This window comes from Bacillus rossius, chromosome 17 (genome assembly GCF_032445375.1).
Source record: "Bacillus rossius redtenbacheri isolate Brsri chromosome 17, Brsri_v3, whole genome shotgun sequence".
NCBI lineage: Eukaryota > Metazoa > Arthropoda > Insecta > Phasmatodea > Bacillidae > Bacillus > Bacillus rossius.
The window spans coordinates 38,082,574-38,186,689 of NC_086344.1; the positions used below are offsets into that span (position 1 = coordinate 38,082,574).

At 41.8% G+C, this 104,116-nt stretch overlaps 1 protein-coding gene across 4 annotated transcripts; it reads left to right on the forward strand.

The window, feature by feature from the left end:
• Positions 1–2,431: 2,431 nt before the first annotated feature.
• Positions 2,432–103,704, forward strand: LOC134540847 (UDP-N-acetylglucosamine--peptide N-acetylglucosaminyltransferase 110 kDa subunit). 4 transcript variants are annotated; one of them, XM_063383838.1, is made up of 18 exons: positions 2,432–2,733; positions 6,044–6,194; positions 8,189–8,432; positions 10,956–11,024; positions 18,236–18,432; positions 65,794–65,883; positions 70,886–70,991; positions 72,505–72,803; positions 76,344–76,497; positions 78,014–78,295; positions 85,962–86,201; positions 87,833–87,958; positions 88,615–88,809; positions 90,087–90,269; positions 92,238–92,465; positions 96,829–97,081; positions 99,055–99,178; positions 103,320–103,704. In XM_063383838.1, exons 1-18 carry the CDS (start codon positions 2,646–2,648, stop codon positions 103,471–103,473), a joined length of 3,183 nt encoding a protein of 1,060 aa, XP_063239908.1. In that variant the 5' UTR covers positions 2,432–2,645; the 3' UTR covers positions 103,474–103,704. The 4 variants fall into 4 exon arrangements, with proteins under 4 accessions (XP_063239908.1, XP_063239909.1, XP_063239911.1 ...); XM_063383839.1 differs by having other exon boundaries at positions 72,562–72,803; XM_063383841.1 differs by lacking the exons at positions 2,432–2,733; positions 6,044–6,194; positions 8,189–8,432; positions 10,956–11,024; positions 18,236–18,432 and adding exons at positions 55,257–55,752; positions 59,543–59,844 and having other exon boundaries at positions 72,562–72,803.
• Positions 103,705–104,116: the final 412 nt, after the last annotated feature.

Here is a 104,116-nt window from a genome sequence, read left to right on the forward strand (position 1 = left end):
CTGCTGCTCAAGACATCAAATTTGAGCTGGGATTATGACACTCTGACCTCAGGAGCTGGTGGATGTGGATATCCTGGGACATGCACTGCGCACTACTTATCAGTGCCTTGGTACACCTATCCTCTCTGGACCTCGATCATGTCAACTTCCTGGATAAGCCACGGCAGTCCTTGGATTAATTCGCCATATACAGCTGAGGAACGACAAGGGCATAGGTAATACTTACTAACTGGATTATGAGATCTGCATAATCCACCATGGTGCTGACTCCATCCAGCATCGCCAGCTCACCAGGTTGAACCAGGTGTTCTGCGATGAATGAGTGGCTGACTGCTGTGTCAATCAGTGCAAAGGATGGGCCGCCCTCCGAGCAGCAGTAACATATGGATCAAATTCCCGACTCGGAACCCAGATGAATGAGTCTCACCGACGGTGTATCAGAGGATGGCCACACCACCAGGCTGCTGGTATCAGCAGGGATAATTAAACTCTTAACCTAAGTTTATGGCTCTGACAACCATTCCCAATCCATGATTACTATTATTGTACTTATGTTTCCTACGAAATTATCTGTCTGCAATCGAACTTTTATTAAGACTGCCATAAGAAACAGTAAGTGTTTTTGCATTTACTTTATCTTAAGAATTAAACTACAGCACAATTTGTCTGCACAAGCCACATCTTTATAGTGATACATGTCAATATTTTTTTTATTTTTTTTTTGCAAAACCACTATAGTCATTTACAGATATTCCAAAAATAAATCACACAGGAATCAGTGTAATATATTATACAGAATATGTAACAATTAAAATAGCTAGTCTTCTTGATTTACTTGACGCCGTCCCCGCTACCTCTGATTATTTAGACGTGATTTTTGTTCGGTTCGTGTTCTCAGGGAAGGTTCGGCCTTGTGGCTAGAGGTAGGGGTCAACGCAGTAGGGCCCCCCGAGTTGTTATGGCCACTCGGGACGCCTGAATAATAACACAAAGTTTCTGAAGATAGTTGGTGAATTTAATACAGCACAGCCCAATACATGGTGCTGCCCGTTCTGGCCGTAACGGTTTGCCCGACGCGACTAGTCATACGCGCAGCTCACTTCCTCAGTGGCGGCTCACGACTTTTATGCACGTGGGGGGCAGACTCGTACACGTGATGCGATAATTACAAAACACACTCTGGTATGGCACATGATTTCTTGACGTACAATACACTACACTATTCCCTAACTCTACATAAACTGGGCTAGCAGCACGTAGGCCCGTGTCTCCGGCGACTCTACGTGGTGTCTAGGTGTGTCCCAGGGACTGAATCGTTATTAAGTTTGATGGCACGTGTCGCCTGCTGGCTGCCCCGTGCGGGCCAAAACTAAGTAGCCGGTAGGCTAGGTTGGGCGTGAAGCGCCGACGTAAAACCACATAATCTTCCCACAGTACTTACGTATGACGTAGAACACTCATCTTGGAGCACTGATTGAATTAAGTTAAGTACCTCATGGTAAATTTAGGCCGACCGCGGAACTGTACAAAAAGGTTGAAAAGAAATTACACTATTGAAAACTACATGTCGGTGAATGCAAAGGTTGAAGGTTCCGCGTTGCGTGCAGGCTGCCGGCCTGGGTGAGCTCTCGAAGGACACTGACTGTGTGGCCGCGCGCGACCCCCCTCCCCCGCCAGCCCTCCCGCGGAAACGTGTGAATTTCGCGGGAAACTGAACCGGCCAGGTTCGGGACAAATCGCACAGTGAAACATGATTTTGCAAAGACTTAATTATTAATTAATGGAAAATAATGTTTAATAAAACCTGTGGAAAACATAATTAAAATAATTTGTTGTAGTGCGGCGGAGGGACATGCCACACCCGGCCGGATCCTTCCGCCGGCGCAGCACTCGTTGCATGGTGTTCGCCTCGTCGCACGCACTGCACTTTGCTGCACGCACGAGCGCGTTCGGTGCACACGTTTTTACGAGACGCTGATGAGGCATAGCGGTCTATGCGACAGAGGAGCATTGGCGGTCGGCGTCATACTATCTACAGACTATGAACCTAGTGAGAGCCATGCTTGTACTGACGACCTACGAACAGCAAAACTTGGGTTAGATGTCTGAGCCACCCTGGCGCCCCCACGACCATCTTTACTCTATGAACTTTGAATTATTTTTTATCTGGAAGTAATTCTCTTGCTATTTTCCTTCCAGAAATATTGTTTTCTTCTTCTTCAGAATAGTATAATTTTTATTGCTATAAAATGTTAATGTTTAATTGAAAACTATTTTTAATTGATAGTAATATTTTTAATTATAATTTTTTAAACAAACGAAAATTAGTTTGAATTTCAAATTCATTCTTTTTAAACAAGTAACTAAAGGCTCTAAAATTTTTGCAAATGCTCCCAATCTGGCAACCCTGGTTGAAGCTCAACATCATTGGCGAAATAAATTCTGGTGACTAATTGCGGGTGCATCGCGTATGTATTTGGCTGTGAGTTTCGTCTTTGGTTTCGTCCATTTTGAGTTACTCGTAATGCGCGACATGTTAAAGGACTTGGTTGATTGAAGTGCACCGATGGGAAGTTGGTAGGAACTTTCCGTTATCCTGCTAAAAATACTAGGTGTTGCGTGTTGGGCGACTCTCAAGAATTAAGATGTCCTTGCAGTCGCAAGCTCATCCACAGCTCACTGGTGCAAACGTCATATTGAAGATGAACGAAATCCCACAGCTCTCCACAGTCGGTGAGGCTCAAGTATTCAAATATTTTAAAATTCTTCGCACATTAATTATAGTTTTTACGTTAGTATCGAGTGTTGTCATTTGTCATATGTAAATTTTTTTTTTTTTTTTTGTAAAAGATCCACGTCTAGTGATTTGGTCTTAATTTTGTTTATTATGTGAAAGTAGTTGACCTTTTCCTCAGGGACAATTTTATAACATTTGTCTCGCTTGTATAACAATTTGGTCTTTTCGCTTTTCTGTCCGTGGTAAATGTTGATAGTTGCGGTATGTTTAAAAAAATTAATCGGGAAATTGTGTTTTAGAGTATAAATGTTGCTTGATTATCCCCCACAAGGTTTTTTTTTTTTAATTATTAAGACGAGGCCACACAGAAATATACACAATGGTCGCTGCGCCAGTTGACCACACACAATAATCTAGTTTGCTATGTCGTAGAGACTCGCGCCATGGGATTCAAGTGATGATTCCGACGATGGTATTATTCTGCTGGCTCTCGCAGTATGTAAATGACTGTGTGATGTGAGTTAACAATGATTTCATGACAATATAATTCTTTAATGATTAATCGTCGGTGAAATAAAATGAAAATTTTGAACAATATGGGACTAGTCTAGTTTGTGATACCATAACTATTGACGTCATCAAGATGGCATCACATACATCATTACCACCTCTACTTTGTTTTAGGACAAGCGCAGGAATATTATTCACGTATTACATTTTTTCACATTTATGTTTTTTTGGAATCGTAAGTTTTATATATCCCCTTGCTCTAGTCTATTTTGCGATTCTGCGGTGTCACAAAATATTTAAATGACCAGGTGGGACAGTATTCTACTTCAAGATACAGAGAAAAAATTATTTCAAAACATCTCACTTTCAGGAAATTAATATTAGTTTCGCAAAATAGAATATGTTGGAACTCCTGTTCTCAAAAAATAGACTAGACTGGGTGGGCCTATTTTCTATTTTCATAATATCACAAATTTTTAATCACGAAAATTCTCATTTTATACAAATTAAATACAGCTATCACGTATTTTAGAACAGTGAGGAAAAAAATCAGAAAACATTTTTTTCGCACACTATACACGACCCTAAATTTACTCCGTAGGGATGTTTTCGTAATCACTACTAGTTTGTAAAAAATAAAAAATACGCTGCTGCCACCATTCATTGTTTACCCGCAAAAAATAGGAATATATGTTTTCCGTATACTTGAGACATTCCTGGATTAACACTGAAAGGAAGGTTTCCTAATTCCTAAAAGTTTGTGAAAAAATAACAGTTTACAGCTTACATTACAATACCTATGTATTGTGTTTTTACGCAATCGCCGACATTCTTTGTTTACCCTTTTTTTTTTTTTGTAGAGAACTTTTGACAATGTAGATGTTGTTATAATAATAAAATTCATTTAAATAACCTTTGTATTGCAATTGTAAGGAATGTTTAATGCTTATATTTCGTGTTCATTAAAATAAGAAAGTGTAGTACAAAATGTTTGTTATGTTACATTGAATTTAAAGTAGTTACGTGCTATTTTGAGTGATGTTGTAATGGGCAAGTCTAATGGAAGGCAAAAATTTGAATAGAATTGTTAATGTAGTTCATTTTCTGTGAAGAATAAATATGTGCTGTGCACTGAAGTAGCTGACACATTAATTTTGCACACTTTCCAAGGAATTCTTTGATTACAGCCGTCGTATATCCTGTTTTTGTTATGACTGGTGTTTCTTGTAACCCAGTTTAACCCTGGTCCTGATCCTGTTGGCTTGATGATCCTGGGGTACTTTATGCTTGCTGTTTTTTAGTTTAGTACGTCAGAAGATCCTGCACATTTAAGAAATTGTGAAATAAAGAATTATGATTGTAGCCTAGGTTGAAAAAAAAAATCCTTTTATTCAACTTACAATAATCATTCATTATTAAATGACAAAAAAAAAAATTTTAATAAGCAGGATCTTCTGAAGTACTGAACTAAAACCACAAGCATCATGTAGCACAGGATCAAGCCTTCAGGATCCATGGGCAAATTTCAATATACGAAACGGAAGAATTTGCGGGTATAATTAATGGTGGTGGCGGTGTGAATAAAAACCGGGTATTATACAAACTAGTAGGAATTAAGAGACCATCCTTTCATGGTAAATTTAGGGACGTGCTTAGTGTGTGAAAAACATGTGTTCCGTTTTTTTCTTTCCGTTTTAAAAAGCCGCAATACCAGAGTATTACCACTTTCTGAACTTTGGTTTGGTGGCAGTGCCGTGGTTATACTTTTCTTTTCCATGCGACTTCCGTTCCATTCACAAAATACTTCTCTACCAAATGCTGTATACAGAAAACTAAATCTCATGCGCATCAAAACATCAATTCAATGCACAGATAAATTGTGTTATGATAGCTTGCTATTTCTTGTACTTTCAAGAAGACTGCTTGGTCATTTAATGTTTTTCTTTGTTTGTTTTTTCTATTGCACATAACTTTATGAAATTCAGTGTGAATCACATTACTCGTTTTGAGTGTCAAGTTTGACATTATGAAGGACAGTATTATTCCTCGGTTAGTGATGGAAATTCTCGCATTTTATCATCTTAAAATTTTGTCTTTGTTTTCAAGACAATTTCATTAATAGTGACTTGATGTAAGTTTTTGGACATACGCCATTGCTAAGAAATTCATTAATAGTTACAGGCAGACATAAAAATGAAGTGGTGTAGGGTTCGGCAAATAAGAAGGGATAATCTAGTCTTGCACCGCAATGAAACAAGTTTTAGACTTTAATTCCTATATTCCAATGCCATCTGTATAACATTGACCAAAAAAAATTTACTTCAATTTTAAAGGGTGGTGATTGCTTGATGGGGCAGGGGTTTGAATTTATTATAAAATTAAATTATAATATGTATATCCAAACTCCGAGATTGTAAGGGTATTATATGTAACTGAATAGACCTGGATATTTTTTAATCTATGTATTCACATTAAACTTGGTTTTCCAGGGGTTTTTTTTTTTTTTTTTTTAAGTAAAAGTTTGGTTATTTTGGGTCAGTTAACTGAATATTAAATTTGACATAACACCATAAAAAAATTATGTATTATGAACTTTATCGTGTTCTTCCTATTTCTTCTCCCCCTCTTTCTTCTCCCCCTCTTTCTTCTCGCCTCTTTCTTTTCCCTTTCTTTCGTGCCTATTCCTCTTTCTTTCGCTCAGTTCTTTCAGTTATTTAGTTACTCCGTGATAATCGCCTGGTAACCCTGCACTTGTCTGTGTCGCGGCCGTACGAGGGGGTGCGTGTGCGTGCGCAGGGCTGCTGGAGCTGGCGCACCGCGAGTACCAGGCCGGGGACTACGAGAACGCGGAGCGGCACTGCATGCAGCTCTGGAGGCAGGAGACCAACAACACAGGCGTGCTGCTGCTGCTCTCGTCCATCCACTTCCAGTGTCGCCGCCTCGACAAGTGAGTGCGTTAGGCGTGGCCCCCCACAAGGACGGGGCTGGGTGGACCCCTGGGGCCCAGGGCCGTTTATATATTATACATACATACTCGCTGTGGTTGTTTTCAAGTAAAATAATAATATAAATAAATCTTAGGTTGGACTTAAAAATAGTAACCACAATTTTACCCTGTATTTTCAGGTTAAATAACATTCTAAAAAGAGTTTAGGTGAGAAATAACCATGCAGTTATAATGTAGCACGTGACTGTGAAAAGGGAGAGGAGGGGGGGGGTCTTCATTCCTGGGTTCAGGGCCAGTAATCGAATATGAAGGCCATGGCATTGGGCTGTAAACACTAACGTACTCAATAATATTAGCACCTAACCTAAATGTCATGAGAGAAACTAACCCAAAAACTAACTTACCTAATTAACCAAATCTAACCTGTGCTTTTGAGTGGATTTTATGAGCCTATCTTAGGAACAGAAAGTGTCCCTGTAGGTTTTGGCTTTGCTTTCGCTAGCGCGTGTTCCATCTGGACTCTCTGGTTCTGAACGTAGACAATATATGGGTAAAGCCCACGTTTGTAAAGCTAGATGTAATGATCCGTCAGTCACGTGACATGCAGCCAATCAGATGACCCAAAAAAATTCTGTGAGTTCGTCAAAACAGTGGCGGTGAGGGGGGAGAGAGAAAAATACTAGGTTAGCTATGGGAATGGTGGACATTGGAGATTCTGTATTTCTTTCAGAAAATTGCTGAATAGATAAATTATTTAAAAAAAAAAAATTGGTCGGGAAAAGGTCGGGATGTTTCATTACAGTTTCTGTGAATATCCTGTGTGTATGTTTTCAGCATGGATCTTAGGTTTTTTTAATAGGCCATTTTGCTCTTCATCCCTACTTATATTATAATTGGGAAAGTGTGTTTGTCTGTTTGTCCTTTCTCACAGCAACAGAGCAACAGATCAACATGATATTTGCATTATATAGTTTATGAGCCAGAGAGTGTCATAAACTACATAAAATTATGATATTCCATGCCTAAGGGAGTAAAATAGGGATTAAATTCAGTTTCATAATAGAAAATCATAGGAAATAGGTCACAGACACACAAACAGTGAGTTTGTGTCATTTCTCTATGTCCGCTACACGGTCATATAGTAAGGTCTGGCAACTTCCTATCCTTGGCGAAACCCATCCGCTTAGTGGAGCTCGCGGCTGCTAGCGAACTAAAGGCGCTAGTAACAGTTCAGTTCTTGAGCTTGTAACGCGCTATCGTTTGGTGTGGCAGTCACGTCTTGCCTGGGGGTCACCTGCCTTCCACGCGAAATGAAGCTGAAGTTTGGCGTCTAGGTTTCGGTGATGCGTAGCCTTGATGCACCGAGATTTGCAATAAATAATTTCCAGGTTATCGAGTGTACGTCCTACAGACTTGAGACTCGGTAACAAGGTTCCTTGTATCATGATGTGTTGTGCCCGGGGCAACGGCAGGTACTTTAGCCAGTAACTAAGTAAAGTCACGTCGTGGACGAAAGAGTGTAACCACGGTGATGGCGTGCGATAAATATTTCCAGTTTTCCAAGTCTACGGCCTACAGACTTGAGACTCAGTAGCGAGGTTCCTTGTATCATGATGTGTTGAGTCCGGGACAACGGCAGGTACATCAGCTAGTAATGAAATGAAGTCATGTCTCGGATGAAATAGTGTAACCACGATGATGGTGTGCAATAAATATTTCCAGTTTTTCGAGTGTACGTCCTACAGACTCGGTAGCGAGGTTCCTTGTATCATTGATGCGTTGAGCCCTGGGCAACGCTTGGTATTTCAGTTAGTAACGAAATGAAGTCATGTCTCGGAGGAACGAATGTGACCACGGTGATGGCTTGCGATAAATATCTCCAGTTTTTCGAGTGTACGTCCTACAGACTTGATTGAGACTCGGTAGTGAGGTGTTGAGCCCGGGGCAACGCCGGGTACTCGAGCCAGTAGCGAAGGAGCGGTGTCGCCCCGCAGGTCTGCCCACTTCAGCACGCTGGCCATCGAGCAGAACCCGCTGCTGGCGGAGGCCTACAGCAACCTGGGCAACGTGTACAAGGAGCGCGGGCAGCTGCAGGAGGCGCTGGAGAACTACCGCCATGCCGTGCGCCTCAAGCCGGACTTCATCGACGGCTACATCAACCTGGCGGCCGCGCTGGTGGCGGCCGGCGACATGGAGCAGGCCGTGCAGGCGTACGTCACGGCGCTGCAGTACAACCCGGTGAGCCCTCTCTCCCTTGCTTTTCCCTCTTTCTCTCTGTTCGTCTCTTGTCCTTTCCCCTTTTACATCTCCCTCTTTTTATCTCTTTCATTTTGCCTCCCCTCTCTCTATTTATTGCTTGCTTTTCCCTCTTTCTCCCATTTTTTTTCTTGTCCTTTCACTTTTTCTTCTTCTTTATCTCTTGCTTTTTGCCTCTTATCTCTCTCCTTTTTTCTCCTTTATTACTTGATTTTTTTTTTCCTCTTTCTCTCCTTTTTCTCCCACTTTCTGTCCTGCTTTTTTTCTACATTTTTCTCCCCCCCCCCCCCCCCCCCCCTTTTTCTTTTTCATTCTTTCTCTTGTCTCTAAAACACTCTTGGGGGAAATGGAAAATCCTTTTTTTAAAAAATAAAAATAAAAAAAATTATTGTGAATTTTTAAAAGGCAATTTTTGGGATGATTAGAAAACAAAACATGGACTAAAAACAGTTGTCAAATCAAATCCCACTGTAAAAATCATGATCACTGAAGTAAAACCAGATGAAACCCAGCATTTTTCAGGGTACAGACGTGCCAGCACAATCGTACAGTGCTTTCTTTATTGGACGGTCATTATTATTTTCAACGGAAGTTGTTTGGTTGGCGGAGCAGACCTGAAGGTCTGGCAAGCCGATGGAACCAGCAGGCGTGGGCTGGAGAGTCTACTCCTGTCTGCTAATCAGGCTGCCCGACCTTGGCGCGATTACCAGACCACTGTTAACGGTCCGGTGGTTGTCTGTCCTGCAACATCACGATGTGTGTCTGCGTGCGGAGCCGTGTTCATTGCGTCGTCGTGGTCGAAATGACTTTAGTAAGTGCGCATGTAGCGTAGCACAGTATTTGAGTTGGATTAAACTTGTGTGCAAATATAAAAGATTCATGTCCTATTACAGAAATTTCGTAATATGTCACTATAGAACATCCCAAAAATTAAGTGTATTTATATCATTTCAAATTACTCTTGGTGGCAATAAATATTTTGCTTCGTATGTTTCTCTAGCTGTTCTGCATTTACTTTTCATTTACTTTAGTTAAATTACTGAATTTAATCGTGCACCTATTTTGTAATCGAATCGTTGTAGTTCATGTTATGCATGTGTACACACAGAATTTTAAAATGTACATAGTGACAGAATTTGTGTGTATTCTGTCTACTTCATATTGAGGACGTATGACTCTATTTTTTTATTATTTATAATTGTTTTAGTTTTAGATCGTGATGTAAAGATGTTAATATTGAATATATTTTACAGCTCCCAGTGTTATATAACTAAACTCCTTCTGGCTTATGATTAGTTGGTGGGTCAGAGTAGAAAAGATTTTATGACGCATCTGACAGACAATAGTTGAGGTGCTTTTGTTTTTTTAAGTTTTATTTTCAAACCTTGGAAGGTGTTAGTCATCATGGTTTAATATTTCTGTATCAAATAGTCAAGTATTCAACATATGAACATGAGAAAAGTTTAGTACTTGATTAGCTAAAAGAGTGTATGGATTAATTTTATTAAATAATTTTTAATACTAATGGCTGGGTTTTATATTCTAAGATCAGCTTAAATAAAGGAAAGAGATTATGTGTGAGTGGAATTTTTTATTCTATGTATTAATTTCTTCTTAGTTCAGTCCTATAAAAACAGCATAGTATGAATAAATGCTGAGTCGGGTCACTGAAAGTATACTCAACAAAGGTATTTGTTTTCTTGTTTCTAAGTGTAAAGTATACTTTGTACAACAATTCTGAAAAACTGTGACAGTACCTATATGTAGCAGTTAACTTAGAATTTTATAAAGGATATTTTTTTCAAATGAATTAATTGACATTTATGGACTTTTTCAGTTTTAAAAAAAAAACAATACCGTATTTACCCGAATCTAAGACAACCCCCAAACTACATCCCCATGTTTTCAGGAAAAAAAAAATTTTATTGTATTAAACACATGCCAACAAATTAGATATAAAATTGAAAATGTGAAAGTTACAAAGGATTTCAACCACCACTTTTGAAATACTGTTAACAGTTTATGTACAATCAGAAATAAATACATATATGGCTGGTACTGTAACTGTTGGAAACTGTTAAGAGTTTCATTATGCTGATGCGTGTTTTTGTACAAGAAACTAGTCTATAAGATGGGCGCCATCTTGTGATATAGAACATTCCAAAAACATCGGTTGTAACATGTGCAGCCAATAACTACTGCACAACCCAAAAACATTGACCCCCAAAATAGATATGTTTACCTAAAAATCAGTGTATCTGAATCCAAGGTGACCCCTTTGTTTTGAATTATAAATTATGGTAAAAAAATGTCGTCTTAGATTAGGATAAATACGGTAGTATTTAGGAATTTAGCTAAAATAGCTCTTATGTTGGAAATTAACGCAAGAAAAAATAGCATCTGAGGTGTAAATGAGCAAAGAAAAGTGTCGCGTTTACGAGACGCTGGTTTGTCGGGCTGCTGGTGGCAGCGCGGAGAAGTGATTGTCGTCGCTTTGTGCCGCAGGACTTGTACTGTGTGCGCAGCGACCTGGGCAACCTGCTGAAGGCCCTGGGCAGACTCGACGAGGCCAAGGTAAGGACTAGCGGGCTGTGTGTGCTGCCAACCCTGCCATCTCTCATTTCCCTTCGCCGGGGTTCGTGCTGTCCTCCGGGAGGGGAGGGAGGCGGTGTTATTTTCAAGGTCTCGCAAGTGCTTGAATTAAGTTTTGAGCCAAGCTGAGGAAAATACTCCCAAAATACAGCATTTGAATTTTTTTTTTACTTTGTACCTTACAAAATAATGCTGGTTTTCGTTACATGTCGGAATATACTACGAACAGTGGTGAATCTGTGGCAATGTGCAGTTAGTTCATTTAGAGATGAAATAGCGGCTGACTTTAGCATGCTCACAGGCTGTGGATAACGTGTGTGGGTAATTTTTTTTTTTTTTTTTTTTTTTTTTTATTTTAAAAAAAGCAGTAATACTTTCTTGGATTTTTCACGGTTACATTGAGATAACGGCTATCTTGGTTTGGATTTTTGCCTGATTGCGAGCGGGCAGCTGGAATATTGACTTCATGGTGGCTGAATTTTGCAATATTTACGCCGTTCGTGTTTAATTACACTCAGATACTCTGTGCTAAAAATGTGTCTGGGAAGTGAGGTTTTTATTTTTATTTTTTTTTTTTATTTATTAAATGATTTTATTAAGACTGGTTAGGGGTGTGTAATGTTTCTGAGCGGCCAAGTGTTTTTTTGTCGTACAGTCAATATTTTCTTTATTGGGAGAAAGCACATTTAGAACTGGAAAATATTAAGAACAAACAAACTGGCAAAAATTACTGTCAGTATTCAGTATAGAGCCCTGCCTAGACAGAACAGTAGGGAGCAAGTCTTATCATTCAGACTTCAGTTCCATAGACGCAAGAAAATGCTATGCCTGGGCTGCTTTCATGAAACTTGTTTTAATATCTCATTTGTACAGTTAATGGAAACTATTTATTTTTTTCCTGTGATGTCATTGCTTTACAGTTAAATTAGGTGATATTTTTTAAGTGGGTATTAAAACATTTATCAGGCTTCATGGCAAATTTGTGCGAAGTGCTTATATTTTTCTTTTCATCTTGGAAGTACGAACCCTGTTCATGCATTTTTCACATCATTTTATTTTGCTAATTGTTCATTTTTATTTGATTCATGCTTCTATAAGAAGCTTTAATTCAGTATTAAAAAAAGAATTAATCTTATGATTTATATTGAGTCTGTTTATTAAAAAAAATTTACTAGTAATAAGAATGTAGTTAGTTTTCTATTTTTTGCAGTGTTCAATGGATAAGACTGAGCTTGTGAAAGTTTTTTTGCCCTTTTTTTTTTTCCTCTGTAAATATGTGTGAAAGTATCTATTTGCGGTATGAAGCATTTTCCCAGTTTGTCTGGAGAGTAAGTTGTGGGTTGCAGGCACGACTTGTATCCTTGGTGCCCGCGGCTCTTTCACCACGTTTCAGTCGTGGCTGCATCGCACTTTGCGCTCTGCGTCCTTTTGTTTCTTCCTCCTACCACCCCCACCCCCTCCTTTCTCTCTTCTGATTAACACCCCCCGCCCGGATTCTCCCGTTTCTCGCCCCCGGGGCGGCTCCGCTGAAGCTTGGCTGCTTGCCGGCCGGCTTGTGGGAACACAGCGCATCTCGTCGCCAGCCAGCCAAGCTTTCCCGGGACCGCCGACCGCTAACGATACCCACACGGGTAACGATTCATTTTGTCACGTCAGTCCACGTGTCAACGTACGCAACGGATGCAGACTGTGTACGGCCGAGCAAATTTCCACTGCAGGAAACGTCTCTCTTTTGTCTTGGCAAGAATTTTAACACATTACTTGGGAAATTTCGTTAAAACACATAAATGAATCATAAAGGAGACAAGTATTTGGAAATGTGTCATGGCAGAGGTCCAAATGGATTCCAAGGGGGAGGGAGCCATGTAATTACGTTTATCATTCCTCCTTAGTTACGATTAGACATGCAGGCCCTCGTGGTGAGGTCTCTAAATTTCAGGGGGGATTTTCTCCCCTCGCGCTTATCCCCTGGGATTTATGCCTGTGTGTCACGGGATGCAGTTTAGTGCTGATTTTGGTGCGTGTATAGCCTACCTCCTGCGAAAAGCAAGCCGTCCCGACGCGTGGTGTCGTAAGGCCCGGCCGAGTCTCTCTCCGTCCACCTCGCACCCTGTTCCTCTCCCCCGTCCCGGGAGCGACGCCTCGCTGCCCCTCCCGCCCTGAACACGGCGCGTCGCGGCCGAGGTCAGGCCGTGGCGCTCTCGTGCGCATCGCGACGTCTGGTTCCCCGGGGAGCGGCGCGCGTCTGCGCCCGCTTTCCCGGGGGCCGCGCTCCGGCACGCGTCGGCTGCCTTCTCGAACTGCTCACCTTCAATCAGCTTATTGTGGGGGAAGTTTCATTCTGTACTGGGCTTCGACAAAAAATAAATAAAAAGATACGAGTGCAAGTATACCAGCATTGCATATGACTGCAGACTATTCCGAAATGTATTTGAGTATTTTGTACATGCCTGAAAAATAATTTCAAATTTTCTCACTCTATATCATACTATACGCAGGAATGAGAATACATTTACTAAAAGAATTTTAAAACAAAATTTTAAAAAAAGGTAAGTTTTGCACATTGATACAGTGCATAACTGGCTGGTCGTGAAAGCGTTGACTAATATTGACTGAGTAGTTGCAAATTAATTCTTTCGGGTGTGCGATCTTTTTTCAACTAAGCAAACATCCGATAAAGTTCTCGTATGTTTGTTAACTTGAAAATTCCCTGTTTATCGCAATTTTTTTGTAAGTTTTGGTACAGCATAAAATTCTCACAAAACTAAGGATTTTTGATGTTCGTATAGTGCGCAACCCTACAGTTAGTGTCAAATGCCATAAATGTGGTGCAGTGGCATCACTTTTTGCCCAAGACTTAAGTCTTTTGAGGTGTTGATCTGGTAACAATGTAGCTTGTTATGATTCGGCTGTTTTAAGTCAAGATTTTTTTGTATTTCGAGAACGTAGCCCTTTCCAAGAAATAAGTCTTACTATCTCACAACTTGGAAAATGCTTTGCATCAGAGAAATGAAGAGGTTTTTTTTTTTTTTTTTTTGTCAGATTATTTGGAGAAACTATCTGCTACTTGCAGGGATTTTAGTGTTTTTTTGTGGCTCACAATTGTGGATGAGAAAACTTCTGTTAATGTGTACCGTGTTGTTATAATTCTTTAACTAGTGTAATGTATTTTTCTCTTCAGTTCTGTCTCGTATGAATGTGTACTGTTTTGCTTGTTCATTCTTGTAATGAACCAACCAAAATGATAAGTGAAACTTGCTCTTTTGAACTTGTGTACCTGTCAGTGATTTTGTGCTACAAGCTCGGCTTAAAGATGTGTGGAGTGTCAGGGTTTCAACAGTGAACGTGTGGCATAAAAGTTCCAGAATTGCCAACTGTTAATTTGATTGAAATTTTCAGCGTGTTCAGAATTTAAAAAGGTTAGTGAATTAGTTATAGCTTTTAATTATTTAATATTTGTAAGAAGACTTGGGTTGGTAAAAAAATATCTGTAAATCCTTATTAATGCAAACTCTTTAAGTGTTGAGGATATTCCGCTTATTGCTAATTTATAGATTGAGGCTAAGATCCTGAGTCCCTCGTGCAGAGAAAGAACTGAATAAACGTAGTTCCCTACTTGCTCAATAGAGAGCTCTAGCTGTACTGTTGAGCGAAGAAGTGCTTCGCAGAAGGGGCAATAAAAGGTGGTGGGGGGGGAAAGAGGTATCTTTTTTTCCAGAATTTTGTGTCTAGTAACTAGGGGATGGGGGGTTGTATGAAAGAATTAGCATGTGCTTATTATCCCAACAATTCTATTGGAAAGAAATGGAAGATTTTGTGTGGTAGTATAAATTATCTCATACAAGGAATGTTGATTCGGTTTTGTATCAGTTGTTGTCAGCATCGGACTGCTCCGAAAATATTGAATGCATTGGTAAGTTCTTAGTTCTTTGAATAAGCTGCAGTTAAACTGAACTGTCTTACCAGAGTGATTGGCTGTGTTGGTTTGAAAATGTCTCTGGTTATGGAATTCATAAATTCATAAAACACATGGCCCTGATATAACTACCTTTATTTTTGCAGGGTTTTTTTTTTTTTTTTTTTTTTTTTACATTTGCATTAGTAAGTCATTCACCGAGCACATAACATTTTTTTTTTGTAATCGTGAATAAAAATTGTATGCTTTCAATATCGGCTACTAACTTGGTATCTGCAAATGCATTTCAGTACTGCTCAATTTATACCAGGTTGAGAAGGAAGCAGTTAGGCGAATTTTTCTTAATCAGATGTGTAATAAGTTACTTCTTAAAATTAATCTCCATTTCCTGCTGAGCTTCATCTTCAAAACGCATCAACCCACTGTAATTTACACCAGTTGCGACCGTTGCCAGTTTTCAAATTATTATATTCCCGCCAGAACTTCGCTGTGATAGTCCGGAGTTTCTCGTGAGTAGACTAAACTCATCGTCCAGATTTGTGGCCAACATCTAGCAGCATGATATAGATTGCTTTTCATGCGCTACCAAGTAGGTCAAATTTGAAACTTCATCATTTAAAACCTTTGTGTTGTATAAAAATTTACATCCAGGGTATAGTTCATAATATTAAATGTTTGTGTGTGTGTGTGCACTTGTTTGTTTTTGTGTGTGTAAAATGCAAAATAAAATCAGTCAACAGTTAGTTGTAAGAAATATCTTCTTTTTATAAAAAAAAATAAGAAAATTTTATCACAATATTTGCGAACTTCGGAGCTTTCTTTATAATATTGTGGACAATTTTTTTTTTTCCTTTCATTACTTATCACAAGATAAATAATTGATCTGGTACCTGCAAAACTATGGATCTTAGCCTTAATAAAGATGATGATCTCATTTAAAATCTAATTTTATATCTCAAACCTTTTTTTATTAACTGGATATGCTCACTAACACAATAATTTGTTTGTAATATAAAATAATCTAAATTTGACTTAATCACTAATGGTTTGGAACGGGAGTGTCACAAAATGTATTTTATCCTTTCGAAATCTTCACTCCCAATTTAAATACTGTAATTTTTTTTAACGATGCGACCAACTCTGTCAGTACTTACGGCAGATTTAAGATGAAAATTCTGCATGAAAATAGTATTTATAATAACTCACAAAATTATTGAACTTTTTCTAATCCAATAAATAGCATTTAAATTTAAATGAATCTTGACAACTTAACGTACTAATGGCTGGCAATGTGTAAAAACTATTTACGCTTAAGACTTTGCGTTACAAGCTTATGACTTAACGGTGAAGATATCCTACTTTTATTTTGTATTGCAACTGTGTAATAAAATAGGTATTCCATTTTTTTAACCCATTTTATTGATATGTCTAGTTAAACTGCATTTATTGTAAATTAAAAAAGTATTCATTTTCTAAATTTAAAAGCTTTATATTCTGTAGTCATGATGTTAAAATTGACATAATACAGGTATTGGTTCTTAATTGGAAGTTTATTTTGTTCATAGTGAAAAAGAAAAAAGGCGTTTGCCTTCCCTTGCTCACACCCACATTTTTAATGCTGCTGTGTTTATCCATTGAAAACTAAAGGAGTAAAACTTATGTGTATCCGAGCTTCAAAAGTAATAACAACTTTACTGTAAAATTGTTGCATTCTTACTGCTTAAATGTTGCCTAAAATAATTGCAAGCTCTAATCAATGTTCCATTTTTTTTTTTTTATTGCAAGTGTGTTTTGTCGTAGATACACTCATCTACACTGCAAAATTGTTTTCGATGGAATTGCGTGCTTGGTTAAGTTCAATGTTTTCAGGGAAAGTTAATGAATGACAATCGAAGCACAGTAAAATAACAGTAAAGGAATGTTTCTTGCATTGGCTCTGATATCAATGGTTTTTCCTCTTTGGAAACTGTGTGTGTGATTTGTACGAGCTGTGTTCCAGCAAAAAAAAAATGAGTTGTTGGTGTTGAAATGGTTTATTTTTGGTGGAAAAAAGAAAGTTTTTTATTAACGTTGATTTTATTGTTTCTTCCCCTTTTTTTCTCTGGGATTCGCTCTGTTAGATGGTGGCGCGACTGAAGGAGTTTGCGACCACCCGGGGCCCGCCCGCAAGCATCTTGATGATCATTCAGTTTGTGTAGGCTTGGTTCCCGCCTCCAGGTAAAGTAGTCTTGAAGGCCAGTCTCCTATCACACACACTCTGTGGTACACTTGTAACATTGCATTGAGTCACTAGTCAGATCATCAGTGTTGTCTCACTTTAAAAAAGGTTCTTTTTTCAAATCTGTCAAGTGTTTTGATAGAGAAAAAAATTAATTTTCACTTGCTTTCACCTGTCTTTTAAACGAATCAAGTCAAAAAAAAATTTTTTTTTACGGAGACTGGCTTGTTTTTATACATATTTATGTAATGTTTCTGATGATTATTTTTTTTTTGTTTTAGGTTATGGAGCAATTATTTTTTTTATTTAAAAAAATATATATACTTGTTGGCTTGCCGCTTCCCCCGCGCGCGTTGGCGTTTGTCTCAGTGAGGCAGGTGCTCTTGGTCCCCCGGCTCGCGCCCCCTCGCGCTCGCGCGGTCCACTCCCCCCCGAACAACCCCCCCTTGCGTCTCACGCCTGCCTCGCGGGCCAGTCACATCGCGTCCCTCGAGTCCGGGCGTCGTCGGCGGGCGATGTGGCTGGTTGCTTGCGGCGCGCTCTCGCGTTGCGTCTGCGTCTTCTCCTTGCTCGCACGGCGTCCCTTCCCGCTCGGGGAACGCCCCAGCGCAACGGACGTCGTGGGAGCTCGGGTTGGAATACACTTTGGTATCGAGTGAACCGTCGGTCGTGGGTCGAAAGAGACCCCGGTAGTTTCACGTCGTCATTTTTTGTTTCGTGGAGGTTGCATATTGTAATTGTATTCCAACGTAATTATTATCGAAGGGCTTGTAGACTCTGCGCCATCTCTCCGGAGGAAAGTGTCTCTTTCTTGAATACCGCGTTTTTTTATTTGGGAGTTTCCGGCCGTGGGGGGGGGTGTGGGATGGTCCCCGGAGGGATGTGTGCGGAGAGCGCGCGGTACCAGGGGGAGCGGCGTAATGCTGGTGCGGCTGGTTGTTGCTTTGCGAATCGACTCCTGAAGTTTTTGTTTTCCTCTAACGCGTGGTTTTTCTCCTCCCCCTCCCGGAACCTCCTATTTCCCCCCCGCGCCCCCCGCCACGCGCTCCCCCCTCGCAGGCGTGCTACCTCAAGGCCATCGAGACGCGGCCGGACTTCGCCGTGGCCTGGAGCAACCTGGGGTGCGTGTTCAACGCGCAGGGGGAGATCTGGCTGGCCATCCACCACTTCGAGAAGGCGGTGGCCCTGGACCCCAACTTCCTGGACGCCTACATCAACCTGGGCAACGTGCTGAAGGAGGCGCGCATCTTCGACCGGTGAGTCGCCCCGCCTCGCGGCGGCAGACTGTTAGCGGGTGTCCGAGAAATGGGGACCCTGAAAAATGCTAAATTTAAACTACCGATAGCGGTGCAAAAAAACTAGTGAGAGTTGTGTAAAAAAAACCAGTAGAATCTGTGTAAAAAGTCAAAAATTTTAATAAAGCTGTAAATAAAATTTGTTTCACTTTACACGTAGTGCATTTATTGGGCGGAGGGGAGGGGGGGGGGCTGAAGAATACAGGAAAAGTGAAAAATAACTTAACTGTTAAATTTTAACTTTCATTATGAGATAATATTGAAAACATCTTGCTATTTTTAACACTTGAACATTTACACATTTAAAATTGTAATATTAATATAAACTAGCGGTGCACCGATGCGGATACCGATGAATCGTAATCGGCGATTATGGGTACTTACCGATTAATCGTAATCTGCGATTATCTTAACGATTATTTACGTCCCGGCGTAATTAAGTAGGTTTTTACCGTGTAATATTTTGTTACACATTTTTGGACGAAATACTGTAATATTTGTATATATTACAAAATTCATCTAACTGCGTCATATCATAATTACAGATATTTCGTTAAGTTTAATAAATCTCATTGCCTCAAACAATAAAAAATGCATTTTTCTTACACGTTTATTTACGTTTCGTCTTTTGTTTAGTGGCCTTGTACATTACGTTTAGCCAGAGAAGTAAAATAGATGGCACGCAATCAAAATACCACAAACAGTTGCAGTGGATTCTATGACAATCGATCTTTTCGAGTCGTAGTAGCGGTTCAAAATCGTGAGTCGTAGTAGCGGTTCAAAATCGTGAGTCGTAGTAGCGGTTCAAAATCGTGGTCCTGATACCTTTTAGTTTTTATCACTGCGTTTTACAAACTCGTTATGGGCGTCTTTGGTAACGTTATCCGTTTGTTATTTGTATGTGACGTGAAAAGTGAAAAAGTATTTATAATTTTATATATTCAGTCAACATAAATAAAATCACATGTGCTAGAATTGGTTTTTAGTCATTTTTATATAATTATAGTGAGATGGCGAGTAGGGAGAAAAAAAGTGAAGTGTGGAAACATTTTTCTATAAACTCAAGTGAACAAAATAAAGCAGCATGTTTACATCGTTAAACGGTAATTTCTTGATGCAACCTTATGTGATAGTCGATAATAATGCTAGTTTTCCGCAACATAAACTTACCCATTGTAAATTACAATTATTAGACTGTAGTTCAAGTTGTTTACAATGACAAATATTTAAATAGAATTTAATTTAATTTCCCCTTTCAATGACTTAATAATGTATTTTATATATTTTTATACTGTTATTATAACTGTATTCTCAATTTTACCTAATCTTGTTATTAAATTCACATGGGAATAAAAAAATTTGTGAGCATTATTACACTTAAAAAAATTTCTTCATTATAATCGGTAACCGAATCGGTATCTGCCGATTATTGCTCTCATAATCTGTAATTGAATCGGTAAAGTCATATCGGTGCACCACTAATATAAACCCTTGTTGGGAAGTTGCAAAATTTGCATATAATTATTTTTTTTCCTTTGCACCAAATACAGTAGAACCCGTTTATAGTGAACCCGCCTATAATGAATTCCCGTTTATTGTGAATTTCCGTCTCGGTCCCGGCAAAATGATGAGGTTATGTATTAATTTATTGGATATAGCGCACAACTTTTGTCAATGTTGATACGTTTTCCCGTGTACCACGAACAAATTTTGCCGACATAATGCACATTTATCTCAAATATTTTCATATAATTACAAGTATTTTCACAAAACGTCTATTCTGGATCACATTAACGTTTTTCTCAACAATATGCTACTTGATTGTCCACTGTTCATATTATAAACAAGTCGTAATCGAGTGGCCTCGGTAGGCTACGTATAGCCAGAAATGGTGTTCAGTTTGGTGAAAATAAAAAAATAGTTTTCCCTGCATAGTTAAAGAATGGGCGAACGCGTGTACATTTAATAAGTTATCAATATTAAACATAAATTACACAAATACGTATGTACATTATAGCAGCAAATTCAATATTTTTACGTCTCATTTTTATCGTTCACGTTTCGGACATTTTGATCGAGTAAGGTTCGTAAGACTACCACTAGATAGAACTCTGTGGACTAAATTTTTCCATAGAAAGTAAGAAATTTTCGTTCCAGCTTTAGCAACTGCGATACTAAATGATACGTAGTGATCTTTGATGCGCCAGACTTGTTATTTTTCGTTTATTTACTTTTGACGGTAAAAATAATTTTGTGTTATTAAGCTGCAAATGTTCTTCAATAAGAAATACGTACATAAAAAAAGGGTGAAAAACGCGTTAAAAAACGTAAGGCATTATCTGTGCGAGATAAACTGGACATTATTAAAAAGGTAGACTCCAACCCCACTGTCCCGCACGTGTTAATATCAAAGGAACTGTGCAACATCCACATTAAGTACAATATTAAACAAGCTGAACAATCTTCTTTCTCAAGCTGCGAATACGTCACAGAGTATTAAACGCCTGAAAAAAGGAAAATACGCCGATTTCGAAGAACCATTAATAGAAAGTTTGTACATGTAGTGTATTAAAAATAATATCTGCATTTGCTCATAAAACTGTTGCTTTGAGTATTATCATTCGTTCTTTTCTTGGCTTAGGCCTATGTGTAGTTAAGATTATGCTTTTGAGTATGTATTGCCAATATAAATGTTTTCCCAGATATAAAGTTTCCCCTCTATAGTGAACATATAAACTACTCCCTTCAGATTCATTATAACAGGGTTCTACTGTATATAAAATCCGTCAGTTGCAAATTCCTGCTGACGGTTGTGAATTGCTACAATTTTCGGCATGATTTAAACTAGGGATGTACCAATTCGAATCCCGATCAACTGTAATCGCCCAATAATAGAGAATCGGTAATTAATCTTAATCTGCGATATTTCAACCGATTATTTAGACAAAGTTGTCAACATTTTCTCAAATTTATCATAGTTATCTCTTAGCATAATAAGAAAAACATGCCAATGATGCTAATATATTCTTTTAACGGTAAATAGTAAACTCTTTTAAGTTTAATTCATGAAACACCGTTCAGACTGTAGGCCTACACACGCGCTGAAAGTTTCAGAAACTTCGTCGTCTAATAAATTAAATATACTCTTATTTTATTCAATTCACGATTTTCTTCTAGCATGTATGGCTAGTATTTCCATTATTGTTAGCTCCATGCATCAAACAACTGCTTTGAGTGCCGCTTGTAATAAAATATAAAACATAAAACACAATAATATTATTTTAACAGCATCATCACAAGATCTCCATTTTACGTTCAGGTTACGCACGTCATGGGTCATGTGATGAACAAAAACAATTTGGCCAACTTATCTCACTTCACCGGAATTTCCGTTGTATACGTGAACCTTTTTCTATTATTTTTTAGTATGATTGATGTCGCTTTAATAACGGGAAAGTCTTCTTTACTTTTTATTTTTACCGTATATTAACAACAAATATTTAACCAGGAATAAAAGTTCACGATTGCGATAGTTGGTCGGTTGTAGGAATATTTCTGTTTGCGAACGAAATTAATTTTTCGAATATTGGTCATGTCTGTGTTAGCGAAGACGACTCAGCGACTGTAGATTGTTTTATTGTTTAACTAATGCACGTCCATACATTACGTAAACAGAGTGACGAATTCTTTGATCAAATATTACAGTATATTTTGCTAAGTTTTCTATTTTTTGGCATTTACCAAAATAAATATTTGTTAAGAGCTGTTATACAGTGCATTCACTATTTAATGTTGCATAATAATCATGGGTACGCTAGTCACAGTGCTGTGTGGAAATATTTTTTTTTTTAGGATCCGGGCCGGACGATAAAAATGCTGTCTGTAAATATTGTTCTCAAAAAATATTGCGTGGTGGCTTACATGGAAACAAAACGTCTTTCACTACAAGTAATATGTGGAGCCACACAAAGTCAATCAGCTTGTATTTCTTCACAAAAATCTAAAAGCTATAAACTATAGCTATTAATGTTATGTGCAATGCCTTAGCTAGCTTACCAAAATCTTAAATATTTATGTAAATAAAAATTATTTTGTCTGCATTCTATACATATGGTCCATGCCTCCATTACATCAATTTTAATCACAATGTTGTTCTCTTTGCTTTCTTTTTTAATTTATGTATGTAATAATCGGGCAAATATAATCGGTATTCTTAATTGGTTTGGAACATCGTCTGAATTTGAATTTTTTAGTGAATCGTTAATCGTAATCGGTAACCGGTTTTTCAATATCCGTACATCCCTAATTTAAACGCTTGTAACGCGTTTGTATATGGCGAATTGCAATTGTATAGCTGTTGTTTAAATTACTGTACATGCTTCATTTGAGGGCAAAATACTAGATAAATTACTGTTTCAGATAAATGTATGAACATATAAATTCAAGAGTAACACTTAAATCCACTTTTCAATTTAAAAAAATATATAAAAAGTGTGTATTCAACAATAAGCAACTTCAAAACAAACAAGCCCGGAGTTTCTGAGTCAGAGAAGACGAGATAGTGTGTAAGTTTTGTTCGCAATACATCAAGGACGTCATTTTGTATGGAAGGACGCCATGTTGGTAAAATTAATGTTCTTTTTGTAAATTACCGTAGTTCGATATTGACTTCAGATATATTGTGAATGTTCTAGAAAATTAGGACCTCTTTTTTTTTTTCCGTATAAATGAGTTTTGAAAGAAAAAAGTAAAGATTCACAGCGAAAAATTATAAAATTCAACATGGCGTCGCTATGATAAAGTGTTTATGTATTTTCTTGTCTATGGCTTGCTATGGCCTTTAAGAAACCCATTGGCCAATGAATGGAAACAAAACAGTTGTGTTATTATTAGGTTAATAAACGTAATAAACCCGTTTCTTGAACCTGAGGGCGTTAAAATATGAAGTTATTTATATTATAAAATTATGAAGTGAAAAAATTATTTGCCTAGGCGTCGTTCTGTAAAATATTTTCGTGTAGTGTGGAGTTTTATCTTTGACTTGTAAATCTGTGCAAATCTTAAAAATAGTGATTTTAAAAGGACTATTTCGTGCAAAATTTCATGAAAGAGAGGAATTTAGCCCCATTTTGCGCAAAATGAGAAATAATAACACCTATTTTTGAGAAAAATAACACCTACTTTTTCAGGTCTCTAATTATTAGGTATTAACTATTTTACACTTGTTAATTTGATAACTTTTGTCTTTATCAAAATTTATTTGTCGATATTATGGTTATTTGGTTAATTTTTTCAATATATTTTTGTTTGCAAATCAAACTCTTTATCGAGATTCAAAATAAATTTAAGGATATTCTTGAAAAGTGGTTGAAAATAATTTATACCCTTCTCTGAGTAATATACGTACTACTTCATTTTGGTCATTTTCTGCATACTGCGAACTTTCTTAAAGAAGCATACTAGTTAGAACCATTGTAAACAGCGTTAGTGCAAAAAATAGGAAGATTTTAATTTCGACCGTCAAACCTTTTTTACCCTTGGTTTTAGAGGTCTACAGGTCTCTGAAAGTAAGAAAACTTGAGGACTGATCAATAACCATGGTGCTGACACTCAAAAAATTTTAATTTATGTATCCTTTCCATCTTGCCACCTCACATTATGTTTCACAGTAAGTATAGGTGGTTTTGGAACTATTCAGTTAAAAATCATGTGGGAAAAAGAAAACATTTTAGCTTTCTAACACACAAAATCTGCATGCAGTAACTCGATGCTGGCAGAAATGTTATGCTTTACATTCAGACATATGTGGTGAAATCGCCCGTATACAAATTCCAGCATTTTTGTGAACTCTCATGTCCAGTTCAGAATGATACTTTGCCGGTGGAATGCAGTACGGAGCTGTAAAGTGTATGGTGAAGTGTGTTGTTGTTGCTCTAGCTGCATATCATGGCTGCGTGTTGCTTTTAACTGCATGTCCCTGTTAGGCCGTGAGCACTGAAGAAAAATCTTAATGACACCAGTTTTTTTTTTTTTAAATATTTACTTCTGTGAAATCATTTAATGAAAAAAAACTAGATGTATGCTCTTTGGGTTTCATGAAACCAAAATTTCACGGTTGTGCAACCAAGGTTTCGTGAAATTTGTAATCATGGGGTTTCATACAGCATATTTTCATAAGTTTTGTATGGAAATTTCAAGTACCAGTTGGAATCGTTGACCTTTTTTTTTCTCTCCATTATTATTAATATTATTGGTGTGTGTTTAGTTCGTCTTTAATGTGATAGGATGTCTAAAGGTGATTGTGGTTTCGATTTGAGACAATCTGTCAAAACTTTGGAATTTCTTCTCAAGGCACTTAATTTCTTCGCAACTATGTAACTACTATTCTGTCTATTGCGAATGAATGGATGAACCCAGTGACTTATTTTTTTCCGCTGTCACCATTACAGCATTGTAACTCATTGTTTATGTAAGATGACTTTGTTGAAACTTTTTTTTTTGCAATAAACATGGAAACTTAATTCATGAAACCGGTTTGTACTCTGCTAAAAGTCAGCTGATCCGCTCAAGAGAAAACATGTCTACAAAATAATTTCTGCAACATTAGAAAAATGTTCATTACATATTTTGAGATTAACTTTACAGATGTGAATTTAGGTAGATTTGTCGTTTGGAAGAAAAGATTTGTATCAATATCTGGAATTAATTTTCCATTCTTGAAGATATACATGAGGAACACCCATAAATTATTTCCACATATTTCCACACGAAACAGAACAGTCATTTCTCCGCCCGTAATGCAAAATAATTTAAAGGTTAGGAGTCGGAAACAAACTGTAAAAGGTTATTGCAGAAAAAATTACATTTCTTGATTAAGTCGTGGCCACGCTTCGTTGGACCACCAAGGAAAGCAAAGTTATTGAAACAATTGTGAATAAAAAAATTGTGGCTCACGCATACATCTTCTGTCAAAATATTCTAAGTACCAAGTTCGAAACAATGATTAAAAATTGAAGGCACAGCTTTCAAAGTCCATTCCTTTCATCTATAAAGGTTTCATATTTTATTTCCATTTCGAAGGGTTGTGTGTGTGTGTGTGGTTTTTTTATATATTATATATAATTAAAAATGGTGAAAAGCATGTGGACGGATGCAGTGCGCGGTATTTTTAAGTTACGGTACATGTGGACGTGAGTGGAGCCCTAAGGTTAAAATTTTAGAACGGAGTTTTAGGTCACAGTGGGGGAGGGGTGAAGGAATTTTTTTTCCGGGGAAGGTGTGTGAAAATAAAATCAAGAACCTGTGTATTTATTTTTAAAATACTGGAAGTATGGTGGGTTTTGACTGTTGCACGAGGGAACGTGAACCGTGAGGAGTTTTGGACCAGGACGGGTGCGAGTGGGGCGGGACTGTCGCCGGAGGAAGCGGGGGACAATATTTCGCGGCGGCGGCGAGCCGCGACCCGGTGCCAGAAATAGAGCGCGGCCAGCGGCAGTGGGGTAGGCGGGGCGCGTCTTGTGTCGCCTCGACCGAAATAACTTTAATCATTCTTCCGTGGCCGGCTGCTGGGGTCGCAGATGTCTCGTCGGTTGCGGAGCGAGGGTTCGCCAGGGTGCCCACGCTCGGGGGAAGTCTGGGAATTTACTTGGAAATCTGGAAAAGTCACGAAAATTCCCCGGTTATAGTAATTTGAGGAGGAATGTCATGCGCCAGACTGTGAAAAAAAAATGTATGGTGTTTTAGTGAATAGTTGTACACACCATAAACTAGAGTAGGCGAGGTTCTGTTTGAACTAAGTCAGCCATGGGAATGGTGGATGCTGGATTGTCATTTTTTTTTTTTTTTTTTTTTCCAGAATATTGTAAAACTTGGAGGTTGAAGGTACCCGTTGAAAAATGATGAATATAACAAACACTTTGATTCAATATACACAAAAAATTATTTAAAAAAATTTTAATGTTTTGCAAATGAAAATTTTGTGTGTGTGTGTGAAATTATGAAATTATAAAAAAAATTAAATATATGTGTGTGTAAAGTGCATCTGTGCTATTTACTGATAATTTTAGCAGCAAAAAATTAATAGGTCATGACTAAAGAAGAATATAATAAAAAAAATCAAAATGTAACTACAAAATAAGCAAATCTGCCAAAAAAAAACTATCAGCCATACAAACATATAACATACACATAAAAGACAAAAAAAAGCATAAGTACGAAATTCAAAATATCACATGATTCCCAGAGATGCATTACCAATAAAGGGAAAAATGTTCACTTTTTTTTTGTTTAGAGTTAAACTTTCTTAGATTAAAGCCTTTGTGGTAATTATAAGAATTGTTGTTCGTAATGTGCCTAAGAAATACATTAAAAAATGATGAAATATATAAAACACTTTAATTTAATAATGAAGGCATGTTCCACTTATGTAGCTGTATTTCAAATGTTACTCTAATGTTACTTTCAATTATATACACATCTCAATCCATCTCTATCATGATATGCTTGTCTCTAAGGTATACATACCTCTTTGGTGTAACTGTATATGATAGGTTAGTATTTAGTCAGGGAAATTTGTTATTTTGGTCATGGAAAGTTGGAGGGAAATTGTATTAAGATTTTTGTGGGCATCGTGCTGTCCTGAATTGGTCTTTGCTGATATGCCAAGCCACGCAGAAAGTGTTTTCGCTAGAATTTCTCAATTTTAAATTTTCTACTGCATATATTTTTTATATTTTTTTTTTGGTTCTTATGTGCGTGCTGCACAAATGCAGCTCTTACCTTGCTTCAAGTTTGACAGCTTGATAGATCATCTTGGTTTCTGAGAAACTATTGGAAATGGTTGACTTTCGTCTTATAATACACAATGTACTTTTTTTTTTAAGTATTTAATGGAATAACTTTTTGGAATATAATCTTAATGACTCACATTAAACTGTCAAACGAAGTGTGATCCACTCATTCATGCAATAGATTTAGTATAATTTTTGCTAATTATATATACACATTTTGGCTGTTAGAACTAAATAAAAGAAAAGTATTTTGGAGAAGAAAAATATATATTTTGTCTATAATGTGTTTTGAGATGTTCTGTTGATCAGTTTTCTTTTATTCACAATTCAAACCCACCTCAGCACATGAAATAAAAGCTGAAGGGCTGGTTATTAAGGTCGCAAAATAAATCCGAACTGTGCTGGAAATATTATAGCAGCGTTGTGCTGTTAGGAATTAATTTTTTTTGATGCCTTGCTTACGTTTACAGTTGCATTTATTTATAAATAATACATGTTCTATCTGTAAAATTGTCTCTGGGAAACATTTTCAAACACAGTTCCCCCCCCCCCCCCCCCCTTTTTTTTTTTACTTTTTTTATTTATATATACAAGTAAGAATTAATTTTTGCAATAAGAAATTTAATTTTATATATATATATATTTAGATTTAGGCCCTGGTTATAAGAAAATAATACAATTTGTGAATTTATTAATGTGTACTTTTAACAAACTATGGAGGAGAAAAAGTTTTCCCTTTTCCTATCCAAGAAGTTTTCATACCCTAACTTTTTTTTTAAAAAAAAAAAGAAGACAGTCTCTTGAAAAATGTCCAGTTTCCTTGTGGTTTGAGACTGTCCGCTTAAATCATGAGGAATTGATCTCTGAAAAGGTTTGAGCAAGTCCTGCAAATAGCAGTAAGAAGAGATCCTGAAGTAAGAGAGAGCAGGCGTTGTGGCTGATTGGTCGGATTGCTCGCCTCCAGCCACGGTGATCAGAGTTCAGTTCCTGGCGGCTGGCGATTGTGCCCGGATGTTTGCCGGTGGGAAAAGTGGCGGACGTCACCGTTGCCCAGTTTCCTCCCACCCATTCATTCATTCATTCATTCATTCAGTCTCACCTCATGCATCCCCCAGGCTGGCCGGAGCGACAGGTGTGTCGCTCGGGCAGGACAGTTGGCTCCCGTGTGTGTCAGCCCCGGTCCATCCATGCAGACCCTGCCTCAGGTGGCAAGCTACGTGTCGATTTTCACTTTTATTCGGAAATATTTTGAAATTTGTCGACCAGGTATTTTTATACACCCCTGTCTGGTTTAATGTAGTTTATTTTATACATGAACATCAACATTTTCTTCCATAAGAAGTGATACAGTGAGGCAGAGTAAAAGAGTAATATTCTAAGTGAATTAAAATTGAATATTTCATAATTAGATCAAGATGTCATCCTGTCTAGGATGGGTATGTCCACTGTTATAGAAAGGTATCGTTCTCAAAAAAATTTTCCTAGTATTTAAGAATTTTTTTCTTCCAGCTTCCTGGCAAGTGTGAATAAAAAAAATCTCTTTGGTAGGCACCCAAGAATTTCTACTTTATATTAGTTGAATTTAGTAAGTTGGTAAATACTGTCGGGAGATCAGAGATCAGGCTTGGGTGTGGATCAAAGTGCTCGCTTGGCTGGACGTGCTGATGAAGTGATGCACAAGGTAAGTACGCCTCCTTAATAACCTTAAAAAGGCATTTAATTTCATTGAGAATCCTTGAAAACTCCTTAATAAAGTTGAATAGCATGTAAGCAATGGATAGTTGCAGGTATTAAATGGTTTTTTTAGTTTGTGATTTGGCAGCAAACCGCTTTGAGCATGCACAGTAAGTACATTTAGCAAAATTCAGGCTACAGTATTAGATTCTATGCGTAAACAAAGTTTTGAATCTGTTTTTCATATTTTGTATCTCACCTATAAACTCAGAAGGTGTGTTTTACTATGTTACTTTGATCTTACAAATTAAATTTTATTAGTAAACAAAGTATATTTTATGGCTACAAATTACAGGTGAACACACTGCTTCGGTTAGATGTGTTCCAGAGATAACTCTGGACGTAGGGATTCATCTATAAGAATAAAACTAACCAACATTATTTTGTTTATTTGATTAACTGTATCTTTTTTTTTAAAAGGTATTTTGACATTACAAATAGATTAATACCTCTCTTGGTGGTGAAGAGGATGAAGTAAATGAGTTGTAAAAACCTCCTTAATTATTGATTGCGCAAGATGGTACTAACCATGGGTGCATGTAAAAAAAGATAATGTGCATGTAAGAGGCCCGCTTAGTCTGGGGTGTACTTGTGTCAGTAAGGCAGAATGATAAGGTGCTATTGGCGGGGGAGCTGAATTGTTGCCCCTTGGAAGGGCAGCCCATCCAAATTCTGAAAACCTGTTTCTTTAAGTGTTTAAATAATCCTGAAAACTTGCCCCTTGGATGGGCAGCCCTTCAGGATTTTTCTGACAGTGGTTAGTTTGTAAAGTGACCTAACCTAACAACCTAAACTAACCACTGTCGGAAAAATCCTGAAGGGCTGCCCATCCAAGGGGCAACAATTCAGACAACCTTTCAAAAACACTACTGTCAGAAAAATCCTGATGGGCTGCCCTTCCAGTCGTTGTACAAACAAACCATTGCCAGGAAAATCCTGAAGGGCTGCCCATCCAAGGGGCAACAATTCAGACAACCTTTCAAAAACACTACTGTCAGAAAAATCCTGAAGGGCTGCCCTTCCGAGGGGCAGCATTTCAGTCGCCGCCTACTGGCGCGGTATCGCCTCTAAGAGCAAGGCTCTGAACTGGCGCGCAGTATTCTCGTCATGCATAGGGAGACTGTGAGAGAGCTGTTAGTTATAACATCGAACAGCAGAGTAATTAATATGAAGCTGTAATGAAAGTCCCTTGAGTGCTTTCAAGGATCTCTACCGGTTGTTTCGTGCCTAAAGATTATTCTTAAAACACACGTTTTAGCCATATTCTCTCTCCTTAAAAAAAAAAAGTTAAAAAAACGAAACCCCCTGAACACAACTACTCATCTGGCCTCAGCATATCATTACACGCTTTTCGCAAACAAACCCCACTCGTGATATCACGAGTAGTTTTAAAATCGCGTTGTTTGTTCCTGAAGCTCTGCGCACCGTGTGTGTGCCCGGGTGGGCGGGGGCCTTAAGACCCATTCCTCGCTCTCTGTCTCTTTTGTTTGTGTGCTTCTCTTTGCCCCCTCCACTTCCCGGCCTTGCAGTATTTCTTCTGAGAGCCGCGTCTGTGCTGCCTCACGGTCTCTTGACTGCTCCCTTGCTCGGGGGGGAGTCGTTAATACCGGGGATGTGCGGGCGGGCGTCCAAACAGGGGAAGCCTACGATTCACTCTTCCTTCTGGACACACCCGAATACTCACGTTGGCAAGCCTTCTTTCAACAGACGATAGAGGCAAATCCGAAGTTCGTGCTCGCTTTTTTTTTATTTCCGTACCACAACAGGTGTATTTATTTGGGGGATACAGTTTACATGATTTCACAGTATTTATAATGTAGCTAACCTAACCTAGTTGACCATTAGTTATCATGAGTTGTATGTTTATTTACGATGAACAAAATAAAAAAACAACCGAATATGCACGATCGGACGTTTGGCTCTCTCGTCTGTTGAAAGAAGGCCTTGCCAAACGTGAGTGTTCGGGTGTGTCCAGAAGGACGAGTGAATCGTAGGCTTCCCCGTCCGAACAGCGGGAGGGGTCGTCATCATGACGGCGTCTCTGGCGTCTCTGGCCGAAGCATGCGCGCCTGGTCGTGCGGTCGAGTTGCTGTGCCTGATTACGGGATCGTCCGTTAATCACGTGAGTCTCGAAAAAAAGGGGGGGGGGGGGTGGGGGTGTCGGGAAAAATCACGATATATCACAAGGGGGGGGGTGTAGAGAGATATCACGTGTATTTATTTCTTCGCGCGATTTCTACTAAACCGAAAAAGGGACGCGTGACCCCTTGACTCGCCGTAGGCCAGGCAACAATGTCCCCGCCCGGCTCGGCTTGCCAGTCGCCGGTAAGACTGTGATTTTGGCGCCGAATACATGATGCGTATATTAGATTATACCTATATTTAAAGATAATATTCTGAAAATTTTTAAAAATATTTTGTACCAAAAAAATACACCTGATTTATTTGGGGGGGGGGGGGGGGGGGGGTAGTCTGAAACCTCACCACAAATCACTAGGGGGGAGAGGGGGTTAAAAATTTGCTATAAAAAAAACATCGCGTGATTAATGGACGACCCCTTACCAAGGGCGACGCCCGGGGGGGGGGGGAGGCAGTAGGGGCAGTTGCCCCCCTCCCCCCTAGAGCCTTAGATATATAAAATAATTTAGCCAAATGCAAAAAAAAATACATTTCCCACAACTTGCCTCCCCCTAGGCCATCGTCTGGCGACGCCCTTGTCTCTTACTTCCCCGAAACCTTACTTCCCCGAAACCTCGCAGTTGTTACGTCTTTCCGTAATGCCTGTTCAGTTTGATCGTTGGGTTCCTCTGTCCGTCGCTGTTCCGTTCAAAGTTGTTAATGTTCGCAGGCTTTCACGGCCGTTGTCTGAAGTAGCTCGTCCTTCTGGGTTGTAGCCGCGTGTCCTTGGCGAATATTTCACCGTCGTCTCTGGTCGACATTGCAGTCGCCATCATCAGGGAGCAGTTACCTACCTGAGTAAATAACTGCTCCCGGATGATGGCTACTGCAATGTCGACCAGAAAGGTCGGTTGAATTATTCGCCAAGGACGCGGCTACAACCCAGAAGCCAAGCTGCTTGTCCGAAGTTGTTGTACGTGTGTATTCACTGTTTTTGTTGCAGTTGTGTCCAATGTGTTTGTCGGGGCTGTAATATTTTTCTGATTATTTCCGCCGAATTCTCTGTGCTGTCTTTGCATTTAACATTTGACATCGGCTTAGCTCAGGGGTTTTTTTTTTTTTGTTTTTTTATTCATCTTTCTTTGTCCTTTTTTGACGTGACAACGTCTAATAAATCGATGGACGCCGGCTGCACACACGAAAAAGTGTCCCACTACGGATGTGCCCTGTTTGCTCATTGTACGCATGCGTGGCATCTCTTCCACTCGATTGGAACAACCATCGATTTGACTTTTCAATCATATTTTCGTCGTTTGAATTATTAGTATTACGTAATTTAACGATCGTCCACCGATTTTCAGCACAATCGGTACGGTTATTTAAAAGTAATGTTGAATATTCAAATACGTTTTGAACCAACAATGGTGTTTTACAGTTACACATAATAATTCAAATTACACCCGGGATCTTTTGCACAATGTTTTAAAAAATATTGTAACACATTATAAATAAGTCTGGTGTATTTGGGATGCGTATTTGTTATGAAATCGTGTTATAAAACGCAATAATATTAATCCCCTGCCGTGAACAAATTTTTTTATTATGAGTGTATACCATCTGAAACTATCAGTTTTCAAGATTGGCCTCGTGGTCTTGTGGTTAGCGTGGCTAATTACTGATCCGAAGGTTGTCTATTCAAATCCCGGCAGCTGCGAAATTTTTTTTTTTTTGTTCTTGTATAAATAAATACTACGTACGCAACATTTCAAAAGTAATAAATATATTTGAATTAATGAATGCAAATAAAAGTAAATTTATTAATTAAATTTTACATTTCATTTCACTCCTTTGTATCCATACAAAATAGTGATAATTCAATAAAAATGATTCGATTTTATTCATGAATATATGCAGAGGTAGATTTTATTATACAAAAGATAGAAAAATTTAAAAAAAATTATTCCTCAAACAATATAACATTTTTAATGCCTAAATGGTTTGGTTGCAAAAACCTATTACGGCTCAGTCTCAGGCCGAATATGATATTTCCTTTTCTTCTGTATCAATCATTTCATCAATGTTTTGTTATGACGTCACGTTAAACTATCGTCCGTAATCCGACTTTACAGACAACCATTTTTGAGGGTTTTTTTCTCTGTGATACTCGGTGCAATCTAGCAATGGCGCACGTCCAAACTAATGATCGAAATTAATTTAATAAAATTTCTTGGACGTAACGAAATTTTTTTTAGTTTTGCGCCGTTTGTCAACAGGGTGTGCGTGTTGACGGGAACAGCTGCCAGTTCCCGAAACGTCGCAACAAGTTATTGTCGTGAGAAAAGCCACTGTGTTCGTTGGTGGTGTTCATGATACCTGTTTTTTTATCTTCATCGTTGGGGTTTATCTGTTCGACGTCAGCCCGATTTAGGTTGTGATCTCTCGTGGGGTGTGTGATTTCATTTTGAATTCTTGATTCACGCTGTTGAAAAAAAAAATTGGTTGTCTGTACAGTCGGTTTACGGACGATAGTTTAACGTGACAACGTCATAACATAACATTGATGAAATGATGCATACTTTTATGAATAAAATTGAATCATTTTTATTTAATTATCACTATTTTGTATGGATACAAAGAAGGAGTGAAATGAAATCTACAATTTAATTGATAAATTTACTTTTATTTGCACTCATTAATTCAAATATGTTTATTACTTTAACGAAGAGATTATTTTAACTATAACTTTTATACATGTTTGCTATTTAACTTCTTCCAATCTGTGTTATTCTATTAAGCATAGGACGATGATAGGAAAAGTAGGAAACGAATGGGAGTGTTTCAAGTTTAATGTGCCTCGAAAAAGTCAAATCGACGGTTGTTCCAATCGAGTGGAAGAGAGATAGATGCGGCGCAAGCGTACAATGAGCGTAATGGGACACAGCGTAACGGGAAAATGTGCGTAACGGGACAATTTTTTCGTGCGTGCAGCCGGCGTTCATCGATTTATTAGACGTTGTCACGTCAAAAAAATTTTTTTGTCCACGCCAAACAGTGCAAAAACTGCAGTTGGCGTGTGTCCGAGAAATTTAAATGAGATTAAAAAAAATTTCCTTATTGCGTGGGGCGTTTAAAGATCGGACGGATATAAATGAAGTTGGCAGAGGCGCGAGACGCAATGCGCGCCCTGTGTGGACAGATGGCGGGTCTGTTCCCCCACCCCTTACCTCCCCCGGGGCACCTCGTGGTACAGTTCCAGCGGTCGATACGAGGCGAGGCCCCTCCCCCCCTTCTCCCCTTCAGCCCTCCTTCCCCCTCGGGAATACGCGCGCGCACTGGACACTACCTTTGAATATATATACTGTATAGAAGTCGCGAGTGGATAGGATTTACTCTACGTTTTTCAGGAGCGTATGATGAGCAGCTTGGGAACTTCCCCCGCTGCAGTGCGCTGCCGTAACGGCCTGTATCGTCTTAGTTGTTATTTACACGTTAGAGCGCAGCACTGTCGCCCGCTGTCATTCCCCCGCACCCTCCCACCCATCATTCACTGCAACTCAATGTCGTTGCAACAGAAGGGGGAAGAGGTGTTTGAAGAGTTCGACACTTGTTCGCTAGGGACCACCACAAGTCGATGCCGTAGAGATGGTGGCGATTGCGGCGGTGAATTAACCAACTACCTCAAAACCGCATTAGAAATTTTAACCTGGGCTGGCGACTTCTATACAGTATATATATTCAAAGACACTACACACACACGTAGTGCGATGACTGGCCATGGGGGGGACGCACCACAACGCCGAACGTACAATAACGCCGAAATGCCAAATTGACTACAACGCCGACAGCTAGAAAACTGCTGTTGTACCACAACGCCGAAATACATCAACGCCGAAAAATGTAATTTGCAGGACTGCCACAAAGGTTAGGTAAGGTTACCACACAAATTCATTCAAGTTGTTTTTTTTTTTTTTTTTTTTTTCATTTTGCTCCTGTGGCCCACCCCCCTCCCCGCGGCAACATTTTTCGGCGTTACTGTATTTCGGCGTTGTGGTACACAGCAGTTTTCTAGCTGTCGGCGTTTGCTGTCAATTTGGCATTCGGCGTTATTGTACGTTCGGCGTTGTGGTGGTGACGACCCCTGGCCATGCCGTATCTTGCAGTGAAGCTCCCGTGCTACGGCATAGGACTCGGCTCTGGCCACTTTGTGCAGTCGACACTCGCGAACTGTTGTGGTCGCCCCGCGTGAAGCAGCTGGGCTTCTGGGTTGTAGCCGTGTCGCTTGGCGGATAAATTCACCGACTTTTCTGGTCGACATTGCTTCATTTCGTGTGGAAGGCAGGTGACCCCTAGGCAAGACGTGACTGCCACACACCAAACGATAGCGCGTTACAAGTTCAAGAACTAGACTGTCACTAGCGCCTTTAGTTCGCTAGCAGCCGCGAGCTCCACTAAACGGATGGACTTCGCCAAGAAGGATAGGAAGTTGCCAGACCTTACTGTATGACCGTGTGGCGGACATAGAGAAATTACACAAACACACTGTTTGTGTGTGTGATCTACCTCCTATGATGTTCTGTTATAAAACTGCTGAATTTAACCCCTTTTTCACCCCCTTAGGGATGGAATTTCATAAATACTTGTAGTCTGTCACTCTCTGGCCCATAAACTATCTACATGCAAAAAAAATCATGTTGATCCGTTGCTGCGTGAAAGGACAGACAGACAATCACACTTTCGTATTTATAATATTAGTAGGGATTATAATGTCCGTAGGGTTTGTTCGTAGGACTTCTCTGTGGAGTAATTTTCCCGATATGTTCGCAGTGTATCGTTCTTATGCGAGTGGTGAAGGCCGTGCTTATAAACTACGCAAGACGCAAATACATAACTTGAGTATCGACCACCTTTCATTTTCTTGCGCTCCTACCTTCCATGTTTAATGTGTGGTATTCCGAAAATGTTTTAAATAAACAGTCGTAATTTGCATATAATACCACGGTGTTGGTTTTGTTACATAGCTAGGGACCGGAAAAATTCGCAAATTCAATGACCCGCAGGATAGACTCCAAGATCCTCTATGCACTCGGATAAATTACAGCTGCTCATTGGCTACTGACTCGTGACAACTATCAACTAGTATTCTTTTGATTCGATACTTCTTTCGTTGAGGATTATTCATTGGCTGTGATTCCTTCAGAAAAACCTGTGGTCCGATCACTGAAGCAGCGCAAGGTTAAACACATTTGGATTCTGGCCTATCGTGAAATTAAACCGCGAATTTTTTCCGGTCTCTATACATAGCCTACATCATGTTTCCACTCGTTAAACGAGGCGCCCTTGCTGTTTTTCAAGGTTAGTCGCTCCCTTGGCCTTTGTTATTTTTGGATCAATTTCCATGATCATGCCCTTCGTCGTGTGGGTCTCCTTGGGAGTCTCCCCCCCCCCCCCCCCCAAATTCTCTCTTTTCCCTTCCCCCCTCCTCTCTTCGACAGCCATCAGACTAATGGAGTTGCAGATCAGCCAGATTGTTTCGTGCTGGGATATAATCAAACCTTACTGCTTAGGGCCCCCCGCCCACCCGGGCACACACGCGGTGCGCAGAGCTTCAGGAAAAACAACGCGATTTCAAAACTACTCAAGACATCCGAGTGGGGGTCTGCTCACGAAAAGCATTTAAGAGTTCGCTGAGGGCCGAAAAGTACTGTCGATTTCGAATTAAGTTTTTGAACTGTATTGTTAGAAGAGTTAAAATGGCTAAAACTCATGTTTCCAGATAATTTTTAGGCTTAAAACATCAGGTACAGATTCTTGAAAGCACTTAAGGGACTTGCATTACACCTTTATCTTCATTTCTCCGCCGTGTAATGTCACGGTCGCCGCTCGATGCACTGGGAGAAGACTGCGCGCCAGTCCAGAGGAGACACCGCGCTAGTCCCGCCTCGCCGACAGATACGCCCCTGACGAGGCGGGGTCCTTAAGGGCGTATGTCCCGTTCCAGGTCATGATTTTAGATTTATATTAATCACTGATCAACTTTTAGACATTTTCAATCGTTTAACTTTCACGAAATGAAAAATATAGATAGTTGCATACTTTTTGCATAATTAACTGCCAAAGTTGCATTTTTAACCTTTTTGGGTTGTACAAATAAGGAGAATTTAATTTATTGCAGAACTGAAACTTTTTAGGATTAACTGCAATGCCACTGGCTACTTCAAGAAATGGTTTGCATTTCTATCACAAAAACTCATTTCATGTTTCTTGGCTGTCAAGATCATAAAAATTTTGAGAATTTTGAATTGTCAGGTAAAATTAATTAATATAATCTGAAAGAAATGCAAACCATTTCTTGAAGTAGCCAGTGGCATTGCAGTTAATCCTAAAAAGTTTCAGTTCTGCAATAAATTAAATTCTCCTTATTTGTACAACCCAAAAAGGTTAAAAATGCAACTTTGGCAGCTAATTATGCAAAAAGTATGCAACTATATATATTTTTCATTTCGTGAAAGTTAAACGATTGAAAATTTCTAAAAGTTGATCAGTGATTAATATAAATCTAAAATCATGACCTGGAACGGACCACCCCGTGGACCGGCCTTAGCGCTGGCGAGAATGTAGTGGGCCAGGAATAAACACGCTGGAAGGTTTCATGCCCTGTCCGCTAGAAGCTAGCCAGGCCTCCGTGACAGCGTACAGACTTGTGACTGGGGCAGGCCTAGTTCACTGGGTGTTTCGAGGGGTCCCAGTGTGATGTAGGCGCCAGCAGTGCTGATAGTCCTAGGGCTCAGGACACAGCCAACTGTCTGGTCAGCAGAGTGATGGTAAAGGGGCTGATGCGGTGACTATGCTGGGTTGGTGGTCATTGCCGAAGCTATAATACCCTCCCGATCAAACAACAGGGAGTGATCCCTAGCAGTTATGTTTAATTTATAGCTCTGGAATGTTAAAAAAAAAGGGGGGGGGGGTTGTCTGTAAAGTCGGTTTACGGGCGATGATTTTACGTGATAACGTCATAAGAAAACATTGATAAAAAATTGCATACTTTTTTTAATTTTTTCAAATATTATTTACAGTTTTTTTGCAAATTTAAATAATTTATTTAAATATAATCACGAACAATTAGTTAAAAAGTCCGCCTTAATCTGTTTGATGTTATAGAAGATTTCTCGCACGGTGGTTGGTCGGTTCTTGCACGCTCGGTTCAGGCGGAACGTGACAATTTTTCGTGCGTGCAGCCTGCGTTCATCGATTTATAAGACGTTACCACGTCAAAAACGGAACTGGAATGCTACTCCCACCCTACCCTGATAGGGCGTATATGTGGGAAGGGATCGTGAGAATGCCGGCCGTAAGGTCGGATCTTGCGCAGGCCTAGCTTGTGCGAATAGTTTTTTGAATCGTGTGAACAAGCGTGTTTCTCATAACGGTCGCATATTGCTGTCACTGCTTCAACTGACCACGTGTTCACCGCGTTTTAAGATCAATAATAAAAAAACTTCAACCCCTCCAGAATAAATTACCGATTTCATCACTAGGGGCGCACTACCAGTTCGTTCTGATTGAGTACAATTTCCACCTTCTACGAAACCTTTCACAGAAATTCGAACGCGACCGATTACCAAATCTTCCGTGTAAACGGCCAGCGCTCTGCTGATTGTTCCATAGAACCTGCCACGGCAGACCTTGCAAGGAGACATCCATAGTGTGGAAGGGCCTTACGCAAGAAAACTACGGTAGTTTATAAATGACGGCCATAAACGAGAAGCTGAGAAACTGTAAGAACAATTTCCTTTACTCTGCGATGGTTAAAACAAGTGGAAACGTGTGCCTTATAATTAGAGACCTGAAAAATTCGCGGGTTCATTTCGTGTTATGCTAAAATTCAAATAATTATACCTTAGTGCTGCTTCTGTCATTGGTTCACTGTTAATCTGGAGGACTGAGGGCCAATTAGAGACCCTCACTCATAGAAGTGTCGAATCACAGGCCACCCAGTCGAGACGACTCACAAGTCAGCAGCCAATAAACAGTTGGCATTTGCCCCGAGTGTGTAGAGGATATTGGAGGTCACTGAACCCGCGAATTTTTCCGGTCTCTTCTTATAATACGCATAACGTCTGCATCTTGAGAACTTTTCTAAACGTTCCACTGCACTTGGAAGACGAAAACGCAAGGATGTTTGTGCAAGTTGATCCGTGCGTGCGTTGCGTTCCGTTCTTGCGTAGTTCACGTACCCGGCCTTGGAGCGTGGCTTGTGCAGCTGATGGCATGTTTGCGTGTTGAGGTCTGGATGATGCCGTGCGACACGCCAGCTGGGCGTAACTGCACTAACCTTCCTTACGCCCGTTCCGCTCGTTCCGCGTGTCTACGGGAATAGATATTCACGTCTGCCGCTTCCACGGTGTGCGGAGACGTAACACGTGACAACCAATCGGATTGAATTTGTTTGGGGGTAAAAGTTTTGAGATACGAGAGCATAACACGGTCGGAATTTACGTGTGTAATAAAAATAAACTCAAAGATAGATATGCTTGTACTTGGGAAAAATTATTTTTAACGCATTTAAAAAGTAAATGAACAGCTGAAAAATTACTCGGCTTCTATTGGTCGGGCTAATTGCTGTTGGGAAACGGACTGCGATACAACTGTTACGTAATGAACTCCGCTCCAGTGACAGTTACCAGTCTGTCATTTTTGTAAATTAATTACTTTTGTAAAAAAATCTTTTTTATGTATAAACCGTTAATTTTCTTCTTTTTTAGCAGTAATAACTGCGTACATTAATAAACATAATAAAACAAAATAAGTACATTTATGAAATATTCTATTTTTTTTCTCGTGGTTCAAAAAATATGCTTGAATGAAACATAATTAAAGTATAACATTATGTGGCGATTTACGTAAGAAATATTCGGTATTACCTCGAAAAACACATTTGTGAACAAAAATAAAGGTAACGATTTCTTTCTTGTCGTGTTGCAGGCTGGTTTTCCAAAGGAATTTCTTGTGTAAGTGCGGAAAACATTTTCCTGTGCAGCGCATGTTTGTCTCGTGGCCGGCCGCCAGGTCTGCCTCGCCCTAACGAGTGTTATTTATAAACAAGGGCCCCGCTCTGCTCGGGTCTGCTCGTCGATGGCTCGATACGCCCCTGGGGCGCCTAGCGACCGTCCTGCCGCGGCGAGGGGTGCGTCGGTGAAGGTCACCCTTACCTGTCCCTAGCTCGTGTGAAACTACTGTGGTCTGTTCGCTGCAGAGCGTCTCGCTACCGGTTTATAGTGTGGCACTGCTCTCGCTCTTTCCCTCTCTCTCTCTCTCTTTCTCTCTTTCTCTCCTCTCTTTCTCACACTCTTTTCCTCTCTCTTCCTCACTTTCTCACTCCCTTCCTCTCGCTTCCTCACTTTCTCTCTTCCTCACTTTCTCTTTTTCTCTATTTTTCTCTCTTCCTCAATTTCTCTCTTCCTCTCGCTTCCTCTCTTTCTCTCTCTCTTTCTCCCTCGCTCTCTCTTCCTCTCTTTCTCTTTCTCTCTCTTTCTCTCTCTTCTTCACTGTCTCTCTTTTCCTTTCTATTCTCTCTTCCTCACTTCCTCTCCCTTCCTCACTTTCTCTCTCTCTTCATCTCTCCCTTCCTCTCTTCCTATCTTCCTATCTCGTTTTCTCTCTCTCCATCCCTGTCGCTCCAGGGATCAGCCGTCACATTCGATTATTTATCACCTTAGTGTTCACTCAGTAAGTTTTTTTTTTTTTTTTTTTACGTTCGATTCGGATGTATGGTTTGTTGTAAATGGTCTAAATTTAAACTGGAACTGGGACATTTCTTTACGGAGACCTTTTGTATTGACATTCAACTTAACCTGTGTGACCTTTTACACTCGGAGATAACTGTGTGAACATCGGTGAGGAGATTCGTGAAGCCACTTCTAGACCCGCGGTGAAGTCCCCCAACTAATAGCAATAAGCAAAGTGAGGCAGAGCTGTAATACTAATACTTAGTGTTTGTTTTGCAAATTATATTAAATAAATTCATAATATAATTGTTTGTAACGTTTTTTTCTACTAAACAAGTCCTTATGTATTATTTTTACGAACTTAGAGGCTAATTTTTTTTTTATTTCAGTCGTAGCATGTAGGCTACTGAAATAATTTTTGAGATTTCATTCATTAAATCTAAAATAAATATGTTTTCCCAAAACAGTACAGATTTGAGGGTTTTTTTTTTTTTTTTTTTTTTTAAGGGTTAGAGAAAACATTATTTTAAATTATTTATGAATTATAAGCCCGGTGTCGCCTCTAAGCACAAAGCTTTGGACTTGCAGTGCAAATTGGAGCGGCGGATGTAACATTGCCTGGCGGAGAAACGTAGATAAAGTTGTAATGCAAGTCTCTTGGTTGCTTTCAGGAATGTGTACCAAGGAGTTTGTCTTAAAAATTACTCTGAAAAACTCGTGTGTTATGAACCATTTTCACTCTTTTTGAAAACACAGTTTGAAACAGAACTATTAGTCCGCCCTCAGGGTGTTCTTGAATTTTTTTTCGTGAGCAGACACCACTCGGATATATCGTGCAGTTTTCAAATCACGTTGTTTTTCCTGAAGCTCTGCACACCGTGTGTGTGTTCCCTGGTGGGCGGCGGCCTTAATTCCCCCTCCCCCCGGGACACAAACGGTGCGCAGAGCTTCAGGAACAAACAACGTGATTTGAAAACTGCTCGATATATCCGAGTGGGGTCTGCTTACGGAAAGCATTCAAGAACTCACTGAGGGCCGAAAAGTATTTTTGATTTCGAATTAAGTTTTTAAACTGTGTTTTTAGAAGAGTTAAAAATGGCTAAAACGCGAGTTTTCATAGTAATAATCAGGTGTAAAACAACCGGTACAGATTCTTGAAAGCACTTAAGGGACTTGTATTACCCCTTCATCTTCATTTCTCCGCCGTGTAATGTTACGGTCACCGCTCGATGCACTGGGAGAAGACAGCGCGCCAGTCCAGAGGAGACACCGCGCTAGAAGCACCAGCTAGTCCCGCCTCGCTAGCACAGATACACCTCTGACGAGGCGGGCCCCCTTAATTAGGACTTGTTTATTAGTGGACCAGACATTTCATAAACTGTTAAGTGTGGTTTATTGGAAATCACGTGCGAAAAAAGATTACGGATGCTGTGTCCTGGAGTGGTGACGGCGAGAGGGAAAGTGTGGACGCTCTGCCACGCTGGACCGAGTCGGCAATAAATAATGATTATGCGTGGACTGGAGCAAACACCCCCCCCCCTACTCTCCCTGTGGGGAGGGGTGACCTAGTTACTGCCCCCTTGCATCCCCCCCAGAGATGATCCTCGCCCTGATGCTGCGGCTGGCGCAGGTCCCGGACAGCATAGCCCTCATTAATTACATTACCACAATATAAATGACTATCCACAAATTTACTTGATGTAAGCTTTTGGACATACGCCATTGCTAAAGCACGTGTATGTCTGTAGAAGAAAACTACAAATAAACCCAAAAGACAAATAAAACCGTTCCCGAAACGTCGCTTGTTTCTGTTTGTTTGTTTTTTTTTTTTTTTTTTTTGAAAACTATTGTGTTCGTTTCGTCTTTTTTTCGTTTTGTCGTGTTTTTGTCTCGTTTCAACTGTTGTGCTGAATTTTTTTGGGTTCATTATTTTTTTTGTGCTGTCATCATTTGTTTGTTTTTTGTTCTCTTAGTCCTTTTTTCTTTGTTTTTGTTTGTTGACCATATTCCTGTTATGGAATATTATGTGGTGTTTATATCCTATTGACAACAGCAATTTTTTTGCTTACTTTGTGTTTTTGACTTTTGGGTTTTTTGTAGTTTTCTTCTACATACATACATGTGCTTAGCAATGGCGTGTGTCCAAAAGCTTACATCAAGTCATGCACAAATCTTTCAAAGATAACATCCACAAATTAGTCACACTCTCATCTGCAACGGCACGGAAACTTGTCTCGGTAAACAAAACACAAAACTGTTTTCGCAAAAGATTCCTTTGGGGAAAAAACCCCAATTTGCCTAGAAAGTCTGCAACACTACAAGAAAGATATCGTAACTTTTATTTTTGTCCCCAAATTTGTTTTTTTCGAGGTGATACTGAATATTACGTCCGTAAATTGGCACATAATTTTGTACTTTAATTATGTTTCATTCGAGCATATTTTTTTGAACCATGGAAAAAAATTAATATAATTGTAATTATTTTTGTTATTTATTATGTTTATTAAATTGTTCTAATTTTGGTTTTATGTTTAATAATGTGCGCAGTTAATACTGCTAAAAAAGAAATTTAACAGTTTATGCATAAAAAATTGGTTGTCTGTAAAGTCGGTTCACGGACGATAGTTTAACGTGACAACGTCATTACAAAACATTGATGAAATGATTGCATACTTTTATGAATAAAATTGAATCATTTTTATTGAATTATCACTATTTTGTATGGATAAAAAGGAGTGAAATGAAATCTACAATTTAATTGATAAATTTACTTTTATTTGCACTCCTTAATTCAAATATGTTTATTACTTTAACGAAGAGATTATTCTAACTATAACTTTTATACATGTGTGATATTTAACTTCTTCCAATCTGTGTTATTCTGTTAAGGATAGGACGATGATAGGAAAAGTAGGAAACGAATGGGAGTGTTTCAAGTTTAATGTGCCTCGAAAAAGTCAAATCGATGGTTGTTCCAATCGAGTGGAAGAGAGATAGATTCGGCGCAAGCGTACAATGAGCGTAACGGGACACGGCGTAACGGGACAATGTGCGTAACGTGACGCTTTTTCGTGCGTGCAGTCGGCGTTCATCGACTTATTAGACGTTGTTCATTGTAAAAGGTTTGGTTAGCTACATTATAAATACTTTAAAACATTGTGGACGGTTGATTATATTAGGTAAGTATAGCTACATTAAAAAATACTGTAAAATCATTTTATGGTTGCTTAGCAAATAACTTTTTTTAATATGTAGCTATCCAGGGATAGGAAACCGTTTACATGATTTCACAGTATCTTTAACGTAGCTATCCTAACCAAATCAACCGTCCACGATGTTTTAAAGTATTTATAACGTAGCTAACCTAACCTTTTACAATGAACAGAAGAAAAAAAAACCGAAGATGCACGATCGGGGGTTTGGCTCTCTCGTCTGTGAAAAGAAGGCTTCCCGAGGCGAGCAGGAGAAGGGAGGGAGGGGGGGGGATTGTCACGTGACGGTAGATTGTCGTCATCTGGCAGCTGAGCCGCTGCGATTTTGGCGGAGGAAAGAAGATGCGAGCGCCCGCCTCGGCGGAATGTTTCGAGAGAAACGAAAAAAAAAAAAAAAAAAAAAAAAAAGTGGCTGCTGAAAATAGAGGCTCAAATGTGTTGTTTTTTTTATTATATCGGGTAGTTTTTTTTGATAGAAGTTTTGAGATAGCGGCCTTGAGCCACATCACGAGGCGGTTGGGCCAAGTCTTCGCCCCTCTACCTCCGCAGACTCTGGCTCCCGTCAGTGTTGGCAGGGTTGCCCCGACTCTTGTGACGTCACTCGGGCAGCAATACAGGGTGTCCACATCCTCTGCCATCGCCCTGAATGAATTATTTATTGTGCTGTTGGGACCGAGACTACGGCCGTCGATTTATCTGCAACTGAAGTGACGTGATCAGTAGGCTATAGCGAAATTATATATTATATATATATATATATATATATATATATATATATATATATATATATATATATGAGAGAGAGAGTGTGTGTGTGTGTGTGTTCCTACGTAAGCACTGAGCAACTATCGTAATAAACGCATGAGAACTTTGTTTATTTCCCGGGAAGTATGGACTAAATTTTACGTGCTGATTTATTTTCCTTCGATTCTAGAGCTATCACGTAACAAACTACCGTGGGAAAAAAAAAAACAATTTTTAACAAACAATATTTTTTACATTTATCATTAAGTTTATATATTTAGTTAATAAACATTTATATCCATATTTGATGACGAGTATTCGCGGTTCCCACGGACTGGGCAAAGGAACTGCCTGGCTGTCACGTGTCGCCGCGCCGGTTGTAACTGCTTCGGACCGGACACGGTCGCGGGCCGGCGCTTTTTTAACTCCCGCGGGAGACGGCCGCGGCTTCGCGGAGGAGTCTGGGAGACCGTTATGACCACCGAGGTGGGGAAAAAAATGTGTCTTTAAAAAAACCTGCAAATCTCACAATATGTCGGTTACAAAACAGTACCGGTAATTTTTTTTTTTTTTTTCGTGATGTGTAGGTTGTATCTCAAGTGTGTTGAAACCGCCGGTGCACTGTTGCGAACGCGAAACAGACCGCGATGCCAGGTTCGGAGCTGGCTGGCGGCCACTAACGGCCGCTGACGTCACTCGCCGTCCACTGACGTGAGGCATGCCACGCGTGCCTGGCCGCTACTCCTCTCCCCCCCCCCTCCTCCGCCCACAATGCACCGCCTTTGTCTCGGGACTATTGTCACTTTTAGCGGCCTGGAAAATTCCGGGCTTACATAGGCCGCCGCGCGGAGTGGCGTGAATAAGCGTCGCCTGTTCTCGATGTTTCTGGCGTCGGGTCCGGCCCGGGATGACGCGACTCGTCACAGCCGCTCTCGTCGGTTCGAGAAGGACGGTCGACGAGTATATAAGCAGCGACGCCGGCCTCCGCGGGAGTTCCGCGAGTGAAGGGAAGTGCGACATCGGCTGAGAGGGTGAGAGACCCCCTCGAGAGTGGCGCGAGACTGTGTGGACAGGCGCGAGGTGAGGGGCGAACCACTGTCGAGCCCGGCTCCAGTGGGGAGTGAGGACTACGGAACCTGACAAGACATTGAGTGACTTGCGAATAAACATTTTTAAGTGTCAGTGATTGGACATTTTTAAGTATTATTGTTTACTAGTACTGTAAATATTAGTAATTAATAAAACTGTAATAAAACTTCCTTGCGAACCCATTTCTCCTAGTATAGGTCGTAACAGTATTAAGATTACCATTGAAACGTAAGGGATACAGACAACTACCAACTGAAAATTTTTAAGTTATCGGAGCAAAAAAAATATATATATATATTTAAGTGCTTAACTTTAATGATCGTCAATATAATATATGTACAAGATAAATTGTCACCAGTATTTAAGATTTTTGGTCTGTTGCCAGCATGAAGGTGGAAAAAAAAAATTTTTGACTTATTTGCGGACGATTGTGAACCACTCGGCTCGTTGACGGGCGGACTCAACGGATCATTGTGAGTCCATATTTAGTTTGCTCGATTTAGTGTTTCGTCTATAGCTACTTTCTTAGATATATTATAGGCCTTTCAAGTAAATACAAGCATTGTTATCTTAAAGGCCCCTGAGGCACCCACTGAGAAATGGTGAATATAGCAAACACTGTTCCACTAATGTAGCTGTATTTAAAATATTACTCTATTGTTACACCTCAGTTTTCTATTTTGTGCACAACTCAATGGAGTGCTGCACGATACGCTTATCTCCTGGGTATACACACATATCTGGCGTTGCAGAGTCCTTGAGTCGGTGACTGTGTGTGTAACGGGATGAGGGATAGCCGATGGGAAACGGGCGCGTGTGGGACAGAGAGCCGTGGTGATGGTTGCAGCAGTGTTGTTTGTTCAGTGCAAAGCAGTGCCGGCGTGTCGTGTCTGACCGGGTATATCGACGTGTCTCTCTCTTGGGGGGGGGGGGGGGGGGGGCTCGTGCTGGGTCGTCGCCTGTTGCCTCGACCCTGACCCGCGCAACCCTACCTCCTCCCTTCCCTGCCTTCCATCCCTTCCGTCCCTTCCAGCTGCCAGAGTGTGTTTGTGTGCTTGTTCTTCGTTCGCGCGGCAACTGATCAACGGATCGACATGATTCTTTGCATGTAGATAGTTCATGGGCCGGAGATTGATACAGACTATACATACATGCTAGTTATGAAATGCCATCCCCAAGGTAGTGAAAAAAAAAAGGTAAATTTTGTTTTATAAATGGAAAATCACATGAGGTAGGTAGGTCATAGACACGAGAACGGTTTTTTTGTGACATTTTCTCCAAGTCCGCCACACGGTCATATAGTAAGGTCTGGAAACTTCCTATCCTACCCTGAGAAGAAAACCTACCAGCTTAGTGGAGCTCGCGGCTGCTAGCGAACTATTGCATTGTCGAACACACTATGAAACGGCGATTGCGAGGTCCTTTTAAAACTAGGCCAGCTGTGGATATTTGTTTTTTTTTTTCTTTCTTAAATTAGGGGAATTTTAAATTTTGGTCGAGTTTTACATTTTTGTGTGTGTAATATTAAAATGTATTATACGGCTTAATTAAACTTTATTTAAAAAGAACCGTTCAAGTAAATGTGCTGCCCAGTGTCGAAATGAAGGTTTCCAAAAGAAACGCAGTGTTGCGTTAAGAGTGAAACTTGACGGATACCTAGAGGTACGGGAATGTGCGGGAGTGAGCGTGCCGTCGAGCGCCCCACTCGTGGAATTCATAGTTTTTCCTATTACCCTTCCCCTTGGCTGGGCCTTTGAATATATATACTGTATAGAAGTCGCGAGTGGATAGGATTTACTCTACGTTTTTCAGAAGCGTATGGAGAGCAACTTGGCAACTTCACCGCTGCAGTGCGCTGCCGTAACGCCCTGTATCGTCTTAGTTGTTATTTAGACGTTAGAGCGCAGCACTGTCGCCCGCTGTCATTCCCCCGCACCCCCCACCCATCATTCACTGCAGCTCGAGGTCGTTCAACAGGAGGGGGAAGGGGTGTTTGAAGAGTTCGACACTTGTCCGCTAGGGACCACCACAAGTCGATGCCCTAGAGACGGTGGCGATTGCGGCGGTGAATTAACCAACTACCTCAAAACCGTATTAGAAATTTTAACCTGGGCTGGCGACTTCTATACAGTATATATATTCAAAGGCTGGGCGTTGCACTGGTGGTTACGCCTTGGTGAGTATTTCTCCCGCGCGCAACCCTGCAGGCTGCTGACGAGGAAAGCCTGGGACATGAGGAGGGAGGGTGGGAGGGAGGTCTGGCAGAGGAGCTGATGCTGCGGCGCGGTGCCAGGAACACTCCCCCTCTCTCCCCCTTCTCTACACACTTCCCTGTCCGAGGCTGGACGGCTACTGGTTAGCACCGGCCGACACCAGCACGGGCTCCTGTAAGCCACACTCACGTCACGTAACAGTCTCTCTCTATATGTATAAGAAATTAATTTAATGTTAAAAAATATATATTTAAAAAAACTCACATTAAAATGTACTAAAAGGTTAAAAAATGCTAGGAGTAAATGACATCCCAAAATTTTGGGTAATTCCCCATATTTAAAAAGGGGGGGGGCCTTCTATTAATATGTACTAAAAGGTAAAATTACTAGGGGTAAATGACATCCCAAAATTTTGGGTAACTCCCCCAACAACAGATGATTTCTATGTATGAGTAAAAATTCCTGGCTGTGTAAGGCTGGTCGTTTGGTGTGTTTAACCGGCAAAAATAAGTTGTTACCAAAAAAAATTTTAATGCGATTTTTCAAAATGCTTGTTGCGAGCTTAAATAAATTTAGTTAATATTTACTTGAAATTAACCGACTTCACTTTCTCGCCTATTCAAACATAACTGACATAATTAAGAATAGCGTAATGGTTTTTTTTTAAATATAAATTTGAAGAAAAATCGCTCTTTTTTGGATAGTAGCGGATTTTCAAAATGGCGGAATCTGTGTGTATCAAATATAATTTATTGTCTTCAGAACTGGAAAAAAAAGTTTATAAAATTCCAACTTTCCAGTTCAAACGGAAGTGGTATGAAGTTGACCTGGAAGATTTGAACCAAGCAAATTTTGAAAGTTGTATGAAATGGTTTCCTACGTGCTCGCTACGCCCGTTACAAGTGAAACTTCTCTCTTCAGAATTAACAAATGCCTTAAGCATCTGTGTGTTTGTTGTGTCATAAAATTGTAAAAGTCAAAATTGCAAGAATCATCCAAAGAACTTAATGTATTAGCAATAGTATGCAGTATATAAGCACTGTTATAGTCATACAAAAATTTCCTTCGCTCCCTTTACGTATTATTTGAGATTGTTCAGTCTTTGTTGACTGGGTTTGGCTCGTACACAAGAGACAAGTTTGCTGTGACGCGAGAGAGACCATCCAATAAGGAGCATGAAAGAGTGGAAGTGACGTGTCGCTTCACTTCCTCTGTGGTCGCGGCGAGTATCGATCCGTCGCCGACACAGCGGCGCGCGAGAGAGGCTGTGTGTAGTCTTGACAACAAGCGCGCACGCCGCCTGCCTCGTCAGGGACAGTTGGGGCGACGAGAGGTGTGCTTCACTGCTTCACTGGCCGACTGTGAGATCCGAGCGGTGACCCTTAACATTGCATGGCATTGTTGTTCCGAGGCCCATTGGGTGCTTTCAGAGATCTCTACTTGGTGTTACAATGGCCTAAAAGGTTGTCTGAAGACGGGCCTGATCCGTGAGAACCGGTGTTCCCCCCGGAGGACACTGCTTCACTGGCCAACTGAACTGGCCAACGGAATAACGAGGATGATAGTGTGGTGCCGAGGCCCATTGGGTGCTTTCAGAGATCTCTACTTGGTGTTACAATGGCCTAAAAGGTTGTCTGAAGACGGACCTGATCCGTGAGAACCGGTGTTCCCCCCGGAGGACACTGCTTCACTGGCCAACTGAACTGGCCAACGGAATAACGAGGATGATAGTGTGGTGCCGAGGCCCATTGGGTGCTTTCAGAGATCTCTACTTGGTGTTACAATGGCCTAAAAGGTTGTCTGAAGACGGGCCTGATCCGTGAGAACCGGTGTTCCCCCCGGAGGACACTGCTTCACTGGCCAACTGAACTGGCCAACGGAATAACGAGGATGATAGTGTGGTGCCGAGGCCCATTGGGTGCTTTCAGAGATCTCTACCGGGTGTTCCAATGGCCGAAGAGGTCTGAAGACGGGCCTGATCTCCCGTGAGAACTAGTTTTCCCCGGAGACACTGCTTCACTGGCCAACTGTGAGATCCGAGCGGTGACCCTTAACATTGCATGATGGAGATAATGAAGATAACGAGGATAAACTTGTGGTGGCGAGGCCCATTGGGTGCTTTCAGATATCTCTACCGGGTGTTCCAATGGCCTAAAAGGTTGTCCGAAGAAAGGCCTGATCTCCCGTGAGAACTAGTTTCCCTTGGAGGACACTGCTTCACTGGCCAACTGTGAGATCAGAGCGGTGACACTTAACATTGCATGACGGAGATAACGAAGATAAACTTGTGGCGAGGCCCATTGGGTGCCTTCAGAGATCTCTACCGGATGTTCCAATGGCCGAAGAGGTCTGAAGACGGGCCTGATCTCCCGTGAGAACTAGTTTTCCCCGGAGACACTGCTTCACTGGCCAACTGTGAGATCTGAGCGGTGACCCTTAACATTGCATGACGGAGATAATGAAGATGAAAGTGTGGTGGCGATGCCCATTGGGTGCTTTCAGAGATCTCTACCGGATGTTCCAATGGCCGAAAAGGTTGTCTGAAGACAACTTCAAACAAAATCACTCGATAGAATATAAATGAAATGATTTGTACCCAAATGTATTTAAATAAGTATAACGAAGTAGAAAAAAGATCAAAAAGCATCAAAAGAACCCATTTATAACGAAATAAGTGTACTTAATAGAAACAATTATTAGTGCTTGAATTCTAACGAAATAAATCATTGGAAAGGACTCGAATGTGTGGAAATGTTATCTACTTGAACATATTTATGTGAAATAACCGAAATAATCTTAAACAATACCAATGGAAATGAAATAAAAATTCAATTATAACGAAATGAGTCGGAAACTAATACATCAAACAAAATCACTCGATACAATATAAATTGGCCTGATCTCCCGTGAGAACCGGTGTCCCCCGGAGAACAGTTGGCACCACTGCCGCGCACGACGGCGTGGGACTATCGACGTAGCGCCAGCCTCCCGCAGGTGGTTGTCGTTGGGGGAGGGGTTGAGGGGGGGTTGGTAGGAGACGCCAGGAAACTTATAATTTAATCGCGATGCCCCCGGAAGGCCCAGATCGACTGGGGCATCTCCCCCCGGAATTCAATTTCGCCCGACGTCCATCCTGTTTTTCCCGCCGCCGGAGGCCTTCGCTTCTCAACAGACAACGTGACTGTTTGGTTTTTTCCAAAAATTCTGTTGATTCATTGAGTGAGCACAGGGGCAACTAGGCCAAATATATACACAAACCTGGTAACACAAGAGCCGCAATTCCAAACGTAAAAAAAAAAAAAAAAATTGGTTCTCTGTAAAGTCGGTTTACGGACGATAGTTTAACGTGACAACGTCATAACAAAACATTGATGAAATTATTGCATACTTTTATGGATGCAAAGAAGGAGTGAAATGAAATCTACAATTTAATTGATAAATTTACTTTTATTTGCACTCATTAATTCAAATATGTTTATTACTTTAACGAACATATTATAACTATAACTGTTATACGCGTTTGCTATTTAACTTCTTCTAATCTGTGTTATTCTGTTAAGGATAGTACGATGATAGGAAAAGTAGGAAACGGATGGGAGTGTTTCAAGTTTAATGTGCCTCGAAAAAGTCAAATCGATGGTTGTTCCAATCGAGTGTGAAGAGAGATAGATGCGGCGCAAGCGTACAGTGAGCGTAACGGGACACTTACGTGCGTGGAGCTGGCGTTCATCGATTTATTAGACGTCAGGTCAAAAGTCTCTTCCTGAGAAATTGGTTACGAATAAACACACAAGGATAAAATTAAATGCACGATGCAGTTGCACCATAAAACATACAGACCAACATTGGGGAAAAGCAGAATTGGAAAACAACCCCCCCCCCCCCCCCCCCCCACAGAACCGAATATATACGATGTATTCATGAGTACATAGCTGAAATAAATACACTGTGAAGGAAAGACAGCGCATTCCCTGGAGGGGGCACAATAGTCGTTGACCCCGGGACAAAGATCCACTGATGTTAAGGGGTGCCTCCCATTTCAGGTAATGATTTTATATTTATATTAATCACTGATCAACTTTTAGACTTTTTCAATTGTTTTAACTTTCACGAAACGTAAAAATATATACAGCGCATACTTTTTGCATAATTAGCTGCCAAAGTTACATTTTTAACGTTTTTGCGTTGTACAAACAGGGAGAATTTAATTGATTGCAGAACCGAAACTTTTTTTTTAGGTTTAACTGCAATGGATATGGTTTGCATTTCCATCACAAAAACTCATTTCATGTTTCTTGGCTGTCAAGATCGTAACAAATTTGAGAATTTTGAAATGCCAGGTAAAATTAAAAATTTTTTGAAAGGTTCCTATCAAATGCCGTAGGTTTATTTCATTACATGTCCATTTGAACCACTTTCGCTGAAGTGTTTGTGAAATTAAATCATTTTTCTTCGTATAGAGTTAGAGAGTAATTTGATTAGGGGGGGGGAGGAAGTTTCTAAGTGTGCGAGACTTAATCTGAAAACTGTAATTTGATGGTAAACAGGAGGGGAATTTACTGCCGTTGGTAGAGCCACGATTATTTCGCTCGGGGCTAGACTGGACTAGCTTCTGCATAACCAGAACTAATTTGTAGGGCCATGTATAGTTCGCGAAAAGATTACGAGAGTTTCTGGAAGTTGAAACACTGTAGCATCGTCTGTGTTTCGTGATTGGGTGAGTTTCTCTCAGGTACACGTCTACTGTCCCAACACCAATGACAGTAGTCCAGCGCGGAAGCAAACGCGTCCTGAGTGGCTCGGTCAAAAAAAAAAAGGCAACGACTTCTCTCGCAGACGGTCGCCAATCGCATGGTGCGAGTATAACTTGTTGCAGTCTAGTAGGCCGTTCATAAAAAAAAAATTCGCGGAAAATGCCTGCCCCTAGTAACTGGTCGCTAGAGACGTGCAAAATTCGCGAATTAATTCGGTGATAGGCTAGAATTCAAATACATATACCTCTTAGCTAATATTGCTGTTGGCTTACTGTTCATCTGGGCGAATCTCGACCAGTTATAAACCCTCAACCAAAGAAGGATCGGAATCCCAGACAAACCAGCTGAGGCGACTCACAAGTCGGCAGCCAATGAACTTGCGTTATTTGCCCGAGTGTACAGGGGTATGTGCAGTCTATCCGGAAGGCCATCGAAGCCGCGAATTTTGCAGGTCTCTACTACTGGTCGCTAACAAGGTCACAACACGTGGTTGGGCAGCTTCTTCTTGTTTTTTACAACTGGCCGAGAGCTGTCATCAGCGTGAAGCGGATGTAGGTGTGTTTACAGTCCTCTCTGCTGCACAGTGGCTCTAGTTGTTTGCGAGCGCTGCTCCTTGGTAAGGGGGTAGGGGAGGGGAGGTGATTGCTGGTTTTTATTGGTTAGTCGTCCCCGGCGGCGGGACGCGCGATGTGGGAGCCCAGTGGCGCCGCGTCGCAAAACAATACCGTAGTCCTGGGAAATTTGTCGTACACAGGGTGCTCACATTCTGGAAAGTCGAGGGAACTTATTCGAAACCCCGGGAAAGTCATTGGAATTCCTCAGCTGTGTTGAAGCTATTTGAAAAGGAAAAAAAATCTTTGCTCAATTTTGCCGCCGTTCAAACTCTGCACGAAAAAAAATTGTCACGTTCCGCCTGAGCCGAGCGTGCAAGAACCGGCCAACCACCGTGCGAGAAAATCTTCTGTAATATCAAACAGGTTAAGGCGGCCTTTTTAACTAATTGTTCGTGATTATATTTAAATTAATTGTTTAAATTAAATTTGCAAAAACTGTAAACATTTGAAAATTAAAAAGTATGCAATTTTTTATCAATGTTTTCTTATGACGTTATCGCGTAAAATTTTCGTCCGTAAACCGACTTCCAGACCCCCCCCCCCCCTTTTTTTTTTTTTTTCGGATAGTGTTTTAGTGCGTGGTGGAAACAGTTCTGTCCGCCGCCCTTGCTCACACGCTGCAGTTCCAGCTGATAAGTCCGTGCTGGCGGCTACGATCTTTATGACAGTCCTTCCTTTACCTCTTCCCTCCCCCTTTCTCTTATTCTCACCGGCGGGTCCGTCTTGTCGGATGATGTTGAGCGGTGACCATAACCTCACATGGTGGATATACGTGAAAAAATTAATAGATTTTTAATACTTTCATTGCTGTAGAGAGGTAGATATATATTTAGGTAGGGATAGAGGTACATTGTGTGTGTGTATATGTATGTGTGTATGTATATATATATATATATATATATATATATATATATATATATATATACGTACGTACTTCTAAGAAATTACTTTAAAAAAAAAATGGTTGTCTGTAAAGTCGGTTTACGGACGATAGTTTAACGTGACGTCATAACAAAACATTGATGAAATGATTGCATACTTTTATGAATATAATTTAATCATTTTTATTTTAATAATAAAAGAATAAATACTTGAAATTATACTAGTAATCAGATTTTTAAAATGCAAGAATAATTAACCTCTATTGCTGAAATTGTTGTTGTAATAAGCAATGAAAACCACATTAACTTTTCACTTCACGTGATAAACAGTCTTCGAAACAGTTCACGTGTAGATGACTTGTAATTAATTTTAAAAACTGGTTTTACCTATAAAGTTTAAATATAATTATGAACAAGTTTTCATATAAATAAACTGTAATCAAGTATCTGTCATCAATTATATGAATCACCATAATTTTTTAGTCAATAGTAACATAACCTATTACTGCACTCGCCGACAGCGTAACGGAACAATATGCGTAACGGGACACTTACGTGCGTGCAGCCGGCGTTCATCGATTTATTAGACGTCACGTCAAAAAAAATAGATTGAGGCGCGTTGGGACGTATGCCGGGCGTTAGCTAGTACATAATAAAGGGGTTGTGAAGTGCTGATTGGCTGATTGCTTGGCCCGGTGTGTATGTGTGTCTGTAGCTAAGGGAATTACAGCCCCAGAGCCGGTGCGCGCGTGTGTGTGCTCAGTCAGACCGGTCATCAGCCCTGGCGCGTGGTGGGGGGTTTTGCGGGAGGAGGGGAGGGCCGGTCGCCATGGCGACACCCCTCCACTCCCCGGCGCGCGGGGCGGGGTTGAGTGGAGGGGGTAGCCGCGGGCGCATCCCCGGCCGGGCGCGACAGTGACCCAGTCCGCCTTGCGTCGCGGTGTCACGGGACTAGGGGCGTCTTCTCATTTCCAACCCTCTCTCTTCGTAGTAGTCGCCAGGCGCTCTCTCTGTGTCCCTCCTTCCCCTCTCTCTCTCTCTCTCTCTCTCTCTCTGTGTCCACTCTCTCCACTGTCTACTGTCCACGGCAACCAAAAGACTGCGTCCACGCCTCTTGTTATAAACACAGGGAAAAAAAAAAAACAATACTTGTGTCCATATTGCTCAATGTCACCTCCGTTAACAATAAACGTATACGTGTTAAACGTATACGTGTTCATATACATATTTTTCGTGTAGGACGGTTTTTTTCTTCTTTTTTTGCTGAACGTGCCTCCGTTTGTGGTCTTGCGCGTGTGATTTTTTGTCACCCGTGACCGTCAATCAGCTGTCTCCGTCGCCTTTTTGGGAACATTGTCGGTAGATGTTCTGTGTGTGTGTGTGCGCCTCGTGTGTTCTGCTCCTGAAGGTAAGAGAGTTCGCTCAACGCCTGCCACTCCCCCCTAGGTTGTTCGTGGAGGTCATTTTTAATTTAGGATACAAAACGTTTTGGCCTCTTAACAAATTATTACTCCATTCAGGGATGATGAAGGGAGGCATTTTTAAATTTTGTTTTAATTCGATTAAAATTATATATATATTTTTTTTAAGCAGTGCTAATTGTTTTGTTTTTTACTTATTTAACTTGATTTTGCGTCACATCCCCGTAATTCACCTTTTTGTTTTTCTGGAACAGAGATTTTACTTGCTTTCCCCAAGCGTGTTCCAACGTTGTACTCTTGAATTGAGCAGCAAAATTATAATATTTGGTTAGAATTTTAATTTCTGGGTTTACATTTTCTATGTCTTTTTTTTAATTCGGTTTGAGAAATGTTTGTTTTTAAATACATAAAAACATCTTTGTGTGTGTTTATTTATTGTGTTCATTCATTCAGTCTTTGTGCAAGATATTAACTCCATCACAATGCTGCCATATTTATGTGGATAACGTGATGTTGATCTTATCCCCCCAACCCCCACCCTCAAAATCAAGTGTTAGTATTTTGTAAGTCTTCAGAACTAACTGCATTCGGCATTGTGTTTTGAGGCTTGCATCTCCGTGTTGTGTTGGTTATTTCATTTTCTTGCCATTACTATTAGAGGACTTTCATGTTTGAATTTATATTGATATATTTACTAAATATTACCTAGTAGTAGTAAAAAGTAGTGCAAGCCAGTGTTCGTGAATATGATAACTGGTGTGAGACGTTTTACAACTCGAGAGTAACATTAGTAAACCTCTGGTAAGAAGTATTTTTGCGACCCGACAACAAATTCGACAGCGCTGTGAGAATAGATCAACAAATGTATCCCTTAACTAATCGGAGTAACACACAAAAACAGAATAACCATTTCTGTATGTAAGATCCAGTCCCATGTTGGGGTCTGGTATACAATGTTGATTCATTTTCTCATTACTATTAGTTAAGAGCTGTTTCTGTTAATTTAACAACAACGTCTCTTGCATTTCTTGTTCTGTCACAAATATTTTCAATAGATATTATAAGAGTTATATATAATTGCTGTAACAAGTTGCGCAATTGATAATAATTATAAACAGATGTGCAACTTTTTACACCCATCATAATTACACGTAGTGAATATCCTTAAAAAAAAGGGGGGGGGGGGGGGTTGTCTGTAAAGTCGGTTTACAGATGATTTTTTACGTGATAACATCATAAGAAAACATTGATGAAAAATTGCATACTTTTTAATTTTCAAATATTATTTACAGTTTTTTGCAAATTTAATTTAAATAATTTGTTTAAATATAATCACGAACAATTAGTTTAAATGCCCGCTTTAACCTGTTTGATATTATAGAAGATTTTCTCGCACGGTGGTTGGCCGGTTCTTGCACGCTCGGCTCAGACGGAACGTGACAATGAGTCATGGTTTTTCATGCGTGCAGCCGCCGTTCATCGATTTATGAGACGTTATCACGTCAAAAAAAAAAGTATGCTAGTAATTGCCAGTGATGTGTAAACATCTGATCTCGGTAACGAGCAAATTTATGTTTTCTCATGTTGTTCATGTTTAAAATAAACTTATACTTATAAAACTCGGGACTCAAAATTTTTTAACATTTAATTCTTAAAAATAATACTGAGCATGATAAATTAAATATTTGCTTTTCAAATACAAAAATTTCTGGATGCGAATGACCCACGTACTTTCTGCGCCCCCCACCATAATTCGCTGCCTAAACCATAAAAGTTGCTTGGCACCATCAAACATAGATAGCAATTAGCAGTACGTAACAAATGGAAATTTTTACTATTAGAAACAGCTCCTATAATACCCCGGCTGTGGACCTGACTTTTGACAAGGAATGATATTAAAATACTGCTTGTCTTGTTAAAACTTCCTAAATAGTTAATACTATAAAGTTTTTTGAACATGGTTACATTACAAAAATATTAACCTGAAACATTTTAAGACATACATTATAACACTTGATAGTGTGTTTGTATATTTCTTTTTGCCTAAAAAGACAGAAATCAGTCTGATAAATATGTTCTACAATCAAATATTAACATTATTGAGCTGATTCAACATTATAATGTTATTTTTAAAATGGTAAATATATATATATATATTTCCAGTAATGAGGTTTGAACCACCCCCTTGAGGTTACAAGCGCGTGCGTTTCCACTGTTATAAGAAGCCTGTTGGAAAATTAGAAGGAGAATATGTATTCTAATCATTGTCATTCCAATTTTCTTGGGTTTTTTAAAACTTGAAATTATTATTTTATTATTTCTATTTTAGTTTACCAAATACGAGGTTTTTTTTTTTAACCTCCAATCGGCTGTAATAAAAAAACGGGAATGAATTGGGAAATTATTTTAATGTCAAAAGAAACGTACATCTTTACTCTATTTTTCCACATAATCACCGTGCAGATTGAGGCATTTATCGTACCGATGCACCAGCTTTCCAATACCCTCTGCATAAAATGATGCCTCCTGCCTATTCAGCCACGTTTTAACAGTGCCCTGCAGTTCATCATTGGTGTTGAAGCGTCGTCCTCCAAGCCACTTTGTCAACGTGGGGAAAAGGTGATAGTCACTCGGTGCCAAATCCGGACTGTAAGGAGGGTGATCAAAAACTTCCCATCTTCAACTGAGGTGTGAGTTGGCCGCTCCACATGGTTGGTGGAAGGGGGTAAACAGTACGAGACGTGTCGATTCGTGTACGAGTGATTAGGGTATCGATTAATGGGCATGCCATGGAGAAATTAAACTGTAATCACACTGCAGGGCACTGTTAAAACGTGGCTGAATAGGCAGGAGGCATCATTTTATGCAGAGGGTATTGGAAAGCTGGTGCATCGGTACTACAAATGCCTCAATCTGCACGGTGATTATGTGGAAAAATAGAGTAAAGATGTACGTTTCTTTTGACATTAAAATAATTTCCCAATTCATTCCCGTTTTATTATTACAGCCGATCAGAGGTTGAAAAAAAAATAACCCTCGTATATTCCGGGGTAGTTTCACTATCATAAAAAGTTTCTTTTTGGCACACCAGTATTTATATCCCCTAATGTTTACGAAAGTGACTATATACAGGTTTTATGTTGCTAGGTGTGGGTGCTGCCTCCCCCCCCCCCTCCCCCCCCCCCTCCATATTTTGTGACACATTTCCGTTTATCGACTTCCGTTTCATTTTGACGAAATTACTCCTGCCAAATGCAGTATACGGAAAGGAAAAATGTTTACACATCAAAAAAAAAATATTTGTAGTACGTAGAAACAAATGAGAAAGAGGTAGTGTGTTAAATTTACAAGGATATATCTTGATTGAGAGTATGGACGAGGAAATGAAATAACCAACTCTGCATGTGAGAGCTTGTCTGATGGGCCCGTCAACCCGGTGCACAGAGCTGAGAACCAGAAAAAAATCACAAGTTCGCTTTTCCTCTGTAAAAATTTTTAAACCTTGTGGAACCTGAAACCATATTCTGTTTTATGTTTAATTTTTTTTTTTTTGCTCGAAATATTGTGTATCGAAATTATATCACTGTCCCGACTATGTTCCATTGAAGATGTTTTGATATTTGGTGTTTAGTGGTCGTGGGGTGGGAAACTTTTTTTTTTTCATTTTGTTTTTGACTCTGATAGACCAGGCGGAGGTTGTGTTGGGGGAATATGGTGCAGAGAGAAGCGTGCATGGGCTAGGTTCACTCTTGGTTATTCTACTCTGTGACTTTTTAGAAGTTTGGTGTTGCGCTCCCCCGGGATCGTAGACAGTGGACCGTGGACTGAGGGGCGGACGGACCGGGCCACTACCGGGCACCGCGGCATGCCAGCCGGGGCAGGCCCGAGCGAGTGCTGAGGCCGCGCGGGTACGGGAGAGAGTAGAGGGGGGGAAGCCATGACGTGGTCGCGATGGATTACCAGTGCATCATTGTGTACACCATCATCACCATCCTGCCGAACCGGCCCCCGCCGGCTTCGGACTGGGAGGCCGAGCGGCGCGGCTGCTGCTTCGGCTGGGTCAAGTGCTGCATCAAGAGGTACGCCTCGCTCTCCCTCCACTCCCGTAGTGACATTCTCTGCACACTCATGTATAACGGGAATGCTGAATGTGAAAATGGGGAATTTAATACACTAGGAAACAAGGAAACAGAATTCTCTGTACGCTCGTGTTTAACGGGAATGCTGTATGTGAAAATGGGGAATTTAATAAACGAGGAAACGAAATTCTCTGTACACTCTGGTATAACGGGAATACTGAATGTGGAAATGGGGAATTTAATCCACTAGGAAACAAGGAAACGAAATTCTGTGCATGCTCGTGTATAACGGGAATACTGAATGTGAAATTGGGGAATTTAATCCACTAGGAAACGAGGAAACCGAAATTCTCTGTACGCTCGTGTTTAACGGGAATACTGAATGTGAAAATGGGGGATTTAATACACTAGGAAACAAGGAAACGAAATTCTCCGTACACTCGTGTATAACAGGAATACTGAATGTGAAAATGATTTTAATCCACTAGGAAACAAGGAAACGAAATTCTCTTGTACACTCGTGTACAACGGGAATACTGAATGTGAAAATGGGTAATGTAATCCGCTAGGAAACAAGGAAACGAAATTCTCTTGTACATCGTGTTTAACGGGAATACTGAATGTGAAAATGGGGAATTTAATCCACTAGGAAACAAGGAAACCGAATTCTTTGTACACTCGTGTATAACGGGAATACTGAATGGTAAAATGGGGAATTTAATACACTAGGAAACCAAATTCTCTGCACACTCGTGTATAACGGGAATGCTGAATGCGAAAATGGGGAATTTTTTTCCACTAGGAAACAAGGAAACTGAATTCTCTGCACACTCGTGTATAACAGGAATACTGAATGTGAAAATGGGGAAATTAATCCACTAGGAAACAAGGAAACGAAATTCTCTGCACACTCGTGTTTAACGGGAATACTGAATGTGAAAATGGGGAATGTAATCCGCTAGGAAACAAGGAAACGAAATTCTCTTGTACATCGTGTTTAACGGGAATACCGAATGGGAAAATGGGGAATTCAATCCAGTAGGAAACAAGGAAACGAAATTCCCTGCACACACCTGTATAATGGGAATACTGAATGGTAAAATGGGGAATTTAATACACTAGGAAACCGAATTCTCTGCACACTTGTGTATAACAGGAATACTGAATGTGAAAATGGGGAAATTAATCCACTAGGAAACAAGGAAACGAAATTCTCTGCACACTCGTGTTTAACGGGAATACTGAATTTGAAAATGGGGAATGTAATCCAGTAGGAAACAAGGAAACGAAATTCTCTGCACACACCTGTATAATGGGAATACTGAATGGTAAAATGGGGAATTTAATACACTAGGAAACCGAATTCTCTGCACACTTGTGTATAACAGGAATACTGAATGTGAAAATGGGGAAATTAATCCACTAGGAAACAAGGAAACGAAATTCTCTGCACACTCGTGTTTAACGGGAATACTGAATGTGAAAATGGGGAATGTAATCCGCTAGGAAACAAGGAAACGAAATTCTCTTGTACATCGTGTTTAACGGGAATACCGAATGGGAAAATGGGGAATTTAATCCAGTAGGAAACAAGGAAACGAAATTCTCTGCACACTCGTGTTTAACGGGAATACTGAATGTGAAAATGGGGAATGTAATCCGCTAGGAAACAAGGAAACGAAATTCTCTTGTACATCGTGTTAAACGGGAATACCGAATTGGAAAATGGGGAATTTAATCCAGTAGGAAACAAGGAAACGAAATTCCCTGCACACACCTGTATAATGGGAATACTGAATGTGAAAATGGGGAATTTAATCCAGTAGGAAACAAGGAAACAAAATTCTCTGCACACTCGTGTATAACGGGAATACCGAATGGTAAAATGGAGAATTTAATCCATTAGCTAATAGGAAACATTATAATGATAGTGGCAAACTCGCAGCGAACACAGTAATGCAACTTGGTGGCCAAGGTAAACGTCCGAGGAATCCGTCCTAAAAAAAATCTGAGCGTGGAGTAGCTCAATCCGAGCCGGATTACGGAAAGTGCCGAACCACGGATTGCCGGATTAAAGACCTCTCACTGTACATGTGTATTTAGGTCTGTGGTGACTGCAAGTACTACTGCTTCGCGTTGGTGTTGTCATCCCAATACCCCGGCAAGACTTTGATTCACGATCGCCGAGTGGATGTGGATGTGGTTCGGAGCCCACCGACATCTTGAAGGGCCCCGTCTCCTTCAGTCTCTGCGCGGCCGTGTGGCGTAAGGTCCTGTCGACCGACCAACGTGTTGTTGCCCTCGCAGTCGGCATCGCCAAGTTCGGGATCACTCTGACGCTCCCGGCTGCAGATTATGTAGACTCCAACACCGCGACACATCCCGGTCACTGCGGTGACAACCTGTAAAAGATATTAAAAGGATGTTTACTCAATCGTTCGTTTTTGTTAAATGTTGTTCGAGTGATGCACAGTATTTCAAAGTTACAATTGCTAAACATTTTGCGTCATTTCTGTGGAATTATATATGGTGCAACTATTTTGTTGCCATAGAATGTAACATTTCATAGTTGGGCAACTTGTGTCATGGCAAACAGTTTAATTTGATGGATGCGTTCTTGTGTAATAGCAAAGTAAAAAAAAAAAATCATTGTGTACCTGCCATGAGAAAATAGTACTGCTGCATCAACGTAATTACAATAAACAGAACAAGTTAAGTCTTTTCGAAAATTTAAGGCAAAACATCATTTGAATTAACCCCGTCTAAAAATCTAGCTAATGATGTGAACTCACTGTGTATGTTTAGGTAGGCCTTAGGTGGTGTGGTTTTTTATTTTATTTTAAGCTGCATGATGTTTGTTGGGTTAACAAATAGTGTAGAAAGCCAGGGGTGTGTTCAATTTTTTTTTGTTTTGAATATATATTTTGACAAGTTTTTATTTAAATGATTCTAAAATATACGCCTGTGGCACAGGTAGCCAATACAATAATGAATAGTTGTAGGATGCGTAAAAAAAAGAGTGGGTAATATGGTGTTCTTTTGCATACCACACAGTGCTGCCATTATAAATTGTACAGACTGAAACTTGCCAGAGTGGGTATTTGCACCGAAATATTGCTTTGCATACACCTGATGCTAAAAGGAGAAGTAGAGGGGTTTTTTCTTGATGTTTAACGTCTTGGCTCTCAGTATACAGCATTTTCTAGAAGTAATTTAGTGAATGGAACGGGAATATTATAATCACGAGCTGTCTTCTGTGGCGGATGGCGGGAACTTTATATTATTAATTGTTTAATGGATTTTAACAAGATGGGCAGTATTTTAATAAAATTCCTTTTTGACAATCATGTCTAAAGGCAGGGTTTAGTTTTTTTTTTTTTCCCAAAGGTTTTTTTTTTTTTTTTTTTCCTTTATTTATCTATCAAAGCTTGATTATATTTTATATAGTTTAAAATTTTACCCTGCAATTTTTTTTAATGGTTTTGTAGTCAACATTGCTGCTCCAGCAACGAGTTTTAAAGTATTCTGCTTTAAATTCCGTGTCAGAGTTTCGTATTATAAGTATATTTGTAACGTGAATTTGCTCATTACCGAGGTTAAATGTTTGCTGCACGTATCTGACGAGTGAACAGAAGGACTCGCTCAGTAGTTGTGGGTGGAACTGGGTGGAACCGAACTGGCTCTACGCGTCGTCGTCCTGAAACAGGCCGCTGCTTGGCGAGAAGAGAAGTGGGGGAAGCAATCACACTCGTGGGCGCTAATCCTCTTAAACGCCCTGCGCTCCGCTCACCCTCAAAGCAAACGAGGAAACTCGTGGTCACAGACTTGAACGTAGCGGGAACTGCATTTATTTTGGCAAGAGCCATTGCCTTTGTGCTACGGATACTTGATTAAGTGGTTTTTATCCTAAATAATTTTTCATTTAATTTTTTTTTTTTTTGTTTTGGCACATTATTTAAAATAAATTCATAATAAAACAAAATTTATTTGTTCGTGAAAGATTTTTCTAAAAAAAAAAAAAAAAAAAGTGTAGTTGGAAAACCTGATTTTTATTGTTTTAGTTAATGATATAATGAAAATTAAGAATTTTAAGATGATGGCAACGTACTCTATACCACGTGATTTCATTCTGACATAAAAATTTGCTTTTGAGTTCATGAAAACCGTTAAATAAAGCAAAAAATTTGGTTATATTATGAATAAATATAAAATCGTGTTAAAACGAAACATCGGTAGCATAATAATATAGGGTACTACCCTCTTCAAAGGCATCTGTCCTATGTCAGGTTGTTGTGGTTTTTTTTTTTTTTTTTTTTTTTCCCACACTGTTATAAATCAGTAAGCATTTGAGTGACTTAAATTTATGCATGCATACACACAATATTGTTTCTTGATTAACTTCATGAACCCATTTCTTTTTACGGTTACATACTGTGAGAGCCAGCAGACTATTATCATCATCATCGGAATCATCATTCGAATCCCATGGGATGCGTCTCTCCGACATCGCGAACTGGACCTTCCTGTTTGGCCGCCTGGCGCGGCGAACATCGTGAATGTATTGAACATCGCAAACATAGCGTAGTTTTCTGTGTGGCCTCGCCTTAAGTGCGAAGAAGGAGGCACGGAGGTGCAACTCGAGAATTTTATTTTCCCCTGCAATTTTTGGGGGAATTATTTTTTGGGAAACAAAATTCTTGGAAGAAGTTGGGGGTTCTGGGAAAATTGGGGAAATATTTTATCCGTCTAGCCTTACTACTAATGCCATCTCCGAAATTTTAGTTCAAACAACACATACTTAATTTTCTAGACGTTCACTAGATGTCACCACTCTCTTCAAATCAATCAAATGAATCTGTGTCTGTTTGTTATTGTGTTTGCTTGTTTTTGTTATTTATATTTTGTATTGTTATATACTTAAGTAATTCAAAGCATTCAAAATATACCACCACAACTGTACTCTTGTCTCTGACTAAGACTCATCATAGCTCTCTTAATCTATTTCTCAAGTTACTATACAGTCTCGTTGTTATGACCAGAAAAATAAAAATCTTCACCATGTTGCTGTAAATCAGTAGAACGATAAAAAAAAAGCATGAAGAAAACAAATGTGGTGCCTTAAGCAGCATATTTTTTTCTGTTTTGGTTATGTGTTAGTTTTTATTTACAAATTAAAAATGTTACAGTGTATGTACTATAATTTTTTTTGATAAGTACTGTAACTTTACGGCCCTGAACACACAATCCCACCTCTTCAAGCTGTCGGCACTGGTAATAAATTATATTTTAAAGGAACGGGTGGGTAAAGCCCACCGCACACAGTACAATATTTTCTACTAGTTTGCTTACTAGAATGCTTACTGGATTCTGTACTGTGTAGGCTACAAGCTGAAACACTATGTGCGCTACAAGTTTCTGCTGCACACCATTCTAGCTGCCTTACTAGTTTTGTTAAGAGAATATTCTCCACAACAAGTTTTTATTAAGATAATTCACATTTTTTTTTACTGCATGCAAACAAGGCTCTTCTTTGTATGCATTTATTAAAACGAGAAGTTGGTTGGTCACTAGTCCACTTCTTTCCGGCATGTTTATCACGACATGCGCGCTTACAAGTGTAAGCAACCCCTCGTGCTGTTTTCGTGAGTTCTGATTGGCCACTCCTTAAATATTGGAACACACCAAGCAACGAAAATAGGACGCTGTCTATTACGCAAAACCAGTAGCCCAGCTCGTTCAGCTACTAGTATCCAGTTTGAATTCGAGTGAAGAAACTAGTAGTAGAGCCAGTACGACTCCTAGCTTACAATATTGCAAGGAATATTGTACCGTGTGCGGCGGGCCTAAGGTAGGGGGATTGGTTATTGTCTGCTGTGGGGAAGTTTCTAACGCTGCGTGTGCAAGCCCTGGTGAGGGAGACGTGAGCGAGTGTGTGTGTGTTTGTTTCAGGGCGGTAGCGGCCTACCTGCGGGCGCTCAACCTGAGCCCCAACAATGCAGTGGTGCACGGAAACCTGGCCTGCGTGTACTACGAGCAAGGGTGGGTACTCCCGCGACGCTCCCCTCCCGCTTGTCTTCGTGCCGGTGTTGTGGCTTGCTTCATTCTCAGGGAACTCCAGCGTTTACACACAGAAGTTTCAAGTAATGATTTAGCTTTGAAAAAAGATAACGTTACCTACCTTTTTTTATATTTTGGTATTTATTTAATTGTTTATAATACTTTGTTCTCCAGCCAATTTTTTTTATGTCATAATTTACACTTATGTTAATGTTGTTAAATACATGAATCACACATGTCAATACGTGCTTACAGGAACACCTGTGCAAACCGGCACTCTATTATCTCAATTTTTGGGTTCTCTTCCTTGCTAAACTAAAAAAGATGGTGTAAGTTTTTAATAAATATTTTAACATCACGTATAATTATGTGTGGAGATGTACCTCCTGCTCCGATGTATGGAGTTATGTAGATGATAACTGCGGACACTTGTAAGGAATGGTTGGCTTTATAATGTAGATAATCCTCATAGTGACCGTCTGCCCAACCCAGCTAGTATTCATGAGTAGGGATAGGAAATATGTGCTGCTTCAGTGGTGGCGATGTGTTGTACGATCCTCGGCACACTCGGGCAATAACGACAAAAATGCAAATTAATGCAGCTAATTATGCAAAAAATGTGTGATTCACATATTTTAACCATAAGTTAAACCATTGAAAAATCCTAAAAATTTAACCTATTAACGTAAATATTAAATCATAGCCTGAAATGCAAGGCACACCCTTAAATCTTGCTCAGTACTGTTTTATAACAAATGTGTTCCATTTTCGCCCAACCATAAGCTCTGATAATGTACTAAGTTATTAAGTAAGAACATAGTTAAATAAATAAAGAAATGTGTGTGTACTAGATTGCAATGGATATTATTTTCTGTGGTGATTACAGCTATGTAATAATAAATATCAGGTAACACGTTCTGATTTTTTTATGAAATAAGCTAGTTTTGGATTTTATTCTTAATTTTGAACTTTTTCCTTGTGATTCTCACCACCAATTACGGCAGCCTTATTTTGTGCATGCATAACTGATCAACTTTAAAAAATATATATATATATATATATATACACACACACACACTCTGCTGTAACCAGGATGATGTGTGTGGTTTTTTGTGCTTATTTTATGGCCATTGAAGACAGGCCATTGTGTGTGGTTTGTGTTTATCGTTACAACTGAAAACTGTCAACGTGCTTGTCTTTGTGTCGATTGTAGCCCAGTCTCTTCTCTTGTGACGGACCACACGGTGCATTCGCCAGAAACCAAACCAGCGGACATGTACCGTGCTAATGCATTCCCGCTACTCTATGTTGGTGAAGTCCTCAGAGTGTCTCCGCTGCTGTAGTTATGCCTCGTACAGTACAGGGCGTCCCGCGTGTCTACATGCGTATTGTCTTTTACAGTGTTGCATGCAACGCGACAGATTGCGTAACGTGCGGGAAATCGTGCTGCCATTCCGAGGTCAGAGGATGTTCAGCCCGGTAATTGTTTTACTACAAATTGTGTACCAAAACTTTTGTGTTTAATTCAGGTTTGCTTATCTTGTGGTTTTGTATCTATGTCACTGTGGCTTTCTTCTTTATAGATGTGCTGAGGAAGCGCGGTTCATTGTAAATCCGCTTGGACGCTAGAGGACGTGGGAATCGTAGGTCATCTATTAAATCCCTACTGCTGTAGGCGATTTTAGGATCCAATGACGTGAACGCGTGCAAAACCTGTTTCAACTCTTTAAGGACTAGGCAGTGCGAATCACATTCTGGAAAAGTGTTTGTGGATTTTGTTCCTCTCGGTCATGTATCACGAAACACGTCTCGGAAAGGTCGGCGGTCTCGTGGTAACGTGAGCAGATGTATTTCAGATGTAGGAAAGATGCTGCCCGTGTAGTGAACAAGTGTCAGCTGACAAACTGAAACAACTGCAGATTGTGGCGCACCTGATCATCTTCGGTGAAGTGCTGATTGGCTGCGTGGTAAATAAGATCAGATTTAGAAACTGCCACCGACCTGAATGGAGAAAGTACACATGTGTTGGCAGGCAGTGCTTTTCTTTGGCACAGAGTTTTTTTTTTTTTTTTTTTCCGGGGTAATGACTGAAAAGAGGTCTACGGATAACCGAAAAACACTGTTAAAGCAATGTCAAAAAATAACTGATTGAAATTTTTTTATCACGACTATTTAGGCGAACACCATGATCCTCAAAGTAATGCCCTAATTCATTCCAGTAAAACAGAGCCCTAATCAAAACAGCGCTAGTCACATTTGTTCCCATAAGAGAGTAGGTATTTTAATCCAAATAATTCATTTTCCAAATAGGTGTGTGATTGCTAGAGACAGGTGTTTTCGGTGAAAAAATTTGCACAATTTCGTTAATTTTTACGAGATGATTTCGGTATATTTTTCGCTATTTTATCAGTAGTTTCGTCAAACATTTCGTTGATTTTAAAACTGCAATATGAGGTTTATAAATATAAGTTCTACGTGAATGTGTTTAATATGTCTTTTAAGAGTAGAACTACACAGTTTGTCTGCATTGTTCAGGTGTTAAAAAATGCATATTGTATTTACTAGGCCTAAACATGTTACAAAGCACAGTACTGGAAACTGTTTTAAAAAATTTACTGACAAAAAAAAGCTCAAGTCCTAACCTAAAAACAAATAAGTTACGTCTATTTTTACCTGTGGCTAGGTTATATCAACTTTTTCCGATAAGTGCTGTAAAAAAACACGACTCGCAGCTATATGAATATTTCAAGAGTAGGTAGGCCTAACAAAATTTATTATCGTAACGTTCTGTTTATCTGCTTAAGAATGCACAAAACTGTTAAAATATCGTACGCTTTAGTACCTACCGGCAATGTACTTGTGCATCCATTGACGAAGTTTCGGGTCATCCAGTTTTTCAATCGGTATGTTCGCTTCGAAAAAATCTCGAGTTGTTGACATAATGAACTCATTCTTGTCAAATTTTGCGTTTTTTGCCGTCAATAAGGCTGATTCCAGCGAAACTTGCCTTTTTGAACCGGATTGTTGACTTTCCTTGTTTTTGTTATGCGAGGCACTGTTTTTTATGTGTTTCAAGCACGTGTCTTTCCGTTGCCACTCTATTCTAATGTTGCAGTACTTGCACACGAGAATTTTTTGCACTTTGTCAAAGACATAGAATCCTTTGCTCGCAAACTCCGCCGCCCTGTCAAATACTGTCACAACCATTTTAAAATCAACGTTTTACGAAAGAAACAGAGAAAAACCGTTTGATTACATCCACGCCATTTTAACAAACTGTGGCGAGTGGCGACTCTGGCGAGGCGATAGTGCGACACGAATACGACTTCCTAGACTATCAAAAGTCGTTAACAATCGATTATAATCGACTGCTGTTATCGAGTATTCAAAATACGGACGTCTAGCTATTTTCAGTGTGTTTTTTCGTAATTTTTTTCGTGATTTCTCTAAATAATTGATAATTTCGCATTTTTAAGTTTATGTATATTAATTTCGTTAATATTTCGCTATTTCGCGCATCGCGAAAAACACCTGTCTCTAGTGATTGCTGACTACCATTTTAATCAAGACACTACTCCTGTTAAAATTAATTTACATTACTAATGCATTTGAAGTACATTTAAATGAATGTAGAATAACGTTTAGAGATTAAAAAATATAAGATTTAATTTAAAATTTCATGTACTGCATTTTTTTGCATAATGGGCTTAGACATTACATTTTTTTTTTTTTTATGTAGGCATTATACCAACATTTCTGGGTTACGAAATAATAATGTTACTGGTATAGGAGATATATTTCAGTTCTAATAAGAATTTAAAAAGCATAAACTTGATGTTTTCTTTTATTAGAAAGATTATTTAACCTGTTAAGTAAATTCTCGACCATTGTTCGCTAAATGCATGTCTTGTCATGATTTGCCACTAGCGCATCCTAGTTGCGCGAGGTGAAACATCCCTGAAAGATTCTGGCTTTTATCTCCAGAGCAGCTGTTGACATGCAGGATGGCGGAACATAAACGTCTGCAGAACACCCGGGCGTTGTGTCGGAAATAATCATGCGATGGTGGAAGTGAGGAAAAGCAAAATATTGTTTGTTAATTTGTTGCATTACTAGTTCATTGCGATGTATTTAATACTACACAAGTGCCGTTGCCATTGTGGGCGCACGGGAATAAAAAAAGACAAAAAATTATTTTAGATTTTTAAGGTTTAGGAAATCGAAATATGGCACGGTTAATCCGCAACCGGATAACCTGCACCCAGATTTTATATAGAAACGCACACATCCATTTCCTTTTCTCTGCCACACATACATACTCTCCCCTTCTGCTTTATTGCTATTGGCTCTGGCTCGCAGGATATAACAACACCCCTGTGCTGTGGTCAGCACCGATACACCTAAAACTTACTTCTAAGTGTCTTGAAGTCCAGAGGTGGGGCAGCTTTCACACGTATTGACTTGATGTAAGCTTTTGGACATACGCCATTGCTAAGCACATGTATGTCTGTAGAAAAAAAAACTACAAAAAAAACACAAATGACAAAAACACAAATTAAGCAAAAAAAATTGTGGGGGTTTTTTTTTCATCATCTTCTTCTTCTTCTTCTTCTTCTTCTTCTACAGACATGCATTTGCTTAGCAATGGCGTATGTCCAAACGCTTACATCAAGTCATGCACTCCCATTGCACAAATCTTTCAAAGATAATTTCACACTTAATGGTGAACCAGTTACCATCAGTGATCAGGAGGTCTACTTTACAAACATCGTCTTATTATTATTATTATTATTATTATTATTATTATTATTTATTTATTTATTTAGATTTAGTTGAGTACCAAAAGACCATGAAAATTCTTACCAAGTGCTTTCCGAGAAACGTCCATGACGTGAAATGTGTTCTGTCGTGTTGGTTGGTTTGTGGGTTGGTGATGCGCTGCGTTAAGGGCCGTGTGACATGGTCCGTCCTGTGTGTGTTCCAGCCTTATTGACCTGGCCATCGACACGTACCGGCGGGCCATCGAGCTGCAGCCCAACTTCCCGGACGCCTACTGCAACCTGGCCAACGCGCTCAAGGAGAAGGGGCAGGTGAGAGCGCTCTTGCGGGGTCGGACGTAACGGGACGTAACGGCCGCCGGAAGCAACAGTAAATGAAGGACGGGTCGCGCAGGTCGCCGAGACAAAGCCGCGAAATAACGCGGTGCTCAGAAAGTCACGCAAGTTCGATTCCCCCCCCCCGTGACCTTTCTCTAACTTGAATTTCGAATAGGGATGAGCCAATCAAATCTTCGGAATACCATCAAATTCTTAGTATTCAAAGGTTTCAATATTCTAGGGAGAAAGATTTTTAAAAAATTAGACAAAGTAAAGTAAATTAAAATATTCAACGCTGATAACATCTAAATTTTTCTAGGATAATTTTTTGCTTCAAACCCTTCCTGTTACCGTTCCCCAAGATATTGTACTTTTAAAATGTAATTATATAAACAAAATTACAATAGGTATCGATTCTGGAAACTTATTTTGTGAAATAACCATTTAAAGGGCAGTGTTTTTCAATACCATAGTTTATATATATATATATATATATATATATATATAATTCATTTATTGTACATTATTTTATTATATCTTTAACCCTTCGCGCTCCAAACGCTTGCCCTTTTCGAACTCTTATTTCAATTCTTTGTTAAACTGGCTCTCCAAACCCTTTATCTGTGGCATTGTTCTATGACTCAAGGAATTGCAGAGACTGACTGGGCAAAGGATAGGAACAGGAAATTACAGACGGCAAATTTAGCTCGACAAAGCAGTTCAGGGGACTAAGTTACATCTGTGCATTGTTCTGCTGTTTCTTGTTTTTTTCTGTATGCACAGGTCTTGTTGCAACTGTCTCGTATTCATCATTATACAGTTTGTCCATAAAAGAATGTCTCAGTTTCGATTATATTTTGTAACAGTTGAATTTAAACCATTTTAAACAAATCGTACCTAGTTTTCTTATGTTCAGTATGTTCACTTTTAGTTATACGGCACACATCCAGCCTAAAGTCCAATTCTGTGTCTCAACTCTGGAAAATCATTAGGTAGCGTCAGAAAGTAGGTGCAATCTTTTATAAAGCCTCAAAGGAAAATCAGCGTGGCGTTATGTCAGGTGAACGTGGAGGCCAGCGAAATAGAGCTCTGTTGTCTCGACCATTATGTCAGGTACTTGGACGTTCAACCACTCTCGCATGAAGAGATTCCAATAGGGAGGGGCTCCATCCTGTTGCCAAATAAAGTTTTCAGGTACACCCTCCACTAATTGGAGAAAAGAGTCATTCTTTCAACATATCCAGATAAGCAAGCGAGAAAACAACAAAGCAGTAGTAGGCCTAATCGCGCTAAAAAAACTGTTTTTTAGTTACTCTTTTGATTGTGACCTTGAAAACAACACACTACAACGCTTACTTTTGATACTTTTATGGGCATGCTGTAATGTGGCCAGGCAGGTACTACTGGCTTATTCTCACGTGTTGACGTGTCTGTGAGGGTGGATTGTTCTGCGACGACCAGCGTGGGCCCGAGACGTGCGGGGTGGCTTGTTCTCGGTCCGGAAAAGGACCGCTGGAAGGCTGCGGCGGCGGTGGGGCAGTGTCTGGGTGACGTTGGGCGCCAGGTGTCGGAGGCGGAGGAGTGCTACAACACGGCGCTGCGGCTGTGCCCCACGCACGCCGACTCGCTCAACAACCTGGCCAACATCAAGCGCGAGCAGGGCTACATCGAGGAGGCGACGCGCCTCTACCTCAAGGCCCTGGAGGTGTTCCCGGAGTTCGCGGCGGCCCACTCGAACCTGGCGTCCGTGCTGCAGCAGCAGGGCAAGCTCAACGAGGCGCTCATGCACTACAAGGAGGCCATCAGGTGCCGACACCCTCTTTCCGCTCTCCGCTCCCGCTATCCGCTCCCGCTCTCCGCTCCCGCTCTCCGCTCCCGCTATCCGCTCCCGCTATCCGCTCCCGCTATCCGCTCCCCGCTCCCGCTATCCGCTCCCGCTATCCGCTCCCGCACCGCCGCTATCCGCTCCCCGCTCCCGCTATCCGCTCCCGCTATCCACTCCCGCACTCCGCTCCCGCTATCCACTCCCGCACTCCGCTCCCGCTATCCGCTCTCGCTATCCGCTCCCGCTCCCGCTCTCCGCTCCCGCCCTCTGCTCTCCGCTCCCGCCATCCGCTCCCGCTCCCGCTCTCCGCTCCCGCCCTCTGCTCTCCGCTCCCGCCTTCCGCTCTCCGCTCCCACTCTCCGCTCCCGCTATCCGCTCCCACTATCCGCTCCCGCTCCCGCTCTCCGCTCTCCGCTCTCCGCTCTCCGCCCTGTCGGTTCACGGACGATAGTTTAACGTGACAGCGTCACTGGTGTAACTTTTAACATCCTGTACCCTGATACTGAATTAAGTGAATATCTGTTGAAAACATTTGTGGCAGACAAAAAATTCAAGAGGGGAGGGGCATCAAGTTAACAAATTTATAAACAGCCCTAAATTAAAGTAATGACGATAGTTTAACGTGACGTCGTCATAGCAAAACTTTGATGAAATGATTGCGTACTTTTATGAATAAATATTGAATCATTTTTTTATTGAATTATCACTATATTTTATGTGGATTCAAAGGAGAAGTGAAATGAAATCTACAACTTAATTGATGAATTTACTTTTATTTTGCTCTCGTCGATTCAAATATGTTTATAACTATAAACGAACAGATTATTTTAACTATAACTTTTATACATGTTTGCTATTTAACTTCTTCCAATCTGTGTTATTCTGTTAATGATATGACGTTGGTAGGAAACGAATGGGAGTGTTTTCAAGTTTAATGTGCCTTGAAAAAGTCAAATCGATGGTTTTTTCCAATCGAGTGGAAGAGAGATAGATGTGGCGCAAGCGTGCAATGAGCGTAACGGGACACATCGTAATGGGACACTTTTTCGTGCGTGCAGCCGGTGTTCATCGATTTATTAAGACGTCACGTCAAAAAATTGACTTGATAACGTCTTATAAATCTATGAACGCCGGCTGCACGCACGAAAAAGCACGACTCATTGTCACGTTCCGCCAGAGCCGAGCATTGCAAGAACCGGCCAACCACCGTGCGAGAAAATCTTCTATAACGTCAGACAGGTTAAGGCGGGGCTTTTTTTAACTAATTGTTCGTGATTATATCCAAACAAATTGTTTAAATTAAATTTGCAAAACACCGTGAATAATATTTGAAAATTAAAAAAAGTATGCAATTTTTCATCAATGTTTTCTTATGACGTTATCGCGTAAAATTATCGTTCGTAAACCGACTTTACACAGATAACTTTAAGGAAAAATGTTTGTTTCCTTCTGTAATTTTGAACTCTTGTTCCGTGTACCCTGAAAAGTCAAAGAAATCAAAAATATTCTTGGAATTACTATGCGTACTTACAAAGAAACACACTTTCTCCCACTCTGTTAAAATATTAAAAAAATTTAAGTTAAGAAAAATGTGTTTCCTTCTGTAATTTTGAACTCTTGTCACGTCACAAACACGACAGACAAGACAGTGTTTTGACAAACCACATTGGACCTTATTGCGTGTTCTATGATTTAAACTAATCGATACTTTGGCAATTTTAACTAATTGGTTCGAGCAATAGACTGAGAAATTCTTGTAACTTCCATGCCACAATAATCAGAAAAAATAAGCATTTATACATTCTGCGGAACATTTTTCATCTTTGCTATTTTTACTTGCAAAATAGCAACTTATCATTACTTCTCTAAAATGTGTAAGCTCATTTTAAATTTATATATTTAAAAAAAATTTCAATTGTGGACCTTCACATATAAATATTACTTATGTTTGGTACATTTTTAACAGATTATATATATGTGTGTGTTTTTTTTTTATTTGAAGTTAATTTGCATATTCATAGTTAAACCACTCACTAAACATAATAATTTAACTAATCCTAAGTGATTAACTTTCTGAACGGACCACGCTCATAGAAATTATCAGATAGTCATGCTGCAAATCTGTAGGAACAAAATTGACATTTACTAACTTTACAAAATAAGTTTCCATGTACAAACAATTACAAATATGTAATGGTCTGGAAAATTTTCCATATAAACTAAAAAACCTGGTAGTCATGAAAATTTCAGTTTTAAAAATTTGTAGCCACCCTGAACAGGAGAATTATTTATTATCATTTTTACAATTAATGCATTTGGTCTTGTCATAAAGAAAGAATATTTTTAAAAAAAATATTAAGTTCCTGTTTTTACAAAAACAGTGTAATTTTAACTGAAACCTGATGCTTTTCAACAATATAATATTTTTTTATTAAAAATATCTTGACTACTCGGAACAAAAATAATTGCCAAGAATTTGTGTGTTTCAAAAATATATCAAAAGTATAATGTACAAATGAGTTACTTATAGCTGCTGTGTTAAACTCTTAAACTCAAATTTTAAAAATTAATAATACATTTTTCCAATCTATTTAGTATATACATTTTGCAACAAACTTAATGCTTGATAAATTACTTTCTGTGAATTGAATATATTTTTTAAAAAAATCCATAGCATTTTGTTTTTTGAGTTAAGGTTTGATTAAAAATGTTGATTAATTCCATGAGTTTAGTTTCATTTTGGGTGCTGTTTGTTCAACAATATGGCACGCGTCATTCGAAACAAACCACCAATGATTTCACAATTTGTACTCGGATTGCACTGCAACGACATGACAGGTTTTTCCCACCGTTAGGTAACAACAACAACAAAAAACTGATTGTAGAAACACGTCACTTCCGGGCGCTAGGTGGCCACCTGTTTAAACCCTAAAAATTCCTGAACTTTCAGGCAGGCCGGCCAACGTGACAGTTTTGTTCTTCTCTTCAAGCACTGCACTATTTACACCAGGGGCGAAGTCGGGGGGGAGGGGGGGGATTTAGGGGTTCAAACACCCCCCACCCCTTAGCACCAAATATTTAATTAATTTCTTATTCGTCACTCAAACAAATTTCATATTAAAACTAATAAAAAAAATTTACTATTACAATATTTAAATTTAAGTAATTTATGTACCGAAAACTGCTAAAATAGCACTATTTTACACCTTCAAATCCAAATTTTCCCAGGGGAGGACTCCCTGAGACCACCCGCTTTAATAGGGGGGGGGGGGGAGCATGCTTCTTAACACCCCCCCACACACAAATCATGACTACGCCACTGATTTACACTAAACAGGTGCTTTGTGGTGTATTAATTTGGCATTTTTGGTGTTTGTGTGTTTGTATCGGCTATTTTTGAGGTGTTGTTCTGGTTCCGTCTCGACTCGCCCCTGGTCGTGGTTTGGTCTGCCGGAGACGAGAGACGTGGGCCGGAGACGGGGACGTGACGAGGGGCGGGTGTGTGCTTGTGTGCGCGGCAGGATCCAGCCGACCTTCGCGGATGCGTACAGCAACATGGGCAACACGCTCAAGGAGATGCAGGACATACAGGGGGCGCTGCAGTGCTACACCCGCGCCATCCAGATCAACCCCGCCTTCGCCGACGCCCACAGCAACCTGGCCTCCATCCACAAGGTGCGGCACGCACCATCGAGTTTTTGAGGATTTTAAAAAACATTTACTACTGGCTCGCTGTAGGAAAGGTTTTGATGGGAGATTAAAAAACTGACGAAAACTAGCTTCTACCGCGCAGCTCAGGTCCCCCCCCCCCCCCCCCCCCTCCCTTCTTTGCGACGGAGAGGGATAGTGACGGAAATTCTCTGTCACAAAGCAGTGTTGGGGGGGGGGGGGGGGGGACCTGAGCTGCACGGTAGAAGCTAGTTTTCGTCAGTTTTTTATACTTCCGTCGAAATCTTTCCTACAGCGAGCCAGTGGTATATAAATTTGTTAGTTCATGAAACAAACATTTAAAGGGTTGGATGTTTCAGCGCCGTAGTTTCCGTGTTTTTATCGCATAATCGTCGCACGTGTTATGCTAAAAATCAAGTTAGAAAAATTAGGAGGTTGCAACCTTTGTGAGAGAAAAAAAATTTTGTTGGTGTTAAGTTTTTCATTAAAAAAAATGGTTGCATGAAAAATATGTTTAATTAAAAAAAAATTATACGAAAGCACTACAAACTATGTAGATCAATTATTTGTACAACAAAAACGTATTTCATTTGGCTTAAAATGAAACAAAAACAAGACCACAAAAGTGTTCAGGCAAATGTAGTTTACTTTGCATGAGACAGAGCACGTACTGTGAATGCATTTGGCGAGCTGTCAATATTGATATTAGGCTACGTGCGCGCACTCTACGTGGACATCAATGTAACCAAACATGAATGTTGCCAACTAGCGCTGGCTACGTTTGGAATTGCCTTTAAAAGATAATTATCTCATCGGACTTTGTATTTTCGTTAATTAGTAAGGAAAGGGTTGATATCCCAACGAATAAGGGATTTAAACTTAAAATACAAAATTTTATATGGAAAAAGAAGTTCATGGTAACATATTACATTCGACAGGAAATTGTATTTTGCGAGTACATTTAAACGAGTTTTACTATAATTATAATTACTGTATTTTCCCATTATAATACACACAATGCCTGACAACAACTTTAAAACCGCTTTGTCCTATGCTCTTTGGCAAGGTCATGTTTACTACCTCCTTAAAGCACCAAAAACATTGTGCTATTTTTATGCTAGAATTTTTTTCCCCGGATTCTGAAGCCCTAAAACAACACTGCGACGATTATGCGATAAAAAACAGTAATAAGAGACAGATTAGTATTCAGTGGCTTAATTGTGATTTAAATTTGGGACTGAGGTTCCAGAAAGTTGTAATCCGACCCATCGCTTAACAAATGTACTGTTTTAGGTACATTAATAAGCATTTTGTTTCTTGCGTTGTGTATTGTGAGCAAATTAAAGCAGCCCGTTTTTAATTTTTGGGGAGCACTCTGTATCTTCCCACCCGGTGAAAAAAATTCAGATGTTCTATCTCCTTAAAATGAATCATTTCCAGTCGTTCCAAGTCGCTTGTGGTTGTGTGATTGTGCCGAGGGGATACGCACCAGTACAGTAGAGCCGTGCGTGTGACGTTGCAGGACTCGGGCAACATCCCGGAGGCGATCCAGTCGTACCGCACGGCGCTGAAGCTGAAGCCGGACTTCCCCGACGCGTACTGCAACCTGGCGCACTGCCTGCAGATAGTGTGCGACTGGACGGACTACGACGCGCGCATGAAGAAGCTGGTGAGCATCGTGGCGGAGCAGCTGGACAAGAACCGCCTGCCCTCGGTGCACCCGCACCACTCGATGCTGTACCCGCTGTCGCACCAGTTCCGCAAGGCCATCGCCGCCCGCCACGCCAACCTCTGCCTCGAGAAGGTGAGCGCGCTCCGTCCACTCACGAACAGCATTCAGGAATTTTGAGTAGGTCTGTTCCCGTCCATTTACGAAAAGCATTCAATAATTTTCAAAGGGTGGATGAGTGGGTCTGTTCCTGTCCATTTACGAAAAGAATTCAAGAATTTTGAAAGGGTGGATGAATGGGTTTGTTTCGGTCCATTTACGAAAAGCATTCAAGAATTTGCAAAGGGTGGATGAGTGGGTCTGTTTCTGTCCATTTACGAAAAGCATTTAAGAATGTGCAAAGGGTTGATTAGTGGGTGTGTTTTTGTCCATTTACGAAAATCATTCAAGAATTTGCAAAGGGTGGATGAGTAGGTCTGTTCCCGTATTTTGTTTTGAAACTGCATTTTCGGAAGAGTGAAATTGGCTATAACGTGTATAAAATGCCGGGTAGACATTCTTAAAAGCACCTCGAGATCTTGTTTTACAACTTTACTTCATTTCTCCGCCATGCAATGTTACGGTTACCGGCTCGCATCTCGTAGGTTCCTGATGCACGACGTATCCGGTCATCGTTCACAGTGTATTATCCACCAGAAAAAATTGTTGTAGGTTGTTAGGCTTAAGATGTCTGTGCTGTGAGTAAGTATGCGACCAGATGTTTTCCACTAGATTTATACAGGGTTTTTCTCTTCGCCGTCCTGTTCTGAATGTAATTAATTGCTGATCTGGCATGCCGTATTTCTGCCCTCTAATCTGAAAACTGTCAACTTTAACACCCACAAATTGTTTTGATTTTTACTAACTTATATTTATCCTTATCAGTATGCTGTCAGTTCTGATCTATTTTTAACGACCTGCTGGACTCTGTTCTTGGTAAAATACTTTAGCTGATAACTGGTTATTAGTAATGGTTCTGAATTACTGTGTTAAATTCCGCTTTGCTACATTAGTCTTCTCAAAATTCACGTTGCCAAAAGTAGCGGGAAAAAAAATCCACATAAATAACCCTAAAACATTACGAAAATCCTGTAGAAAAGTATTTTTCCCAACCCGACAAAAAAAAATATTTTGTGATCCTGACATTTTTCCAGACTCAAGTTCCCTCACAGACGTATTCCTAAACTGAATATTTGAATTGGTGTTTTAGTATTCAAAATCGAATTTAATACAAATAGTAAACAATTTATTTTGATATTCAAAAATTTGAATTTTCGCACAGGCCTACTCCTAATTAATTTCTAGGGACTATGAAAATACTTTGTATTAATGAGAGTTTTGTATTAACGAGGTTTCACTGAAGCTAAAATGCTGTTATTTTCTAGTTCAATTTTTGTTTTGAACTGGGGAAAGGAGGGGTCCGACCCGCCCGGTGGACCCCGGGAGCTCCCCCCCCCCCCTGGTGACGGTGCCCTGTGCTCGGCAGATCCACGTGCTGCACAAGCCGCCCTACAAGTACCCCAAGGAGCTGGGCGGGCGGCTGTGCATCGGCTACGTGTCCTTGAACTGGGGGAAGGAAGGGTATGACCCGCCCGGTGGACCCCGGGAGCTCCCCCCCCCCCCTGGTGACGGTGCCCTGTGCTCGGCAGATCCACGTGCTGCACAAGCCGCCCTACAAGTACCCCAAGGAGCTGGGCGGGCGGCTGTGCATCGGCTACGTGTCCTTGAACTGGGGGAAGGAAGGGTATGACCCGCCCGGTGGACCCCGGGAGCTCCCCCCCCCCCCCCCCCCCCCTGGTGACTGTGCCCTGTGCTCGGCAGATCCACGTGCTGCACAAGCCGCCCTACAAGTACCCCAAGGAGCTGGGCGGGTGGCTGTGCATCGGCTACGTGTCCTTGAACTGGGGGAAGGAAGGGTATGACCCGCCCGGTGGACCCCGGGAGCTCCCTCCCCCCCCCTGGTGACGGTGCCCTGTGCTCGGCAGATCCACGTGCTGCACAAGCCGCCCTACAAGTACCCCAAGGAGCTGGGCGGGCGGCTGCGCATCGGCTACGTGTCCTTGAACTGGGGGAAGGAAGGGTATGACCCGCCCGGTGGACCCCGGGAGCTCCCCCCCCCCCCCCCCCCCCTGGTGACGGTGCCCTGTGCTCGGCAGATCCACGTGCTGCACAAGCCGCCCTACAAGTACCCCAAGGAGCTGGGCGGGCGGCTGCGCATCGGCTACGTGTCCTTGAACTGGGGGAAGGAAGGGTATGACCCGCCCGGTGGACCCCGGGAGCTCCCCCCCCCCCCCCCTGGTGACGGTGCCCTGTGCTCGGCAGATCCACGTGCTGCACAAGCCGCCCTACAAGTACCCCAAGGAGCTGGGCGGGCGGCTGCGCATCGGCTACGTGTCCTTGAACTGGGGGAAGGAAGGGTATGACCCGCCCGGTGGACCCCGGGAGCTCCCCCCCCCCCCCCCCTGGTGACGGTGCCCTGTGCTCGGCAGATCCACGTGCTGCACAAGCCGCCCTACAAGTACCCCAAGGAGCTGGGCGGGCGGCTGCGCATCGGCTACGTGTCCTTGAACTGGGGGAAGGAAGGGTATGACCCGCCCGGTGGACCCCGGGAGCTCCCCCCCCCCCCCCCCCCTGGTGACGGTGCCCTGTGCTCGGCAGATCCACGTGCTGCACAAGCCGCCCTACAAGTACCCCAAGGAGCTGGGCGGGCGGCTGCGCATCGGCTACGTGTCCTTGAACTGGGGGAAGGAAGGGTATGACCCGCCCGGTGGACCCCGGGAGCTCCCCCCCCCCCCTGGTGACGGTGCCCTGTGCTCGGCAGATCCACGTGCTGCACAAGCCGCCCTACAAGTACCCCAAGGAGCTGGGCGGGCGGCTGTGCATCGGCTACGTGTCCTTGAACTGGGGAAGGAAGGGTATGACCCGCCCGGTGGACCCCGGGAGCTCCCCCCCCCCCCCCCCTGGTGACGGTGCCCTGTGCTCGGCAGATCCACGTGCTGCACAAGCCGCCCTACAAGTACCCCAAGGAGCTGGGCGGGCGGCTGTGCATCGGCTACGTGTCCTTGAACTGGGGGAAGGAGGGGTCCGACCCGCCCGGTGGACCCCGGGAGCTCCCCCCCCCCCCTGGTGACGGTGCCCTGTGCTCGGCAGATCCACGTGCTGCACAAGCCGCCCTACAAGTACCCCAAGGAGCTGGGCGGGCGGCTGTGCATCGGCTACGTGTCCTTGAACTGGGGAAGGAAGGGTATGACCCGCCCGGTGGACCCCGGGAGCTCCCCCCCCCCCTGGTGACGGTGCCCTGTGCTCGGCAGATCCACGTGCTGCACAAGCCGCCCTACAAGTACCCCAAGGAGCTGGGCGGGCGGCTGCGCATCGGCTACGTGTCCTTGAACTGGGGGAAGGAAGGGTATGACCCGCCCGGTGGACCCCGGGAGCTCCCCCCCCCCCCTGGTGACGGTGCCCTGTGCTCGGCAGATCCACGTGCTGCACAAGCCGCCCTACAAGTACCCCAAGGAGCTGGGCGGGCGGCTGTGCATCGGCTACGTGTCCTTGAACTGGGGGAAGGAAGGGTATGACCCGCCCGGTGGACCCCGGGAGCTCCCCCCCCCCCCTGGTGACGGTGCCCTGTGCTCGGCAGATCCACGTGCTGCACAAGCCGCCCTACAAGTACCCCAAGGAGCTGGGCGGGCGGCTGTGCATCGGCTACGTGTCCTTGAACTGGGGGAAGGAAGGGTATGACCCGCCCGGTGGACCCCGGGAGCTCCCCCCCCCCCTGGTGACGGTGCCCTGTGCTCGGCAGATCCACGTGCTGCACAAGCCGCCCTACAAGTACCCCAAGGAGCTGGGCGGGCGGCTGTGCATCGGCTACGTGTCCTTGAACTGGGGGAAGGAAGGGTATGACCCGCCCGGTGGACCCCGGGAGCTCCCCCCCCCCCCCCCCCTGGTGACGGTGCCCTGTGCTCGGCAGATCCACGTGCTGCACAAGCCGCCCTACAAGTACCCCAAGGAGCTGGGCGGGCGGCTGTGCATCGGCTACGTGTCCTTGAACTGGGGGAAGGAAGGGTATGACCCGCCCGGTGGACCCCGGGAGCTCCCCCCCCCCCCTGGTGACGGTGCCCTGTGCTCGGCAGATCCACGTGCTGCACAAGCCGCCCTACAAGTACCCCAAGGAGCTGGGCGGGCGGCTGTGCATCGGCTACGTGTCCTTGAACTGGGGGAAGGAAGGGTATGACCCGCCCGGTGGACCCCGGGAGCTCCCCCCCCCCCCCCCCCCCTGGTGACGGTGCCCTGTGCTCGGCAGATCCACGTGCTGCACAAGCCGCCCTACAAGTACCCCAAGGAGCTGGGCGGGCGGCTGTGCATCGGCTACGTGTCCTTGAACTGGGGGAAGGAAGGGTATGACCCGCCCGGTGGACCCCGGGAGCTCCCCCCCCCCCTGGTGACGGTGCCCTGTGCTCGGCAGATCCACGTGCTGCACAAGCCGCCCTACAAGTACCCCAAGGAGCTGGGCGGGCGGCTGTGCATCGGCTACGTGTCCTTGAACTGGGGGAAGGAAGGGTATGACCCGCCCGGTGGACCCCGGGAGCTCCCCCCCCCCTGGTGACGGTGCCCTGTGCTCGGCAGATCCACGTGCTGCACAAGCCGCCCTACAAGTACCCCAAGGAGCTGGGCGGGCGGCTGTGCATCGGCTACGTGTCCTTGAACTGGGGGAAGGAAGGGTATGACCCGCCCGGTGGACCCCGGGAGCTCCCCCCCCCCCTGGTGATGGTGCCCTGTGCTCGGCAGATCCACGTGCTGCACAAGCCGCCCTACAAGTACCCCAAGGAGCTGGGCGGGCGGCTGTGCATCGGCTACGTGTCCTTGAACTGGGGGAAGGAAGGGTATGACCCGCCCGGTGGACCCCGGGAGCTCCCCCCCCCCTGGTGACGGTGCCCTGTGCTCGGCAGATCCACGTGCTGCACAAGCCGCCCTACAAGTACCCCAAGGAGCTGGGCGGGCGGCTGTGCATCGGCTACGTGTCCTTGAACTGGGGGAAGGAAGGGTATGACCCGCCCGGTGGACCCCGGGAGCTCCCCCCCCCCTGGTGACGGTGCCCTGTGCTCGGCAGATCCACGTGCTGCACAAGCCGCCCTACAAGTACCCCAAGGAGCTGGGCGGGCGGCTGTGCATCGGCTACGTGTCCTTGAACTGGGGGAAGGAAGGGTATGACCCGCCCGGTGGACCCCGGGAGCTCCCCCCCCCCTGGTGACGGTGCCCTGTGCTCGGCAGATCCACGTGCTGCACAAGCCGCCCTACAAGTACCCCAAGGAGCTGGGCGGGCGGCTGTGCATCGGCTACGTGTCCTTGAACTGGGGGAAGGAAGGGTATGACCCGCCCGGTGGACCCCGGGAGCTCCCCCCCCCCCTGGTGACGGTGCCCTGTGCTCGGCAGATCCACGTGCTGCACAAGCCGCCCTACAAGTACCCCAAGGAGCTGGGCGGGCGGCTGTGCATCGGCTACGTGTCCTTGAACTGGGGGAAGGAAGGGTATGACCCGCCCGGTGGACCCCGGGAGCTCCCCCCCCCCCCCCTGGTGACGGTGCCCTGTGCTCGGCAGATCCACGTGCTGCACAAGCCGCCCTACAAGTACCCCAAGGAGCTGGGCGGGCGGCTGTGCATCGGCTACGTGTCCTTGAACTGGGGGAAGGAAGGGTATGACCCGCCCGGTGGACCCCGGGAGCCCCCCCCCCCCCCCCCTGGTGACGGTGCCCTGTGCTCGGCAGATCCACGTGCTGCACAAGCCGCCCTACAAGTACCCCAAGGAGCTGGGCGGGCGGCTGTGCATCGGCTACGTGTCCTTGAACTGGGGGAAGGAAGGGTATGACCCGCCCGGTGGACCCCGGGAGCCCCCCCCCCCCCCCCCTGGTGACGGTGCCCTGTGCTCGGCAGATCCACGTGCTGCACAAGCCGCCCTACAAGTACCCCAAGGAGCTGGGCGGGCGGCTGTGCATCGGCTACGTGTCCTTGAACTGGGGGAAGGAAGGGTATGACCCGCCCGGTGGACCCCGGGAGCTCCCCCCCCCCCCCCTGGTGACGGTGCCCTGTGCTCGGCAGATCCACGTGCTGCACAAGCCGCCCTACAAGTACCCCAAGGAGCTGGGCGGGTGGCTGTGCATCGGCTACGTGTCCTTGAACTGGGGGAAGGAAGGGTATGACCCGCCCGGTGGACCCCGGGAGCCCCCCCCCCCCCCCCCCTGGTGACGGTGCCCTGTGCTCGGCAGATCCACGTGCTGCACAAGCCGCCCTACAAGTACCCCAAGGAGCTGGGCGGGCGGCTGTGCATCGGCTACGTGTCCTTGAACTGGGGGAAGGAAGGGTATGACCCGCCCGGTGGACCCCGGGAGCTCCCCCCCCCCCCCCCCCTGGTGACGGTGCCCTGTGCTCGGCAGATCCACGTGCTGCACAAGCCGCCCTACAAGTACCCCAAGGAGCTGGGCGGGCGGCTGTGCATCGGCTACGTGTCCTTGAACTGGGGGAAGGAAGGGTATGACCCGCCCGGTGGACCCCGGGAGCCCCCCCCCCCCCCCCCCCTGGTGACGGTGCCCTGTGCTCGGCAGATCCACGTGCTGCACAAGCCGCCCTACAAGTACCCCAAGGAGCTGGGCGGGCGGCTGTGCATCGGCTACGTGTCCTTGAACTGGGGGAAGGAAGGGTATGACCCGCCCGGTGGACCCCGGGAGCTCCCCCCCCCCCCCCCCCCCTGGTGACGGTGCCCTGTGCTCGGCAGATCCACGTGCTGCACAAGCCGCCCTACAAGTACCCCAAGGAGCTGGGCGGGCGGCTGTGCATCGGCTACGTGTCCTTGAACTGGGGGAAGGAAGGGTATGACCCGCCCGGTGGACCCCGGGAGCTCCCCCCCCCCTGGTGACGGTGCCCTGTGCTCGGCAGATCCACGTGCTGCACAAGCCGCCCTACAAGTACCCCAAGGAGCTGGGCGGGTGGCTGTGCATCGGCTACGTGTCCTTGAACTGGGGGAAGGAAGGGTATGACCCGCCCGGTGGACCCCGGGAGCCCCCCCCCCCCCCCCCCTGGTGACGGTGCCCTGTGCTCGGCAGATCCACGTGCTGCACAAGCCGCCCTACAAGTACCCCAAGGAGCTGGGCGGGCGGCTGTGCATCGGCTACGTGTCCTTGAACTGGGGGAAGGAAGGGTATGACCCGCCCGGTGGACCCCGGGAGCTCCCCCCCCCCCCCCCCCTGGTGACGGTGCCCTGTGCTCGGCAGATCCACGTGCTGCACAAGCCGCCCTACAAGTACCCCAAGGAGCTGGGCGGGCGGCTGTGCATCGGCTACGTGTCCTTGAACTGGGGGAAGGAAGGGTATGACCCGCCCGGTGGACCCCGGGAGCCCCCCCCCCCCCCCCCCCCTGGTGACGGTGCCCTGTGCTCGGCAGATCCACGTGCTGCACAAGCCGCCCTACAAGTACCCCAAGGAGCTGGGCGGGCGGCTGTGCATCGGCTACGTGTCCTTGAACTGGGGGAAGGAAGGGTATGACCCGCCCGGTGGACCCCGGGAGCTCCCCCCCCCCCCCCCCCCCCTGGTGACGGTGCCCTGTGCTCGGCAGATCCACGTGCTGCACAAGCCGCCCTACAAGTACCCCAAGGAGCTGGGCGGGCGGCTGTGCATCGGCTACGTGTCCTTGAACTGGGGGAAGGAAGGGTATGACCCGCCCGGTGGACCCCGGGAGCTCCCCCCCCCCTGGTGACGGTGCCCTGTGCTCGGCAGATCCACGTGCTGCACAAGCCGCCCTACAAGTACCCCAAGGAGCTGGGCGGGCGGCTGCGCATCGGTTACGTGTCCTCGGACTTCGGCAACCACCCCACGTCGCACCTGATGCAGTCCATCCCGGGGCTGCACGACCGGTCGCGCGTCGAGGTGTTCTGCTACGCCCTCAGCCCCGACGACGGCACCACCTTCCGCTCCAAGATCGCCAGCGAGTCGGAGCACTTCGTCGACCTGTCGCAGGTGGGTGATAACCTACTGACAAGTGATCAACTACATTCAGGCCGAAGCCTATACACCCCCCCCCCGTGCGGGTTTTTAACCATGCAGGACAAGGGCGCGTGCATTGTGTGCTAATTGGGGTTTACTGGCCAGCCATGGCTGACGCCCCATTGGTCGTCTGGCTTCAAAGCTAACTAATGTGACCCAGATTATTTAATACATAGGCAAGTTCAAAATTTCGGTGAATTGCAATGAAACCGAAACAATGCCGAAATGTGTCCAAACGCCTCGTAACACTGAAATGCAAGTTACATCATGGAAAGTAAGAAGCATTTACCAAAAATTAATTAGAATCATAAAAAAAAATATGGAAACTTTTAATGTTTGAAATTCAAAGAATGTCGTTATTTAGAGACAAAAATTTGTTTCAGAGCGAATGGATCTGAAAATTGAATTTTAATTGGTTTTACTGTGCACATCTTATTGAATTAATTTTATACCATAAATGCTTGTTGTTGTTTTTTTTTATTCTGTATGTATCTGTTTTAGACCAATTTATTCAAAATTACCATATTTTATTGTAAAAATGCAGAATATAAATATTTTACCTCTATTTTGGTGGTGTATTACAAAAACCATAACATAGAAATCCTCTCATTTTAAAACTGAAATTAGACTATAAGACTATAAAATCTCATCTATATATGGGATGAGAAGAAAAAAAAATTAAAAAATTAATGTAAGAGGTAGGGAAGTGTGAATTCACTGGGAAATCCTTGAAAAAGTAATGGTAATTCCCCCTTGTGACTGTATTTTAAGGGGGAAATGTCATGCTCCAAACTGCCATCATCGGGACTTTTTTTTTTCCAAGTGATGTTTATGCACAGTCATATTCATTATAAAATGGTGCATGTAAGTTTCTGTTGGAACTCGGCCAGCTATGGGGTGGTGGAGGCTTGAAAAATTTTTAATGTGTAAAATATTTAAAAGTCAAAGTGTGAAATTTCATATTTTGATGATAGAAAGTCAGGGAAATTGAATTACAAATTTTTTTATATGTTCTGTTAAAAAAATTCATAAATCATTTCTAGGGGCATGCTGATTTCGCGAAAAAATTTCGGGACTAGATGAAAGTCAAAAAACACTTGTAGCATCGTCTGTGTTTCGTGATTGGGTGAGTGAGTTTCTTCCAGGTTCATATCGATTGTAACACCACCAATCACGGTGATTCAGTGCGGAAGTAAAACTCGTCCTGAGTGGCTCGAGTCGAACAAGGCAACGACTTCTCTCACAGACGGCCGCCAATCACAAGGGAGAAACCACGTTTGCGGATATACCTTTTTGTGCAGTCTTTATAAGTGTTCAGATCTTTTCCGCGAAATCTGCATGCCACTAATCATTTCATATTGTGCACGGGAACAATGATTTCATACTTATCTTTTAAATAATTTACACATTTAAAATTTTCAAGCCTCCCATCACCCCGTAGCTGGCCTAGTTCAAGCGGAAACTTGCATGCACCATTTTATAATGATACTTTGATGATGGAAAGTCGGGGAAAATTGTATGAATTCTGTTACAACTCGTAGATCAAATCGTTTTGTGAATGAAGGGTCTGAAGGGGGCGGGCGTGTGTGTGTGTGTGGGGGCAGATCCCGTGCAACGGCAAGGCGGCGGACCGCATCAACACGGACGGCATCCACATCCTGGTGAACATGAACGGCTACACGAAGGGGGCGCGCAACGAGATCTTCGCGCTGCGCCCGGCGCCCGTGCAGGTGGGGTCACAAAACGTCCCGCAAAAGGAGTACATGTCCTACTTTTTATGTTTTTTTTTTTTTTGCGTCCGGCCGGATTTACTTTGATGCTCCGAAATGTCCAGTTTTTTTTATAAAGTGAGATGATTCCCGCGATCACAAAGAATCATCGAGCTCTCCTATTGAAGCGGGGGGCCAGGGGTCTTCCCCCGGGAAAAATTTGTGTTTTAAGGTGGAAAATTGTGCTATTTAAGCAGTTTTATTATCTAAAAATTGATTTACACAGCACTTTCTTTGCCCCCGTTTGCCACCACTTCAAGGTTTCAGAGGGGGGGCAAAATACCCTTGCACCCCCCCCCCCTCTCCCTTTTGTTGCGTCCCTGCCCACCAGTAAGTAGTTCTGTGACAGCTTGACAGGTAGCAGCACATGCAGAAGCACGTGTTTTTAATATGCTGTATATGCGTAGTTTGTTTGATTCTTTACACTGGAACTGTATTAACTGCCGAAACATTTTGAAATATCGTGCTCCGTTTTAATTAATTCGTGGCTTTTTTTAAAAAAAAATATTGTCCTCCTTTTTTAGTGAAATGTCCTCCTTTTTGCGAGGTGAATGTTATCGGTGCCTGTTAACCCTGCGAGGTGAATGTTATCGGTGCCTGGTAACCCCCGCGTGCAGGTGATGTGGCTGGGCTACCCTGGCACCAGCGGGGCCTCGTTCATGGACTACCTGGTGACGGACGAGGTGACCTCGCCGCTGGAGCTGGCCGCCCAGTACAGCGAGAAGCTGGCCTACATGCCGCACACCTTCTTCGTGGGCGACCACAAGCAGATGTTCCCGCACCTCAAGGAGCGCGTCATCGTCACCGACCGGGTGAGCGACAAGCGCCGTGAACTATTAGGCAGTGTGACCAACTACCCGACACCTCCGAAACAGCTGAAGTTTGTCTATCTTTAAACTCAAACTCTATAAAAAAAAAAATTAACTGTCCGAAAGAATCACATGATCGTCGTACCCATATTTTTGGGCGTCAACATTTGGATTTAAAAAAAAACTCTCGTGTAATCGTCGCGTGATGTTTTTGGTCCCGCTATTACATTCCGAGCGCTTTGTGTGGGTTTTTTTTTCCGTATGAAACGATGTATTTCAAAACAGAAATATAATATTTATTCGGACATTACCTCTTGCTTATTTAATCAATGGAAATACGTAGTTGTCGGATGTGTAAATTTTCTTTTAAAAAAAGTTTTTAATCGTTTATAAGTTACAGACTTTCGAACTGTAAACATGGTGATTAAACGAAAATCTTTGTGTATTGACGAAAAAGTTTTATTAATACGCTCAATAGAGGCGGGAGAAAAGGTCAGTGAATTTGGATGACACTTTTGATTTAGCCACTCTACTGTGTCTACACTATGGAAAAACAAAGAAAAAATAACATACGCAATAAGTCTGGTTATTTGTATATATATTAATGTTTGTGTGTAAAATGTTTACTATATTAGTAAATACATATTATTATAGAATAGTAAAATGATATCTTCTGTTTCTCTCCATTTAACGACCACTCTCTATAACGCCGAAAAATGCTCAGTCCGTTAAGTGCCGTTATATAGAGTTCACACTGTATATGCATGTTTGTGGTTGGATTTGCTGACTGCCGTCACGTGATGTGACATGACGCATGGGCGTCGCAAGGATATATTTTTTGGGGGAAGGACTTCAATTTATTTAGTTGTTAAGGAATATCCATCCCCTGGAAATTAAAAAAAAGCGGGTGGTCCGGGGGTCCTCCCCCCTGGAAAACTTTGGGGTTTGAAGGTGCAAAAAGGTGGTTTTTAGGTATTTTTCTTTCCTAAATATTCTAATTATAGTTGGTTGCAATATATAATTTATTTTTCATAAAAAATATTTTCGGAGAACCAATTTGTAAAAACACAGTGCTCACATTACCACAATTGGACTAAATGCACCATGCGCAACATATGGGTTGTATCACAGAAATCATATTTTTAATATAACCACGAAACTAAATATATTATTGGAGGGGACGAAATTGAAGACTTTTATTATTGGGGGGGAGGGGGGAAATGTCCCCTCCCCTTCCCGGTTGCGACGCCCATGCATGACGTGACGCCGGGCGGTTGCAGTCGGGGTCGAAGGACGTGGCGGACAACGTGGCGGTGATCAACGCCACGGACCTGTCGCCCATCATGGAGAGCGCCCAGGTGAAGGAGATCCGAGAGATCGTGTCGTCCGACAGCAAGCTGAGCGCCCGGCCCGTGGAGATCTCGCTGAAGGTGGCGGAGCTGCCGACCACCACGCCCATCGAGGTGCGGCTCACCCCCCCTCCCCCGCGACCTGGTCGTACCATCCGGAGCGAGTGTAAACGTGCTGCTTGAAACTGTTTATATGCGGACCGGCTTTAAAAACTGATTCGATCAACGGAAATTTACACAAGCAAATACATGTTGCTGAAATGTGTATATATATATAATCGGCATTGCATTTAATCATATATAAAGGTGTATGAAAAGAGCATTTAAAAATTTAATTTATAGCATCTCTTATGTGATTTTTTTAGCATTTTATAGCATTTACCTTTTGGTGATTTTTAGCACTTTGTAGCATTTAAAAAAAAAATTTACTCCCATAAATTATTGTTGATTTTGTTGTTGTAAATAATTAAAGCATATGTACAACGCACATAGGTATTAAGTAATGACAGAGTGAATTTTAAAATGGAGTTCGCGGTTTTTGGGGATTTCAGTTGCATGTTTTGAAATTACCTATTTAATAAATGTTGAAGTATCATAAATAATCGCAGTAATTGAAAAAATTCGCATCTATTTAGCATTTATCGCAATTGCGAATTTCATACACCTCTAATCATATATAATCTATATAAAAAATATAATATATATAAAGGAATTATGCCCTTAAACCAAAATAAAATAATTAAAGAGAACGTAGTGGATGATAATGTTACGCAGAATCAAATTTCGGAAAAGGAATTTCTTTCTTGCATACCCATCGGGGTTTATATTGAGAAGATAAACGTTTAATTTAAAGAATGCCTATTAAGAATAGGATTTGTGTGCCCGTGGTGTGGGCATCGTGTGTTACTCTCTTTGAGAGGGTGATCGCATTCCGGATATCCTGGAACAGTTAACAGGAATCCAGATGAATTCTGTCAATATTGACCGGGCTGTCATTATTTAAAGTCTAAACAAAAACATACATTTTTTCAGCATCACTGTCAAATACTTTCCAGGTTTTTGTATGAGAGCCTATACTTGTGTTTCAGAGAGCAGTTTGTTTAAAGCCTGGCATGCTAGGTGGGAGTATCTATTATTTTTTTACTCTAACACTGTTTCTGAACACAGTTAAATCTCATTACGACATATCTGAAAATCCAAAGTTTAGCTACGTGATAATGAAAGTACAGCCGATTATCAGTACGAATTGAAGGGTGCGCAGCTGCTGATAATGGAGAATCATGGGTAATTTTAACTTCAGCACATGCGATACATAGGTCTACAATGATGCATTACAACTCACTCTGTTGTAATATTTATTGTGTGCGTAAATTGGTTTCTTGTGAAAATATGGGGAAAATTTGTTAATGAAACTTTTTATTCATTTAAATGCAATTTTGCTTCAAAGCAGATCTCGTTGCCAGAGGAAGCGTCAAGTGTTTGCCGAACGGCCAGTGCGACGTACACGTAGTGTTCACTCGTGTAGGCATTAGTTGAGATCGCGGCGCACTGCTTCAACTTTTCGAATTTATTTCAATGGTATAAGTTCATTATATTTGACTAATAAGGTTTCGATTCATTAAGGTTTATCTGTTTGTATTTCATTTCCATTTGTTTCATTTCAGATTATTTCGTTAGTTTCTCATTGATAGGGACCGGAAAAATTCGCCGGTTCAATGACCTGTAGGATGAACTCCATAGTTCTACGTACACTCGGTCAAATGTCACTCACTCATTGGCTGCTGCCTTGTGAGACGTTCCAGCGTAGCAGCCTGTGATTCGATACAGCTTCGGTCGGGTGTTTCTCATTGGCCCGTAGTCATCCAGGTGAGTTGCGAGCCAATGGCAGAGGCAGCCCTGAGGTGTAACAATTTCTATTTTAGCCTATCGCAAAACGAATTCGCGAATTTTTCCGGTCTCTACTCATTGATATGTAGGTGAGGTAACATTTCAATACATTTCAGTTCTTTTCGTTGATTTATATCGGTACAGTTGGAACGTTCAGTTAACTGAGTGGAGCGAGCGCGTGGCGGTGTGTCGCAGACGATGATCGCGTCGGGGCAGATCCAGACGTCGGTGAACGGCGTGGTGGTGCAGAACGGGCTGGCCACCAACCAGACCAACAACAAGGCGGCGACGGGGGAGGAGGTACCCCAGAGCATCGTGATCACCACGCGGCAGCAGTACGGGCTGCCGGACGACGCCGTCGTCTACTGCAACTTCAACCAGCTGTACAAGATCGACCCGCTCACCCTGCACATGTGGGTGCATGTGAGTATCGTCCGGTACCGCTCCCTTGTTCTCATAGGTTGAGAGTCGAATCCACGCTTCCACCGGAGGACCACGCAAGTAATTGCGACTGATACAAGTCCACGGAATTGTCCATACACATGTCACCGCACCAGTCCTACATCCCACAACACGTATTGTGTGCACAGCACACCCATTGTTCCCGGTAATCTTCACCCAACCACCGAAGTTACTCCCAAAGTTCCGCACATAACAAACTCTCTAAAACCGCGAACCGAACAGACAAAAAAATGGCGCCTGGTAACGGGATTCTTCCACAGTCTGTCGCCAACAACTCAAAGTTAAATTACCTCCTAACATCATTTATGGACTAGTTTATACGAAACACAGTGTCTGTTCAGTCCGGTTACAAATTATTGAGGGTTCTTCGTAAACTTGCGTTCTCCGTGTACGACATCCACTAGGAGTAATTTTGTGAATGGAACGGAAGTCGCAACCACGCTGCTGCCATCTGTGGCAGATGGGCGCGAACCAAGGTCAACAAAGTGTAAGGAAAACTTTATAGTATTAACTGTTTAATGAATTTCAACTAGATGGGCAGTAGTTTAATAAAATTCATTGTCAAAACCTGGGGTGTAGTAATTTTTCAAGTCTCTTTCGCTTCTGTCGGAGCTGTTTCATTATATAGTTAATAATGTCGGCCTGCATATCAAGTGATTCAGTAGTTCACGGGGCTTCTCCGGCAATGAGTTCTAGCAGCAGGTACGGAAACTACAGTAAAACCTCGCTCGTACGGCCCCCGGTTCGTACGTACACCTCGGTCGTACGTACAGATTTTCAGAAACCATAAAAAATGAGGCAAAAAAAATATGAAAAGTGTAATAAATACGTTAAAGTTTATTAAAATACTGTTGCAACCTGCAGCCTTTATAAGAATTACGGGCTACATACACATTGCGTCCAAGTACAAAATTTAAAAAAAAAAAAAAAAAAAAAAAAAGGCCGCAAATTGATGGAAATTGACTGTCGCTAGTGCGCTGTACGCGGAGAAAGGTCATAGTACTCGGTCAGCTGCTGTTAGGGCGCGGTGTAGCCGGTTGGCTCTCTTTGTTCCCTGAGCTGCGCACATGACCTTCCATCAGCAGCCAGCCAATAGAAGCGAGCGTAGCGGAAAAAAATATAAGCTCCACCTCCCGTGTACCAGTTTTGTCCAGTTCCAATACCAGTTTATTGGTATACGCACCAGTTTTCTCGCTGCCGTGACATGTTCAAGTTTACGTTCATCTTGATGTCTTGATACTAGGGATGGGATTTTCGAATCTTGGATTCGTCGAATATACCGAATCCTATGGATTCGAGGATTCGTAGGATCCGAGGTGGGATTCGAGGTGGGTTTTTAAGAGTTTAAAATTGTTTAAGTAATTTAAAATTGTAGTGCTGGGCGAAGTTTGAAAATTTCGAACCGAACCGAATCCTTACGTTCGGTTCGAAACCTCTTTAAATATATTCGAAAAACCAAACGTTCGTTTAAAAAAAAAATTACGTTTTTATAATTTTCTAACCCCCATTTGAGACCATTCACAAAACAGCACAACAAAATTCCATTACTCGTAATATTCCGACTTTTATCGCATAATCGTCGCCTCAACAGTTTCAAGCGCAGACAAAATAATAATAAAAAAATTTATTAATCGTCGCATAACTCTCATAGCATTTTTTCATATAGGCGCGCTTCGGTTTTTGTTTACTTTAGAGAATTTTGTATGCATTTCTCGTACTACGTAATATAAACTATCGTACAAATGCCAAAGGTATTGAATATTATACCTTTAACTATAGTGCGTGTACGAGAAGTGTTGTAAAATCACCAAAGATTGCGTACCCCATACGTTAAACTAAAGCGCATGTACGAGAACTCTCGTATTTCGGCAAAACTAACGTGATCAAGTTAACACCAAATGCGGTAGGAAATGATTACGTAAATTACGTATTTTAAATTACTGGAATGTATTTTTTTTTTTTTTTTTTTTTTTTTTTTGGCCTTTTTGGTTATAACAGTCAGGTACTGAAAATATTAATTTAATCTTGTGTATTAAAAGTACTGGTCCAGTAAATTTTACAGTACGGTACTAAGTTGACTAGCATAGTCGCGGCAGCCATCATTATTTCTCGTGTTTTCTTTTTTCCGACGCAAATTTTTATAACCACACTGACTTACGTTACGTTTACAATATTATTGTTCTTGAGGTGATTTGCGATGAGCAGGCTTACGTCGATTAAGTTTTCGAAATGGAGAAAAGATAATGACGACCCAGATGACCCAGAACCACCCCAAAAAATGTCTAAAGTTTCTTCTGACGAGCAGCATTCTTCCAAGAAAACAGCAACTGCAGTCAGCGGGTTTTGTAATGTAGATTGGTAACTTAATTCACATTCGGCTTTTTTTTAATGTCCTATTAAAAAGTTTTACTTTTTAAAAATGTTAGGTTATGTCTACCACAAAAATGTTATGTGGCCTTATGCTGAATGTTCGTCATCTTTATAATCTTTTTTTTTTTTTTTTTTTTAATGAAGGTTAGTGTACACTGAAAAAGGAAGATAGTCTTTTTGAAATTTAGATGGAACTTCTTCATGAATTAAAAGTATATATACATATAAAGAAATTAAATGCAAAATGATTTTCTCTAAACTGTTTTCTTTCCTTCATTATTTATTGCATAAACTTTACTTATAAAATGTTTTGCAATGTTTTAATAAAGCTAAGCTATATAATGTTTTAATTTTACATATGGCTGGAGAACCTTTCTTTTTCACCATTCAGTTAAAGACCAAAATGTTAGTGGTTGGTTCATTTTAATTCAAAACAATTATTTTTGTATGAGGTTTGGTTCAAAAAATTTTTGCTATGGTTCGATTCAGTTTGGTTCGAAACCAGAGAACTGAGGTTCGCCCAACTCTAGAAAATTGTATACCTAAACTGTTTTATAAAGGTAACGGAAATAGCACAAACATAAGATAAACTACGCTGCATTTTGTCAATTAGCATAACTACTCGATCATTTCCAACCTTCAATAATATAACATTGCAGAAAAAACGTAACTTTTTTTAAATGGTGTCTGTTATAAAAACGTATTTTATTGAAAACATAGGAAGGATTAATTTAACAGAGAATTAGACAGATGCAAACTTACGTGTGTGGTTTTTGAGGTTATTTGTCTCTATTTTATATCAGGTGTATACACTATGCACTTATTTTACAATTTTATAAATACACATGATTTTTTTTTTAATACATAGGCCTATGTAATTTTTTAAAATAAATGTGTGTTTTTTTTAATAACATGTGGTGAAGTTTAGTGTGGGACTGGGATTCGAGATTCGATGACAAACACTGAGGATTCGAACAAGGATTCGGATTCGACCAAAATGTGGATTCGTCCCATCCCTACTTGATACCAATAATTAATTACGATCCCCAGAAATAAATTGTTAGTTTAAAAATATGTGTCAACTGTACAATACTTCCAAAATTATAAAATACGTATAAAACAGTTACCAAGACTCCGCTCATTTTATCTTGTGAAGTTTATGTCTCGTACCAGTATTACGGCTAAGTTGTGACATAAATACAGAATCAGAACTTAACAATCAGCCACTTTTATACATTCGTGAGTTTACGTTTTTCCCTTGTGCATTTTAGATTGTCTCCTGCTATAATTACTCGGACTTTAACACGCCTAGGCTTAAATTATTATATGTTTAGAAATAAAAGCAACTTTTCATGTTATAAAAAATGTATATTTTGCAATTTAAAATGTGCATTGCCGACTATAAACGTTACGTTATTCACGATGTTTTTAGGCCTACTAGCTAATCTTATCTACTCTTAAAGTACCCACGGTATTTTCTGGTTATTTATGGTTGTTATGTGACGTAAATAGCAGGATGGATTCGATTTTTGAGACGTAATTTGAGTGAAAGTATTGTATTGGACTAAATGGGAACTAAACGGGACCTGAAGAATATAGTGTAAATAACGGTAACGTAAATGAGGGGTTTCGCTGTATGTGTACATTGTAAATAAATTTGCCTATACCATATTATATAAACTTTTTTTCGCATTTTAAAACAAAATATTGCAAAAAAAAATTCCTCAGAAATTTAAAAAAAAATTTTCTTCACCTATAGGTTGCACTTCATTTTTTTCCCCATCAAATCTGGTAAAATTGCCGCGACCTATATGCGAGTAAATACGGTATTACTTAAAAAGATCATGTTTTTAGTTGTATTATAGTGTTGTATGGTGGGTTAACTTGAATCTCGTTGTTGCGTGGTGTACGGGAATCGGCGACCTCGCGAGAGAGAGAGTGTGCGTGCGTGCAGATCCTGAAGAACGTGCCGAACGCGGTGCTGTGGTTGCTGCGCTTCCCGGCGGTGGGCGAGCCCAACGTGCAGGGGGCGGCCCAGCAGCTGGGGCTGCCCCCCGGGCGCATCCTGTTCAGCAACGTGGCGGCCAAGGAGGAGCACGTGCGGCGCGGCCAGCTGGCCGACGTGTGCCTGGACACGCCGCTGTGCAACGGCCACACCACCAGCATGGACGTGCTGTGGACCGGCACGCCCGTCGTCACGCTGCCCGGTGCGTGTCGTCGCTTGGTTATCTACTCGGCCCTGCGTCCATTTAAGAATATCATAACATCAGAATATCAACATGTACATTAGTTATCTACTTGTTTATAGTTTTTATGACAGCCCTGCATCCATTTAATAATATCACAAACACACGTACGTGGAATTTCCACTCGATTCTGACATTTTTTGTTTGTGTTGCCCTCCGGGTGCAGTTACAACATCTACGGGTCGTAGAATGACATTAAAACAGTTGAATATAGTGGGAGAACATTTTTTACATTCATAATTAAATTTTACAACAAGATTTTTTTTTTGCTAACTGAAGGAAGTCGTAAAATCATATTTGGACTTCAAATCATTACAAATCGTATTGAATTTTCGAGTTTTTTTTAACGCGATAGCAAAATTCTCAGGTGTCTAGTAGTAACGGAAGTGAACAGTGACGAGAGCGAGCAATGTCTCGGTGGTTGGCTGCCGGGCTCCGGGCGGGAACACATCTCGGTGCCACGGAACTTATCAGGAGAGGGGAGAGGGGTATCTACTCCACCACTGAAACACAGCCAGACTAATTTTCAGCCAATTTCCTTCCATTTTTTTTTTACACAATTTTTCATGGTTCCTCAAAAACGGGTCATGATAGAGAGGTGGGTGTAATAAATGTGGTTGTAACAGCCAGATTTTACTATACCTTGTTCACATTTTGTTCATAGCATAACAGTTCTTTTTTTTATTATCAATGGTAGTCCATGGTCGTAGCCAAATTTTGTGGTACTGACAAATAATTTTTTCTTGCATGTTTAATATATGTCTAATATTTGGATTTTCAATGGTGGTGAGTTCCGTTCCGCTGCCATTATGAGACAGTGTTACCGTAACTTTGATAATAGTGTGTGTTTCAAATGCGCCCGCTGACAAAGTAACGCTGTTTGATTTTGCTTGGTTTTATTGCGTATTTGTTTATTTCCGACTACACCCGAGTGTTCAGCCAAAGTTTATTATACGCCAACCCGCATGTCAGCCTAGCCTTTAGGGGCATGGTTAGTTGTCATTACTATTATTTAAGGAATTTTCCTGTAAATTTATCACAGTATCTTTTAAATTTCATGTTCGGTCACAAATTTCCTTTCCAGATAATATTTAAATTCTATTTCTGAGTGTTTAAAGCTCACAATGATGAAAACTAGCATGTAGTTTTATGCTATTAGATAATTTCTAGTAAAGATTGGCAAAATTTGAGAGTAAACTAAAATGTAGAACAGCTATCATGGAAAATTCACAGGAGAAAACCTTCAAAGAATAGTAATGAAAAACAAAAAGAAGATAACCGATTCGCCTTGATCGTGGATTATACGTTGTCGTGGATTGTTGCCAAATGTGAAAACATCTTGTGGGTGTCTGAACAAGTGCACTGGAAAGTGACAAATTGTGTAACGAAGTTTCTCACGAGCTACGTAACTTAGATTCTGGCAATTAACACAAGGTTTACCTGCCCAGTGTTTGAACACAGCAGCTATTGCAGTACCTTTGAATATATATATACTGTATAGAAGTCGCCAGCCCAGGTTAAAATTTCTAATACGGTTTTGAGGTAGTTGGTTAATTCACCGCCGCAATCGCCACCATCTCTAGGGCATCGACTTGTGGTGGTCCCTAGCGGACAAGTGTCGTACTCTTCAAACACCCCTTCCCCCTCCCGTTGAACGACCTTGAGCTGCAGTGAATGATGGGTGGGGGGTGCGGGGAATAACAGCGGGCGACAGTGCTGCGCTCTAACGTGCAAATAACAACCTGAGACGATACAGGGCGTTACGGCAGCGCACTGCAGTGGTGAAGTTCCCAAGCTGCTCATCATGCGCTCCTGAAAAACGTAGAGTTAATCCTATCCACTCGTAACTTCTATACAGTATGTATATTCAAAGGCAGTACGGAACAGTGACCGGTGGAGGTTGCACGTGCTGATGAGCGTGCACACGTGCGCAGGGGAGACGCTGGCCTCACGCGTCGCCGCGTCGCAGCTGGCGACGCTGGGCTGCCCGGAGCTGATCGCCAAGACGCGGCAGGAGTACCAGAGCATCGCCATCCGCCTGGGGACCGACCGCGAATAGTACGTACACCACCTCCTGCCTCCTGCTCTGTCGCTAGGGACCGGATCACGTGGTGAATCCAGGGGCGTAGCCAAGGGATGTTGTATGGCTATCAAAGGCTTAGCCGGGGGGGGGGAGGGGGGGGGGGGGGGGTTAGGTGTTCAAACCCTCCTCCCTCCCCCCTTATCACCAAATATTTAATTAATTTCTAATTGATTACTCAAACAAATTTCATATTAAAATTAATAAAAAAAATTACCATTACAATATTTAAATTTAAGAACGAAAAACTGGTTAAATAGCACTATTTTACACCTTAAAATCCAAATTTTTCCCGGGGGAGGACCCCCCCCCCCCCCCCCCCCCCGCTTTAATACGGATTTCGGGGGGGGAGGGGGGCATGCTTCTTAACACCCCCCATACACAAATCCTGGCTACGCCACTGGGTGAATCACCATAAAACTGAAAAGCGTGTTGGTACATCATACACCACCACTACAATTCAATTTTATACACCATAAATAGGTTCGATGGAAAACAGTAAATAAGAATGGGTAATTTCGGTGACAAAAGCAATTTTTTTTTTGTAAAAAATTTCTGTGAAAATAAATTTTCCATTTCAAAAATTGTTCAGTTTTATCATAAATTTGAATGTATATTGTATTTGATGAAAATAGTTTTTTATTAGGTCAAAATTTAACAAGAACAATAGTTAAGTAGAGCTATGACACCTTAAAAGACCGCTATCTCTGTTACAGTCTTAATTTACCTGTTGCAAACTTGTCTCCCCCAATGCACATAAATAGCTTGGACTGAACAAATCGATCTACCGTATTGGCCCGAATATAAGGCGACCCCGAATATAAGGCGACCTGCAGTTTCAGGAGGCCAAACAAATGTAAAAATAATTTTTGGTATAAATTAATGTGAAAATTCATTATACATACATTTTGTGTTGATAAATTGTTTTTGCATTTATGTATAACAATTAATTTATATTTATCACATTACTTATTTAAAATAAGTTTGAATGGCCTACCCTAAAAGTCAAAAGAAAACAATTAGAAAATATTTACATTTTTAAGTATTACACTATAAATTTTTTCGTATGTTTACTCTAATGAAGCTGCATAATTGTCATCTTCAGAGCTGTTTATTTGTCTAGGGCTCGTTCCCCGTCGTTCCACCGATGTGTGATTGTTCATTTTTCACAGTTTACTGTATCTACGAATTTAAAATTTTTACAATGGCTATTAATCCCTCTTAAAATACAGCATTTAACTTTCCGTTTGACTTAAGCTACATATTACCACAGAACAAGGCGTATTACTATTTAGTAGTGTGTTAAACGTAAAAAAAGCAAACAAAGAATGCATCTTGCCGGAACAAAACAAGTGGCTAGCTGACATGATGAAGCATACGGCCAAGAATAACTTCGGTTACGTGACCGCGTATATTTGTCCATATTACTCTCTGACAGAGAGAGTCTGTTCTATGAATTTGAAAGAATAATCTATTATAATTATGAAAGGTTTTTACATAAATAAAGAGTGGATTATTAAAATAGCTTTTGAAGCAACGTACCAAATTCCTGTTAATATGGCGTCTTCGTGCGTGTTCGGCAATGTTCGTTTTACAACAAAGAAATATTGTGGAAAGACAGTTGGCAGCCGTGAATTTCCAAACATTACATCCGAAATGTTTGTAAACGTAAACAATCGTTCTGAAAATAACTGTGATATTTTAGTACAAATATTTCCGTTAAAAATCTGAAGAAAAATTACCGTAAATGTTAACACGCGATTGTACACAAAGTACAAATATGAATTGTGAAATAAAAGGTTGCCATTTTGAGATGCTTCAACATTTACGTTTTTACTCAAGAACAAATATTTTAATTTTCAACTTCAAACAATTGTCAATTACTGCAATATTAGGTGGATTTATGGTTTTTCCCCGTGTGAGGTAACAAAGTTTTAGTTAATATAAAAAATTGTGAACGTTTTGTTAAACAATGTTTCTACTGTAGCTTTCAGCTTGGAACTAATGTTTGCGGTTCTGACGTCTTGGGTGCGAAAATAAGGCGACTTCCAATTTTTGCATCTCTCGTTTATGTAAAAATGGTCGCCTTATATTCGGACCAATACGGTAATATCTTTTTAATTAATATTCTATTTGGCTTCACCAGAAAATCAACCGTTAGCTTTATAACATTGTTCATGAAAATATATATATATATTTTTTTTTCCCTCCATTTGCTTTTATGAATGCTCAATACCAATAATATACATTTTTATTTCATAATTTTTATTGAATTATGATATAAAATAGGGCCCAATTGTTATTCACTTAATGAGTTTAAACGTTCATGTTGTTGGTTTCCCCCTCCCCCCTTTTTACCAATAATTATGTATTTTATCAAATAAGTGTATACAGCTTCAATTTGACTTGCAAATACAGTACAACCCTTTATAACATTCTCCAAGGGACCAACTTAAAAAAATGTTATAAGCAGGAAATCATAAAATTACATCTTCACTTTAAATTACACGTGGATTGATTAAATTAAAAAGTATAGGTAAAACAACACACTAAGTAGAGCAATAGAGTGGAAAATTGGTTAATTTTATTTATAGATAATACTTAATAATAAGCTAAAGAAAAAAAATGTTTTGTACAATACAGTTCAGAGTCGAAACAGAAATATTCAACTCTTTTTCAATTGCAACATACGTTTTGTTGGGATTCCTATCCACTTGGTTAATAAACTGAATTTTTTCAGCTACAGAATATGAATTTCGCTTATATTTTTCGGCCATCATAGCCTAACAATAACCTGAATAAAATTTCAATACGGCGTATTTTAATTAAATATGACAGTGACTACAATAAGTAAGTGAAAAAAAATAGTTACGGTAAAGGTTAACCACAAACAAAAGCCGTGAATATATCCATAGAACATTTAACCATCTCAAGGTGTTAAACCTTAGAAACAAAAACCAGCACCATAGACTACAGTAGCACTGTTGACGACCATGTATCAGTGCACAAAATGTGCATCATAAGTATAACGGAACAAGTCATAGGCTAACGAGCGCGAACAGGACGCCATATTGATAGTTGATCCGGTGCAAGTTGTGGAGTGCGTGTGTACCACGTCTATGGTGAACTACACAAATGTAAACATCTGATGTTTGTATATGCGTGCTGTATTTTCTAGCTATGGTTTCGCTCTAAATTATGACTTTGAAGGAAGGAATACTGGAAATTGTGGCAGTTATCAAAGCAAATTTGAACGTTAAAGGGGGGAATGTAGAAATTTTAATATTGTTATAGGCGGGAAATTAAAGCATTGTAATAAATGAAGAAATGACGGGACCATGAAATTATGGTGTTATAGGCAGGAAAATGTAACAAACGGGAATGTTATAACCGGGTTGTACTGTATTTAAAAAAATTCAATTTAATATTTGTATTGCATAAAAAAAAACTAGTATTTGCACGGGCCTGAAAACGGGGAAACAAACACCAGGTGATGTAGGGAAATGATTGAAGGAGTGTGTGGGGACCCTTGTAGGACGGCGCAAGTGAAGTGGAAACACAGTTTGATAACAATGTCTGTAGGCCTTCGCGGCCATTGTGTCTGAGGTAGCTCGGCTTCAAGGACACGGCCTACAACCTTTGAATATATACACTGTATAGAAGTCGCCAGCCCAGGTTAAAATTTCTAATACGGTTTGAGGTAGTTGGTTAATTCACCGCCGCAATCGCCACCATCTCTAGGGCATCGACTTGTGGTGGTCCCTAGCGGACAAGTGTCGAACTCTTCAAACACCCCTTCCCCCTCCCGTTGAATGACCTTGAGCTGCAGTGAATGATAGATGGGGGGTGCGGGGGAATGACAGCGGGCGACAGTGCTGCGCTCTAACGTGTAAATAACAACCTGAGACGATACAGGGCGTTACGGCAGCGCACTGCACCGGTGAAGTTCCCAAAGCTGCTCATACGCTCCTGAAAAACGTGGAGTAAATCCTATCCACTCGCGACTTCTATACAGTATATATATTCAAAGCTACAACCCAGAAGCCGAGCTACTTGAGACACACGGTGGGGTGGTCGTGCGTCCGTGTGTGCAAGCGTGTGTGTGCGTGTGTGACACAGCCTGAAGGCGGTGCGTGCCAAGGTGTGGCGCGCGCGCGGCGAGAGCCCGCTGTTCGACTGCCAGCAGTACGCCCAGGGTCTGGAGGGCCTGTACCAGCGCATGTGGGAGCGGCACGCGGCGGGTGACAAGGCAGACCACGTCGTTGACAAGTAGTGGGCGTCCCTCTCCCGCCCCTACCCCTACCCTCCCCTCCACCCTTCTCCACCCCACCTACCCCCCTCCTCTCCCGCCGCCGGCGCCGTCTTATTTATTGGCTTGCTTCGCCCAGAGACGGGCAGTTGTTTTGAGTTGGAACAGCACCTGTGTTACGACACCTGATGCGGATTTCGGCTCGGTGCCGTCAGTACCTTTAGTGGGTAATAAACTGCTACGCAACTAAAAAAATTAAACTAACTGGTTTTAAAATCATGTGGTGAGTACTTGGTAAATCTCTCCCACTCCTCTCGCCGCCGGCGCCGTCTTATTTATTGGTTTGCTTCGCCGGGGGGTGTTCGTAATAGCAGCCGAAAGTTGTTTTTTGATTTGGGACAGTACCTTTTGTTACGATACTTGATACGAATTCCAGCTCGGTACCGTCGGTACCTTTAGTGGAGAAAAAAAATGCTACGCGACTAAAAATTTAACTATTTTAATATCATGCGGTGAATACTTGGTGAATATGAAAATGCTGTCTCAAAATATAAAAAGTTCGAGTAGCCTGATTTTTCGTTCTCCGTGATTTTGAAAGCACGTGGGGACCGATTGATTGACTATTTGCTTTACGGCCACTTAAGAATTTTTATTTGTGGCGTGTTGG

Bases quoted from the DNA above. Each gene is read 5' to 3' on its own strand.
- LOC134540847 (XM_063383838.1), top strand. From the start codon at position 2,646: ATGTCCTTGCAGTCGCAAGCTCATCCACAGCTCACTGGTGCAAACGTC. The intron at 70,992-72,504 runs GTGAGAGCGCTC...GGTCCGGAAAAG, and splicing joins CGCTCAAGGAGAAGGGGCAG to GACCGCTGGAAGGCTGCGGC. The intron at 87,959-88,614 runs GTGGGGTCACAA...CCCCGCGTGCAG, and splicing joins TGCGCCCGGCGCCCGTGCAG to GTGATGTGGCTGGGCTACCC.